Source organism: Pipistrellus kuhlii, unplaced genomic scaffold (assembly GCF_014108245.1).
Source record: "Pipistrellus kuhlii isolate mPipKuh1 unplaced genomic scaffold, mPipKuh1.p scaffold_m20_p_4, whole genome shotgun sequence".
In the NCBI taxonomy this organism is placed as follows: Eukaryota; Metazoa; Chordata; class Mammalia; order Chiroptera; family Vespertilionidae; genus Pipistrellus; species Pipistrellus kuhlii.
This window is the reverse complement of record NW_023425540.1, coordinates 69,996,016-70,135,398: the sequence shown is the minus strand read 5'-3', so window position 1 is coordinate 70,135,398 and position 139,383 is coordinate 69,996,016. Positions and strand designations below refer to the sequence as shown.

General features: G+C 46.1%; 7 protein-coding genes and 4 long non-coding RNA genes across 33 annotated transcripts in view; 5 read left to right on the top strand and 6 right to left on the bottom strand.

Annotated features, from left to right (window-relative positions):
* CPSF4 (cleavage and polyadenylation specific factor 4) overlaps positions 1-7,682 on the bottom strand; it is a 16,002-nt gene extending 8,320 nt beyond the window's left edge. For 11 of the 12 annotated variants that reach the window (XR_006739749.1, XR_006739750.1, XR_006739751.1 and 8 more), the window contains exons 1-5: positions 7,437-7,682; positions 5,788-5,838; positions 3,269-3,421; positions 643-738; positions 193-286 (exon numbers count right to left, since the gene is read on the bottom strand). Coding sequence is in view for 9 of the 12 variants with exons in the window: in XM_036410033.2 (XP_036265926.1) it covers positions 193-286; positions 643-738; positions 3,269-3,421; positions 5,788-5,838; positions 7,437-7,539 (497 nt within the window). In the remaining 3 variants the exon portion in view is untranslated. The remainder of the gene's footprint in view (positions 1-192; positions 287-642; positions 739-3,268; positions 3,422-5,787; positions 5,839-7,436) is intronic. The other variant, XM_036410049.2, reaches the window with a different exon arrangement.
* LOC118703252 lies at positions 4,554-21,773 on the top strand. Its single transcript, XR_004982965.2, has 3 exons — positions 4,554-4,564; positions 8,142-8,145; positions 21,623-21,773. It is a non-coding gene; the product is annotated as an uncharacterized LOC118703252 (long non-coding RNA).
* On the top strand, positions 7,849-21,773 carry LOC118703226 (pentatricopeptide repeat-containing protein 1, mitochondrial). Of its 4 annotated transcripts, none has more exons than XM_036409982.2 (9): positions 7,849-7,866; positions 9,720-10,218; positions 11,901-12,041; positions 13,051-13,269; positions 13,957-14,058; positions 16,033-16,740; positions 17,702-17,818; positions 18,550-18,732; positions 20,747-21,773. In XM_036409982.2, exons 2-9 carry the CDS (start codon positions 9,742-9,744, stop codon positions 20,927-20,929), a joined length of 2,130 nt encoding a protein of 709 aa, XP_036265875.1. In that variant the 5' UTR covers positions 7,849-7,866; positions 9,720-9,741; the 3' UTR covers positions 20,930-21,773. The 4 variants fall into 4 exon arrangements, with proteins under 4 accessions (XP_036265875.1, XP_045427582.1, XP_045427581.1 ...); XM_045571626.1 differs by lacking the exon at positions 7,849-7,866 and adding an exon at positions 7,881-7,904; XM_045571625.1 differs by lacking the exon at positions 7,849-7,866 and adding an exon at positions 7,916-8,050.
* Positions 21,303-27,189, bottom strand: BUD31 (BUD31 homolog). 2 transcript variants are annotated; one of them, XM_036410060.2, is made up of 5 exons: positions 27,041-27,189; positions 24,936-25,057; positions 23,354-23,476; positions 22,958-23,124; positions 21,303-21,548 (listed from the first exon to the last, which is right to left on the bottom strand). In XM_036410060.2, the coding sequence occupies exons 2-5, from the start codon at positions 25,027-25,029 to the stop codon at positions 21,498-21,500; spliced, it is 435 nt and encodes a 144-aa protein (XP_036265953.1). In that variant the 5' UTR covers positions 25,030-25,057; positions 27,041-27,189; the 3' UTR covers positions 21,303-21,497. The 2 variants fall into 2 exon arrangements, with proteins under 2 accessions (XP_036265953.1, XP_036265954.1); XM_036410061.2 differs by lacking the exon at positions 27,041-27,189 and adding an exon at positions 25,685-25,795.
* Positions 27,190-27,413: 224 nt separating this feature from the next.
* PDAP1 (PDGFA associated protein 1) lies at positions 27,414-42,517 on the top strand. Its single transcript, XM_036410059.1, has 6 exons — positions 27,414-27,594; positions 34,554-34,645; positions 35,748-35,858; positions 38,284-38,405; positions 40,569-40,720; positions 41,815-42,517. The coding sequence occupies exons 1-6, from the start codon at positions 27,582-27,584 to the stop codon at positions 41,871-41,873; spliced, it is 549 nt and encodes a 182-aa protein (XP_036265952.1). The 5' UTR covers positions 27,414-27,581; the 3' UTR covers positions 41,874-42,517.
* LOC118703253 lies at positions 36,363-36,943 on the top strand. The gene is made up of 2 exons (XR_004982966.2): positions 36,363-36,607; positions 36,844-36,943. It is a non-coding gene; the product is annotated as an uncharacterized LOC118703253 (long non-coding RNA).
* A 1,180-nt stretch (positions 42,518-43,697) lies between the features above and the next one.
* ARPC1B (actin related protein 2/3 complex subunit 1B) lies at positions 43,698-56,518 on the bottom strand. 3 transcript variants are annotated; one of them, XM_036410028.2, is made up of 10 exons: positions 56,364-56,518; positions 51,014-51,090; positions 50,000-50,104; positions 49,384-49,606; positions 48,302-48,409; positions 47,103-47,309; positions 46,945-47,020; positions 45,673-45,878; positions 44,561-44,651; positions 43,698-44,238 (listed from the first exon to the last, which is right to left on the bottom strand). In XM_036410028.2, the coding sequence occupies exons 2-10, from the start codon at positions 51,075-51,077 to the stop codon at positions 44,200-44,202; spliced, it is 1,119 nt and encodes a 372-aa protein (XP_036265921.1). In that variant the 5' UTR covers positions 51,078-51,090; positions 56,364-56,518; the 3' UTR covers positions 43,698-44,199. The 3 variants fall into 3 exon arrangements, with proteins under 3 accessions (XP_036265921.1, XP_045427599.1, XP_045427600.1); XM_045571643.1 differs by having other exon boundaries at positions 56,431-56,451; XM_045571644.1 differs by lacking the exon at positions 56,364-56,518 and adding an exon at positions 54,127-54,147.
* A 4,374-nt stretch (positions 56,519-60,892) lies between these two features.
* ARPC1A (actin related protein 2/3 complex subunit 1A) lies at positions 60,893-82,490 on the bottom strand. 6 transcript variants are annotated; one of them, XM_036410023.2, is made up of 11 exons: positions 81,671-81,793; positions 81,606-81,625; positions 76,442-76,534; positions 75,418-75,522; positions 72,233-72,455; positions 70,193-70,300; positions 67,045-67,257; positions 65,539-65,614; positions 64,885-65,078; positions 63,151-63,241; positions 60,893-61,312 (listed from the first exon to the last, which is right to left on the bottom strand). In XM_036410023.2, the coding sequence occupies exons 1-11, from the start codon at positions 81,760-81,762 to the stop codon at positions 61,274-61,276; spliced, it is 1,254 nt and encodes a 417-aa protein (XP_036265916.1). In that variant the 5' UTR covers positions 81,763-81,793; the 3' UTR covers positions 60,893-61,273. The 6 variants fall into 6 exon arrangements, 5 of the variants coding, with proteins under 5 accessions (XP_036265916.1, XP_036265920.1, XP_045427598.1 ...); XM_036410027.2 differs by lacking the exons at positions 81,606-81,625; positions 81,671-81,793 and adding an exon at positions 82,334-82,490; XM_045571642.1 differs by lacking the exon at positions 63,151-63,241 and having other exon boundaries at positions 81,671-81,797.
* A 540-nt stretch (positions 82,491-83,030) lies between these two features.
* On the top strand, positions 83,031-83,747 carry LOC118703251. The gene is made up of 2 exons (XR_004982964.1): positions 83,031-83,168; positions 83,390-83,747. It is a non-coding gene; the product is annotated as an uncharacterized LOC118703251 (long non-coding RNA).
* Positions 83,748-94,298: 10,551 nt separating this feature from the next.
* Positions 94,299-99,352, bottom strand: LOC118703673 (putative uncharacterized protein MYH16). Its single transcript, XM_045571720.1, has 7 exons — positions 99,311-99,352; positions 98,880-98,995; positions 97,350-97,482; positions 96,055-96,271; positions 95,132-95,268; positions 94,935-95,038; positions 94,299-94,335 (listed from the first exon to the last, which is right to left on the bottom strand). Exons 1-7 carry the CDS (start codon positions 99,350-99,352, stop codon positions 94,299-94,301), a joined length of 786 nt encoding a protein of 261 aa, XP_045427676.1.
* A 2,041-nt stretch (positions 99,353-101,393) lies between these two features.
* LOC123651205 lies at positions 101,394-121,850 on the bottom strand. Its single transcript, XR_006739753.1, has 3 exons — positions 121,673-121,850; positions 115,391-115,394; positions 101,394-101,404 (listed from the first exon to the last, which is right to left on the bottom strand). It is a non-coding gene; the product is annotated as an uncharacterized LOC123651205 (long non-coding RNA).
* Positions 121,851-139,383: the final 17,533 nt, after the last annotated feature.

The following is a 139,383-nucleotide window of genomic DNA, read 5'->3' as shown; positions in this document are numbered from 1 at the left end:
TGCTGGTGTAGTCAGCCACCTCTGAGCTCAGGAAGCAGCTGGGGTCCCTCCCCAACCTCCTATCCCTGCCCAGGCACTGTGCTACCACCACCCAGTGACCAACGCCCAACTGACCCCAGGAAAGATGTAGAGGGCAGCAGGGCCTGAGGCAAGAGTAGTGTGGGAATTGGGGGATAGGAGCTGGCTACTCACTGCATGAATTTACACGAGGGCCCCTCCGGGCAGAATCCCACGAGGTAATTCACACAGATGACTCTCCGCGTGTGCCGGTGCCTGCACAGGGGACCTGTGGAGCAGCATCAAGTATTCAGATCACCCCTTCTTTAGGGGATGCTCTCGTGCCCACTGCCAGTCAGAGCCCTGCCCGACCACTGTCAGATACTGGCTTTGCCGCTTATTCATAGGGACAGTGGGCAGGACACACAACCCCTCAAATACTAGTTTCCTTATTGAAAATGCAGAAGAGCATGCAGCCCACACAGGAGCCTTGAGAGGCTCAAGTGAATGGAAAGTGTGAAAAAGCCTCACTAGCCCCCAAATGTCTAACACCATGCTTTGCTGGAGTAGGCAGGACAGGTAGAAGGTCATGTGGGCAGAGAAGACTGGCCTCTTAGCAGGGGGCCCAGCCACCCTGACACCTACCGTGCTTGCAGAAGCCACGATCGTACCAAGGGCAGTCCTTGATCTTGGACTCGGGGTCGATGTGCAGGAAGGGGCACTCCTTGTTGCTGCACTCCCCTGCAGGGAAACACACATGAGTCCATCCGGGCCAGCCCTGGGAGAGCTGGACCCAGACCCACCCTGGTTTCTCCCGAGGCCAGGGCCCAGTGTGTGGCAGAGTGCCAGGTGGTTCTGGTGTCTAGTCCTGGCCCGGCGAACCCTGAGACTCGATAGAGTGCCTCAGGGCCTCGGTTTTCTGACCTGTAAGGTGCTCCCCGCACACGTGTCCATGCTGTCACCAGGGTCAATGACACAGACAGAGCTGGGTACAAGGTATACACACTCTCATTAGATAACTCGTGGCTTCATCCCTTACCAAAGACAGTGTCCTGGGACTGTGGTGTGCCCAGGTATGCAAACATACCAGTTGAGGCCAGGAAATTACTGTTCTACTTGGATCAGCTTTTCAGATGTACTAGCTGGGACAAGGGAAAGGTCTAAGGAGTCTACTATTTAGGACAAAGCAAGGAAGATTTTGGAATTCAGGTTGGGTCCCTGTGGTAGAAGGCAATGAAGCCTTTATGAGAGGAGCTATCTCAGGAGCAACCAGCCCAGCTGCCACTGGCATCTTTCACGCAGCTACAGTCCAGACACCTCCGTGCTTGCCATTCCTTTCCAGCCTGTTACACATAAAATGCCCATCTGAAAAACAAACTCCTTCCCAGACCCACCAATTCCCTACATGGTCTAGCTCATCCCCGTTTCCTCCTCCCCTCCAGCCACAATGGCCCCCAGCTGTTCCGAGACACTTTTCTGCCAGGATTGGCCCCTGCTTAGTGTTCAGATCCCAGCTCAGGTCTCACCTCCTATGGTCAGGCCTTCCTGACCTTTCTACCTAAAGGAGATTCCTCATGTGATTCCATCACTGTTTATTTCCTTCAGAGCGCTTGTTGTGCACAATTCTCGGTGTCACTGACATATCAGCTGCCTCTTTCCTATGGGGCAGGGAAGGGGCCTGTCTTCTTCATCACTGTCTCTCCAGGGCCTAGCAGGGGACCCTCACCTGTGCTACAGGTGACAGGAGCTGCAGACAGTATGCTTATACCAGGTCAGGATCTGCAGGGGAATAGCAGGCAGGGATTCTTCCCAGAGGCGGAGGGGGAGGGGGAGAGGGGGGCGCTCCGCCCATGGCCATCAGCAGAGAAGTAGGGGACGCAGGTGAGCCTGCAGAGGCACCCTTGGAAGTCTGCCCTGAGGGCTGGCTCCTGCCTTTGGGGTCAGATGAAAGAAGGTTCCCATTGAGAAGCCACTGCTTTCTTTCAGTGATGGCTCCAGGGGAGGGTGGGAAGCTTGGAAGACAGAGTCCCATTTCTGTTTGTCTGTGCTATGACTTTTTAGTTTGTGTTGCCTCTCAAAAAAAAAAAAAAAAAAAAAAAAAGAAAGAAAAAAGAAAAAAAGAGAAGCCATAACTCTAATTAATAAGCCAGCAGGCCAAGCCTGTTGGGCTGCTGTAATAATTAGCGTCTCCTCTGACAACAGTGCTTTGAAAGCGTGCAGCAGGTATAGCAGGCTTCCCGTCTCCCACCAGGCCTCCGCACAGGGCTGGGGTCGGCAGTCCTGAGGCCAGAGCTAGCCCTTGTCCTGCCCAACAAGTATTTTTCCTAGTCAACCTCACCAGAGAGCACAACAGCTTGGCCAAGCCCTGTGCCAGCCCCACTGCCCTCAGGCTGTCCCCACTTCTCCATGCAGTTCACTCAGGACAACTTAGGCCACATGTTCTCCAAGCAGGGATCAAGTCAATCTCTGTTTCAAACTGAAGAGTAGGGCTCTTTGCTACCAGAATATAGCTCCGCAAACTTGCTATTCTTCTAGGACCGACAAGTTTCTCCTGGGATCACATGCTCAGAGAGAAGGAAACCAACTCGGGGGGCAATCAGTTGCCACACAATAAGAAGCTGATTTAAGGGAGAAGGCAGACTTGAACAGAAACAAGGCCTCTGGCCAGCTGCACTTTCACCCACCCAATGGGAGGCTCTCATTAGTCTCAAATTCCCAAATTACCTGGAAGTGCTCAAAAAACAGAAGCCCTGCCTGGGCTGGTGTGCTCACTGGTTAGAGCACCAGCCCACGCACCAAAGGGTCTCAGGTTTGATTCCTGGTCAAGGGCATGTACCTGGGTTGCAGGTTTGATCCCCAGCCATGGAGGCAACCAACTGATAGGTCTCTCTCACATCAATATTTCTCTCTCCTTCCCTCTCTTCCTCCTTTCCACTCTAGACAAAAGAAGAAGAAGGAGGGGAAAAAAACAATGGAAAAAAATATCCTCTGGTGAGAATTAACAAAAAATAAGCAAACAAAAAAACACAGAGAAACACTACACAGATGTAAGGATTATCAGAGAATAACTATAACTTCTAACAGGCCAGCTGAGGGTTGGAGAGCAATGCCCAAGGTTCTCAACTGAAGCTGGACAGATCGGGGATGGCAGAGATTCCCCGAGTGCCTGAGCAGCTGTTTAACTCCTCTGGGGCCTGGTTGGTGGAGCCCCGCTTCGGTTACTGATGCTGGGGGGTTTCTGGATGGAGGAAGTGGCCTGGCCACATCTTACCGAACTTTGAGTAGAAGTAGCACTCAGGCATCTTGGTCATGTCATACTCATGGAGGAACTCGCACTGGTCCCCCTTCTTGCACAGCCCCCGTAGCCAGTGCTTGCACACCACCGTCTTCTCACCACTAATGTGGCGAAATGGGCACATGCCCCCTGTGGAGGAAGATAGAAAGAAGCAGCCCTGAGCCCGGGCACCGGACCTGGGGAGCCAAGACGCCTTCTCCCCACTTCCCTGAAGCACCCAAAACTAGAATGTCCCAGAAGGTGGTGGCTGCCCCTAGCAGAAGGCAATGTGACTTTAGGCAGTACATGGGCACACATTTTAAGTTTAAGTAGTTATGTCTTTCATTTTAATGTGTTTTAATAAAATCTTACTAAAACATCATGATTTCACAGATTGTATTGTAAGATGGAGGCTTGACAAGATCAACAGTGGTGTGGGGGAGGGGTGGGTTTATTTCTTTATTTAATTAAAGAATAGTTCCAGTGATACATGGACATGACAAAAATTGTACGGTTAGTTTAAGAAAGCCCGGGTTTTGGGGAAACACAATTTTAAACTATCTTCTAGCCTAAAAGATAGAAGGTAAAGAGGATCCCCAGTAGAAGCCTGGACTCCAGGTGGGCTCCATCTTTAGTTAAAAGTACCTACTTAGCCTCCAATAACTCAGAAAATCAGCTACAACACTGAAGGAATACATTGCATACACACTGGGGGAGGTCTGCCGTCTGCAGTGATCATTCTTTTTTTTTTTTTTTTTTTTTTTTAATATAAATATATTTTATTGATTTTTTACAGAGAGGAAGAGAAAGGGATAGAGAGTCAGAAACATCGATGAGAGAGAAACATTGACCAGCTGCCTCCTGCACACCCCCCACCGGGGATGTGCCCACAACCAATGTACATGCCCTTGACCGGGATCGAACCTGGGACCCTTCAGTCCGCAGACCGACGCTCTACCACTGAGCCAAACCGGCTTCGGCTGCAGTGATCATTCTTATAGATGGACAAAGCCATACCCTGAGAAGGTCCTATTTCTAAGTAGCGGCCTGGCAAGACTACTGGGAAGGTCCGACCAGAATGAGGTTGTGACTGGGAAATTTCTGGACCAGCCCTATCCAACAGAACTTTCTGCAATGATGGAAGTTCTATATTTATGCTGTCCAGTATGGCAGTCAGTAGCCACATGTGGCTATTAAACACTTGAAATATGACTAGTACGATTAAGGAACTGCATTCTTAATTTAATTTTAATTGATTTAAATTTGAATAGCCACATGTGGCAGGTGACAATGGTATTAGTTAACAATGAAACAGTCATAATGCCCATGTTGAAGACAACTTGCTAACAGATGGTGGCAGGTCAGAAAGGCAGAATTACTGAGCAAGGACATGGGAATGAACCCAGGAGCCCAGGGATGATGATTCCAACCAGAAAGCTGGAGGTCAAACTGGTTGACCTACCAATAGGTCTATTGTTTCAATGATAAATGACTGAGTTATAGAACCAAAATTTGCCAAAATCAGTCATTAAAACCGATCTTGCTCTAATTCTGTGTTCCCTTTCAAGCTGTGATCAAATTTAGTTTCCAAATAAATTTGCCTAAAAAAACCAAAAATGGCCGGGACCGGTTTGGCTCAATGGATAGAGCGTCGGCTTGGGGACTGAAGGGCCCCGGGTTCGATTCTGGTCAAGGGCATGTACAGTACCTTGGTTGTGGGCATATCCCCAGTAGGGGGTGTGCAAGAGGCAGCTGATCGATGACTCTCTCTCATTGATGTTTCTAACTCTCTCTCCCTTCCTCTCTGTACAATAATCAATAAAATATATATTTAAAAAAAAAATGGCCAGACCTATGTATAGTATATCCAGCTAATACTTCTCCTTATGAATAATCTGGCTCATGGAACCTGGTTAGTCTGAATAGGACTCCATGAGACAGACTATTGTCAGGTGTGGGGTTTTTTTGTTTGTTTTGTTTTTGTTTTGATGAGAGGGTATGGAGAACAGTGAGCTTGTACAGACTGTAGAATCACAAAGGCCTGGGCTCAGATACTGGGCTCAGCCACTCAGTAACTGTGTTTGGGAAACACAGCCCTAAAAGATAGACGGTAAAGAGGACTACCAGCAGAAGCCTAGACTCCACACAGGCTGCATCTTTAGCCCCAATACCTAAGAAAGATCAACTACAGAACTGAAGAAATGCATTTCATACAAACTTGAGAAAGTTTCTAAACGTCTCAGTGCTAGGAGCCTATTCATGTCATAGGTCAGCTTGTGGCCACAGGGAAAGAGAGGTGAGAAAGCTGATTCAGAGTCAGGTTCAGTGCCATATTTTAGGTTTAAGGCAGAATACCCCATCATGTTCCTAGCCTACCCAAACCACAATTTCATCTGGGGCACTGTTATTCTTGAGAAAGCAATGAAAGCTAGAGACCTGATGGCCGGCAAGTCTGCTCGGGGACAGAAAGGTAGAGGGCACCTGAGGAGGAACATCAAGGAACCAGGGTCTCTTACCTTTGCCACAGGCAGCTTTCAAAAAGAATTCACAGACAGCAGCCCCGGACTCTGCAAAAAGGAGAGGGAAGGAGAAGGGTCAACAAAGCAAGGTGCAATTGCTACTGATGACATCTGAAGACAGGGAGAGGAAAACCTTCTGGCCTTTGACCTATGAAATGTTCATGATCCAGGAAATAGGCTGGCAAAAAAGAAAAAAAAGAAAAAGCAAAGCCCAAACAAGCAAGAAAAATGCTGCTTATTTCAGTCATGCAAAATGAGACACCTATGTTAACACCAGTCATTATACAGGCTGAGAGTCTCCTATAATAAAAATGCTTTCGAGGGTTTGGGAGTGAGTGGGTGAAGGATGGAGCACAAGATCACAGAAATTACCCGGTGCTTAGACCTTCCAGAGGACTAATTTCCGAGTGCTTTAATGTGAACTCACAGGAAACATACATGAATGGGGACTCCAAGGCGGAACAGCAGTGAGAGAGAGAGAGAGAGGCTATTAGGGAGGGGAAAGCATACAAATGAAGACAAAAAAAAAAAAAAAAAAAAAGCAGGACTACTCTTAATTTGCAATGCCAACCAATTATGAAAGGAGCAGGTGAGAGAGCAAGTGAACACAGGTGGAGTGCACGTGGTGCAAGTCAGTGGGATCAGGGTTAGCTGTTCCAAGGGGCCCAGTAATTCACCCGCCATGGCTACCAGAATAAACCTGGTTTCACAAAGTTTTGTGTATCAGCAGGCATTTCAGAATTGCTGAAAACCCACCGAGAACATCTCCGAGGGCCACTTTTGCGCCTCTACTTATTAGTAAGTTGCAAGGGACTCCTTGGCTTCTGGGCTGCAGGCAGATTTTGCTAGGACGGACTTAAGGCGGTGGCACTGGGGATCTTGGAGGTGTTACTTGTTTGCTTTTCAAAAAGTCTGAAAAGGGAGCTCAGGCACCTGCCAGGTGTGATGAAAGACCCAGAGTTGGAGTCCAGAAAAGAACTGAGGTTTAGGCTCCCAGGAGTGAGTCCTAGGAGAAGAATGGAGCTTGAGAGTCTAACTGTGGTCTCCCAGACTCCCCCAACAGCCCAGTTTTGATGAAAGCAAAAGGGAGAGCACAGTGTGTGTGGGGGGGCCCTGGGGGCTGGAGGTGGGGGAAGGAGATTGTTTGTACTTTCCAGTAGTTGGGGAATTTGTGGGGTAAGGATTTTCAAACAAGGATACCCGCCTTGCCCTAGCTGGTTTGGCTCAGTGGATAGAGCCTCAGCCTGTAGACTGAAGGGTCCCAGGTTCGACTCCAGTCAAGGGCACACGTCCCGGTAGTGGGCTCAATACCTCTCAATCCCCAGCAGGAGGCTTGCAGAAGGCAGTCAATCAATGATCCTCTCATCGTTGAAGTTTCTCTCTCTCTCTCTCTCTCCCTTTCCCTTCCTCTCTAAATCAATAAGAATATATTAAGAAGAAAGAAAAAGGATACCCGTCTTCATTGAACAATTATTTGACCAGCCGGATACGATCTAGCCCTCCTGAAGATTATCTTAAACTACCCCCAGGGGATCAAAGATCTGAGGAGGGTGGGCTCCGGCGTCCGAGTCCCAGGACCGAGGGGAAGGGGTCCCAGTTCCGAGTCGGTTGCGCCCCTCGCCCGCCGGCCCCGGCCCCACGCTCACTGTCCATGCCGGGGAAGGGCAGCGGCTGCGCCCCGAGCTGCTGCTCCACCGCGATCTCCAAGTCGAACTTGATGTGGTCCACGCTGGCGATGATTTCCTGCATGGCGGCGGCGGCGGCCCCACCGGCCCGGCTGCCTCCAGTACCGCGCCGCACTCACACTTCTACCCGCCGCCGGCCGGCGCACACTGGCCGCCTCCGCTCCGCCTCGCCTAACCTGGCCGCCGCCGCCGCCACCGCCACCGCCGCCGCCGGCGCCCGAGGCATGCCGGGAGCGCTCGAAGCCCGCGCCGGCCCTGCGCCTGCTCAGACCCGAGCAATCGAACGCGGAGCACGGGCCGCCCCGCTAGGCCCGACTAGCTGCCAGCCGAACTCCCGTCTAACTTGTATGCACGCGTCAGGAGCTCGCGACACCGACTGTGCCGGCCGGAGGTGGGCCGGGGCGCGCTCCGGGGCGCGGGAGGCACCGGGTGGTGTAGGTAGTGGGTGCGCGACGCAGAGAGAGACCAGGCGGGAAGCGGATCCTTGGGCCGGACTCGGAGCGAATTCCTATTTGACCCTCACCTGGAGCCCGGGATCCGGACGGGAACAGGCCGGGTTGAGCCGAGGGCGTCCGGTGAGGAACCGGAGGGCGGGGGGAGGTCTGAGGGCCTGTGTGGAGGGGTCCGGGTGGCCTGAGGCCCCGGGGGAGGGTCGGGTCCAAGGAGGGAGGTCAGCGGCAGGCAGTGTACTGTATCTCTAACTCAGGAGTGAGTAGCCTGGCAGGCTAATGAACTGGGGCAGGAGGAAAATTACACTTTTATGGTCTCTGCGAGAAGCAGCCTTTTTCCCCCTAGCTGACGGGTAGTGTTAGCGGTGCCCAAAACTAAGTTGTGATTCCAAGTGGGGACGAGTGTCAGTGATACTGAGAGAATCTGCAACTGCTACCTACATGCTGTTATTTCCATCGTCGCTCTTTGACATGACAGGATCTTGTTATTTAGTATTGTTGGAAAGAAGCATATATACTACTATAGATAAGCTTGTTTTTAAAAACGTTTGATACCTATTTCGAGATATATATTGTATATATATATATATATATATATATACACATATATATATATATATATATAGTAAAATATATCTCATTTTGTAAAATATATCTCATTTCGTGCAGGTAAACACTTTATTTAATGTGGCTACTTGAAAAATGTAAAATCACATATGGGTTTACATTTGTTTTTATTGGGTTTCAGGCCTCACCAGACACAGAATGATAAAGGTCCTAGTGTCACTAGGGTGCTGGTCAAGAGAGGTTATCCTATTTGACCCTCCAGGAGCCGGGGTCCCAGCCGGGACAGGCCAGAGGGGCAGTGAGTGTGGCAGCCAGGGTTGAGCTGGGGGCTCAAAACCAGCCCCATTGGGAAGCTGACCAGTCTGGCCCACAGCCCTGCTGCAGGCCCCCAGCAAGCCACTCCCCTTTCGGGGCCTCAGTATAGGGGTGTCGAACTCAATCAGAGAAGGGGCCAAAATCTAAAATCCAGCCTAAATCGCGGGCCGAATGGTTTACTGAACAGTCATAAACTGTCATTGTGATGGAAACGCAGCGGAGTGCAGTGATGACAGCGCGGTGCGGGCCACATTGCAAGGCCTGGCGGGACGGATTTGGCCCGCGGGCCTTGTGTTTGACACGTGTGTATTAATCTGTTCAGTCTGCCGCCACCTCCGAAGTCTTTCCATTGCTCATCTGATATAATGAGACCTTAACATTTTTTCATGCTGGTTATTATTATTTTTTTTAAATATCTTTATTTATTTAAAAAAATATATTTTATTGATTTTTTTACAGAGAGGAAGGGAGAGGGATAGAGAGTTAGAAACATCGATGAGAGAGAAACATCGATCAGCCGCCTCCTGCACACTCCCCACTGGGGATGTGCCTGCAACCAAGGCACATGCCTTTGTCTGGAATGGAACCTGGGACCCTTGAGTCCGCAGGCCGTTGCTCTATCCACTGAGCTAAACCAGCTAGGGCTTTGATATTTTTTATGAAAGAGTTTCAGGTATGCAAAGCAGGACCTCTAGCCTAGCGCTGTCCAATAACAATATAGTGTGAGCGCATATGTAATTTTAAATGTTCAAGTGACCACATTAAAGAAAATGAAAAGAAACTGTGAAATTAATGTTAGAATTTCTTTAGCCCAGTGTATCTAAAATGTTAATATTTTATCAACCACTTCTCTGTCTTCTTTCTGCCTTTTTGGGACCTGAGTTGATTTCATTATTTTTCTGATCTATGCCAGGCCCTGGAGGTAAAAGCCAGAGATGGACCTGATGAGACTTGCCCGGCTCTTCTCCAGCCCCCGCCCCCCGGGACTGTCCCTCCTGCAACACCTTGGCCCTCTCAGAGGCCGGTGGGCAGGAGGCAGAGAAGGGCCTGCGTGGCTGAAGTCCGTGAGGCTGACGGGGCCGGTCCCAGCAGCCTTCAGCAGCTCCCTCTCTCCGCTGCCCCTCAGCCCGGGCGGCCAGAAGAACATACGCAGCCTCAGCTCTGACCCCAGCCAGCCCAGCCCCAGGCCCGCCCAGCAGGAAGAGGAGGAAGAGAGTTTTGGGACTCTCTCGGATAAGTACTCCTCCCGGAGAATGTTCCGCAAATCGACGCCCCAGTTGTATAACCTGCGGCTCAGGGAGCAAGACGAAGAAGATGATGAAAGGGAGCCGGAGCCAAAATCGTGGCAGGGCCGAAGAAACACCCCTTACTGGTACTTCTTTCAGTGCAAACACCTGATCAAGGAAGGGAAGGTGAGGGCCCCTTTGGATTCTGCTGCTCCTGGCTCTTACCTCCCTGGTAGCTGTTTTCTCGTGCGAGGGCCTGCCCTCCCTTTTCAGTCCCAAAGGTTTGGGCGCTCAGGGCTCTCTTCTCCTCGGTCTTCACTCACCCTGGGCGCTGTACCAGGTGACCCACCAGCCTCCTTGCTTTCAGTGCCCCCTCCTCACCGCAGCCCGCCTTCTCGTGGGCTCCCGATCCGTGTATCCAGCTACCTCCTCAGCATCTCCCTTACGCTTACCCACACTGACCTGAAATTTTCATTCCCAACCTTGTTTTTCCTACGCTTTCTTCATCTCACTAAATGGCAGCCCCATTATTCCATCTGCCCAGGCAAAGTGACTTTAGGTCATTTCTAACGCTTCCCTTTCTCTCCCAGCTCGAACTTCTAAAGGTTGCTAATCCTAACACTTCTCACAACATTGCTGCTGAACGCCGAAGCCTAGCCTTCTCTGTGCCCCCTGACACCTGTCCCAGGTCTCCCCGCCACTCTTTCCATCTCCTGCCTGGATGCCAGCTCTGTCCTGTTGAAGCAGAAAGCAGTTTCTGTTACTCCTCCCTCCAAAACTCCTAATATATTCACCGACACTGAAGATGTTTCCTTTCTTAGGTATCGATAATGACATTCTGTTTATGTATAAAGTTCTCTTACAGGTATGTATTGAAGATTTTATGAATGCAATGATAGGATGTCTAGACTTTGCTTTTAAAAATTCTGTTTATAGTGGGAGTGCAGAGTATAGATGAAATAAGATTGGCCAAACGTTAATCATTGTAGTTAACACTGTTCTCCATTTTGTGTTCTTTTGAAAGTTTTTGTCATGAAAAGTTGAGAAATAAAGAGAAGCAGAGTCCTCACAACGGCTTATGAAGCCTGCAAGATCTGCCGCCACCCCCCCTCTATCTCTCCACTTACCTGCTGAGCCCCCCAACTCCCAGGCTCTGGCTGTTCCCTCAGATAGACATGGGCTTCTTCCCTCGCCTCCTTCAGATCTTTGCTTACCCGTCACCTGCTGAGGCCCTGCTTGGCTATCGTATCTAAACTGAACCTCCCACACCCTCTGGCACTTACTGTTTCATTTTTGCCCATAGCACCTGTCACCACTCGACCTACTGTATATTTTTCTCATTTGGTTATCTCATTTGGTGTCTGTCTTTTCAAACTAGAAGATGAACAGGAGGGAGCTCCCTCTGGTTCTCAGCTGTATCCCCAGCAAATAGATCTTGCCTGGCATAGAGGACTCAGTAACTACTGGTTGAAATAATGGATGGAAAAATAAGGAGTAAAGGAGTGAGCCAAGGATTTAAAGGGGAATGGCTTAGGGGTGGGGTTGGGCCAAGGGAGTGTGCGATTGGAGGAAGCTGGTCACTCGCGGCTGTCGCCCTACACCATCTAAGGAGGCTGTCGGAGCGGGGTGCAGAGTTTCCATAGGTGGTGGGAGTCCAGGGGGCTTTCCTTCCTGGCTGCACAGAGCTCCTGTGCTGCAGAGCACAGGGACCAAGAGGCTGGTGCAGAGGCCCATGGCGGGTGTTTAGCTCCTGGACGGGTCTGGTCTTGGGCTCAGGGAGGTTCGCACAATTTCAAGCTCCCTCTCTCTGCTGAGGGTCTCTGAGGCCACCCTGAACCCCCTTCATTGTTTCCTTCTTCCTCCCCCAGCTGGTTGAGGCCCTGGACCTGTTTGAGAGGCAGATGCTGAAGGAGGAGCGACTCCAGCCCCTTGAGTGCAACTACACGGTGCTGATTGGGGGCTGTGGGCGGGCTGGCTACCTGAAGAAGGCTTTCCGGCTCTACAATGATGTGAGTGCGGGTATGCGGGGGGCAGGGGCAGGACTCTAAAGAGCATGGGTTTAGGGACCAAAAAGCTGGGTGCTGATTCTGAATGTGTCGCCTGCTAGCGCACGACTCTGGGCAGATGATTTAACCTTGGCCTCAGGTTCATCGTCTGTAAATGGAGGTGATCTCGGGTAATTCCATGAGATCACGTGGGAAGCCCTCCAGCATCGGCCTCTTCTTTTTCCCTTGCCTCGTTTGTTTGTGTTCCTTTTCTCTCACCACCACCACCACCAGCGAACACTCCCGCTCACACGTGCACCTTTCTTTCAAAATCGGTCCCTTTTTTATGTTTTCAAAGTTGGTCCTTTGAAAAGGGCTTTTATTCTCTTGGAACATGGTTTTACTTTACATTCACCACTGATGACCTTCTTTCTGTTCCTGATCCAGCCCAGGTTCTCATACTGGCTCCTTCAATCTGTGACGTTTTCTGAGGGTCCTTGTTTTTCACGGTCTTGACAGTTCTGAGTAGTGGGGGTGGGGCCCCTGAAACGTGCTGTAGTCTGGCCGGTGCTGGTCTGGGGGTCTCTTCTACCCAACCTTTTCAGGGTGACAGCAGCTTTCCTAACCTGCCCACACGGTTCAGTTAGGAAGCATTGCAGTGGGGCTTTGATTGCTACCTCCCACCCTTTCCCAGAGTAGAGCCATCCCAGGCCCCTTAACAGCCAGGGTGACCTGGTTGGCGGGAGGGTGAGAGCGTCAGGAAGACCCTGCTTAAAGCACCTCAGGCTGCGGGTGAGCTGATGAGCACCCCGGGGAGGGTCGTTGGTGTAACGGATGCAGGATCAGTTCTCAGAGTCCCTCTGGCTGAGTTGGGTTTGGAAAGCCGATGTGTCACTCAGCTCTGCCTTCGCGCAGGCCCGCTCCCAGGCCTGTTCAATGCAGTAACGGAGTCCCCTCTAGTGTCCTTTGGGTTCCTGTCGCCGGTGTGTCCAGCTGATCCTAGAGCTACCTGAGTTTCTCCCCTTCTCCACAGATGAAAAAGCGGGGCCTGGAGCCCTGCGATGCCACCTATACAGCCCTGTTCAATGTCTGCGCCGAGTCCCCCTGGAAGGACTCCGCTCTGCAGAGTGCCCTAAAGCTACGGCAGCAGCTCCAGGCCCGAAACTTCCAGCTCAACTTGAAAACATATCACGCCTTGCTGAAGGTGACCGCCAAGTGTGCAGACATCAGGATGTGCCTTGATGTGTTCAAGGTGGGGATGTCCTTCCTCCCTGCGGGTGATAGGTGTGCTTGCTCAGCTTGCAAGGAAGTGGGATAGGTGTGAGTTCACGCTGAAACAGCCTTATGGGAAGCAGGGAAGGCTCTAGGTCACCACAACCAAACCTCAGGAGAACCAGGGCGGTGTCAGGGCTCAGCCTGCCCTTGGCAGCCTAGTCCTCACACTCTTCCCTCAGGCATTTCTCTCTCTGTTCTTACCTTCTACCCAGAGTGACTTGACTGCTTTTCTCCCCACACAGAACAAGGTCCCACCTGCCCGTTCCAGGTTAGGGGACCAGAAGAACTGTCCAGGCACCGAGCAGCCTTTGGTCAGTCCTGGTCGGTTACCTTGAGAAAGCCTGCCCTGCTGGAGAGGCAGAATTATGGGGTGTGCAATTCAATTTCCAGTACAGGGGCTAAAAGTGACCACTGGGGTGTTCTTTGCAGAGGGGTGCACAGAAGTGAGAGGAGCAGCTGGGAGAGGGAGGAGGAGGAAGTGCAGGCAGCAGTTGGACAGCTCAGCTCAGGAGCTGGTTCTGAGTCAGCAGCTGGATTCAGGCTCCACCTCTTCACAGTGTGCAGACTTGGGCCTGCCCCAGGAATGTCTGTCCTGAGCCAGACCCAGAGGGCGGGTCTGGGCTCTGCCACAGGTTCCCAACAGGACCTCCTATCCCCTCCCTAGGAAATTGTTCAAAAAGGACATGCGGTCACAGAGGAGACCTTCAGTTACTTGCTCGTGAGCTGCATCCAGGACAAGAAGACAGGCTTCCGATATGCCCTGCAGGTCTGTCCTTCCTGCCTCTCTTGTGTCGTGCCCCCCACCCCCACCCCACCCCGGCTCCATGCCTCTGTGTCCGGTGCAAACATTGATCCTTCATGCATTTCTTGAGCTCCTGCTACTGCCCTGGGCTGGTGTTTTTATATTTGCCATATTTTGGTCTTCCCAGAGCACAGTGCTCCCTGCCCCACCTCATTGTACAGATGGCAGGGAGAGGAGGCCCTAGGAGGCAGGGGTGGCATGGCTGCTGAGAGTGAGGGCACAGCCAGCTCATGGTCTCCTACTCTGCTCGGCTGCCTTCTGTGCAGCCGGCCTGCATCTACCAAGCGTATGGTCCTTGCAGCTCATCAGCTTGGGGTACTTGCTCAATCAAATCCCACAGCCACCCCTCAGCCTCTCTGCAGGGGAACTCCAGGAGTTGCATGTAGTTCTGGGAGATCTCACAGACAACATTGAGACATGCTGCTCTAATCTCACCTTGGATTCCCAGGAGGAACTCCACTCCTCACCTGGGTAGGCAGTATTAGCAGTGGTACCATAGCTGTTCTAGCTCCTCCAGGAGGAGAAGGACTGGCAGCTCACCTAGAGCCCTCCTACTTCAAGGGTAGCCCTCAGACCAGCAGCATCAACCTTATCTGGGACTTGCCAGGGTCACAGACCCCCGCTTTCACTCCCCCCCCCCCCCCCCCCATAACACACACACACTGCATCCAGATCAGCATTTCACAGGCTCTCCAGGCAATTGGTGCACACGGAGTTCAGGCCCGAGTGATCTGAGACTGCCTTGGACCAAATGCTTGCCGCACGTGCCCCCCCCCCCCCCCCCCATGCAGACTCGCTGGAAGGAGTGTCCACCGGCCATCCTCTGGCCATCAGCAAGCTTTATAGTGAAAACCAACCAAGGCCTGGTTCTTCCCTCTCCTTGGCCTAGATCTGTTCTGGTTAGAAACAGTCTGGAACACTAACAGCTATGCTCAGTGTCTTGCACTTATTAAACTGCTTGAGGTAGGCACCAGGAGCCTCGTTTTACAGATAAGGAAACTGAGGCTCCTTATGTAACTTGTCTTAGGTCCCTCAACCACTAAGCAGTGGAACTGGGACTGGAACTGAGGTTTGTCTGACTCTAGAGTCAGAATCCTGCCACCATGGGATAGGGTCTGTGTCCCTGCTGCAGCTCAGTCTGTCATCGTTCCCTGAGGAGGTGCCTGCCAAGACCCTTGCCCTCCTAAGACCCTTGCCCTCCTGCCTGGTGGATAGCAACTTTCTTGATAGATGTGCCCATCTGGGCCTGCCCAGCTCCTGCTGTTGGGGGCTGCACAGTGGTCCCTGGTGAGGGCAGAAGTCAGAGCTTCTGCCTGAGTGTGTGTGGCTTTCTCCTGAGCACAAGTGATGCCTGGAGCCCATGTGGTGCCCTCTTGGTATCAGTCACCCAGACATCCCAGCTTTTTGGAGAACACACAGCATACTAGACCCTGTGCTGGGGGGATGAAAATGAGCTCATTTCAAGAGGAAATGTGGCTGCCTAGGCCCACAACCTCGCTAAGTCCTCCACCACCCACACCTGCCTTATGCTCTCAAGTGTGAGAAAGCTGCCTGGGGCAAGGCACACAGTAGGCACTCAGGGAGTGCAGCTGAATCCAATCCTTAAGTCAGCCTAGACTCTTCCATAACTTAGCCTCTCTAGCCGTCCACCCCCAAGGGAGTACAGAGGTGGGCAGAGGCCGAGGGAGAAGTCTGTTCCCTGGTACGGGGACCCTGAGAGAGGGCAAAAGGATGAAACAGAACAGTTTTGGGGTGAGCTAGAGGGAAGGAGTGATACTCCCCTGAAGTTTCCCATAGAGTTCGCAGGTTCTTGCCCAGAGCCTGGAGTGGAGTCATACTCGGTCCTTCCTGCACCCTTTGTGTTTGCCAGCTGGTTGCTGGCTCAGTGCCTTCTCCCTGAGCGGGAGCCTGGAGCTGAGGCCTGTCTCTCCCTGGCAGGTGTGGAGGCAGATGCTGAGCCTGGGGCTCCGGCCAAGCCGGCATGGCTACAACCTGCTGTTGGGGGCAGCTCGGGACTGCGGCCTGGGGGACCCAGCAGTAGCCTCCGCGCTGCTCCTGAGACCCAGGGAAGAGATGGTGCTGCTCCAGCCCCGGGCAGGAGGGCGGCAGGCAAGGAGGAAAGCCCAGGCTGGGATGGCTGACAGCATGCCAGCCACGCTGCACGTGGACACCCTGGAGAGACAGCTGTTCCTGGAACCTTCTCAGGCACTTGAGAGGCCTCCAGAGCCTCAGGAGGCCAGAGTCCCCAGCAAAGCCCAGCCTGAGATGGAAACCAAAGTGGATCCTGACCACACCGTGGCCCTTGCCTCTGTGGTCTCAGAGCCGCCTCCCCGGGAGCTGGAGACTAACCTCCTGACCCTGGGGCCGGTCCCCCCGGCTGTGGTCTCCTTTGGGACCGTGACCACGTCGGCAGACAGGCTGGCTTTGATGGGGGGCCTGGAGGGCTTCCTGGGCAAGATGGCAGAGCACGGACTCCGGCCTGACATCAAGACCCTCACGCTTCTGGCCGAGGTGGTAGATCCTGGGAGCCCCGCAGAATCCTCACTGCTGACTGTCCTGGACACATACCAGGTGGAGGCCGATGTGACATTCTTCAACACTCTGATGAGGAAGAAGAGCAAGCTGGGTGATCTGGAGGGGGCAAAGGTGAGTGTGGAGGCAGGCACGGGACTCTGCTCTGGAGCCCTCCTTCCCCTTCCCTCCTCGGACCTTCCAGCTGTGGGACTGTGTTCCCTGCCAGCTGTGTCATCCATTTCCAGTCAGTGGGCAGACTGTCCAGAGCCCTTGTTCTGGGCATGGGCTCAGGTGAAAAGCTGGGAATCGAGCGAGCTACCTTCTCAGCCCTCTTCAAGGAGCTCACAGATTGGTGGCTGGTGGCTCCTGAGTATCCCTACCCTTCAGCCGCCCCACCTCACTGACTCACTCTTGCTCTGTGCCAGATGCTGTTCTAAGACTTCACATCCATTTGTTTCTTTACTGACCACACCCACTCCACTGATGAGGACACTGGGCCCTCCGTTCATATGGCATGTTTCTATGTGATGCCTTTTTTTGCAGAGTACTATCTGTGCACCTGTGAACATCAAAGATGACGAAGACACAGCCTCTGTATTGGGCTCACAGTGCAGAATGCACCTTTCTCCAGAGAAGCGACATATGATAGAGCCCCTCTGCAGGACCTTCTCTGGGTCAGCCAGCACTTGCCACGCTGTTGTTGGCATCTCCCTCCCTGGACCATGCGCCCCTAAGGCCTCTGGCACTCCATGGACATTGGAAGCCCAAGTGCAGGGATGGATGGCCAAGAGTAGAGAGAGACAGGAATATGAAGGGCATTCAGGGAGAAGGACGGCATATTGGAGACAGGCAAGCTAGAATGCGAGGTGGACTTGAAAAACAGCTGAATTCTTGGGAGGTGGCTACACAGGACCCTGGGCCCTTGAATAATGAGCTGAGGCCAGTGCCCAACGTGGCCAGCAGAGGGAGCCTGAGGCCTTGGAGCAAAGCTCTACCTCTCCTGTCTCCAGCATCCAGCCAAGGGCTTCGACAGACAGCTTTTGCTCGGGTTGGTGGGGTACAGCTTACGGTGATGCCATGTCTATTCCCGTAGGCACTGCTGCCAGTCCTGGCAAAGAGGAGAATTGTCCCTAACGTCCAGACATTCTGCAATTTGGCCATTGGGTGCCGTAAACCACAGGATGGTCTGCAGTTGCTGGCAGACATGAAGGTGAGTGAGCCCAGGCCTGGGCAGGACCCATGGTGCTGAGGAGCACTGGAGGTACTCAGGAGGAAATCTGGGTCGGGGGGAAGATGGGGTCCTCCCAAACCTCTGCAAGGTGTCCTTATAGAAAGCTGAATTATGGGGAGCTGGTTGGATAGAATAAATTGTGGGGATGGGGGCAGGGAGAGTGGGGTCATTCTAGCTTCAAGTGTAGAATGATCATTGGCCCAATATGGGAGAGAGTAGACTTCGGTGAGCTGCTGCAGGAATGGGCATTGAGAGCAGGGATGTTACAATCTTGAAAGCGGTGGCAGCGGGGTGAGATTGAGGAGTGGGGATAGGGCTTGGCCCGAACACTTTGGAGGATAGAGAGAGGGATGTAGAATTCTTGGGTGGGGGCTCAGGATCTAGTAAACCCACAGCCAAGAACTGAGGAGGTGGCCTCCTGCCCATGGTTTACTGCCTGAGTCCATTGATCTCTGAGAGCAATATTCTCTCTCCACGTTCTTCAGGACTGAGAGGGTAAGGTACTTAGCCATAAGGGATGGAGCCACAGAGTGGGGCATCTGTGCTTTCCTTTTGGAACCTGTGCTACAAGGTTCTGCCCTTCTTGTCCCTGATCACTAGTCTGCAGAGCAGGCTTAACTGGCAGGGTAACTCACCAAGTTGAATATGCAGCAGGCTTTTCCCCCGACAATCACCATCTTCTCGCTGATTGTATGTCTGTGATGTCCCAGAAGTCCCAGATGACCCCCAACACCCACATCTACAGCACCCTCATCAATGCGGCCCTCAAGAAGCTGGACTACACTTATCTCATCAACATCCTGAAGGACATGAGGCAGAACAGAGTCCCAGTGAATGAAGTCATCATCCGCCAACTGGAGTTTGCAGCCCAGTACCCACCCACCTTTGACCGGGTATGTGCCCCAAGCTCTAATGTGCCCGTGGTCACCTTAGCCAGGGCTACTCCCCACCCCTGGTTCTGGCCTTCTGGGATTGGTATTTCCTTGCTTTAAGTTGTCAGTGGCTACCCTTAGGAAAAATCCCTAACTCCTTAGGCCAGTGGTCGGCAAATTGTGGCTCGCGAGCCACATGTAGCTCTTTAAAGGCCAAGCTTAGGAGTACCCTAATTAAGTTAATAACAATGCACCTATCTACTGTGTTTCCCCGAAAATAAGACATCCTCCGAAAATAAGACCTAGTGCATGGAAAGATAAGACATCCCCTGAAAATAACAGTGCAACTTTGGGAGAAAAAATTAATATAAGACATGTCTTATTTTCAGGGAAACGGTATAAGTTTAAGTTTTAAAAATTTGGCTCTCAAAAGAAATTTCAATCGCTGTACTGTTGATATTTGGCTCTGTTGACTAATGAGTTTGCTGACCACTGCCTTAGGCCACAGCTTGCAAGTCCCTCTTCCACGTGGTTTTCATCTCAGGCCACTCTCCCCTTTGTTCACTGCCAGTCCAATTGTACTTGTCTTTTCTAGGTAGCACTAGCCTTTTTCCTACCTCAGGCTTTTCATTCTCTCTGCCTTAAATATACTCCCTCTGCTTTTTCACATACCTAGCTCCATCTCATTATGTGTAAGAGGCTCTTTCTCAGAGGATACTCAGCTGCCTCCCTTCTCATTACATAAAGCACTATTTCTTTTCACCATGTTTCACAGCTTATACTAGATGTGTGACTCTCACCTTCATGAAATTATAAGCCCTTAGAGGTGGAGACTGTCTCTGCCTTGCTCACCTGGATCCCTAGTGCCTGCCCTCTGCCTGTACCCAGTTGGACTATTGTCAAGTGAAAGGGGACGGCAGTAGGACAGTGATAGACTCTGTTCTGTAACGGCCATTTCTGTCTGCCGTTCTGAGGATATCAGAATATGAGGGTTCAGATTTTAGGCCTACTGAGGCAGACTGTGTGCCAGATTTAGCCTGGAGAAGCACCATCCCAATGGGTAGGGAGAAAAGTTGGCAAGGACACACCAAGCTCCACCATGGAGGCATGGGGTCAAGGACAGCTGTGCAGGTGCAATGCTTGAGTGCCATTGAAGGTTCAGGAAGAATTAGTGATAGCAGTGAAGAGTATGCCAGGAAGAGGACAAAGCTGTGTGCTTTTGAACAGTTGGTTTAGTCTTTTGTTGTTGTTTAGTTTCATCGATTTCTGAGTTCTTTATATATTCTGGATACTAGCTTTGTTGGTTGCATGTTGCCCATATCTAGTAAGTAGGTTGTCTCTTCACCCTGTGGTGTAGGGCCCACTAAGGTTGTCAGCAGTCCCCAGACCTAAGTACTTAAAGCTTAATTGTATTGAAATCATACATTCATACTGCCTTATGAGAGTGGACTTATTTCTGTTTGTGATTGAAAAGGTTTTACTTTATGTACTTTCAGGCTACATTAGATACATACAAGTTTAGAATAGTTAAATCTTTTCAATCAACTCTTTTATCATCATGTGCTAAGTATATCTCTGGTACTTTTGTTTGTCTATTCCTCCACCAGCCCTCTTTTGGTATCTGCCTGGTACACCTCATTTCTCCCCCTCTGTGGAGGCCACTGCAGCAGTGCTGATGACAGTCACCAGGGGGCAGTGGCTGTGCAGAGGTAGCAGCGCTGCGCAGACTGTGGAGGTAGAGTTGGTGGGACCTAGCGATTCTAGCTAGGGGCTGGAGTAACATCCTTGAGTATAGAACAACACATATTTAGGAAGGGCTGTTAGCAGATGGGGATTTGAGTCAGCCTTATGGTATAGCAACTTTGCTTTTCTACATTATACTCGGGTATTATCAACAGCTTTTGTGCCCTCTCCTTTCCACAGCTTCCCTGAGGCCTGAGCCAGCTGCTGTGGTTTGAGATTAGCTGTAGGTAGTGATGCAGTGATTCTAATTGTGGCTCCTCTGAATCCTCGAATCCATGCTTTTCAATTACAGTACAAAGGGAAAAACACCTACTTGGAGAAGATTGATGGCTTTCGAGCTTATTATAAGCAGTGGCTGAAAATGATGCCCGCAGAGGAAGCCCCCCACCCATGGCAGAAGTTCCGGACCAAGCCCAGCGGGGACCAAGCCCCTGTCTGTGAGGCTGATGTGGACAGAGGCCATGGGGGCAGGTGATGAGGAGGCCCAGGGGATCTCTATCCAGCAGAACTGGCACAAAGTGCACAGCCTCACAGTGCTTTGTGGGAACTTCAGGAGTCCCTTTTGTAGTAAAGACACATGAACATGCTGGTGTAGCCTCAAGCATGAGGACAAGGACTGGCCAGAGTAAGAATTGCAGCATTTTGTATAAAGATAAATGCTGGGCCCAGGGTGCCTGACAGGATCCCAGCATGGGTTGGGCCACTTTGGCCCATCATCTCAGGCCATCCTCACCTGAGGCTGTCTTCCCCAGTGAACTTGATCATGGTCACATGAGGTGGTCAGGATTGAGTCCCAGTGGCCCTGGTGCTCTCCCACTGGGCTCTGTAAAGAACTATTGCAGGGCCTCAAGGTTTAAAAGTTTTATTTCTACAAATCACAGCTGATGAACATCAAAGCCTTCACACACAGAGACCATGCTCCAACTCGGTCCTGTGGCACTGCTCTGCCAGAAGAGCTGCTATCAGAAAGGGGGGGTGTCACGACAGGCAGAAACCTGAGAAGTCCAAAGTCCTGGGTGCAAAGGGGTCAGGGCCCAAGGGCCTCAGCCCGAGCAGCCCCGGCAGCCGCAGTGTGTGCACTCAATGATCCGGCCCTGCAACAGAAGACAGAGAGACACTGCACCCAACCATATGCCGCACCCCAACCCCCCACCACCCACACATGTAGTCACTCGCTATAGGGCACTCCTCAGAAACTCCTCTATGACAGTTCTGGATGACAAAAATTCAGTTCCCGCGTGAAAATGGAAACAGCTGCTGTTGACACTGAAGTTACAACTCATTGTACTTTTAATTTAAGCTAATTAAACACATTTGGGGGAAAATCTGTGTGACTCTTGTTAATCTGCAAAGTGAGCATGACGTACCCTATAAGCTGGGGAGGGGGGGGGGAGAGAGAGTAGGATTCCTACTGTTCAGGGGTCTCGGGTCCTCTGGGCTGGGGAACCTTCCAGTAGGCCATGGGGAGAGAATGGTATTCTGTACAGCAGCACAAGTCTTTTCTCCCAGGCCAGGGGCCTGACCAGTAGACAGAAGACCTCAAAGCAGTGGTTATATTTTCCCCCCTCTTTTTGGAGTAAGATCCTTACCTAAGCAAATACAATCTGATGGTGAAGCCAAACTAAATCCAAAGCAGGCTCTGTTCTGGCCATAAGGCTGGGGCAGACACTGACATGCAATCTGGTGGATAGGGACTCCTGCCGCTCTACCCCCAGAAAACTAACACCCAGAACCTTCCCTTGGGGAGGCAGCCCTCGTTCACTTTCCACTGCTCAGAATGCTGTTCCTTTGACTTTCCAGACGACTCAGGGAGACAGCTGCCTACTAATCTAAAGCCCTGGCCCAGAGCTGAAACTACAAACTGTAACTGGTCTGCAGAGTAAAGGTCCCTGTAGTGACTGTGGAAGACCAACCCAGAAGGCGAAAAATCTGGATTCAGTTCCCAACTGGACCCACAACTGTCAGCTAAGGGGCTGCATTCAAAGGCCATAATGGCCAACATCCCAGTAACTCCTCTGTCTCCTGTAGCCCCATTTCAGAGGGGCTTGTGCTCTCAGCTCAGTTACTGCATACCAGCACTATTTCTGAGGTTTGGAATTCAAAAGTTCTGACAGAAGAAATAGTGTAATTGAAGTGCCGAGGCCTGGAAAATAACAGCTGAAGAGTGAGTACTACTGACTGGCTCACCCTTCCCTGACTCTGTCCTCCCAACCACCATAAAGCAGGTGTTATTACTCCCATTTTGTAAGCGAGGAATTCAATAACTTGCTCCAAGATGGAGTTAAGACTGCCCCCAGACAAAGCAAATACAATTACTGCCAAACTGCCTAGATGGCTTCCTGAATCGAGGATGGGGGTGGGAGGGAATGGCCAGCAGGACATCCAGCAACCAAATTATTTCCAGCCCCCCAAAAGTATAAGCTCTTGGTGTCAACTAGGACAGAATTCTGAAATGAAAGTGACATCAAATACAATAGTCACTCATTATAGGGATAGACATTACCACTTCCAGCTTGCTTTTGGGAACCCGGCAAATGCAATTCGTCCCAAAATTGGTGTCTCGTGTCTGGATGCACCGCAGGCAGCATAAGTTTTCATAACCCTGCTTTTTCCACTTTGCAATCAGGTTTTTGTCTGCATAGCCTTCTCTAATACAATATTCATATAGTTCTGTCAAAAAGATCAGAAAAGGGCATCAAATCATGGTATACAAAGCTTGCCCTACCCCTGGCCCATCACTACTCTTCGTTAAATAGAATATCCAACATTGCCCCCACCCCATTTTTTAGTGGTAAGAAAAATCATGAAACTTGCTGAGGTTGCTATAATAGAGCCATTACTTAAATAAGTCTCAAAGCTACTCAAGTTAGAAAGGCTAAGAGAGAATCTAGTCAATTACCTCTGCTTATGGCTTTCCGCTTATAGAAGAGGTCAAAAATATAGCGGGTTTTCTGGTGGTGGATCCTGAAGATAGGCCACAGAGACTCCACTTTCCTCTTTCCCTCATGAGGTTCTGTTTCAGCTGGGGAGAAAAAGGTGTTTGATTTATTTTGACAAGCAGGGTTACTCTGCACAGGATATAGTGGTGTGTTTTGTTTTTAAATAAGCAGGTATAACGAAGAAATCCTACTTTATACCCACTAGGGTAGCTACAATAAAAAATGAGGAACAATTAAAAAAAGACAAAAAGTAGTGAGGATGTGGAGAAATCGGGATCCTCACATGCTGCTGCTGGGAATGTAAACTAGTGCAGCCTGGTTGGAAAACAATCTGGCAGTTCCTTAGGAAGATAAACAGAGTTACCATATGACTTAGCAATTCTACTCCTGAGTACGTATATACCGAAGAGAATCAAACACACATGCACACAAAAACTTTTATGTGAATGTTCACAGAAGCATTATTCACAATAGCCACAAAGTAGGAACAATTCCAGTGTCCATCAACTAATAAACAGATAAAATGTAAACCATCAATGGAATACAACCTATATATATATATATAAAAGACTGAGTGACCAACCATCCGACCAGTACATATGACGCACACTGGCAACTTAAAAGTACCGTAAACGCTGACTCGCGCACGTGCGATACATATAAAGATCTCACTGGCCCCGATCTAGACAGACAGGAATAGTCCTACCTGAACCCGCTTTGGGACGTGGTCAGTTATATGCTGCTTTTTCTCGAGTTCAAAGAACATGTGACGATAAAGTTAAAGTTGTAAATATTTCATCACAAGGGAAATTAGTTAAGCACTCGTAAAGTGTTTTTACTCTTAATGTGGTATAATCTACCCAGCAAAGCTATCACTCAGAATCGAAGGTCAGATAAAGAGCTTCACTAATAAACAAAAGCTAAAGGAGTTCATCAACACCAAACCAGAATTATATGAATTGCTGAAGGGGGTTCTTTCAGAAGAGAAAGTAAACAAAGAAAAATCTGATGAACAATAGTAACTGTTGAATATAATAGAAGCAGAGGTATGGAAGGGGAGTGAACTGACGATTCTTGGGGAAAAGGGGGGAGGGGGGGCATGGGAAGAGACTGAACATAAACTGTGCACCTATGGATGAGGACAATGGGGAGAGGGGAAAGGGCAGAGGGCGGGGTGGGAACCTGGTGGAGGAGAGCAATGGTGGGGGGAAAAAAAGGAACATTTGTAATAATATGAACAATAAAAACTTATTAAAAATATATATATCCAATCAAAATAGTAATTATAGGTAAACTATTTGATCTATATTCCCTAAAACTTTTATATTAAAATTGGCCCAAAAATTTCTTGAGGCCCCTTTCATTAGTGTTATCTTACTTTCTGACACTTATTTCACTCTTATGACTTAGTAAGCAAACAAATCAAATCACTGTCTGGAGGCCACAGTAGTACCCTCTCCCTTTGATTTAAGCCTGGCCCACAGAGACATCTAAGCCTGTCTCTTGGATGCAGCTGATCCAGACAGGAACTCCCCAACTCACCTTCTCTCATCTTTTGATCTAATTCATCCAGTGTTGGTTCAATCAACTCCCAGCCGTCTGGGGGAGCCTTCCGGCTTCTCTTGACTTTAGGCATTTTCCCCCACAAGATAATTTGCAAAGATCTAGGAGGGAAAATTAAATGAATTAGTTTCTGAGCCTCAGATCACCAAAAGGTCCTTCACCAGCCTCCACTGTGTGTGTTGGCTTCACTAACTCTGTTATCTAATCTGTAAAATGGGGATAATAGAACTTATGGGGTCATTGTGAAGACTGAACTATAACTGCACGTAACATGCCTGGCTTTTAATGTGTTTTTTTTCTTTTCTTTCTGTTACCATTAACTGACACCAACTATTAGCCTGTCCCTGTACAATATATTGGGAACATAGAACAAAGAATAAGACACAATCTCGGTCCCTGAGAAGGTGACATTCTAGCAAGGAGATAGAAAGTAAAAAGGCAATTACAAAAAGTGTGACAACTGGTTGAGGGAGCTGAGAGGATGAGTGTTTAAAAAGGAAAAGGAGCCCTGGCCTCTGTGGCTAAGTTGGTTGGAGCCACATCCTGCATACCAGGTCTCGGGCTTGATTCCCGGCCAGGGCACCTATCTATGTTGTGAGTTCAATCCCTGGTCTAGGCACATACAATGTAAGTCTCTCATATCAATGTCTCTCTCTCTCTCTAAAAAAACAATAATTAATTTTATAATTTTAAAAAAAAGGGATAAAGGCCATGTAAAATAAAAGTACCTCAAGGCTACTTCCAAAGACTGTAACTGAAAGATCTCTCTTTTCTAGCTCTATCAATTACTCTGCGACTTTGGGGAGGTCACATTCCCACTCTGGTATTCAGTCTCATCTGTAAAATGAGGGCAGTGGGTGAGCTGGTTTGTCAACATCTCTTTTTAAACTAAACAAACATACTACATAGAGGCAAATCATGTAAAGGTCATATAATAGTCCAGCCCAAATGTAAATAAATAGTAAAGAAATATTTTCGAACCTCATAGCATATACTAGATAGCAAAGAGAATTCAAGTTACCTCTTACCTTTTTTAAAAAATATATTTTATATTGATTTTTTTTTTTTTTTTACAGAGAGGAAGGGAGAAGGTTAGAGAGTTAGAAACATCAATGAGAGAGAAATATCGATCAGCTGCCTCCTGCACACCCCCTACTGGGGATGTGCCTGCAACCAAGGTACATGCCCTTGAGCGGAATCGAACCTGGGACCCTTCAATCCGCAGGCCAACGCTCTATCCACTGAGCCAAACCGGTTAGGGCTACTTCTTACCTTTAAGCAAAGCAGATTCTCCTCTCCCAAATTCATTCAGTCCCTCCCTTCTGTCCAGTCCTTGACAGCTTACAAAGCCCCCTCCACACCCCACAGCTTCCTTTCTGGAATTTCCCCTAACAACCACACAGGAATTAAACTCCACAAGGTTTACTAAAGTCAAGGTCGCACAGCCTGGAACTGACAGCGTATGACTGATTGGAAGCTCGGGACTCCCAAACCCGCGATCTTTGCACTTGTTTCTCCTACACTTGAAATTAAAGAAGGGTGGCATCTGGTTCCTGCCCCGGCGCCCAACGGCCGGGAGAACCGCTCTGCAATCACCCGGGGAAATTCAAGGGCCCTGGCCCAGCCTGGGAGTCAAGAGGAGGCCTCTCAAGGCAGGTAACGGGTAGGAGATAAACTAAACCAAGAAGAGGTGCCGGGAGGTATAAGAGAAGTAGCAGCGCTCGGCAGAGGCGGGAGGTGGAAGGACTTTCGGAAGAAAGGAGGGAAGACGATACAACAAGAGTTGGAGGAAAGGTTCACAAAGACAGCATCTGAACCGGGCTTACAAGAACAAGTAGGTTTTTACAAAAACAAAACAAAACACGTTCTTGGCAGAGAAAAAAAAGCTTGTGTAGGGGGGGAGAGGGGGGAGGATGGAAACAAGAGAACTCCCAAATCTCCCAGCCTCTCCGTAACTCACCCCCATCTCCAGAGGCCCGAACCCGTCCCAGTCCAGCCGCCCAGAACGCCCTCTAGGCCAGCGCAGACCTCCAATCCCCGGCCCGCCTTTACCAAGACACTCGAGAACAGAGAAAAACACCCACCTCTAGTGCTGTCAGGTAGCCGAGCCACTCTCCCAGAGATGCAGAAGACAGGGAAACAACAGCAGCCCGCGGCGTAGTAGCCGTCGCTTCTGTTCCCGTCCACTTCCGCTTCCAGGTTATCCTTTCAGGATGAGGTCCTCGCGGAGCCCCGCCCCACCTCGCGCAAATATTGCGTCATCTTAGGTGTCCAAAGCCCTGCCTGTAAAGAAAACCAGACGTGCCGCTGCTTTTTTGCTCTCACTTCCCGAGGGTTGGACAGCCGACTCACGCGTCTCTCCGAGCGGAGAGCGTGGGGGCGCTGTTGCCCGGCAGCACGCGGACGAGCCTGAACGCAGGCGGCGCGCGGGACAGCCCAGCTCCCCGCAGCTGCTTCCCTGAGATGCCCAGTTCTCTTGGAGACGGCGGCGGCGGCGGCGGCGGCGCGCTGAGGGTACAGTGCTGGGCGGAAGAAGTCGAGCCCGAGACATTTCCGGTTCCGGTGTCAGTGTAAGGCGCCGCCGCCGCCGCCGCCGCCGCCGCCGCCGCAGCTGCCAGAGCCGCGATGCCTAAAGGAGGTGAGGAGCGGGCGCGTGAGCCCCGTGGGCCTCGAGGGGGCGATCCAGTCTGGCTCCCGCTGCCCCAGCCCTCGGGCGTCTCGGAGAGCGGCGCGGAGGGAGGATGTCCGTGCCGGCTGAGGGCCAGGCCTAGGCCTCGACGCCGAATTGTCCCGATGGGAGACTGAGGACCATAGTGGCTTCACACACTCCCTCTCTCTCTCTTGGGTCTGCGGAGAGTCGGAGGCTCCGGGTCCTCGCCGACGCAGAAGGCCAGACCTAGAGCACGCTTCTCCCCGGCGGGGCGGGGAGGTGGGGGGGTCTGGAGCTTTCTCTATTCTAGGCTCGCCGGAGACTGAGTCACCGTGTCCAGCGCCTGTGCGGGGCCCGCCTGCCTCGTGTGTAAAACGTGGGCCCTCTTGGGCTCCGGGCGAAAGAGGCCTGCCTAATGAGACATAAGGTGATGCTCTGGAGCCGGGCAGGCTCAGCTTTGATCGCCCTATTCAGCAGCGGCTAGATGTGTATCTTTGAGTCAGCCCCTTAACCTCCCTGTGTCTTGGTTTCCTCACTTGCAAATAAGGGTGGTAATTGTACCTACCTCATAGTATTGATGCGAGGCTTAAACTAGGTAATCCCACGGTGTGGGCATATGTGCCTAATAAGCTTTAACTCTTGTTATTTGTAAACTTTGTCGGTTCCTTGGCCAAGAAGGTAAAGAATCCGTGGCTTCCCAGCACATTGTTCATCCTCCTCCATCCTTTTTTCCCTAAGAGCCAGTAGTTCTTGATTAGAAGCCCATCCAGTGGCTTTGGACAGGATATCTGCCATTTCCCAGACTGTTCTCATCTGGAACACCTGGCTGATAACCCCTAAGTTGGAGAGTTGGGATTAGGGGTAGTAAAATGATAGAGCACTTGAAGTGTCTAGCAGCTGCTGGCACAGAACAGATAGTCAGTTAATGCTGGCAGCTCATGTGTCATGTTGATAGAGATGTATCAGCCCACAGGAAAATCTACTTTTTCAAACCTAAATGACTTCCTGACTCTACTTCCAGAGATAATTGGACTTTACAAAGTTTAACCCATTTAAGCCTAGGTATCTGCTGGTTTAGTCTGTGGTAGGAAGAGCCACCTCTCCTCTGTATTTCTTTTTCTTTTTCTTTCTTTTTCTTCCCTTCTGTATTCCTTAGTTTCTTGTTATGCACAAGGAGGATGCCAAGTGAGCCCTTCTGACTCCAGAATGCTGGCTCTAGGAGTTCTACTTAATAAATACTTTGAGGCAAGGTTGGAGGGTACAATTAGAAAGTCCTAAACGTGAATTCTTGGTTAAATGACATAAATGACATGGCCTTTTGACTTGTGAAAAAACTTTACGTATAAACAAGATTTACATTCATTGCTTTACATTAATTTGCTTCAAAAGCAAAAACATGAAAATGTCAAAGTATCAAATTCCTCATGAACAAAGAACCAATATTGTTTCTGTTTAAAAACGGAAGCATTTTTAAAGGCATGAAGAGCTGATAAAAGTTACTGTAGAGCTAACTAAGGTCAGCATCCATAGCCAAGTGTGCAGGATGGAAGCCTCTAGAAGCCAATTTTGAGTTGTTACTATTGCCTGGAATTTTCAGAGGACAAGAAAGGGTGTTGGTTTCTTATAATGGCAAGCTTGATCTTTCACAATAGGACTTTCATGAGCATAGACTGAGACGCTCCTGGGAACCCAGGTAGTCATTAAAAATGGGTGGTTTACTTTGTAGCAGCCCAATTATGGCTATGCAGCTGCTGTCTAGGAAATTAGGGAGGCCAGTGTCTCTGTTGCTGTCTCTGGAGTCCAGAGCAGCTCCAACTGTCTAATACAGATTCTCTGCTGTCACGGAGAGACTCACTGGGAATTAGGCGGACTACAGCTTTCAGAAAAGTTGGGAATGGGTCAAAGCCACAGCTAATCCAGTATCCTCTGGGACCAGTAGAAGGGCTATAAAACTGGCTGATGGCCTTAGCAGGGGTCAGTCTATAAAACTGATACTCTTAGATGAACTTTAATTGCTAATCATGTATATATTTTAAATTTCAAATTTGTATTGTTGAGAGTATTATAGATGTTCCTCTTTCCCCCCTTGGCTCCCCTCCACCCAGTTTCTGTTCCATCCCAGGCCTTCACCACCCTATTTTCTGTGCCCCGTAGGTAATACATATATGCGTGTAAGATTTTTGATTACTGTATTTTTCGGACCATAAGATGCACTTTTTTCCCCCCAGAAGTGTGTGGGGGGGAAAGTCCCTGCGTCTTATGGTCCAAATATAGCCTACACATATACTTTAAAAAAAAAGTTTTTTTACTTGCCCGGCTCTGTGTGGTCTCTGTGTGCTTGCCCGGCTCTAAAATGGTTCTAAATGCTGCTGTTTACTTTACAGGGTTGATTACATGTGTTTATGACTGTGATGTTAGGTTTTAATGCACATAAAATATTTTAGGACACTATTTGTTTCAGAATCTTTTTTTCTTCATTTCCCTTCTCTAAAAACTGGTGGGTCTTATGGTCTGGAGCGTCTTATGGTCCGAAAAATACGGTAATCTTTTCCCACTCCTCCTTCCCTCTGAGATTTGTCAATCTCTTCCATGTTTCTATGTCTCTGATTCTATTTTATTCATCAGTTTATTTTGTTCATTAGATTTCTTATTTTATTTTTATATGCAATTGCTGATATATGTGTATTGCCATTTTATTGTTCATATTTTTTAATAGTTTTTTCTTCTTCCTCTCCTTTTTATGTATTTTTATTGATTTCAGAGAGGAAGAGAGAGAAAAACATCAGTGATGGGAGAATCATTGATTGGATGCCTCCTGCACACCCCCTAGTGAGGATCCAGCTTACAACCCAGGCATGTGCCCTTGATCAGAATCGAACCCGGGACCCTTTAGTTTGCAGGCTGATGCTCTATCCACTGAGCCAAACAAGCTATGGTGTCTTCTTCCTCTTTAAAGAATACCCTTCAGCCTGGCTGGTGTGGCTCAATGGTTGAGCATCAGCCTATGAATCAGGACGTCACAGTTTGATTCCCCATCAGGGCACATGCCCAGGTTGTGGGCTTGATCCTTTGTGTGGGGCATGGAGGAGGCAGCCAATCAGTGATTCTCATCATTGATCTTTCTATCTTTTTCTCCCTCTTTCTTCTTCTCTCTGAAATCAATCCTATATAATAAAACCCTAATATGCAAATCAATTGAATGGCAGAACAACCAGTCACTATAATGCACAGTGAGCACCAGAAGGCAGCTACTGCTTTGAGCATCTACCCCCTGGTGGTCAGTGTGCTCCCTCGGGGAGAGAGCAATTCAGCCAGAAGCAAGACTCATGACTGGTGAGCACAGTGGCGATGGCAGGACCCTCTCCTGCCTCTGGTGTAGGCAGCCAGTAAGAAGTGAGGGGTCCTGGACTGTGAGAAGGTGCAGGCTGAGCTGAGGGACACTGCCTCCCCCCCCAACCCCCCCGCATGATTTTCGTGCACTGGGTCTCTAGTAAATATATATTAGAAAACAAAAAATGAATATCCTTCAATATTTCATGTAGTACTGGTTTGGTGATGAACTCCTTTTGCTTTTTCTTGTCTGTGAAGCTGTTTATCTGACCTTCAATTCTAAATGATAGCTTTGTTGGGTAGAGTAATCTTGGTTATAGTTCCTTGCTATTTATCACTTGAATATTTCTTGCCACTCCTTTTTGGCCTGCGAAGTTTCTGTTGAGAAGTCAGCTGACAGTCATATGGCTACTCCCTTGTAGGTAACTAACTGCTTTTCTCTTTCTGCTTTTAAGATTATTTATCTTTACCTCTTGGCATTTTAATTATTATTTTTTGAAGGAATGAGTATTTTACTTTTTATTTTTTTGTTAATCCTCACCCAAGGATATTTTTCCATTGATTTTTAGAGAAAGCGGAAGAGAGAGGGAAAGACAGAAATCTTAATTTGAGAGAAACACGTTGATTGGTTACCTCCTGCACAAGCCCTGACTAGGGCCCAGGCCAGGAATGAGCCTGCAACCAAGATATGTGTTCTTGACCTGAATCGAACTTGGGACCCTTCGGTCTACAGGCTGATGCTCTTCACTGAGCCAAACTGGCTAGGGCTTTGCATTTTTTCCCTTCCTTTTGTGGGGGCAGGGAAGGGGAGCATGGAGCAAGGCTGCTCTGGAGGCAGCGAACCTGTTGTGAGGCAGTGGTGGTGGTGGCAGGACAGTGTGGGTCCGCACAGTCCTCCCCGCAGCTGGGGCACCCCAGAGCCCAGGCCAACCCTGCCAGGCTCTGGACACGGCTTCGTCTCCTCTTCCATGCTCTCGGCTGCAGGCTGCCTCCTCCTCTCTGAAACCAACTAACCCAGACTAGGGCTTGGCATTTTAACTATGATGTGTCTTGGTGTGGCCCTTTTTGGGCTCCTCTTGTTTGGGACTCTGTGCTTCCTGAACTTGTAAGTGTATACATGATTTTCAAAAAGTAATCTGAATTAATTCTACTGTGTGTGTGTGTGTGTGTGTGTGTGTGTGTGTGTGTGTGTGTATTAAAGCCTAAGCACTATTATGACCGGCTGATTGGTCGCTATGATGCGCACTGGTCAACATAGGAGCTTCCCGCAGAAACCAGTTTGGCTCAGTGGATAGAGCTTCGGCCTGCGGACTGAGAGGTCCCGGGTTCGATTCCGGTCAAGGGCATGTGCCTTGGTTGCTGGCACATCTCCAGTAGGGGGTGTGCAGGAGGCAGCTGGTCGATATTTCTCTCTCATCGACATTTCTAGCTCTCTATCCCTCTCAATTTCTCTCTATTTAAAATCAATAAAAATATATTTAAAACAAAAACAAAAACATAGGAGCTTCCCTCTGGTGGTCAGTGCACTCCCACAGCCATCCGGCCTGGGTGAGGGACCCCGCCGGTGTACGAATTCATGCACCAGGCCTCTAGTAGGCTAATAATTAGCCTAACATGTCTACCCCTAATAAACCAGGCTAATTATAATAGCCTAAACCTATCAATAGTATTCTTCTCTGATTCTCTACCCCACTACTTAAACTATCCCTCTGACTATTACCACTTAAGATTGTTGCTAGTCCATTTCACCTGGCCAAAGAACCTTAAACAGGGAAAATTATTAATATACTAGAGGCCCAGCGCGCACGAAGTCATGTGTGGTTAGGGTCTGCAGTCCTAGCCTGGCCTCCGTCGCTGGCCTCCGCCACCCTGCTCGCTACATGAAGCTCCCTTCCCCGAGAGGCTCTGCGGTGCTCCCCCCGCCCACCACTGCTCCGAGAGGCTCCTCCGACCCGCCATGCTCCCTGAAATTCCCCCCACCCTGCGCTGCTCTGCAAAACTTGCTGCCCGTGACTGCTCCGCTAAGCTTGCTGCTGCTGCTCAACAGTCCCTGATCCCACCCACCACCATCACCCCCTTCATGCTGAGCAGCTTGTGGGGGTGGGGCACGAGAGGTGCTCCATGCACTTCATGGTGACTGGTTGTCTGTCTGGTTGTGACAGCACCTGGCTCTGTATATATTAGGATTATTATATTCTCCAAATGTTCTTGATCATAACATTTTCAGCTATAGAATTTTATATCTTATTTGAAGCCACTCTAGTCCCCATTCTTATTACACACTAAGGGTGGCAGACTGAGTGACTTAATGCATGAATCTATTTCTTATTTAATACTCCATTAGAGTCACTACCTTTACTAATCACATTAACTTACATTCAAAATACTGTAGGCTCACTAAATTTTATATTGACCCAATATTGAATTAAACCATTAGTATGTTCTTGAGGTAATACAATATTGTGACTAGCGTACATGATAGCTTTTATAGTAAAGATACCTTTATATGGTCTCGATCTCCAAAAGCACATGTTGAAGCTTCTGTTTCGTGTTCTATAGTATTAGCAACTATAATGCTAAAGTTAGGATGATACGGTATACTGTGAATTACTATATTATTAAATCCTGTTACTAATTTCATAGCATGCCCTTAATATTTTTACCAGAGGTCTGGTGCATGAAATTCATGCATTGGGGGGTAATAGCCCCTCTCCCCCAGCCTGGCCTATGTCCTTTCACAGTGGGGGAGCCCTGTGATCAGTTACCCCAAAGAGGTAGACCCCACCCACCCATCCAGGGCTCCTTGATGGATTGCTCCAAAGAGGTGGGCTGGAGCTGTGGGACCTGTCCCCGTGCCAGGCGGAGCTGCAGGAACCCGGGCCTCATGGTGTACATAGCATCAAGCCCCCACCCATCTGCAGGTGCATGCAGTTGGAGGGGGGGACCCAGGCCTACAAGGGAGGGCAGTTAGGGGTGACCAGGCGGGAAGGGAGGGCAGTTAGAGGCAAACAGGCTGGCAGGGGAGCAGTTAGGTATCAATCAGGCTGGCAGGGGAGTGGTTAGGGGGTGATCAGGTTGGCAGGCAGAAGTGGTTAGGGGCAATCAGGAAGGCTGGCAGGTGAGCAGTTGGGAGCCAGCAGTCCTGGATTGTGAGAGAGATGTCCGACTCCCCGTGCAGTCACACATCCCTTGAGGGGTCCCAGATTGGAGAGGGTGCAGGCTGTGCTGAGGAACACCCCCCCCCTCCCCCCGCACACAAATTTCGTGCACTGGGCCTTTAGTGTTCTCATAATTGCATCTGTGTTTGGATTCTAAGGGACCAGGTGACTTAGCCAGTTACTACATGCAATATGCTCTCCCCCATATCCTCCCCTCAGGTCTTGTTTGTGGGAGCCTGCATCCAGCACATAGTTTAGTGCTGCATCAGGTGGCCATATGTTGCCCATTTTTTTTCTTTGAGTATATGAGGATGGGGAAGTAAAGGTTTGGGTTGTGTTTAGTGAGGGACAGGTGAGGTCTGCAATCTCTGATGAGAGTGCCTCAAGCAGGACACAGCTCTCCGGCAATCAAGGAAGCTGCTTCCCTCCCGTCTTCCTAAATTGCCAATCCTCTTGCAGGGAGAAAGGGAGGCCACAAAGGCCGGGCACGGCAATACACGAGCCCTGAGGAGATTGACGCACAGCTCCAAGCAGAAAAGCAGAAGGCCAGGGTGAGTACATTGTGTCCCAGGGTGGTGCCTGCCTCTGGCACCCAGAGAGTCCTGGCAAGGACCACCTATTCTCAGGAAGAAGCCTACGCCTGGAATCTGGGGAGCAGCAAGGAGCAGGCATGAGTCTCAGAACAACCAATGCTGGCCATCCTCTGATTGGATCAATTAGAACTTTGTTCAGTCAGCAACGGTTGCCTTAGTGAGTCTCTGTTCTTATTCCTGTGTTCCCACCTTCCAGGGAATCTCCCTTTGCCAGGCTCTAGGTTGAGCTCCCAGCACCACCCCTTGTCTGTTCCAGCCATACAGGACTGCTTGCCAAACCCAGCACAATATGATGCCCTGCCTTCCCATACGCCTACCAGGCAAAGTAACATTTGTTCCCCAGACCTTGCTCAATGTCACCTCTTCTGTGACTCTCACTGGTGCTACCCACTCTTCCCTCTCCAGTGCAGGCTTAGTAGTTAGCTCTACTTGGCTTTTTTCCAGACAACTTACAGGAAACAGAATACTGTGTTTCTGTCGTCGTTGTTCGTGTCCCCTGCCACACCATAGTATTCTCACCTGCATAAGGGCTGATGGAAGCACAGTCAGGTTAGGGTAGAGGGGCTGGGGTACAAGGAAGGAGGGCCTGCCTTGTGAGGGAGTTGGCAGCTGAGCAGGACCGTGGAGAATACGTACAGGTTTCCTCCACTTCTCTTGCCTTTGGTGGGGAGGCAAGAGAAGTGGAGGGAAGTGGTGTGCCGGGCATTGCCTTGGGAAGCTGGTGTAGCAGGGCATCACTGCACCGATTGTGGGAGTGGAAAGCAGGGGAGGACTTGCCCAGTAAAAGTGAGTATGATTTGACAGCTGCACATGGCAGCTGGGGAAGCAGAAGAGAAGGTGAACAGCAGAGTCTAGTGGATAGGCTGCTTCTGACCCAGCTCCCCCCTCCCCCCCAGGAGGGGCAGGGGGACCAGGATCTTGGAATAGGAACCTTGTCATCCTTGATCTCGGCCTTCTCAAAGTTCACAGTCTAGATGTAGTTGGGGCGGGAGACGGGGGTGATAGTCTTGTGGTTTTGTTTTGCATTTTTAATTCTGTAGGTTGTCCATTTCTGGAATAGGAAGAAGAGGAACAAGGAGAAGAAGATGGAGATGGGGCTGCAGGTGACCCCAAAAAGGAGAAGAAATCACTAGACTCAGATGAGAGTGAGGATGAAGATGATGATTACCAGGTACTGAGCTTGGTGGGGTCCTGAGACCTGAACTCATTCATTCAACAAACATTTATTAAGTACCCGTTGATCACCAGTCCCGGTGGCAATTGCAGACAGAGTCCTTGCTCCTAAGAGTTTACATAACGATGTTTTTGTCAAAGGTGGACCACATATGTGATGGTGGTCCCATAAGATTATAATGGAGCTGAAAATTTCCTGTCATCTAGTGACATCATAGCCATTGTAACATTGTGGTATAACGCATTACTCACGAAATGTATGGTGATGCTGTGTAAACAAACCTACCAGGCATGTAAATGCATAGCATGGACACTTACTTAGGCTGTACCAGTGCTTGGCAAACTCATTAGTCAACAGAGCCAAATATCAATAGTACAACGATTGAAATTTCTTTTGAGAGCCAAATTTTTAAAACTTAAACTTTTCTAATGCCACTTCTTCAAAATAGACTCGGCCAGGCTGTGGTATTTTGTGGAAGAGCCACACTCAAGGGGCCAAAGAGCCTCATTTGGCTTGTGAGCTGCATTTTGCTGACCACTGGGCTATACCATCTAGGTTTGTGTAAGTGTACTCTAATGTTCAAACAATGGCAAAATCGCTTACTGATGTATTTTTTTGTATGTATCACTGTTAAGGGGCACATGATTGTATGGACAATAGAGAAGTAAATGAACGATGTAATTTCAAGTAGTATAGATAAAATGGACTGTGATCAAGGATACTTGGGAGTAGTGTGTGTTAAGGAGGTTACTTTTTTTTTTAAATATATATATTTTATTGATTTTGTACGGAGAGGAAGGGAGAGAGATAGAGAGCTAGAAACATCGATGAGAGAGAGTCATAGATCAGCTGCCTCTTGCACACCCCCTACTGGGGATATGCCCACAACCAAGGTACATGCCCTTAACCAGAATCGAACCCGGGACCTTCAGTCCCCAAGCCGATGCTCTATCCATTGAGCCAAACCGGTTTCGGCAAGGAGGTTACTTTTAAACTGAGATTTCAAACAAGATGGAACCGGCCATGCAGAGCAGTTGAGGCAGCCAGATTAGTAACTGGGGTGGAACCACCTGATCATGTTTCAAACATTGGAGGAGGTTGGTGGGCTGTGACTTGGTGGATAAGGAGGAGCGTGGTTAGGGGTAAAGGAGGAACGGTTGACAAGGGCAGCTCTGGTGTGGCTGTTGAAGGGGTTTGGGTTTCACTGTAGGACAATAACCACCAGTCAATCTGACCACTATACAGAGCTGCAGATACTATATCCAATATAGTATTGGACAGTGGGCAGCTGGTGGAGGTCTCGAAGCTGGAGAGAGGAGACCAGATTTAAAAGATTGTTTTGGCTGCTCTGCAAAGAGTGAATTGTGGGTTGTTGAGTTTGGGAAGCAGTGAAATGCTGGTAGGTATCCAGCCAAGAATTTGTGGTTTACATTAGGGTGGTGGCAATGGCAGTGCAGAAAAGTGGGCATATTTTAGAGATAGACTTAGTGAGGTTTGTTGAGGGTTGGGTGAGGGGGCTGAGGTAAGAAGGAATAAGGCCATGCTTGGGGTTCTGGAGAGGAGCAGGGTGGGTTGGGGGTGAATCTTAAGTTCTGTTTTAGACACATTAAGTTTGTGATATCAGTTATCCAAATTGAGGTGCATAGATGTAGCCAGATTGGATATAGTATCTGCAGCTCTGTATAGTGGTCAGATTGGTGTTTAGAAGCTGTCTTTCCAGTCCCTTTATTAAAGAGAAAGATGGGATTGGCAGGGTCTGATTTGTTGACCAAATCTATTACATTGAGAACTTGTGTTCTCATTTCTTTCTGAATTTCTCTGGGATGTGGGAGGTTCAGGCTCCAGGTTCTTGGGCCAGCATTCAAAACTCATAGGCTGTGATCTGATGGCTAAAGTCTTATTTCCCTCCTGTCAGCTTAGATGGCTAGGAATTAGAATTGGTCCTGAGACCATCATTGGCCCACTGTACTCTGGGGATCCAGCATTGCATGTTGTGGTCAGGGGTGAGAATCCATGGAAAACAGCTTTTGGAGTCTGAACTTGAAGTTCAGTGAGTGCTCTGTGCTGGGCAATTTTGACTTGGGTTCACATCTCATCTATTGTCTACTTATTGGTTGGCTTTAGGCAAGTTGTTTAATCCTGTGCCTCCGTTTTGTCACCTTTGAAAGTGGGATAATAATCCCTGGCTGCTGGGACTTAGCATAGGTTGGGCTCTAAGTCATATACACCAGTTCTGTGTATCTCCCATGCTGGTACTGGTAAAGACAATCCTGGGAGGTTTGGGGCCAAGCATCGGGGCTGGGCTGGGGTGGAACAGGAGTTTATCGCCATCCAGATGGGCTGTTGGGAGATGTTGGAAGTGGCCTTAAGGGGCTCTGCAGGACCTAAACTTCTCCAACTCCAGCTTCTTGTCCTATCTTAGCAAAAGCGCAAAGGTGTGGAAGGCCTTATCGACATCGAGAACCCCAACCGAGTGGCACAGACAACCAAAAAAGTCACACAACTCGACTTGGATGGACCCAAGGAGCTTTCAAGGAGAGAACGGTAACCTCTGCTGCTGGGCCTGGTGACCTGAGCACATAGGCCAGGGGCTGACCTGTGGGGGCTGAGGCACCCACCTCCACTGAGGCCCCCACTTCCTGGGCTCCGAGATCTCCAGTGGCTTCCACTGCTTTAGAAGCTTCTCCACAAAACAAAAAAAGCAGAATTTTAAAATTCATCAATAGAAACAGGAGAGCCGTTTCAGACCTGAGTTTTGCACTTGAATTAATCCCCCGGGTTACAGAGGGTTCTGCTATAGTTCCTGCTTCCGTTGCACCCCATTTCAGGGACACTTCCCTATCCAGCCTGATCTCATCATTCCTGGCCTGTACCCATCTGTAATGTCATGGCTATGAGATGAGGAGGGGATCTGGGGCCTGTGGAGTCCAGAAGACAGCACAGTGCAGGGAGATCCACCGGCTGCCCAGCCCTCTACAAGTCTTAGGTGAAAATGGAGCAGCAGATAGTTTCCTTGTAGATTGTGTGAGGATCATAGTCAAGTACCAAGGTGCCCTGTACACGGCCAGTTTTCCATAAGCAGTAACCTGACTGATGGCTGCCAGGTGACATCAAGAGCCTTACAGAGGTTGGAGGTCGTTAGGGAAAGCTGCTCTGTTTTTTCTTCTGAGGAGGCTGCTGGGCTTTAAATCCCCCTCCCTGTGCTGGCTCCGCGAGGGTCTGAAAGTTCCACGAGGAAGGAAGGGGTCTATGAAAACCCCTGAGGAAGGTCCACAAGCTTGGGTGTGATCAGAGGCTTTGGTGGACTCTCCTCCAGTAGATTCCTTCTCACCAGTGAAAGGGGGTCCTGTTGCTGCTCCTGCCTTTTGGGTTGCAGAGTGAAAGCCATAAAGACCTGCACCGTGCCTGGCACTGAGCCTTCACTGAGGGGCCCTGAGAGCCTTCAGGCAACCTTGCTTCTCATCTAGATGCCTCCTGACCCCCTCCTCCCTACTAGTGTAGCTGACAGGTATTCCTGTCTCTTCTTTTTAGTGAGTGTTTTGTCCAGAGTCTTCTGGGTGAGATATCTGCACACCCAACTTTGATTGCTGGGAGGTTTTCCCTCCCCTCTGGCCATGCCCCATGCTTTGTTTTTTCATTACTCCCCAGCCCTGTGTGCTGTGAGGCCGTTTCTCCCTCCCCCCAACCTCCTGCCAGGCGAACTTCTCTGCCACCTCCAAAATTGGCTCTTCCAAGAACCTGGTGTAAATGAAACATTCTAATCGCACACCCTCACAGGTGCCCATTCCAGTTCAGAATCTCAGGCTTCGGAAAAAGATCCTCAAGGGAAATTAATGACCCTCCCCTCTCTCTTCTTATGGTGTTGGTGGCTGTCACCTTTGTCCCATGGGAGTCAAGCTCTTATTCACACCCTTTTGGAGGCAGCCTCATGCACATCTGAGCTGCACTGATTGAGAATGTGTAGTGTCATGTCTACTTGGATTGGGTGTGCCTAGCTCCTATCCATGGCCATTTGGTTCACTCTTTTCTCTACCCCTTATAGAATGTGGTTTCTATTGCCTTCCTCCTCTGGTCATCTTCTCTGGACACAGTTCACTTGGTTTTGGTTCTCTTTCTCACTGTGGACACCAGATCCTAGTTAGCCATACCCTGCCCACTCCTCACCAACCCAGCCAGACATGGACAATATTGTGTTAAGGTAGGGGTGTCGAACTCAATCAGAGAAGGGGCCAAAATCTAAAATCCAGCCTAAATCGCGGGCCGAATGGTTTACTGAACAGTCATAAACTGTCATTGTGATGGAAACGCAGCGGAGTGCAGTGATGACAGCGCGGTGCGGGCCACATTGCAAGGCCTGGTGGGACGGATTTGGCCCGCGGGCCTTGTGTTTGACACATGTGTGTTAAGGCTTTCCCAGGTCACAGACCCTGAGCCTACCCACTTACCCTGTATTTTCCATCTGAGGAGGCTGAGTACATAACTTTGCTTCCCCCAGCCCCTTGAGTCTGCCATGCAGAGGTCCAGACTGGTCCCTCTGCGTGTTTTGTTTGGTGAGTGTCCCTCAGGGAGGGGCACATGGAGCCAGGGCCCCTCCCTTAGCCAGGGGGCCCTCCACCACTTGGGCCTAGGCCTGAATACTTGACCACATCCACCTCAGCTGATAATGGTGGGGAAGATGTCTCCTGTGACACTATTTTATCCAAACAGAGAAGAAATTGAGAAGCAGAAAGCAAAAGAGCGTTACATGAAAATGCATTTAGCTGGGAAAACAGAGCAAGCCAAAGCTGACCTTGCCCGGCTGGCAATTATCCGAAAACAGCGGGAAGAAGCTGCCAAGAAGAAAGAAGAAGAAAGGAAAGGTAAGTCCTGAGTCACTGTAGCACTGCCTGGCTGGTTCTGGGCATAAACCTGCACTTCATTGTCCCTGTTGTGAAATGGGCGTCAGATTGTTTGGTAGAGGCCCACCCTGTGTGTATGCACCCTCCTCACTGTTAGGTGGAAGTGGGAGTTCCTAACCCCTCCCCAAAGGGTGCTCGGAGGGACCCACAGCAGCATAGGGTTCAATATGGGTTTGAACTTCAGCAGAGCACTGTTGTAGCATCTGAGAGAGGCCTCAGGGATAGATCAGTGCAGATCTTCGAGTTGGAAGGTCCCACCGAGGTCTGGTGCCTTGTGTGGCTGGGGGAGCTGTCTGGGATAACCACTGTCTGTGTGAGGGGCTTGGGAGGTGGGGCAGGGTGGGCTGGATTTCATGGCAGACTTAGATGAAATCTGACCCAAGTGTCCTTTCTCTATGTCCTCCCTCCAGTGGGCAAAGGTGGTAGAGGGTTCCTGTAGGCCAGGTTGGCTGTGGGAGTTGGTTTATAGGAACTTTTGACTCGTGTTCATATGTCTTTATCTCATGCATTCTACATGTGGGACCATGAGGGCCCTTAGGGATCCTGCTCTCCTGCCTCCTCACCACATAGCAAGGAAACAGGCCTAGAAATGGGAAACCAGTTATCCAGGGGCATGCTACCACACTGGAGATAACCTGGTTATCCTGGCTCCCGCTCGCGGCTCTTGCTTCACAAATCCCAAGCAGGAAAGGACTTCCTGTGTAACTCTGAACATTGTTGCTGATTTTAGAGAATTCAGCATCTACTGGGAGAGATTGGAATTACTGGGTTCTGCCAGGGGCAGTGTAAAAAGACTTTCTCTTTTAGTCCTGGATTGGGCGTTGGTGGGTCTTTATGGAGTGGGCCCCAAACTCAGTGAGAATGCCTGCACACCCGGGTTCAGTGGCTTCAGCAGAAATCCTTTTCCCACTGGAGGGTATCAGGCAGGCCTCTCGGTCTCAGCCTGGTGAGCCAGTTGCACAAATGTTTTCTGAGGCCTATCAGACTTACAGTTCTGATTCTGGGAGTGGGTTGGATATGTTTTAACGACCCTTTTCTTCTCTTTCTACTCTTAGCAAAAGATGACGCAACTTTGTCAGGAAAACGAATGCAGTCGCTCTCCCTGAATAAGTAACAAGGCCTGAGGAGGAGATACCAGGGAACTGGGTCATGCGGCCAGGACTGCTGCTGTGTCTCGCCCACCCTGTGCCCTGTCACCAAGGCAGCAGCCCCTCAAGACAAGGAGTTCCCCCCAGCCTGGGGTCTCCTCTTCATCTTGGCACGGAAATTGTTTGGGGGAAGGTGGGTGGGGGGCTGGGGGGAGGGGGCAGCTGCTATCTTTGAGACAGAAAGATGCAGGACAGCATTTCATATGTAACCATTCGAATGTTTTTGCTGTTTTTAGAATTCAGAACTTTTGTTGGGGGTGCCTGGGAGGTGGGGTAAGAAGAGCGTCCATTTGTCCAGTAGATCGCACAGTAGGGGGTGGTTGTGCTGGGAGCTGCTGCTGACGAGTTTGCAACAACCAGCCCATCTGTGTTGCCTGGGTGCTCACTCGGGGGCTGTCATCTGGGAGCCTGGGTCTCTGAGGGTCATGGCTCTTCTCATGGCCTCCCCTGTGCCCTTCTCTGCCCCATTCCCACCTCTGACCAGGGCCCCTTCTTAACCCTACCCATGGATCATTTCAAGAAACCGCTGTTTACTGTGCAGCACCCAGGCAAAACATGCTCTACAAATCCAACTTGTATATTTGGCAGATTAAACTTGACATTATCGTAACCGTCGTTCCATGATCCATCTTTGGGCCCTTATGCCTGGGCCATTTTCACCCAGCAGGCATGTTGTCACTCTCAAGGCAGGCCTGCCCCACAGGTTCAGTGGGCACTGAGCAGGGTTTGGGGACTGGACCCTGGGCATCCAAACTGGAGACCTTACGATACAGGAGTTGGCCTTCTCCCTTTAACCAAGTAGAAGTCTTAGGCCAGAGTGGCCAGGGCCCTGTCCATGTCCACAGCAGGCTGGCCGCAGCAGGTGCCCCCTGGTGGTAACAGCCTCAGGATTTCAGTGCGGAGAGGAAGCATCCTAATAGCTGAATCCAGCAGGACTGCCAAGCGTTCTCTCATCAATCCTTACCATCCTTTATGGTGGGATGGCAGCAGGGACGCTGGGGCTTAGCACAATCACGGCTGCCTGCAGGCTCCGCCATAGTCCCTGTCCTGTCCCCCTGGGCCCCCTTGTGAGGCACTCTGTTTGCCTCATGAATAGCATCATCCTTTCTTTGCACATGGTCCTCGGAAGTCAGTGACTGGGTGCCAAGCAGGGAGTTGGACCTGAAGCCAGATGGGTTTAGTGGTTGAGCCCAACTCCCAGTGACCTCTACCACAGCCCAGGGCTTGGCCATGCTGGAGGTCACCGCCTTAGGCCCCTGAGGAGGGAAACTACCACTGCCAGCATATGCAGCTCATCCTGGCCTACAGACTCCCTCATTACCTAGACCCGTGGTCAGCAAACTCAGATATCAACAATACAATTGAAATTTCTTTTGAGAGCCAAAACTTAGACTATATAGGTAAGTGCATTGTTATTAATTAGGGTACTCTGACCTTGGCTAAAAACTCAAGCGGCCGCCGAAACCGGTGTGGCTCAGTGGATAGAGCGTCGGTCTGCAGACTGAAAGATCCCAGGTTCGATTCCAGTCAAGGGCATGTACATTGGTCTCTCTCTCATCTGATGTTTCTAGCTCTCTCCCTTCCTCTGTAAAAAATCAATAAAATATATTTTAAAAAAAAGAAACAAAAAAAAAACCCTCAAGGAGCCAAAGAGCCGAATGTGGCTTGCAAGCCGCCGTTTGCCTACTACTGACCTAGATTTTTAAAACCCCATAACTATAAAGTATAGTTTCATTAAAAAAACAAACATAACCCTCTGAATAAAATAAAAATGGGGCGAGGAGAGAATCTTAAAAAATAATGAGCATTTACCAGAAACCAACTGCAAAACATCAAACAGTAATTAAATTTACATTAAACCCCAGAATCAGCCTGGAATAAGCAATCCCTTGTCTAGGAATCTGACTGCTGAATTTTGGGAAGATACCTTCCCCCTAGGCTGGACTCAGTGGGGAAGGAACCGTGTGGGGGAAGGCTCTTGGGTTTAAGGTACCTATGTCTGCAAAAACGAACCTCTTCCAAACACAGGCGAGCATTTCTACAATTGTATTTTTATTACCTCCACGTTTTAAAGCAGTTCATGACCAGCAGAGTGCTTTGGGGACATTTTTTACAATAAATGAAAGTTTGTTTAAGAAAAAGGCACATGTTCCTTCAAATAGGTAGAAAAGCTTCCAAGCCCCTCCCCTCCCTTTCCCCTATGGGTACTGTAGGAATACTCAGCAAAGCGAGCCTTAGCTTCCCTGCCCCCTCCCGCAGCAGCTGGGATGAGGCCAACGTTCTCCTCACAGGTCACTTGATCTTGAGGTCCTTCAAGGCTGATTCCAAGCTCTGGAAGGAGATGAGCAGAACAGGCCAGTTCTTAGCTGTCCTGTAGACATTCTACCCACCCCAGCCCCAGGCAGAGGACAGAAAACTCGGGTCTTTGGGGCCCAACAGACCTGGTTTCAGTCCCAGTCCTGAAAGGGAGGTGCCTCGGCATGCGGAGGCCCAAGTGTCAAGGGGCTGCCGCTCACGCCCCCCTCCCCGCTTATAGCACTCCAAGTGCCTTTCTCCCACTTGGAAGACAGGGCATCCAGGGAGGCTGCCCAGGCAAAATGGGATGAAGGGCCCCTGGGAGTGCGGTGGGAAGCCGGGATTGGGTAAGACTCACCTTCACATCCCAGATGCTCATGCCACCATCCATGCCAGTAGTGCAGAACTGGGAGCACTTGGCCTTACCCCCGCTGAGCACCGAGATCTGGCTGCAAAGATGATAAGGGTCTTATGGATCCCAGCCTGTGCTGAATTAAGTCCAACCTGACCTCCAGGAGCTCTTGGGGGCACTGACTTCAGTGAGAATCCTGGGGTTTGCTCGCAGGGACAGCCTGGGGGGCAGGCTGTGCAGGATCACAGAACGGGGCTCACAGGTGTAGGAACAGCAGTAGTGTGCAGGGCACAAAGCGCAGCCCAGGCGACTGGCACGCGATAAAGGCCTGGGCAGGGCAGGGAGGACGTGGCTGGGGGATGTGTAGGGACAACAGGGTGGCAGAATGAAAAGATGGGGCTGGGAGGGCGAGGAACTAGTTCTGAAGAGCACTGAAAGTGGGGCAAAGGTGTTCAGTCAGAAGACACCACTGGGCTGAAACCGGTTTGGCTCGGTGGATAGAGCGTCGGCATGTGGACCGAAGGGTCCCAGGTTCGATTCCGGTCAAGGGCATGTGCCTTAGTTGCGGGCACATCCCCAGTAGGGGCTGGGCAAGAGGCAGCTGATTGATGATTCTCTCTCATTGATGTTTCTAACTCTCTATCCCTCTTTCTCTCTGTAAAAAATCAATTAAAAAAAAAAAAAAAAGACATCACTGTACCCAGCAGCCAGCTCGGTCAGAAAGTTGCCAAAGTTCTTTATTTGCCACAGGGCGCACACCCGTGGCTGCCGGATTTGGAAGTTTTGGGGGGCCTTCCCATCACACCCTCGTTCCTCAGAGGCTGCTGCGGGACCTTTGGTTCTGCCACCAGTTCACCAGTTCCTAGCACTGGACCAGCTTCAGCCGTGGCCCCGCCCAGAGCTGGTTGCTGCCTGGCCAGCCGAGAAGCAGGCCCCACCCCTCCGATGATGGTCCTCACAACCGCGTCCTGCAAACGCCCAGAGGCTGCCTGCCCGCCCCACCAGAGAGATCTACCTGGCTCCCCAAACCCGGGGTCACGCCTCCAAGCTGCTGGAGTCCAGATCCATGCTCCCAGGACCACCCGCTCCGGGCCGCCTCCCCGCCGGGCCGCCCTCACCTGACGCTGTTCTTGTGCAGCGAGTCCAGGCCCGTCCCGCCGGCCGCGCCGCCCTCGGAGCTCGCCTTCTTGTCCAGGTTCTGGAAGCGCTCGCGGGCGGTCAGGCCGCGCTGCGAGTTCTGTTTGGGCACGTCCAGCCGCCCCCCGAAGCTCAGCGTCCCCGCGGCGCCGTCGTAGGTGAAAAGCACGGGGAAGCAGTCGTGGCCCTGCGGTGGGGGCGGTGCTATTTGAGCCCAGGCCCAGGGCAGGCGCAGCGCCCCCATTTTCCACCTGGGGAAGCAGGCTGGAGGCAGGGCGTGCCAGCAAGGGGAAAAGTGGTCCATGAGTCTGGCGGCCGCACAGGCTGGATGGACTTGGATGGAGCAGCTCCCGGGAAGCTGATGCAAGCTTGCGGACACTGCCAGACAAGCCCGAGCAAATAGGGGTGGCCCCTACCCCAGTAAAACCAGTGTCTAGATGAGAAAGCTTGTCTGGGACTCCTCTGAGAGCCCAGGGACCTTCTGTCCTAACAGGCCAAGGGGGCTTGACCCCCCTCGAGGACCCTCACTATGTTTGCTGAGGGTGAAAAGGGACTTGACCAAGGCGGGCAGAAGGAGGGGAGAACAGTAGTGCCCTCTGGACACATGGTAGAACCGCACCCCACACACCCCACTGAGTGAGGTGTGACCCTGTCATTTCTTTTTAAAAATATATATATATTTTATTGATTTTTTTTTTACAGAGAGGAAGGGAGAGGGATAGAGAGCCAGAAACATCGATGAGAGAGAGAGAGAGAGAGAGAGAGAGAGAGAGAGAGAGAGAGAGAGAGAGACATCGATTAGCTGCCTCCTGCACACCCTCCACTGGGGATGTGCCCACAACCCATGTACATGCCCTTGACGGGAATAGAACCTGGGACCCTTCAGTCTGCATGCTGACGCCCTATCCACTGAGCCAAACCGGTTTCGGCTGACCCTGACATTTCTACTTGCCAATAAAATAGGCGGAGACGTAAAGACCCATCCAGGATCTCCGCTCCTCCCTCCTCCCTCCATGGCCGTTGGAGGAGCATTTTGGTGACAAAGCCTCCAAATGCACTGAGCAGAGCCCCCTCACAGCACCCTAGTCAATACAGACATACGGACGAAAGGATGGATGGATGAAAGGAAGGGAGGGAGGAAGCAGGGAGGGAGGGAGGAAGGGAAGGAGGGAACGGGCGGATATAACTGGGCACCTCTGGGCTCGCTACGGGGAGACGTATCCTAATTGGCTACCGCGTCCCTCCCTCCTTACCGCAGCCACCAGGCTGTTTTCTGTGATGAAGGTCACGGCCAGCAGTGGCAGCGTTTCAGAGGCCAGGGTTGTGACCCTGAGTGAGAGAGAGAGGTCAGCCTCCAGCCCCGTCCTGCTCCGTGCCTCTGCTGTCCCCCCCTTGGGTGACCGGCACTCACGCCATCTTCTTGTCAGCGTCAGCCAGGCACACGGTGCTGTCGTGGCTGACCCAGGCCACGCGGCTGCCACTGGCTGAGAAGCAGACGCCGTGCACCCAGCCGCAGCTGCTGCCGGACTCAAACATCAGCTCCCCGAAGGGCATCTTGGAGCCCCACGGGGTGGGTGCTGGTCGCTCCTCCACTTCCTTTATATAGGCCGAGAATATCCTGCCCACAGAGGGAAAATGAGAAAAAAGGTGACTGGGTGTCTAAAGAGACTCCCTTTCTCACACCAGCCTGGTACGGTCAGAGCAATTGGCTAGGAGCTCACGACACCAGAGCCAGCTTTTCATGGCCCGCATCTGCACAGGTGGTCGAGTCTGGGCCTCAGGGCCATCTCTGTGCAATGGAGAAGGGCCGGCAGGTCTCCCAGCTCAGCGTCCTGTGAACTCCCAGGACCATCCACTGGTGACACACCACCAGGAGGCGCCTGGTCCTCCTCATGCTGGCCACAACTCCACAGCCAGCCCACGATGCCCCTTCTCCCTCCCACTCTGCGCCAGGAATTGTTCCTGCCCCTTGTCTTGCACATGTTAATCCCCCTCTAAACCCCTGAACCAGCAAGGGGTCACCCGACAGGTTAGGGTGCTAACAAAACAGCTCCCAACCCACCAACAGAGCCTCTCAGCACACCCCCCTCCCCATGCCCAGGCCCTCCAAGGGGACCTCGGAGCCTGCTGGAGCCTTGTTTCCCACTGGAGAGTCAGAGACCCAGGCCCTGCCTGGAGCTGGGAGCTGGAGGCTTGGGAGACTTCGGGCTGCTAAACCCAGAAGGAAAGAACCGTCTGCGGCTACTGGGGACTCTACATTCCAGGTCTGAAGATGATGAGGCAGCTTATCGGTCATTTACGCCTTCGTGTGAAAAAGCACACCTCTCGGCTTCCTTCAGACAGAAGCCAGGAAACTGAAGGGGCGGCAGGTTCTAAGGAAGCAGGAGAGGAAGGGCTAGGGAAGAAACCTTGTTGACATTAAGAGGTAGGAAGAGGCCAGACTCTCCCCAGGCTGGAGACGGGAGCCAATGATGATCCTTGAAAGAGCAAAACCTCACAGAGCCCAGGTCACCCTCCCGGCAGCAGAGCTGGTCCACAGCTGGTCTGGAAGGCAGGGTATGGGGCTCCCCTCAAACTCCTGTCCCATGGACGTCAGGGTCCCCCCCTCACCGGCACTTGAAGTCGCAGGAGCCCGCGGCCAGGAGCACGTTGTTGGGGTGCCAGTCCAGGCTGAGGACGGTGGAGCGAATGGGCTTCTTGATGTGCTTGCACACCCACCTGGACACGGCAGTCAGACAAGGAGGGAGGAGAGAGAAGCAGAGCCACTTACCTCCGTGTCAGGGGCCTCCGTGCCCAGGAGCTCCAGGCTCCCCCGGCACTGTGCCCTGCAGACAGTGCAGCCCCGGAGAGAGCCATCTGGGCACTGTGAGCCGAGGGGCCTTTCAGGGCCAGGTTCAGGCCAGCAATGTGTGGGGACCTTATATCCTGTCACCTTTTACACTCAAGACAACCGTGGGCAGGCTCAGCGAAGCTACTCATGGGCTACGGTGGGATTCGGCTAGAGTAGGATTTTTTTTTTTTTAATATTTTTTTTATTGATTTTGTACAGAGAGGAAGGGAGAGAGATAGAGAGTTAGAAACATCGATGAGAGAGAGTCATCGATCAGCTGCCTCTTGCACACCCCCTACTGGGGATGTGCCCGCAACCAAGGTACATGCCCTTGGCCGGAATCGAACCCGAGGCCTTTCAGTCCCCAAGCCGGCGCTCTATCCATTGAGCTAAACCGGTTTCGGCTAGAGTAGGATTTGAACTGGGTCTCCTAGGCTCCAGCCTGAGCTCATGCCTGGCCCTGGCCTCAGGGATCCAGGGGAGATTATTATGTGGCCGGAACCTTGGCCAAGTGACTTTGCCTCAGAACCTGACTTTGCTTCACCTGTAAAGCACAAGCAGAGGCCCAGTCCAGGAGGCTGTGGGGGAAATCAGTGCCAATACACGTTGCAGGGCTTAACGCGAGGACCACAGAGGTGGCCTGGTGTGGTCTGTCCCCTTGTGGCCGAGACAGGGCTGTGGGAGCACCCAGTGGTGTGCAGAGTCCCCCCTCACCTCACCTAGGAGGTCCAGAGAGGTCACCCTTCCCCAGGGTGGTGTAGACAGAGACACAGCAACACCCCACGCGGTGTTTTCTGGGACACTAATCCCACCGCCTGTTCGCCTGCAGCCCCGGGTGCCTCCCCTCCGCCCAGACACCCACCAGTCGTTTTCCTGTTCGAAGTAGCAGATGGAGATGACCCGGGAGCCGCTGCCCACAGCGAACTTGTTCTCGCGGGGGGCCCAGCGCACGCAGCGGGCCGCCCTGTTGATGCGCAGGATGACCAGGGTGGGCTTCCACGTGCGGCCCTTCAGCGTCCACACGTACGCGTTGCGGTCGGTGCCGCAGGTCACTATGCGGTTGCTCTCCGGGGCCCAGTCAATGCCTGTGGGAGGGGAGGGGAGGGAGGGGAGGGACTGAGCGGAAGTGGGTGACTCCGAGGGTCCATGTAGGCGGGGCGCAGAGGACACAATCCGAAGGAAAGCGGCTCCAGGGGGTGCTCCTGAAGCTTCCTGGGGGTGCTACAGTTCCAACAACTACCGCCGCACGCGCTGGAAGGCCAGGCCAGCAGGCGGGAGAGAAAGGGGTTGTTGGTCATGCGGGGGCTGCTGGACCAGACCTTCCCTGGAGTTTTACAGTCACACGAACCAGCATAAGCCCTTTATCACCTCAACCACTTTGAACCAGGGCTGTGTTACAGCCCAAACCGTCCTGCCGACACAGGGGGCGCGCGGCCGGCCCTGGTCAGCCATGCCCACCCCTGCGGGAGGGGACCCACCTGTCACCTGCCCGTTGTGCTCCTTGAGCTCATGCACCTTCGCCCACTTGCCGCCACTCTTCTCGTAGATGTGCACTTCGTGGTTGTTGGGGCAGATGGCAATCTCTGCAGGAGAGAGCAGGGGGAGGGGAGTCAGAAGACGCATGCATGCCCGGGTTCCCCAGTGCCCTTCCCGGGTCCCCCACCACCTGGGCAGCACTCTGCCTGTGGGGCTCTGCCTCAGAGGGGCCCCCTGAAGTCCCTCAGGCCCTGCTGGGCTCTCCTTATGACACCGCCCCAGGGACCGGCCCCGCTCACGTGGACCACCCAGGCATGCCCCAACAGTCCCATGCCTCAGGGAGCTTTGCCCAGTCCTCTGCGACTGCCCTCTGCTCTCAACTCCAGCCGTGGTCCCTGCTGTCCCACCTCGGGGCCTCTGCACCTGTCCCTTCCTCCCTTCCTTTAGGTCCTGCACAGATGTCACCTCCTTTGGAAGGCCTTCCCTGGCCGGCCACCTTTTCTAACTCAGCACCTCTGCCTCCACTGCTTTCCCTCACCCCGTGTTTGTCTGTTTTTTGGTTTTTTTTTAAATTGATTTTTTACAGAGAGAGATAGAGAGCTAGAAACATCGATGAGAGAGAAACATCGATCAGCTTCCATCTGCACGCCCCCCACCGGGCATGTGCCCGCAACCAAGGTACATGCCCTTGAACCGGAATCGAACCCGGGACCCCTCAGTCCGCAGGCCGACGCTCTATCCACCGAGCCAAACCGGTGTGTTCTTCATCGCTCATCTCACTACCTGCCCCGGCAGGCTACGTCTTCAGTCCTTATCCCAGCCCCTGCCCCAGCACCTACAGCCCGCCTGCCCTCGCCCCCGCCCCTCTGCACACTCACCTGGCTGCCCCTGCTTGTCCCAGAGCGGCTCATCCCTTCCCCCCAAACACCAGGACCAGACGTGAAGGAGGGGGACGGGCCCTCACAGGGCCGGCCGCGCCGATGCCCGCGTGTGCTCCGGGGACGGAGGGCACTCACGTGAGCGGTCCTTGTTCCAGGCGTGGCAGCTGATGGGCTCCATCAGGAAGCTGTGGTAGGCCATGGCTTCTCAGCTCCTGTGCCCAGGAAGGTGAGAACCCAGTCAGCCCTGCCCCCGCCCCAGACCAGGCCCCACCCGACCTCACAGGCGGCCGGTGGGACCACCCTGCCTCCTGCCTCTGGCCTGAGGCCTTGCCTCACCCCTGGGACCTCAGTTTCCTTGTAAAATGACGGCTCTCGTGGGATGTCTTTGAGGCTCCAGGGACCCTGGGCCAGGCAGGTCATCACCCACCATCTGTGCCTCTGTGTTCTCACAGATAGAGCTCCCCCAGAAGAATGGAGTGAGGATGAAATGAAACCATCTCAAAAACGGAGAGCAGTGCCCCCATACCCAGAGCCCTGCCTGGTCTCCCCCCTCTCTTCGGGGTGGTAAAGAGGGGGAGCTTCTGTAGGCACCTGTGGGGAAGGGCCCAGGCGGACAGACAGACAGATCCTATTTCCATGAAGAAAACCCATTTGCTGCTCCTGTGGCTGGGAGAACGGGTGCCCTGGGCCTGGCGTGGGCGGTGGGGTCTTCGGGGTCCCAGGATGGCATGCATGTGAGATGAAGGAGGGTCCAGGGGGCAGCTAGGTGCCAGGAGAAGGGGGGACTGGGCCCTGCTCTGCAGGCTCGGGCCTGGCAGCAGCAGCAGCTACTGGACCTCCCGCCTGCACAGGGGCCCCAGCTCGCCCCCAGCTCAGCCCCTGCACCTCTCAAGCCTCCTCCCACCTGCTGGCCGAGCCCATCGGGCCTGAGGAGAGGTGGGGCCCACACCGAGAAGGGTCACCCACCGCCTTCCTTCACCCTCCCCCCCTCCCCACATAGCTCTGCTCATTTCTGCTCTGGGCTGGCTGGCTCCTCCCAACGACTGCCCTCTCAGGCCACTCCCTCCCTCCCTCCTGGCCATGAGGAGGGGCAAACCCCCCTCCCCCCCATGCTGAGCTTGCTGCCCTCAGCCATCTCTGTGCCCGGAGCAGGCAGAACTCCTGGCCGTCACACATGCTACTCCCTCTGCAGGGAAGGCTGCTTTCTGGGGACACGCCTGATGTGCTTCAAGGCCAGTCCTGTCCACATTGCACACCCGCGTGCCATTCTCTGCAGCCACTCAGTGCCCACCTCTGTTCCGTGAGGCAGAATCCTAAGTGAGCATCACTTCTTCAGCAGCCCAGGCTCAGGCCACACATGCTCATGCATGTTCAGCCTTGCACACACACAAGCACACTGCTCCCACACGTGTTTTCGGCCTTGCGCACACACACACTAGCACACTGCTCCCACACGTGTGTTTTCGGCCTTGCACACACACACTAGCACACTGCTCCCACACGTGTGTTTTCAGCCTTGCACACACACACTAGCACACTGCTCCCACACGTGTGTTTTCAGCCTTGCACACACACTAGCACATTGCTCCCACAATAGCTGCCTCCCGGGCCTATCTCCTTATAAGGCCTCGTTGTGTATGGCGAGGCCACGGAAGTGGCTGTGGTGGCGGAGCTGTCAGCCCAGGTCAGCATGCCTGCGGGGGACTTTCCCCAAGCTTCCGGTGCATCTGGACTGGGCCAGCGCTGGCATCCAGTTTTGCCGGGAAAGGGTGTCCTCACTGTCTACACTATAGATGACTCAGGAATGGGAGCATCAGGCTTGTCTGACTGCTAAACTGTGCTAATCTGCCCGCCCCCCTGTTCCAAGGTCACTCACAGGGCGAGGGCAGGGCTAAGGCCAGAGCCCACTTCCAGACCCCTGGTCCAGCTGAGGCCAACCATCCTGTCCCAGGAGGCCCGGAAGGGGGAAGCCCCACAGCTGCATGCTGGGTGAGGGTGGGCGTCCCCACATCTCAGACTCGGGCTCAGAGTTGGTCAGCAGAACCCAACTTCCCAGCTCCAACTGCGTGGCCCGGCACTTCTGCCCCTTGCCAGGCCTTGGTAAGAGCGTCCAAGGACCTGTGAAAAGCCTGTCTGGCCTGATGTTCTGGAGTTCCAGGCTGTGAAGACGGAGAGGCTGGGTCAGCTGAGGACCGTGGCCCCCATACTAGCAAGCCCCATACCCGAGAGGACGTGGGGAGTTCTGACCATTTTTTCCTGGGACCCCAAGGTTCATCAAGCGGGCAAAGAGGCCAGGTGCGCGGGGGACAGGCAGGGGAGGGAGGGTCAGACTACAGCCATCAGCGGTCACACTGTGGCCTGAATTCAGACAGAAGCACTTCCTAGTCCACCGAGCCAACACCTTAAAGGGGCAGGGCAGGGCGTTCGGATGAAGCCGGTGGGAAAGGGGAAGAGGCACTTCCTTTAACTTGTTCCTAACTTCTGCAAAGCACCTGAAACCAGCCAGAGCCCCAGCCATGACTCCCACCCCCCAGGCACAAAAGAGGAAATGAGAGCCCAGAGTGGGGAAGGACTTCTCAGCCACAGTGGCCTCAGGCCACACACGCTCATGCAGGATGCTTAGGCATCCGTAGACCCCAGGAAGCAGCCTTGAAACGCTGACTTCAGCCCAGGAAAACCTGTACCCTACAAAAGCAGGGAGCTGGACCCCCTGCCAGCATATCTCCTGCTGAGGGAAATGCTGTCAAGCAGGTGGTCTCAGGGATGATTTCTGTGGAGACAGAGGCAGGCGGAGGCTGTGGCCTCCGGGACACCCGCCCACTTGTCCTCGGGGCTCGGTGACCAGCACTCCTGTGGGCCATTCGACTGCTACAGACACGGCGAGGGGAGGGGACTCTGGGCATGGCATTGGGACTTGCCCCCCTCTGCTCTCAATCACCCCTGAAACTGAGTGAGGCTGGGGGAACACGGACCAAATCCTGAGGCTCCCTGCTCTACCCCAGCCCGGAGCCAGGATCTCTCTGTGGTCCCATCTGCACGCGGAGACTGTCAGTGTGAACGGCCCAGGAGCAGCCGTGGCTGGTGCGGTGAGGGCCAAGGAGAGTGACATGGGGGCTAGGAGGGGATATGGATGCCCCCTGGGGGGGGGGGTTTCCACCCAGGGGGTGCCAAAGACCAGGCACTGGGGCATAAGCCGCACGGGGACCGATATTTGTTCACGGATGTAGCCCCAGAACCAATCAGAATACCTGCCCAACAGTAGATGCTGAATAAATATTTCCTGAGTGTGGGTGAATGAATGAATCCTATCCTTTTCTGTCGGAGGGAATGGTCGTAAGGGACAGGCCATAGTACTCAGTGGAATATGACTGCAATTTGTACACATTTACTGGTTTCCTGGAGAGTGTGTACTCAAAAAGTTTTCCCCCTGATTGGGTCAATGGTCAGAAAAGCTTGGAAACTGCCATCTAGAGGGTCCTCTGAGGATACAGGGTGACTATAGCTCCTTCTAAAGCAAAGCAAGTCAGGTGAAGGGGCCCGGGCCTTGGGTTCCAGTTCTGGCTCTGTCCACACTGGCGGGGTGCCCCGGGCCAGTCCTCACATCTCCAGCCAGAAAAGGCTGGGGCTGGACAGGCAGCCACTGTAGGTTTTTTCTTATTTGAAGAGAAGCTCTGCCAGCCTTTCCTGAGCCCAGACATTTGGCTGTATTTTCGGCTAATCCAGGCGGGAGGTGCCTGCAGCAAGCATCTCTGCTTTACAGGCGCTCAGGGAAGTCCCCACCCAGCGCAGAGGCTGCAGAGGCTGCCAGCGAGCCGTTTCGCAGCCTCCTGGGCCATTACTCCATTTCCTGTTGTGTGTGGAGCAGCCCTGCCACCCCAGACACACCAGCCAGGCCCTCTCCCCGACTCCCTCCTGAAGTCCGACAAACCGCAGCAAGAAACACACAAGAAAACCATCACAAAGCCCCGTAAAGCCCCCGTTAAAGGAACTCAAACAAAACAAAAACACATAAAATGGAATGCTGGCAGGGCTGCAGAGAAATTCTAATTTGTTGCTAATTTACTCAGTCTTTCTGATGAGCGATGTGATAACGCTCAACTCAGCAGCTGGGTAGGAACAAACAGAACAGAATAACATGAACAGGAAATTAAGATCATTAACACTCTTGGGTAACATATAATAAATTCTTCTTCTTCTTCTTTTTTTTTTTTTGCTAAGAAAATATCCACTGAGTTATCCCCCCCCACCCCCCCTCAAAGCAAACATGTTCATACTAACCCTCTTTGTAATGGGGACAGGGTAGAAAAATGGAGAGACTACATGTGATATTAACACGATATTCTGTGTAACTATTACAAGCACATACGTAATGAACTAACTTTACTTGGCATCTCTAATGCCCAGGGTTCCTCAGGATTTGGACATACATCCTATTCTCTCTTCTAAGCCAAGCCCAATACGTTTTTTTTGTTTTGTGTTGTTTTTAACCTTCACTCTGAGACTCAAAAGCCAAGATTTGCTCAACAGTCACACCGCTCTGAAAAGGCACAGCAAGCTCTGACCCAACCCTCAGAGACTGGGTTCTCCTGGCAGACACGGGCACCTGGGGGCCGGCCATGCACTCTGCGTGCCCCGCACATCAGCCAGCGCCGCACACGGTTACCAGGCAGGGCGCCCGTTTTCCAGATGAGCAAGTTGAGGCCCAGCGAGGTGGTGGCCCGCTCGGCCATCAGCCGGGGAAGGAAGACCTGGCCCACTTCCTGGGTCCTGGTGACCTCAGAGGCAATGGGGAGCCCCGAGGGGATGGGGGGGGGGGAACACACCAGTCCTGCCTTCTCTCCCGTCTCCTCCCGGGGCCGCCCTGCCTCCGGGGCGCCTGGCTGTCCCCCCGCAGCCGCCGGCAGAGGCGCCGGGCAGATCCGCTGGCGCCTGGACCCCGGCTCCCGGGGCTCCGCCGGGAGGGACCCCCAGACCTGGCCGGGGACCCGGGGTGGTGGGGGTGGTGGTGAAGGGGCCCCGGGCGGGGGGGAGGAGGGGACGGGCGGGGACGCCAGCTCATTTCCCGCTGGAGCAACCCGGAAGGCCGAGGGTGGAGGGAAGTGGCGGGGCGTGGGCCCCTCGCCGGCCGAATAACGGGGCGCCCGGAGCTGGGGGCCCAGCCGGGAGGGGAGCGCGGGGCCGGGGGACGGAGCGGAGCGCGGGCCGGGGCTCCGCCGCCTGGGGGACGCCGGGCGGGAGTCCTCGCTGCCCGCCCCGGGCCCGGCCGCCGCCTCACCCCGCCCCAGCCCCTCCCCACCCGGCGCCCCTGCACCTCTGGGCCCCCATCTCCTGGCAGGCTCCCCCCTGCCCGCCAGGCGCCCCCTCCCCGCGCCCCCCTCTTCCTCGGCCCCCCTTCTCCCCTCATCTCCAGGCGCCCCCCTTGGCCCCCGACCCCGCCTCGGGGCCCCCACCCCCCCGACCCCGACCCCGACCCCACGCCCCTCACCTCGGGGCTCCGGGCCGCGGACTCTGGGCAGTCGACGCGCCGCACCGGCTCCGGGACCCGCAGCCACTTCCTCGTGGGCGGCGGCGGGCGGGGCCTGGGCTCCGCGGGGCCGGGGCGGGGGCGGCGGCCGCAGGGCAAACCCCGCCCCCCTCGGGGTTCGGGGCGGCGCGGATCCCGGGCGCCCCGAGGTGCTCCCCGACCGTCCCCCCGACCCACCCCCGCGGTCTCAGCGGAGCAACAGAGCCCAGAGCGGGGCGCAGACTGAGCGGCCGGCCCGCAGCGCGCACCTCCGCCTGCACCCCCCGCCCCAGCGCGGCGGCTCGGGGTTCACCCGCGGCTCCGGGGACCGCCCCTTCCTGCACCAGCTGGTGCCCCTGGGCAGCCACAGCGCACCGGGCGGCGCCCAGGCGGGGAGCGGGCCGGGCGGGAGCGCCCCCTGCGCCCCGCGCTCCCCCTCCGGCGGCCCAGCGCCCCCGCGCCCCCCGCGCCGCCCCTGACCCCGGCCACCCAGGCGGCTTCACTTGGCCCCGGAGGTGAGGGTCCAGGACAGGGACACGGGCTGCCTGGCTCAGAGCCCGCAGGACCACGCCAGAGGCGATGGCAGCCTCATTTCTGGGCATGCCCAGCGCTCTGGGAGCGGAGGAACGGAAGCCAGAGATGCAACAGGTATGCACCCCATAGGGTCCCCTCACAACTGCGCTTGTCCCCCCACGGGAAGGGGGCTGCCTTGCAGAACCGTCGGAAAAGCCCCGGACAAAGCAGCTGCATGAATCCGAACACGGAAGTAAGTGGAACGGCCACAAAGGAAGCCCGCCGACCTAGTTTGGGGTCAGATGGGAGAGCACCCCAGACAGCTGGCCGGAGCCCAGGGCAGTCACCTCCGACTGCTCAGCCTGAGGCTTCAGACACGCGAGGCCAGGAGCCGCTTTGTTTCTAAGCTGGCTTGAGCTGTGTTTTTCTGTTCTTCATCCCTGAAAGCATCCTGACAGAGACGCATTCCTGGAGCCCTGCTGTTCCTTGAAGAGTGAACTGAGGCAGCCCGGTTGGATGAAAAGACCACTCATCAGTTTAGGGCGATCAGAAACCTTGTCTGGGTTGCTCACTCTGCTCTCCCTGCCTCCTGGGACAGCGCCTGGCGTGGAGGAGGCCCTCCATGCACTAATGTTGAATGAGCGAACTGCGTGGTGCTAGGAAGTGGAACCCAATCCGGGCTCTGCCATGCCAGCTGTAGTGCGACTTCTCCTTCAGCGCCTTGGCTTCTGCATCTGCAAAGGGAGGCTGAGGCGGAACAAGCTGGGCTGCCTCCCAGGCCTGCGGTCTCCCTGACAGGGAAGACCCAGTGGGGGGAAGGCACAGCTCGCACAGGGAAGGGTCAGGGGTGTTGTTTGAAATGGCTCCCTGTGGCGGACAGTTTCCTAAGCCTAAGGAGTGAGGCCACTTGTTGGGTGAGGGGAGCCTGGGGGTGGAAGAGTTCCTTTGGAGTTCTGAGAACAACGCAAGGCTTTCTGTTCCTTCCCAGAACCTGCCTCCCGCTGTGCTGCCCTGGGAAGAAGATGCTGTTCTCCCGGTCTTTCCCGCTTCTCAGGTGTCCGAGGAATGCAGCCGCACACCCAGGCTTGGGGCAGGCTGACTCTGGGGAGGGCAGTCTGTCGGGGCTTGGAGCAATGTGTTAGGGTCATCAGGGTTCTTCGACTTCCTGCTCGGTCCTCCTCACCAAACTGGCCTTACGCTGCAGGCATCTGGCTCAGTGTCGGTGGGCTGGCCGAGGCTCTCACCCATAAGAGCCCAGCATGCTTTCCTTTCCTCTCACCCCTGAATGCAGACCATGGGTCTCTCTCCCTGAGCCCAAGGGATTGCCCCTGATCCCTGTGAACAGGAGGGAAGAGGGGAGACACTGTACCTGCCTCCCCAGGCCACACACACACACACACACACACACACACACACACACGTGAGGTGGCTGAAGCCCGGGAGGGCAGATGTCCTCCACGCTGAGGCTCAGACCTCAGTCAGCTTCCCACATCCGGTTCTGCTCTAGGGGGCAGGCCTTCTGATAGGGCTGGCACCCTCCTGTGCACCCCCTTCCAAGCCGCACAGTTGTATGGGGCAGTTCAGTTGAGAAACTCGGGTCTACAACGAAACCCCACAGGGTATCATCAGAGGGGTTTCAGTGACACTGCCCCGCACCTGAGCGAGGGAGCTTGCTCATCAGTATGGCTGGGGCTCTGGAGATTGTCATGGTTCCAACAGAGGGGTCACTCCCCCTCTGGGCTTGCATCTTGTCATCTTTAAAATGTGGCAACAGCCCTATCTGGTTTGGTTCTGGTCAAGGGCACAGGCCTGGGTTGCAGTAGGGGACGTGAGGATTTGCTAAGGGTCACAATCTGGTTTTTGCCTCCACCTTGCAAGTCCTGAACAGATGTTTTATTTTTATAAAATGCCAGTCATGACCTAGTAAATGGATCTTTACAATCACTGCTGGGCTCTGGCCCTTCTCTGAACTGAACTAGTGTATTAGTTTCCCATTGCTGCTGTGGTAATTGCTAAACACGTAGCTGTAAACAACACAGATTCTCTTACAGTTGTGGCCGGGGGTCCACAACCAGTCTCCAGGTTGGGAACTCGTTTCCTGGTCTTTCCCGGCTTACAGAGGCTTCCTGCATTCCTTGGATCTGTGGTCTCCTGACACTCCAACCTACCGTTACATCATTACTCACTCTCCCTCCTCCCTCCTATTAAGATCCTTGTGATGATGTTGGTTCCTCCTGGATCACCCAATATGTTCTCCCCATCACATCTTTAAGCTAATCCCATCAGAAAAGTTCACAGGTTTTGGGAATTAGGACATGGACATCTTTGGGGGCATTAGTCTATCTACCACACTTTGATAAATTACACACAATAACTGAAATAACATAGCTTATAATTCCTATTTTGATCTGTGCTGATTATTCCACATTGGGGTAGCTTTATTGCCTTAGCTACACTGCACGCACCTGGGGGACCCTGGGCCTTCGCATCATTGCCTCCAGAGTTGGACACACAGGGAAAGTAAACTACTATTGATGACTTGGGCCAGACTGAAGCTTTATGCTTCAGTAATTCATCTGCATTCTGAGGCTGACTCCGATTTTCTAATTCTATTCTGGAAAGATATACTGAAAAAAATTTTTTTTTTTTTTGGTTAGCAAAAGCCTTCATACATTGTTTCCTACCCTGTGCTACTAAAGGGCCAGAGCTAAGCCTGAAAGCAAACCCCACCTTTACTGTCTAATAGAAATACTAATATTGCATTACCATCTTACTGGTAGGGAGTCTGAGGTTCAGGTATGTTAACTATTGCTCACGGTTACACAGCGTGGCAGAACTTTGACACCAAAGGCCAAAGCTTCAGAGGGCTTTGGTGATACCTACCTCCCCTCCAGGTGGGCAGGCCTGTGGCCCCAAGCCTGGCTTCTTCTCGGAGGCAGGGTGAGAGGAGGAGCTTCAGCACAGAGGGTTTCTGTTGCCATGCTGGGGACGGGTGGTCTTCCAGGGTGAGAAATGGCCAAAGTTACACAAAAGAAAAAACTACTCTGTGGCTAATAAGTTCTTGGTGGCAAAGTTCACAAATTTTGTTTTTTGTTGCTGTTGTGTCTTTCCTGCAACCCATTGTTTCTCTAAAAACCTCTGGGCTCACTAGCCAAGTCATGTGCTTTAATGAGCTAATTCGTAATTTTTGGCTGCTTTTGTCTTTCCTCTGTCTGTGACAACAACCTTGCTGAAACACTGGTGCAAACACACATATGCAAAGGGACCCTGCCAGCAGGTCCGGAGAGAACACGGCAGCCAACAGGGAGGGGGCAGGCTCCCCAGCCCCGACCGGCACCGGGTGCGTGTGGGCCCTCTCCTGGGGGGAAGCATGTTCCCATGAGTCACCAAACGGGCAACGTGACTCTTCTGAGACTATCATGACGTCCTCTGAGAAGCGCTGTTACCCAGGTCCTAAAACTAAAGTTGTGTTTGAATCCCTGCTCTACTTCTGGGCCAGTGGCTACACTGAAGGCCACTCTATATTTATTAACTTTGTTATTCATTTATATTTACACCTTGGAATGTCAAACTTCATGTCTAATTATGATGAAAATAACTTAGCTTGGGCACAATAACCACTATACCAAAATGATAACGTGTCCTTTTCTCTTCCACACTCCCTCCCGTTATGCCCTGGGCGGCACACTGTTACAGCAGTTGCTCCTGCTGTTGGCACAGGGCCCAGGGCCCAGACCTCGGGTCTCAGAGCAGCTCCCATTTGGGTGCGGCTGCTTAATGGTGGTGGGCATCTCTGTGCAATATGGGAACAGTTCACCTACTTTGCAAATGCACTGCAATGCTAAAAGTGGTTCTTTTGGTTGAAGAAAAACCATTTGTATTCACTTTAAGAAACAAATCATCTAAGATTTTACCTTAAAAACTAGTCTAGTCTAAAGAAGAAGTGATTAAGCCTTTCAACGAAACATGGAAATATTATAAGGAAACAGAACCAAAAACATATTCAGTATTTTTATTTAAATTTTTAGCAACTTACATACCTCTCCACCCTTTCTTTTAAGTTAGTGTGACAATTTCCATAATAAACTACTAAAAGAGAAGCTTTGGTCAAAAATGGAATGAAATAGCAAAAACAAAAACCAAAAAAAACAAACAAACAAAAACCAAAATACAAACAAAACCCAATCACTGCTGCTTTTAAAAATCCAACACTTTCACCAATTATATTCAAACAAAACCACACAGACAACATTTGCGCGATACGTGTCTTCAGTGTTTCCTTGCGGCTGGCTCTCCTCACCATCATGCAAATGGTGGAGCTGCCGGGCAGTTTGTCAGTTTGTCAGTTTGTCATGCTGGACTGGGAGGCTCACTCAGCTTCACATTATCCGGAGGCCCTGGATGGAGGACTCTAAGGTCTTGAAAGTGGAAGGAAGAACTGATGGTTACTGAGGACTGTATATGCTGGCATTTCCCCCACAGCCATACTGCTCCCCTTCCTCTCCCGGCTGAGGTGCAGGCCCTGTCTCCCTGTACCGAGACACGCTCTCCCAGGACTCTGCCCAGTCTCCAGGACTGCTGCCCTTCCAGGCCAGGCATTCCCATCTCCTCTACCCCAACCCACAGGTCTGGGCACACTCCTCTGTGCTCCTGGACACATGCCTCCTTTCTGATGAGGGCCACCTGTGCACACTCCCCTTGCCTCTTCCAAACTAGATGCCCTCATGGCAGTACTTCCATGTTTCTGCAGGCCACACAGCGTCAGCCTGCTGCACCATAGCAGGTGCTCACAGGTGGACGGACTGAAGAGAAAACTGCAGTGGGACTTGGTAGCTCACACAAGTGCAAAAAGAGAGAAAAAGATATGGCCTGAGAGATCAAAGGATAAAGGGCATGACTGTGACCAGCCGGGTGGTACTAACTACAGATGCCCAGGACTTAAAGCATATGAAGGTTAAAAAAAGGGGTAGGGAGGATACTTTTATTATTATTATTATTATTATTATATTTTAAAAATATATTTCTTTATTGATTTCAGAGAGGGAAAGGGAGAGAGAGATAGAAGCATCAATGATGAGAATCACTGATCAGCTGCCTCCTGCACACCCCCTACTGGGGATCAAGCCCGCTACCCAGGCATGTGCCCTTGACCGGAATAGAACCTGGGATCCTGCAGTCCGCAGGCCAACGCTCTATCCACTGAGCCAAACCAGCGAGGGCGGGGGAGGATACTTTTAGAGAAAGATGGTTTGTTTCTTCAGAATATTCTGGAGGCTTTACCATACTATGTATTTGACCCAAGAAGGGGAAAAAACATCATGGAAATGTACAACGGCAAAAATTCGATAAAGCTGGAGAATACAGAGTCCTTAGACTTGTCACTACCCCTTCCAGCAGGCCTCCTAAATTGCTCTCTGTCCAGAGCCTCCTGGCCACAACCCCTGCCACAGCTGGAGTCCATGTCCTCATCACCTGTTCCCTGGACTCGGCAGCCTCTGCCCCAAGCTCTCATTGCCTAGGCCACCCACCGCCTTACAGCCGGGTGCGTTTCTACATCGGTTCTGGAAGAGCTTTTCCAGGAAAAGCCCAGCTTCCTCTCCCTGACCATGCAAAGCTCTTTTCTCTAGTTCCATCTTCTGCGTCCTTAGGCCTCACACCGCAGTCCACACCACTGGCAGTGCCTTGAATATAGTGTGCACCCCTTTACCCCCAACCATTCCTGAAATCCCACTGCATCTAGGGAAGCAGCTCTTCCCTGCAGTGCTGGCAGTCCACGCGACCCTAAATTCCTCAACGTAAAAACAGGCACTGGCTTCTCTTCCGGAGTCCGATAATCCTCTGGCCTCCGCTCTCTCCCACCAGACAAGCACCTCAGGGGCTCCTTCATCTCAATACCCTCAGTACCCAGCACCATACCTGGCACCCAGAGGACACTTAGTAAATGTTTATTCGACTAATTAGGGTAAACCATACAAATATATCTATGTAGCTAAATTTAGATGGGTACTCAACACAGGGCCTGCTACAGAAACAGCACCAACTTTTACTCAATGGACATCTAGAAAGAAGTATATATTCCAAATCACTGGGAAAGTGTGGTTTCCTGCTAATGACCTTTAGGCTTTAAAGACAACTTCAGTGTAATATCTTAATGTCTGATCTGCACTGGCTTTGATATTTTGTTTCAAAAAATGAGAAACATTTTTCTCAGGAAGTTTTAACACAAACAGGATTTGTTCTGAAAGGAATAAAATACCTTGAAATCCCAAATTGTCATGGCTCCATCGATGCCAGTAGTGCAAAATTTGCGACAATCTTGCTTGTCCACCTCATAAATAGATACTTGACTGAAAAAAAAGCAAAAACAAGAGATTGTAAGGTATGTGGTAGAAGTGAGCCCCAACCTTCCTAATAGTATAAGGGCATTTCAAGGAAACTATCAACTCCTGAATATCAAGTTGTCTATTAATATTAGGCTGCAGCAATCTGACTTAGAAAATATGAAAATGCACCATATTCCCAGATGGCCAGAAGAGGAAAGACTGATATGAGGGAAAGAGGAAGGACCCACATTAATTAATGATGTGGAGAAACAAGACAATCCAGGCCACACAACATTCAAACTGCCCAGTAGCAGAGTGTGGCCAGGACCACAGCAATGATTGAAATAGAAACCAATTCAAACAAACAAACAAAAAAACAAACAAACAAAGGCAGGATGAAGACTGAAATCCAATCAAAACAAAAAATCCCTGCTGAAACCGGTTTGGCTCAGTGGATAGAGTGTCAGCCTGCAGACTGAAGAGTCCCAGATTCGATTCCAGTCAAGGGCATGTACCTTGGTTGTGGGCACATTCCCAGTAAGGGTATACAAGAGGCAGCTGATCGATGTTTCTAACTATCTCCTCCCTTCCTCTCTGTAAAAAAATCAATAAAATATGTTAACAAACAAACAAACAAAAACAAAAAAATCCCTAATGACTCTCTGACGACCAGGGCATGTAAGCCAAGAGCTCTCCTTCGTTTAAAATTAATCATTATAAATGTCAGCAACAGTCAGACACACCACAAAATCCCAACCATGCAGAACAGAGGAACACAAATGAAAACTTCCAATAAAATCAATTCAGTAGCTCAGACAATATTTTCCTTTCTCCTCTGAAATGACTAAAATATTACCTCTAGGGAGGGGGATGGCAAATGGTGCATACTACCAGTGAGCTAAGAATGAATTTTACGATTTTAAATGGTTGGAAAAAAACCCAAAACTATTATTTCATGACATGTGAAAATTATGTGAAATTAAAATTCCAGTGTCCATAACATTTTACTGAAATACAGCTCTGCTCATTTATTTACGTACTGCCCATGGCAGCTTTTGTTCCACAACAGAAGAGTTGAGTAGTTGTGACAGACACCATAGAGCCCCTAAGAGTCTAAAATATATACTATCTAATCCTTTAAAGAAAAAGTTTGCTTAATATCTGCAAATAAAACATGTCAATCTGCAAGGGTCTGTCATTTTTTTTTTAAACTAAAAGTCTCAAAGAGCAAAGAGTTTCTTCTCTCCTGATATACAGTCTGCAGAGAAGCTTAAGAAAAAATTCACAAGAAATAACTTTGAAAGTCATTCAAGACAGAGAAACTTGAAAAGTGTAAAGAAAGTTTTGCTATGCCTTCAAGTTACACTTTTCAATAGAGCACAAAATTTTTCAGCCTATTTTAAGCCCAGTGGTCCCTTTCACTCAACATGATGCAAAGCAAAACTTAGCCCTGGCCGTGTGGCTCAATGGGTTGGGCTGCACTGTTTGTCCACACCAGCTCACAATCCACAGCAGGATCTGTATCCTCATGTGAGATGCCTTGTACCATCTACACCTTGAAGGACAGGATGACGAGGCGGGTGTAGCTCACTTTTAGGCCCTGGCTACAGGCAGCATCCAGGAACTCAGATCCAGTGCAGGGGTCCCAGGTGCTGGGTGGCACTTACGTGATACTATTCTGGTGCAGAGTCTCCAAGGCTGTATTGCGGTCCTCAGTTGTGGCCCTCTTGTCCATGTTGCGGAAGCGTTCCATGGCAGACATGTTGCGCTGGATGCTCTGTTTTGGAATGTCTAGCTTGGAGACGAAAGTCAAGCAGCCGCGGTCATCATAGTTAAAGAGCATTGGGCAGCAGTCATGGCCCTAAAACAAAATATCAGTCAGGCCTGGAGGGTACACTGCCTAGCTACCAACCACTCAGAGAATGCTCACCACCACAGGTGCCTCTTATTCCTAAAGGCTAGCTCTGTTTCTTTTCTTTTTTAAAATATATTTTATTGATTTTTTTATAGGGAGGAAGGGTGAGGGATAGAGAGTTAGAAACATCTGTGAGAAAGAAACATCAATCAGCTGCCTTCTGCACACTCCCCACTGGGTATGTGTCCACAAACAAGGTACATGTCTTTGACCTGAATTGAACATGGGACCCTGGAGTCCACAGGCTGACGCTCTAGCCACTGAGCCAAACTGGTTAGGGCTGGCTCTGTTTCTTTTAAAAGGCTGTTCTACTTTGTGCTAATGCACAGCCACAGAGCACACATTGCTCCTGTTCTGGAGAATTACAAACAGTGTATTACAAGGAAAGATGACGAGAAATACTTACAGCTGCTACAACGCTGTTCTCCGAGACAAATGACACACTCAGGAGGGGCAGGAACTCTGTTTTCAGAGTCGAGACCCTGGACACAAGAACACTTGTTAAAGGGAGATACAAGGAACCATTCAGGTTCTTTATGGATACGCAAGATGACAAAGGACCCATTCTCACAGGGGCCTTGGCAGTATAAACAACCACTCATTTAAAAGGCGCCCCATGACCTAGCCTTTCAGGAATCCCAAGCGTGAAATGGCCCTGAGATAACCCGAGACACTGAGGCCTTCTGCTCTCTTTAGCCTATGCTCTGCTCCCCTCTGAGTCTACCTACCCCACTCCCTCTCCAGCTCATGACAAACTGGTCTACAGCTTGGTCCCCAAAAAGCCCTTGTTCTTTCCCATCTCTGCCTTTGCTCCCACACCCCTTTACCACATGCTCTCTCTGCTCCTCCTGCTTATCCAAAGTCCACCATGTTTGAAGCTCAGCTATGATTTGATCACCTCCATGAAGCTTTCCTGGAGCACATCAGCCCAAAGTGGCTTCCCCTTTCTCTGATCTCTTAAAGTTCTTAGTGTCCCTCACGATTGCCATTTTCTCCTTGCTTGTTCTCACTCGGGGTTCCAGAGGGCTGGGACCACTAACAGTTAGTAAAGCCTATTCTCTTTCCTCCACCTGGTTTAGGAGCTAGGGCTACTGTAAGTATCTATATATATGTATATAAATCTTCCAGAAGACTATATCATTTATAATAGGGAAGGACATTAAAACCCCCCATAAAGTTTAAGAATACAATTCAACCCAGTAGGAAAAATATCCTTTCTGAAATACCAATTTGTTGTCACTGATGTGACCGACTGCCAGCCTACAGGTTAGGTCAGGAAACCTTTAAAAGTGGGTTACCTCTGGCTGCCAATGGGAAGGGATGCACTAGGAAAGGATATTCTTCCTCTAACATAAGAACAAATATGAATTCTGATGTCTAACAAGATGCCTAATGTTCTCTTTAAGGCGGAGCAGGCAAAAATGAGTCATTGTGATTTGAGCTCTTCCAGCATACACCACAAGAACTGGCTTCAAGGTTTTAATATTACTGAATGAAGTCCCAAATTAATGGAGTCATTGTTCACTGACTACACAGAGCAAGAATTCATCCTCATTTAATTTAAGGCTGGTGTGTGGCATTTACATGTAAGGAATTCGTAGTAACAGACTAAACTGGCTATTTGAAGGAACTCTTATCAGTAGCAAACCAGGAAGGTACTTTAAAGGAATCACTATCAGCACTTGTATTAAGAAGTGTTACTGGAAGTGAAACTCTTTAAATTTTAACTCTTTAAAATTTCCCCAAGTGGACAATCTAAATGTGAGCCTCTGACTTTAAAGGCTGTCTTGCAGTTCTCAGGTAGATTTTTATGCTTACATCCTACATAAGCACCCAGAGAAGGGCAGCCTTAGCCAGCTGTTGAGAAATCCCACCCCATGTCTTAACTCAAAACAAAAGGCAAATTACTCACTGCACGCTTTTTGAGGCATCGGCAACGGACACAGTGCTGTCATGGCTGACCCAGGCCAGTCGACTCCCGCTGGCGGAGAAGCTGACGCCATGCACCCAGCCACCAGTACCACTGCCACCAAACTCGGACATCAGCTGACCAAAAGGCATCTTGCTGCCCCAGGGTGTACTGGCTGGCTTTTCATCCACTTCTTTAATGTATGCAGAAAACACTCTGCAGTTTAAGGGGTAAGAGGAGAAGGAAAAAGTAAATGATTTTTTATACACACACACACACACACACACACACACACACACACACACACACACACACTCTAGAGGCCCGGTGGACGAATTCATCTACTGGTGGGGTCCCTCAGCCTGGCCTGCTCCCTCTTGCAATCCAGGACCCCTTGGAGATGTAGTAGCTGGGCCAGGTGCTGTGCCACTCCCACTCATCCAGCCCCACTGTGCCCGTCTGGTCGCTGGGTATCATGTTGTCGTGGAGGTGGGAGAAGCTTGCGCAGCTGCAGCTGCACTTGCCAGCTGTGAGCTCAGCATCTGGTGCCTTTCAGTCAGCTGAGTGGCGCTCCCGCTGTGGGAGCACACTGACCATCAAGGGGCAGCTCCTGTGTTTAGCGTCTTCCCCCTGCTGGTCAGTGTGCTTCATAGCAACCGATCAACCAGTCAGTCACGTAGGCTTTTATATATATATATAGAGAGAGACAGAAATAGGCTACAGGCTGCTGCTACAAGGTGTCTCAGAATTCAGAGTGAAATATGATGGGACAAATTAACATGCAGAAACCTCGAGACACAGAATGGTTCTAGGCTGCATACAGATCAATCATACTCAATCAACTAATAATCACAGATTGCTGCTCTAGGAGTGCCATTCTAGAAATAATGAACCCAAAAGCTCTTCCCTCCTGAAGTGTACATTCTGGGGGAGGATTGTGCAGTCCCACCCTCCTTTGCCCATGGGAGATGTGGCTAAATGAGCACAGCATTGTTTCTTGTCTACTTTACCCTCGTTCTCAGCACAGTGTTCCAAGAAGCCCACATAGTCAAATGGTAGGAGAAAGGAAACTATGTCCCTAGCATGAACTCACTTAAGAAAGGGACATCTAGAGTAAAAGCTGAGGGAGCCGGGGGAAGAGCAGGCCGGCTTTCCCTAGCACTGTCAGGCAGAGGGCTGTGCTCGCTGTACCCTCAGGCCCACTGTCCAGCCTTTGTGGCAGGTATCGTCCGGGATGAAGGTGGATCCTTTATAGCCTGCTATCATCAGTCTCTTTCTCTAATTCCTTAAGGTGGGAAGCAAAAGGGATAAAGAACAGCTGGGAATCTATCCTTTTATTTTCTTTTGCCCTCCAATGCTGTACCTACTTTGTAAAGCTTCTCTTCAAAAACTCCTGAACCTAAAGACTCCCTAAATGACCTAGAATATTTCCCTCCAAATGGCAGTGGTGGTAGCAGCTCTGGAAGAGTCAGGGCACCCGAGAGGGGAAGGGCACTGTGAGCTGTCTTGTTAGATGATGTGACCTTAGCATCACTGTGCTTTAAATCAGCGGCACAGTGGCTACTGCTTTAGTCATCTGAGTCCAGGAAAGAATGGGTGGTTCTCAACTGCGCCAACTGCAGTGTGGGAACGGAACAGATCCATACCCAAAGGAGCGCAAGCCAAAGAAAAGTTTACTTCTAGAAATGGTTAGTAACAAAAACATTGTAACCTAATTTCACATCAGATTTTTAGGATAGCCTGATGATCCAGGTGGTATGATCACTTAGCTCCACCTTCTAAGAGAGCTAAAATGACTCTGAGTAACATCACAAAAATAAAACTAAGCATGAAAAATTCTAGAGAATATCTATTTATTTGTACTCTTACATTGGTTCTTAAGTACAAGAACCAATATTTTTCCAAAAAGTACCTTGACACTACTGAATCCCCCTCTAATAGGCAAACTATTTATATATATTTACTAGTAAGAAAAAAATATATATATTTACTAGTAAAAAAGAAATAAAAAGACCCCCAACAACAAACAAAAACACCCTTGGGTATTCTTTAAAAAAAACAACCACTCACCATATTTTTATTGATTTCAGAAAGGAAGGGAGAGGGAGAGAGAGATAGTGATATCAGTGATGAGCGAGAATCATTGATCAGCCGCCTCCTGCATGTCCCACACTAGGGATCGAGCTCACAAGCCGGGCATGTGCCCTGACCAGGAATTGAACCGTGACCTCCTGGTGCATATGTCGACACTCAAACACTGAGCCACACCAGCCGGGCCCCCTTGGGTATTCTTGGATATAAATCACTAGTTAGGTTTTCTGAAAATTCTCCACATACCCTCTTAAAAAAAGATGCATCCCATTTCTCAATCCACCACATAGTCAACATAAAGCAACATTTATTTGCTTTCCTTCCGGCTAAAGGAAAAAAAAGCCTGTTGATAAAGAACAACTTTAAAAAAAGCAATTATTGCTGAAACCGGTTTGGCTCAGTGGATAGAGCGTCAGCCTGCGGACTGAAAGGTCCCGGGTTCGATTCCGGTCAAGGGCATGTACCTTGGTTGTGGGCACACCCCCAGTAGGGGGTGTGCAAGAAGCAGCTGATCGATGATTCTCTCTCATCGATGTTTCTAACTCTCTATCCCTCTCTCTAAAAAATCAATAAAAATATATTAAAAAAAAAAAGCAATTACTTATACATTCCTTAAAGGAGTTAGCTAAGTAGCTGTATTTCTTCTAGCCTCATACTAATAATATCATAAAAAGCTTTCACTGAAAAGAAATAGCACAATAATAGCTCAGCAGTACACTGTTCAGCTGTTTTGTTGATCTTAGTTCACTCTGGAATTTGCAGTCTGCTGCTTGGGTAGTTGAGGGAGGGGGAGAGGAGAACGCTTCCCCCATTCCGAATCATGGGTGTTCTGCCTAAGGAAAACTTCCCTATCCCCACCCTTTCATCTTCCTTCTCCCATACTTCCAAGTTCACTTCTTTCTCCTTTGTTGATTTATGCACTTGCTTTTTAGTCCCTTTTCTAGACCACAAGCTCCTTTCATCGGAATCCCATACTAGTACCTTACAAAAAGGGACCTTAAAAATATTTGTCGAAAGATGACTGATGAACAACAACTTAAGTCTGTCTACCAATTCCCACCTGCATTTGAAATCACATGATCCTGCTGCCAGCAAAACATTGTTGGGATGCCAATCCAAGCTGAGGACCGTGGAGCGAATTGGCTTTTTAATGTGCTTGCTTACCCACCTACAAAAGGAGAAAAACTATTTTAGTTTATCCATAAACCAAATGACTTACAAATATGTCAGGCAAAAACACCAATGCATGGTTCTTACGTGGTGGCTACCAGGTTTCCTGCCAGAGAGAGGGTACATTTCTAAAGGAAGAGAGAAAGAACCACAGATTGTCCTTCCTGTTTTCCTGTCTTAGGTTTTGACATTCTTATCAGGGCAACTGGTTCTGAACTTTTCAGGCTACCAGGGGATCCTCTGTAGTAAGTTATTTATGGATGAACTCTGGTAGTGCCCCATGGAGTTTCAGATTATGTCTGACTTTAACCTTTGAAATAAAAACGGAGGTTTGAAATTACTTGAATTTTTATTATAAATATTCAGTGATTTGTTATTTCATTCAAAGTATCCTGAAGCTTCAAATTTTTTAAAACTTTTTTTCAGTGAAAATGTAATCATGAAATCAGCAGAACCTCTTATTGGAGATTAGACTCTAATTCTCTAGCTTCACTTAGAGAGTTTATTTATTTAAATCAGTCATGATTCTGGCATAATTTCTGCCCTTAAACTGCTGCTTAAAAACCGATCATGCTCTGTTTAACATGAGAGGCTTGATATTGTGCCAAATGTTGAAAACTAATTGTTTTTCTATACAACCTTTTTCTTAGGGACCTATCTGAAAAATTTCATTCAGAAAAATCAGAAAATATTCTACTTGTTTAATATAGTTATTTTAAATTAGAGGCTTAAAGGTTGTTTTAAAGTACTCATATCATACCAATAAAATATTGTTTTATAGCTGAGAAACCCCTGAACATACAGCTTGTTCAAATGACACTTTGTACTACAGTAAAGCCCAATTTACCTATACCTGAGACTATTTTTTAATGACTAAAAATGTGAACAATCACTGACATCGAGGGATACCTAGAAAGAAAAATTGTTTCTTACACATGTATTATAGTGAGCTTTCTAAATGTTTTATAGCAGGCAACATTTTGTTAGCCTTAATTTTACACGTTTGAAGGGAAAATGCATGTCTAAATGCATAATTCAATCTTGCTGCAAATTCATACTTTCTTTTTAAAGAATCAAAATTTCCAAGGTTTTACTAGATTACAAAGTGTAATATGAGAATCACTTTCCGCAGAAAGCAAACAGTAGGAACACTAACATGAAGAGTAATGTGCACTCTGCTATTTGTAGTGCAAATACACTGCCAGTTTCCTACTAAACGACAATTCCAAGTCAAAGAGTAGTTATTCCCCCCTGAATACATGTCAGGCAGAGCAGAGTTGTTTTCTTATCAAAATAAGAAGGAAGGAATAGTTAAAGTAAATTACTTAGCCATAAAATAAACCTCTGCATTTTGACTGGCTTAGCAACAAGTGATTTATAAAAAAAGTTCAACAGGCTGATTATATATCCAAGATCCGACCAATTTTTACTTCAATGGCTTAAACAAGTAAAGCATTATACCAAGGCATAATTTGGTTAGCAAATAAACTTTAAAGAAAGGAGAACATTGTTATCTGTAGGAATCCTAGAAATTTAAGTGGATAGAGATAAGAGGGAAAATAATTATTTCCCAGGACACTGGGAATCTTTCAAGTTTATAATTTATATATCAGAGTAAGAAAACAGCTATTTGGATAGTACAGAGTCAGAGTAGTAATAGCTTATAGAACAAACAGGTTAGGAGATCAGGACATGGAAACCACAGCTCTAGATTAATGTGAGAAAGATGTGAGATTTGACTCAATGTGCACATAAGAATGAAAAACATGGAAACAGAGAATGGGAAATTCAGAGGAAAAAAAACCTTCAGATGAAGAAAAACTGAAGCAATAGTTAAGCCTTAACCTAGTTCTCAAGAAGTCACCAAGAATATAGTGCTCCAAACGTATGATTCTATAGAAAGAAGTAAAAAAACTCAGATGTTGCTCACCAGTCATTTTCAGACTCAAAGTAACAAACAGAAATGAGTCTTGCTCCACTTCCCACAGCAAACTTGTTCTCTAGTGGGGACCACTTGACAAAAGTGGCGGCACGGTTGATTCTCAGGATCACCAGGGTTGGCTTCCAGACACCATCCTTCTGACTCCAGACATAGGCGTTGCGGTCTGCCCCGCAAGTGACGATGCGGTCGCTCTTGGGAGCCCAGTCGATACCTGCAAGTGAGACGTGGCATCATCTCCTTTGCCTACGCCAATGACAACTGACATGGCACAGGCAGGTGGCCATTGGTATGGAGGGGACAGATGTGGTCCGGATCACCACATCACAAAGGAAAGGATGTTTCTCCACAAAGTTCTGTAACTCGGGATCCTCCATAAGGCCAGCTAGAACAGAGCTGTTTTAATAATTGCAGAGGATACAAAACTAAGCAGGAACATTCTTTCCACCCATTCACAGGTTTCTAAAGATATCCCTCTTAAGATTTTTTTTGCCTGAAAATCTTTATTTTTTATTTGTTTTTATTGTTGTTAATCCTCACCTGAGGATATTTGCCCCCAACCCCGTATTAATTTTTAGAGAGTGGAAGGGAAGGGGAGAGACAGTGTCCTTATCTTTTGGAGACACAAATTGAAATGTGACATGATACAATTCTGGGATGAGCTTCAAAATAGTACAGGAAGAGAGCTGAGAACAAGACAGGCTGTGTGTTGATAACTGTTGAATCTGGGTGAAGAGTATACAAGGGGCTCATTACACTATTATCTTTTTTTGTTATCTGTTTAAAACTGTCCACTGTAAAATGTCTTTTGTGTGTTTTAAAAGATAGCAATTAAACATTTAACACAAAGAATAAACTCACAGAAAAAAACCCCACTTGACAAAAGTGGCGGCATGGTTAATTCTCAGGATCACCAGGGTTGGCTTCCAGACACCATCCTTCTGACTCCAGTCATAGGCGTTGCGGTCTGCCCCGCAAGTGACGATGCGGTCGCTCTTGGGAGCCCACAGGACTCTGATATCCCTTTGATGTTTGCTATACTCCTTTTCTGCAGCACTGACTAGTCTTCTCTAGAAAGCTTCAGAAGATGAATTTTATTTTTCTGTAGTTACTATCTTCTGAGAAAATATGCTTGATTCTTGGCCACAGAGTTATACTTAGATTTTTCAACAACAGTTTTTAAGACTTAAAAAAAAAATAATTTGAGCATTTGGACAGAAAACAGGCCCAAGTTCAAAGGATTCCAAAAAAGAATCAGGGGAGAAAAAGGACACAACTAAATATTTCACTTTTTTGGCTATCTCTCTGGTCTTTCATCTTAGCCCTTTCCCATGTAAAAGTATTTCCTAAGGCAAAATTTCCAATTTAAAATTTTTGAATATTATTTTTAGGCCATAAGGCCACTGGCAAAGGGACTTAGAGTAAATAGGCCAAACCTAATAGAAATAACATTGTGGGAAAGCAATAGCAACAAAAATAGAAATTATGTCTTTGGTGCTTGTTCGATAATATGTAGTCAGTCAGGTCAGGGTACTCACTAGCATTATATACAAATCCTGGTAAAAGCAAAAGGGATGCTCACAAGTTTTTGCTGGAGAATACAATGTAAAGGTGCAGAAGATCAAAACACGTTATGTTTTTCTCTGATTTGGGGGAAGGAGATCTTTAAGCTAATCAGTATGTGAGGGGATGAGAAGCAAAATTTCAGAGTCCGAATTTAATAGAAAGTCACCCTCAGTCCCTTGGCTGCCCACTTAAGTGCAAATATAACTGAGAGGAGAGAAAACCCAAGACTGCAGTGAGAAATTTTTAAATGAAAAGTTATGAAGAATAAATTGAAAAAAATATTTTTATTAATTTCAGAGAGGAAGGAGAGGGAGATATGGAAACATCAATGATGAGAATCATTGATCAGTTGCCTCCTGTATGGCCCACAGTGGGTATGGGAAAATAAGCACTCTCATACAAGGCTGATGGGATGAAGGCTTTCTGATGATACCTAGCAAAGTTGAAGATGTATCTATTCCTGTGATACAACAAATCTACCATATGTGAATATCACACATGTACAAAGAGATCTGCACAGGCATGCTTGATTTAGCACAATGTAATAAGGAAAAACAGGCAACATAATTGTCCTTTGATGGAGGAAAGAGTAAATAAATGGGTATGAAATGCCAAACAGCCATTAAAAGGAACAAACTTGACTTAGATACACTAACATAGAATGTGGAATGCAAAAGCAAGCTGCAAGAGATGTATGATATGATGCCATTTTGGCAGCCTCTGAAAAATACTAACCAACAGTACTAGAGATTGCTTATGAATATATAAATATACGTATATAAAAGTGTTAAATAAGGACTAGGGCAATGTCATACTAAATTACAGACTGCCTTCTGAGGGACAGGAACAGAACTGGTGGTGAGAGGAGACTTTACCATTATCTAGAATAATATTCCTTGTTATTAAATATTTGATTCCTAAGCTTTCTGGCACAGGAAAAAAAGACATTTATCTTTCTTGCTGTTAACTCTGGGTGGTAGATATATGGGTTTATTACTCTTTGTCTTTTTCAGTATTTGGAATGTCTTCCTTGCCCCCAGAACAACATGCAGGAAATGTCTGGAAGACACTGCGCTCCCGCAGCAGTTGGAAATTGTTTGGCTTACATTTTCACATAGCTGACATGCTGTCTGGTTTTCACTTTCATGGCTCATCTCCTGATCTAAGCTCCTTAGTCCTCATAGTAGGTTCAGTTTTCCATAACACTAGTTTCCAGTACACTAGTGTGTGTACCAACTGAGCTAAAACAAGCACTTAATAATTGAGATCAATGTGGCTCAGTTGGTTGGAGCATCGTCCTGTATACTGAAAGGTGGTGGGTTCAATTCCTGGGCAGGGCACGTATCCAGGTTGCAGGTTGGATTCCTAGTCAGGGCACATATGGATGCTTCTCTCTCGCATTGATTTTTCTCTCTTTCTCTCCCTTCCTCTCTCTAAAATAAAAAAAAAAATGAGATCACTATTATGCTATATTCCGAAAATTTCTAAAGAAAACTCAGTAAATACAACTTTAAATATTATGGCTGACTTACTTTATTAGGCTCCTTATTTGAATGAAAGAGTGCTAAATTTTAAAATATTATATTAAATTCATGGTTATCTTCTTTTACCTGTGATGTGTCCATTGTGCTCCTTGAGTTCATGAGCTTTCACCCACTGGCTCCCGTTCTTTTTATAGATGTGGACTTCATGATTATTGGGGCTAAGGGCAATCTCTGGAGAAAAAAGTCAATAGTTAACATTTGAACTTGAAACTGTCAGACAAAAAAGAGATATGTTACAGTTGGGATTTAAAAAGTAGAGTGAAGCCTGACCAGGATGCACTGACCTATGAACCAGGAGGTCTCAGTCCAATCAGGGTTGGGGGGGCCAATTGGGGGTGGTGCTGGCCAGGGGGAGGGGCTGCAGGGGTTTAAAGGGGGCTGATTGGGGCCCCACTTGGGCCGGTTGGCCAACTCAGTGCACATCAGTCTTAGCGATCAGTTGTCTGGTCACTTGGCTTTTATATATATATAGACTGTAAATACAAGTTAATACTGCCCTTTGTACCTCAGGAATAAACCATATGTCTCTGAAACAGCTTATTTCTAGGTCCTAGAATTCTGACTAAATGCTTGATGCGTGTGGTTCTGGCACCACCATTCCAAACAATGGACTTAAATATGTCTCTGATATAAACTGTCCTCTAGAGCAGCGGTTGCCAACCGTTTGGACCTCACAGACCACAGTGGTCCGCAGACCACCGGTTGGCGACCGCTGCTCTAGTGGTATAGTAAAAGAAATGGACAAGGAGCCAGAAGCTTGGGTGCTAGCAAGGGCAGGCACCTGGGTTGCAGGTTCAATCACTGGCCTGGCCCTGTCAGAGTGTGAGGAAGAGGCAACCAATCAATGTGTCACATTTCTCTCTTTCTTCCTCTCCCTGCCCTAACCTTATTTTGGTGTGAAACCACTGGAAAGTCCAAAACTCTAGGCCTCAGTTTCTATATCTGCAAACCGAAGGACTGACCCAGTTCCCTTCTGATCCTATATCTGTCCTTTTCACATGTGACTATAACATATATGATCACAAAAATGCCTACATCCAAAAGTATCAAAAGTACCAAAATAAAGGCACAAAGTTAATAGCATACTTACGGGTACGATCCCTGTTCCAGGCATGACAGGTGATTGGCTCTAGTAAAAACTGATGCAGGGACATTATTTTTAGTGGTTTCAAAGGATACAAAGCTGCAAGGACAACAACAAAAAAAGCATTTAAAATGACAGGCAGCCAATATTTAAATTGTCTGGGGATCTTGAAATGTTTGGGAATAAATAAAACATTATTCTCCCATTAAAAAAGAATCTCAATGTCAAAACTTAGTCATTTAAACACAACTAGTATTGTAATCACTAATATATCATTTATTCTGTCAAGAGTCATCAAGGGACTTTAAAACCATGGGTTAAAGATTGTTGAAATACAGGATATTCAGACAGTCTCAAGTGATCATCCTATAGATTACTTACTAATCACAAAGAGAAAAACATGCTTTTACAATAAAAAAAAAAAAGTAAACCTGGCAGTCACTACCTTAACTGAATGATCACACTTAGTATCATAAACAGTGAACCAATATAATCTGAGGACCTCCTGGTGGGAGGCAACATGAAGTGCATACCATCTACATCATAAGAAGCCTGTGGCTGTCACGCCATCACGCCATAACAACCGATCAGCAGGAGGCTGCGTGTGTGGGTGGGCAGGGTGCACGCACTGAGAGGCGTACACGGGTGGGCGGGAATTGACTCTGGAGAACTTGACCGAAGGTGCAGGTGGGTTTCTGGGTCCTGCCTCCCACACTGTCGTCACAGTCATCTGCGGGACTCTTCTGGGTCCCGCTGAGCTGTGAGACTCTGGGTCCTGGGTCTCTTGTGATTTCATGCGCTGGGCCTCTAGTCATTTATAAGTAGTGACCACTTAATGTATCATCCAGACCAGAATACTTTTAAGAGAGCAAAAAGGGCCCAGCCGGCATGGCTCAGTGGTTGAGCATCTACCTATGAACTAGGAGGTCATGGTTCAATTCCAGGTCAGGGCATATGCCTGGGTTGTGGGTTTCATCCCCAGAATGGAGTGTGCAGGTGGCAGCCGGTCAATGATTCTTTCTCATCATTGATGTTTCCATCTCTTTCTCTCTTTCTCTCTCTCTTCCTCTCTGAAATAAATAAATAAAAATATATTTTTTAAGAGAGAGAGCAAAAAGGGGCACTATTAATAATTATACTGTGATAATAGGTCACAGGACTATCCTGGAGTAACCTGGTAATATGGTCAACCTAGCTATGAAGTATTTATGCAAAATATATTTACTCTAAATCTAATAAAGATCCAGACTCAATTTCCAGTTTATAGAAAATAAAAAGAATTAGTTAAATACCATAAAAGGAAAATAAACAGTTAAAACCAAAGTGTGTGCCATATTATAAAACAACTGGTCTGAACTATTAAAAAAAGACAAGTTGGGGTGAGGACTATTTTAGATTAAAAGAGGTATGAAAATCAAAGTTGATATGTGAAACTTGATTGTAATCTGTATTTTTAAAATAGCCATAAAAGACATTTTGTATTTAGAGTAAATTTGAATTTGGGCTACATATTATGTAACAATACAAAATTATTTTCAATTTCTTAACTATAATGGTTTGCCCTCAGGTAGGATAATGTCCTAACTCTTAGATGATAAAGATGATGAAGAGTGATGATGTTTTCTGTAATTTGTTTTCAATCCTTCAGTACATGTAGATATATAAAGAACAAATGTGGCAAAATGTTAACAACAGGTGAATCCAGGATAAGAGTATGCAAGTATTTGTTATATTACTCTTTAACTTTTTATTGTAACTAAATGAAAAGCAGGAATATGTGAAATATCACTAAATTAAAAATCAAATAAAATTCTCTATTTTATAGGCACTCAAATCTAGATCCATGAAGAAGCAACCATTACCTGAAATAGGAGAAATTTTTTCAAAAAGCACCCCATTTTATAATTCCTAAGAGGCACTCTCATAACACTCTGAAGTTTTAATACATGTTAAAGTACAAGTCAAACCTAGGGTGGAGACTGAAATGTGAAATAGGAATTCTGATGTAAGCAGGAAATAAATGCAAGGACAGAGAAGGTTGTGAACACAGCAGACAAAGAAGCTAATTTCAGTGGAAAGCAGAAAAAAATGTCTCTACTAATTGTTGTGAAGGAACCCAAAGATCAAAAAGAGATAAGTGCACCCTTAAATAAAACATTTGATTTCTTTTTTTTTTTTAAATATATTTTATTGATTTTGTAGGAAGGGAGAGATAGAGAGTTAGAAACATCGATGAGAGAGAGTCATCGATCAGCTGCCTCTTACACACCCCCTACTGGGGATATGCCCGCAACCTAGGTACATGCCCTTGACCGGAATCGAACCCGGGACCCTTCAGTCCCCAAGCTGACGCTCTATCCATTGAGCCAAACCGGTCTCGGCAAACATTTGATTTCTTGAACTGACAGAGAAATGTCAGTGTTTCACCTTTTATTCCAAGGGTGAAGATGGTAAGGCCATTAATTTTTTACTTTTGCATGTTCTAGAAATCAAACTGCAATTCAAAAATACAGAAAAAGCCTCTAATAGGAAAATAAAACAATTAAAAAATTCAAATGAGACTGCTAATTTAAAAAATATATATATATTTTATTGATTTTTTACAGAGAGGAAGGGAGATGGATAGAGAGTTAGAAACATCGATGAGAAAGAAACATCTATCAGCTTCCTCCTGCACACCCCCTACTGGGGATGTGCCCGCAACCAAGGCACATGCCCTTGACCAGAATCGAACCTAGGATGCTTCAGTCCTCAGGCTGACGCTCTATCCACTGAGCCAAACCGGTTTCAGCTAAATTTTTTTTTTTTTAAACAAATGTTCATCTCTCTCTCCCCCATTTTTTTTTTTTTTTTTTTTTTTTTTTGGAGGCAACCAAATTTTTGGTGGCCTGTTTCCCACAAAACTTAAAAAAAAAAAAAAAAAAAAAAAAAAAAAAAAAAAAGTTTACCTCTGGCCAGATGACTGGAGCGCTGTCCAGTGTTCCAAAAGGTTTTGGGTTCGGTTCTCGGTCAGGGCACAAATTTAGGTTGCAGGTTGGGTCCCTAGTTGGGCCTCATAGGGGAGACAACCAATTGATGTTTCTTTCTCACACCAATGCTTCTCTCTCTCATTTCCTCTTTCTAAAATCAATGAACATATCCTTGGGTGAGGATAAAACAAACAAAACACCTTTCTGACTCACTGCATGATTCTCTTTATCTCTGACATCAGATGCTGACCCATCACAACAGGTTTTACTCACAGTTACTAAAAATAACATGTAGTGTTACAAATATCTCCTTAATGAAAAGCACTTTAGTTTACAGCTACACTTTATATGGTAATTTGTTAAGTAAAACAAAATTTGTCTTTAAGTTAATAATTTAATGTGAAGTCTATATGCAATAAAAGCACATATTTCATCTATAGTTTAAAAAGAACAGTTGCAGACAAAGGCTTTCTCATTCTTTAATTAATTTTGTAAGTAATGTAGCAAAGCCTTCTAAAGAGGTAAGCATTTACACAATGGCATAATTCCTTCTAATATTGTATTTCTAATTTTGTTATTATTATTCAAGAGCCATATTTGGACACAGGCTCAGACCTGTAATTCTTTTATAATCATGTGGCTATTTTAAGTCATTAGGCCGAGACAACAGTCATGTTTGTCAAATTTATAAGGCACTCAGTACACACAACCTGTATTCATGAAACTCAATGAATGGAGCATAATAATAGCTTGAATCTTGTACCAAGATAAAGATAACTTCTATCATAGGGTAATAATTATCATTTCTAAACTGTGATTAGTATTTTAAGTTAAATTTCAAAACCTTTGTCTTCATGAGGGTAGAGAGGAGAAAAAGGGGCAGACAAGAAGGTAGTGACATTAAATTTAATAAGCTCCTATTGATGACCTTTTATTGTCTCGCTCTAAGATGATAGTATAATATGATTCCAGGAATTCTCCCTCCCTTCAAACTCCTTTATTTATCACTTTGAGTAGAGTCATTCTGATGTTTGCTTAGCCATGGGCTCTGGAGCCAAGGGAACATGAGTTTGAATCCTGCTGTTGACACATACAAGCTATGAGACCTTAGTATCTTTAAATCTTATTTTTTTTTTTTAATCTGTAAAATGCACATATCACTGGCATCCCAAGGCTGTTGGTAGGAGGATTAAATGAAATAACATGTGAAAGCATGTAGTACAGTACAAAGCCTAACTCAGAACAGATGCTCAGTAAGTTAATTCCCTTTCTCCCGTTGACCCAAGGCTTTTGAACCATCCCAAGAAGTACACACCAGTTAGTATCCTCTGACCTTGGCCTTGGAGCTTGAAAGTATTTGTACAGTGGAAATTTCAGTTCCCTGAGTCAGTTTTCAAGATTATGATTCATCTAGTTTCTAATTGCTCTCATTACCCAGCCCAGCAATACCAGGTACTCCAACAAGGTCACCACACCCTCCACACATTCAGAGACAGGTTCCAACTTCCGGCACCAGCCTCACCAGCCAAGCATTCTGAACTTCTTTATGCAAAATTTGTTTTAGCATAGGATTAGTCAACTCGATTGGAATACTGCCCCTCTCTCTCCAAGCAGGAGTTTTAATTATTCCAAGATGAACCCCCTCCTTAAATTGTGATAAGTAGATGGATTGACTCCAGAAATTCTCTGACTACTTTGTGATAGGAAGGAGCTAGTTAATACCAATTCCCTAACACGGCAAAAATACCCGTCTGCTTTCCTCTCTTTTGTTTTTATATACCCGAAAAAACCCAGAGCCTACACGAAACCCAAAAGGTTAGATAAAACTGATGAAAGACGACAGAAGTAGGATAATTTAGGCGATGAGTTGAGGCCCATAAAAACAGTGTCTAACGTTGCAGTATGAGAACAGATGGCGTTATAACCAGAGTCAAAGTCACAATATAAGTGCCTACTAGGTTCCCGGCAGTGTAAGTACCAGGTCGGGGCCAGAAATATAAGTCAATTTGACACTTTTCTGGACCTCAAGTGAGGAGTGAGGGAGGTTAGGAGGAAGGGAAGATAAATATGCCAAGAATGCACAGAAGCAATAATAATAGCTACTATGTACTGAGCACCTACTTCTGGGCCAGAAACTATTCTAAGCAATTTATATAAATAAACTCACTTGATTCGCCAGAAAGCCCTAAGAATGTTGTCACTGCAGATGAGGAAACAGGGACTCGGAGAAGCAGTCTTCCCAGGGTCATCCAAGGAAGTGGGCGGTGCCGGGATTAGAATTTTGACAGTCGGACTGGAGGGTGGGAATGTGACAGGTGCTGCTACATCAGAGGTTTGCAAGGAGCCAGGATGTGCCATTCTGAGTTAGCGGACAGCGGTACTCAAGAGGGGGAATCTTAAGGAACTCGGGGAAAGGTTTCCCTAGAATTCAGGGAAGGTTTCCCTACAATTGGGTCTCCCAATAACTGAAGGACTGAGGGCTGCCCTAGATAGAAGCCAAATGTCCCACGAGCGCCCGCCGTGTGCTAAAGAAAGAAACAAACGGTCCCCCGTGACCCACCGATTAGAGGGAGACGATTCCACTTAACATTACAGTTTTACAGACGGTGATAAATGGCCACAATAAAGGTGCAAACAGGGCGATGGAAGCGCAGGCAGGGGAAGGAGCCGTTAATTCTGGGCATCGGAGGACGCTCGGAGCTCGAACATTTCGGGAGAAGCGATCTTTACGGAGCCCCACGAGCTCCGCAGGTCCCGCGGGAAGCGGGGGTCCCCCCGCCCCTCCGGAGGCCGGGCTGGGAGCCCCGGCCCGCCCTCCGGGCCCCGCGGCCTAAACCCTCGCCTCGTCGCCCCCGCGGGGTCCGGGGCGCGGCGAGGCCAGGTCGATGGAGGCTCACGGGGTCAGAAGCGCGCTCCCACGGCCCCTTACCTGGGCTCGGGGCAGTCCGGACCGGCTCGGAGCGGAGGATTCGCGGACTCTGGTCAGTCGACGCGAACAGGCTCCGGCGGGCGCTGGCGGAGGACCGGGGCCCAGTGGGAGCGGCTGACAGATACCGGAAGCCGTCACCGCGCCTGCGCAGAGCGGCCGCGCGGCGGGCAGCCCGCGCATGCGCAAAGCCTGGGCCGCCATGCTCGTTCCCCGGCGGGGGCGGCGTCGGGGGAAGAGTCCGCGTTTGAGGCTCTGTGTGGGCCCTTCTGCAGCGGGAGGCGCACACACCCCGGCTAGAGGTGGTGACGAAGGAGCGTAGGTGTCTTACTCCTTTTCTAGGAAATTCCTCATGCTTGTGAACCGGAAGTGTGGCTCCGTGGCTGTGTCCCAGGAGCGTTTGTCAGTACATGAGTTGCTGAGAATTGGGGCCTTGCCAGTCACTGGGACTCTAAGGACGACTACGTTTTTTTTGTTTTTTTTTTCCCTTCAGAGAGCCCCCCTCAGAGCCACTTTCCTCTGTGGAACGCACCTGAGTTCCGTCCTGGGTTAGAATCACTTGTTCCCTGCCCCCCTGTTTCTCTCCACCCCCCATGGCAGGCACCACAGGACGCGGGAGTTGGGGGAATTCAGACCTTCCCAATCCCCCACTGAAGACAGTGCTTGCTTTGCAGGTGCTTCTTCCTTAACTTGTGAAGGAAAAGGGGACTGCTTGTCAGGCTTGGCAAACTCAGTGACAGAAAGTGACCACACAGGATGGTCTCATAATACATTCCTAACTGGGGTGGGCACGGTGGATAGTCATGTATGTCCCAGTCTTATAGCTTCCTTAGCAAAGGTCAATCTTTTTTTATTTTATTTAATTTTTTATTTTTTACAGAGAGGAAGAGAGAGGGATAGAGAGTTAGAAACATCAATGAGAGAGAAACATCAATCAGCTGCCTCTTGCACACCCTCCACTGGGGATGTGCCCGCAACCAAGGTGCATGCCCTGACCGGAATCGAACCTGGGACTCCTCAGTCCGCAGGCCGATGCTCTAAACTGGTTTCAGTGCAAAGGTCAATCTTTAAGTGAGCCTTGCACCCATTGTTCTTATGCAGCTAAGATAACAACTGTGAAATGCCTGAGTAATTTTCTTCTTCAGACCTAAAAAGCCCAACCTGCAGCACCAGAACACAAGACCACAAAACTCGCTGTTATTTTGTTGCCTGCACCTGTATCTATGCACTATAATTATCTTCTATCCATCCACGTAAAAGATGTATGTGCTTTTCCATTTTGTTTTTTTATCCAATCTTAGATGTTTCCCTCCTTTGCTTTTCCTGCTTTGATTTCTCCTGCTTTCTTAATGTACCACCAGTGGATTTCATGTAACCTTCCTTTGATTCTAAATGTATAAAATTAGCTGCAAAACGGGTCATTCTCCAGAGCATCTTTTCAATTCGTTGAGATGCTGTTTCTAGGCATTTTTTCAAAATTTTGTCTCAAATTTCATATAAAAGTTTTCTATAGTGTAGACATGCTTTTGTTGACATACAGATACCCTGAATTTCTAGCTAGACTTGCTGCCCTTGAACTCAGAAATGTAGGAGCAGCACTTCTTCCTCCGGGTCACTGCAAGTTGCTAACCTGCTGCCTATTTTGTTCCTTCTAGTAGCTTATGAGTTTGACCCTAATGCTTGGTTGTAAGGTGATGTTCACAAAAGTGACTTTTCAGTTTCCCAGTCTCAGAGTCTCAATATGTTCTCTGGGGTCAGTTAATTCAGTTGATCATGGAGCACTGATGCACTGGAAGTAACTGATTTATTTTACTTTGTTCCATGGCTACAAAGTCTTTGGTGATAGAAAGATTGAGGACAGATTGAGAGTGGAGCAAACATTTTAACTAATTATCCACTCCCAGGAACATCTTTGCAAAGGAAGGACAGCACATGGAAGCAAGGGTTCCTATGTCTGCAAGTTAAATGAACCAATTGGAAGTATGTAGAGTTGGTATTAAGATTCAGAATACCAATGGTGTTTTATTTAGAACCCACCTCTTTACAAAGGATAGTTCTTTCTTTGAAGAAGTTTATAATTGGGTAGATGAAATTAATACAAATCAATGATATCAGATTCTTTATAATAATGAAAAGCAAAGAAATAGCCTCAGAACAGTTACCAAGACATTTAATTTTAATCTCTGGTTGTCTCTCTCTCTCTCTCTCTCTCTCTCTCTCTCTCTCTCTCTCTCTCCCATAGCAATTGTTTACTTTTAAATTTATTTTATTGATTTTTTACAGAGAGGAAGAGAGATGAATAGTTAGAAACATCGATGGGAGAGAAACATCAATCAGCTGCCTCCTGCACACCCCCTACTGAGGATGTGCCCACAACCAAGGTACATGTCCTTGACTGGAATCGAACCCCGGACCTTTCAGTCCTCAGGCCGACGCTCTATCCATTGAGCCAAACCGGTTTCGGCAGCAATTGTTTATTTTAAATTCCATTTACATTCCATATTATTTTGTATTAGTTGCAGAGGTACAACATCATGATTAGACACTCATATTCTTGACCAAGTGTTCCCCCTGATATTTCCAGTGCCCCACCTGGCATCAGACATAGTTTTATTTTATTTTATTTTTAAAAAAATATATTTTATTGATTTTTTATAGAGAGGAAGGGAGAGGGATAGAAACATCGATGAGAGAGAATATCGATCCGCTGCCTCCTGCACACATCCTAATGGGTACATGCCCTTGACCGGAATTGAACCCTGGACCCTTCAGTCCGCAGGCCGGTGTTCTGTCCACTGAGCCACACCGGTTAGGGCCATTTTTAACTTTTTAAGGAAACTTCATACTGTCTTCCACAGTGGCTGCACCAGTGGCATTCCCACCAGCAGTGCATAAAAGTTCCCTTTTCTCCACATTCTCACCAGCACTTGTTTGTTGATAGCCATTCTGACAGGTGTGAGATGGTGCTTCATTGTTGTTTTGATTTGTATCTCTCAAATGATTAGTGACTTTGAGCATGTTTTCAAATGTCTCTCGGCCTTTTGTATGCCCTCTTTTGAAAAGTATCTCTTAGGTCCTTGGCCCATTTTTTTGATTGGATTGTTTATGTTCCTTTTGTTAAGTTGCATGAGTTCTCTGTAAATTTTGGAGATTAAACCCTTATCTGAAATAGCATTGGCAAATATGTTCTCCCATGCAGTGGGCTTTCTTGTTGTTTTGTTGAAGATTTCTTTTGCTGTGCAGAAGCTATTTATTTTGATATAGTCCCATTTGTTTATTTTCTCCTTAGGCTCCATTGCCCTAGGAGCTGTGTCTGTAAAGATATTGCTACGACATATGTCTGTTATTTTGCTGCCTATGGAGTCTTGGAAGATTTTTATCGTTTCCTGTCTTACATTTAGGTCCTTTAGCCATTTTGAGTTTGTTTTTGTATATGGTGTAAGTTGTTGATCTAGTTTCATTTTTTTTTTTTGCATGTATCTGACCAAATTTCCCAGAACCACTTATTGAAGAGACTGTCTTGACTCCATTGTATGCTCTTGCCTCCTTTGTCATATATTAATTGAGCATAATGGCTTGGGTTGATTTCTGGGTTATCTGTTCTGTTCCGTTGGTCTGTAGGTCTGTTCTTATCCCAGTACCAGGCTGTTTTGAGAACTGTGGCGTGGTAATATAACTTGATATCTGGTATTGTGATCCCTCCAACTTTGTTCTTCTTTCTCAGGATTGCTATGGCTATTCCAGGTCTTTTTTTATTCAGATGAATTTTTGGAGAGTTTGTTCTAGGTCTTTGAAATATACTATTGGTATTTTAATGAGGATTGCATTGAATCTGTAGATTGTTTTGGGTAGTATGGACATTTTAATGATGTTGATTTAACTAATCCATGAATATGGTATGTTCTTCCATCTGTTTATGTCGTCCTCTATCTCTTTTTTCAGGTCCTATAGTTTTCTGAGTAAAGGTCTTTTACTTTCTTAGTTAAGTTTATTCCTAAGTATCTTACTTTTTTTGTGTGCAATGGTAAATGGGATATTTTAAAAAATCTTTCTTTCTGTAAGTTCACTATTGGTGTATAAAAATCTATAGATTTGTTGGTGTTAATTTTGTATCCTGCTACATTGCCGGATTCATTTATTAAGTCCAATAATTTTTTGATGGAGTTGTTAGGGTTTTCTATGTACAGTATCATATCATAACAGTTTTACTTCTTTTCCAAATTGGATACTTTTTATTTCTTCTTCTTGTCTAATTGCTATGACTAGCACTTCCAGTACTGTATCGAACAGGAGTGGTGAAAGTGGGCATCCCTGTCTCATTCCTGTTCTTAGGTGAAATGGTTTTAGTTTTTTGATTGGGAATCAAACCTGCGACCCTCCAGTGCACTGGCTCTAACCACTGGGCCATGCAGGCCAGGACTATGCCTAACTCTTACTCATCCTTAGGCTTCAGCAAGATTTGATTTCCTCTGGAACACCTTTTATCTCTCAAGATTGGGCTGAGTGCCTCGCCTATAGCATTCTGTACTTACTCACACAGAGGCTTTCCTAAGCCCTACATCTAATTCTCATAACTAATTCTAATAATACATGTTGTTTCTCGTCTACATGCTATGGTTACTATTTTGTACCTATATTTAAAAGTTGTTTTTTAAATATATTTTTTAAATTGATTTTTTTACAGAGAGGAAGGGAGAGAGATAGAGAGCTAGAAACGTCGACGAGAGAGAAACATCAACCAGCTGCCTCTTGCACAACCCCACTGGGGATGTGCCCGCAACCCAGGTATCATACATGCCCTTAACCGGAATTGAACCTGGGACCTTTCAGTCCGCAGACCGACACTCTACCACTGAGCCAAACCGGTTTCGGCTAAAAGTTGTTTTTTATTTTATTTTATTTTATTTTAATTTTTTTTAATTTTTTTTTTATACACCTCAAAAATTTATTTATTTATTTTTTCATTTCATTTTATTTTATTTTTTTAATTAATTAATTTATTTTTTTACATATTTTAATGATTTTTTTTGCCCCCCTCCCTCTCTCCCCTATATCCCCTCCCTCCCCATAGTTTTATGTCCATTGGTTGTACTTATATGCATGTATACAAGTCCTTCGGTTGATCTATTATCTCCCCCAGATCCTCCTCCCCTCCCCGCTGTAATTTGACAATCTGCTTGTTGCTTTACTGTCTCTATATCTATCTTTTGGTTCATCAGTTTATAATGCTCTTTATTATCCACAAATGAGTGAGGTCATGTGGTGTTTCTCTTTCATTGATTGGTAAAAGTTGTTTTTTAAATGTCTGTAGAGAAAAGTTTTATAGAATCACTTCTCCAAAGCTACAGGATACATTTTTTAGCCTAAGTCAGAGTTTAGGAAGGGGAGGGAAGAATAGTTCCTTCAAATTGCCAGCAGGTTCTTCTCCAATCTTGTGATTCCACCATAACTCAAGGTTGACCTTTTCACAACAGATCCCCAGCCCCAACTCCTGGTAGCTTGTAGGTGGAAGGGTCAGGGTTTTTGTGATGATTTTGTGATTTCTGGAAGCACTTAAAAGATATGCTTCATGGGCCGAAACCGGTTTGGCTTAGTGGGTAGAGGGTCGGCCTGCAGACTGAAAGGTCCCAGGTTCGATTCTGGTCAAGGGCATGTACCTTGGTTGCGGGCACATCCCCAGTAGGGGGTGTGCAAGAGGCAGCTGATCGATGATTCTCTCTCATCGATGTTTCTGACTCTCTTCCTCTTTGTAAAAAATCAATAAAAATAAAAAAAAAAAAAAGATATGCTCCATGGGAGAGACCCAGAACCTGTTGGGTTCCCTACAAAGACCCAGGATTCATTCACACGTGAAAAAAGGAGGAATATAATTGATGTCTTTATTATTTATTAATTAATATTTTTATTGCTTTCAGAGAGGAAGGGAGAAGGAGAGAAAGATAGAAACATCAATGATGAGAGAGAATCATTGATTGGCTGCCTCCTGCATGCCCCCTACTGGGGTTCAGGCCCACAATCTGGGCATGTGCCCTTGACCAAAATTGAACCCAGGACCCTTCAGTGCACAGGCCGATGCGCTATCCATTTAGCAAAACTGGCTAGGGCTGGTGTTTTTAAATGTACCTGTAATTTGTTTTAATTGGGTATGGTAAGACAAATAGATATGGAAATGATTGTCATGAAGAAAGAAGTTTTTATATTCACAACATACCTAGAAACAGGAGGCACAGCATGTGTATGGTAAATGGGAACATGGAGGCATGTGTATGGTAAATGGGAACATGGGCCCCTTCCCATGATCCAACTCCTCCTCCCACCCTATGGGAAATATAGTGAAGGCCATCTGTAAATGGACTGTGAGATCTTGGGAACCTGGCCAGCAACTTGGTCTAAGAAAGGCTAGAGAGAAACTGCTTCTAGATGTGAGCCTGGATTGTAAACAGCTAAGTTTTGAACTCACACAGGTATATGCCCCTTCCCCTGCAAGCCCTGTTTTTTTCTGTTTTCTGTTCTCTATAAAACCATGTTGGGAAAAGTCTGGGTGGTGGCACAACAATACCCCCTCCTCCCCCCGCCAGCCCACCTCTTATGTAAGCCCATCAGCAGGTTGGATGGGACTTAGTGGGACAACTTCACCAGTGGGAGCCAGTGTGACAGTAAACTTCACCAGTTGGCTGTCATCAGTGTGTGCACATAAGTCCTAACAAACTCTTGTCTTTCACAGCCAGACCTCTGGGTTATTTCTTTGGAATTCACAAACAATTCACTGAGGTTTTCTGGGACCTCAGCACATTGCATATAATAGCATGCCTCTTAGGGCCACGTGGCAAAGCACAAGGTTCATCAAGAGGCAGAAAGAATGAGGGGGAAACATGGGCATGAACCTTCGTTGTGGTTTTTATGGGAGGGAATGGGCGAGGCAGGTTATGTAGGTTTAAGATTTGGCTAGTTTGAATAATTTCAGTGGGCTCTGTGACCTAAGGCTATCTCTAGTTGTCTAGTACCTGACTTTGTGAGAGTAGGGCAGGGGAATATTGACTCCTAGAGTATAAGAGCTAGATAGAAGAGGTGGCTCAGAGTATGAACTCTGGATTGGATTGGTCTGTGTATAAAAGCTGTTTGCTTCTCTAATAACTGGCTAGCTTTGGGAGAGGCAGCGTGCCCTTAAGCAGGTAGGTCCCAGATACTGGAGCATCAAGAATATAGAAAATAGCCCTAACTGGTTTGACTCAGTGGAAAGAGCGTCGACCTACTGACTGAAGGGTCCCAGGTTCGATTCCGGTCAAGGGCATGTAACTTGATTGCGGGCACATCCCCAGTAGGGGGTGTGCAGGAGGCAGCTGATCCATGTTTCTCTCTCATCAATGTTTCTAACTCTCTATCCCCGTCCCTTCCTCTCTATAAAAAATCAATAAAAAATATTTTAAAAAGAATATAGAAAATAAGAAAATATAATTAATACAATATTTAGCAATTTTGAAAGCTAGCTAAAAACATTTAGCAAAATAATTTAAATGGTCTTTGCTCCATTTCCTGAAACATGGTGCCCATGCCCTGATTTCAGTGATTGTGGATACTAATAATATTCTTAAGACTATTGATTATATCATTTTAGGCCTTTAGGCTATTCTGAAATTATATGTCCTTAGGCAAAAACAGCATATGTGATTAAGTGAAGTCCATTTTTAAAATAAATACTGGGTTAGAAACCTCACCTCATCTCATGCTACAAAGAATTTGTAGCTGTTTTTAACTGGTTTTGGGCAAGTCACTGAGTTGTTTACATCTCCTTCCTGCCACTCTCCTCAAGTGAAAAGCTGCTCTAGAATTTGTGTGTGTGTGTGTGTATACTACAGAGTCGACCATCCTCCAGGAAACAATGAAGAAGTCTTAAAACCTCATTTTTCCAGCTAAAGGCCTGCTGCTGTCAGCCCAGCCAAGCCTCCCTTGGAAGGTCAAGTGTTGAAATCCTTTGGAATGCTAGAAGAAAATTAGGCAAAAGTCCAAGTGTCAAGCACAATAGGCTCTATGGCAAGTTATCTTGTTTAAACTTCATATTCCAATGAGACAGATGCAGTTATTATTTCCCATTTAATAGTTGAGAAAACAGGAGGTGAGCTGGGTTAAATTGCCCAAAGTCATACTGCTGGTGAATACTAAATCAAAATAATGTCAAAATAGAAGGAAACATATTTTGGTTTAAGAGTATATGGGACTTTTGAACCATGCTTATCAGCCAAAACTTCAATGGGCTGCCTTTTTTTTGACTGGAAGGATTCAGGTAAAAATTGGATAACCATTTAAAAAAAAAAAAAAAAATATATATATATATATATATATATATATATATATATATATATATATTATTGATTTTGTACAGAGAGGAAGGGAGAGAGATAGAGAGCTAGAAACATCGATGAGAAAGACTCATCGATCAGCTGCCTCTTGCACATCCCCTACTGGGGATATGCCCGCAACCAAGGTACAAGCCCTTGACCGGAATCGAACCTGGGACCCTTCAGTCCCCAAGCCGACGCTCTATCCATTGAGCCAAACCGGTCTCGGCTAACCATTTTTTTTCAGAGATGTTATGGAGGGTAATCTCCAACTGCTTGAGCGTTGGATTGGACAGCCTTTTAATATCCCTTTGAATTCTTTAATTCTAAGATTCTGTTAGTCTGTGTTCACACAGAGAAAATTCACACACAGCATCTGGAGACTCTACCACCAGAGGGCAGTGTCTTCACACTTGGTCCATTGTCACAGAAGGAATCAAAGCTGGTTCCCTCTGGAGCTGCTTGAGAGCACCACGTTTAGAACCGTTAAAAGGGTGATATGGGCCTATGTGAAGATGGAGTGGGAACTACCAGTGGAATATTACTATCCCTTCTTCTATCAGCTTAAATAATGATTTCTGTCCGCCAATGAACTGGAGAGTTGTCAGACTGCTAATAATCAAAGGGAAGACACCATTTTCCAGAGAGCCTTAGGAAGCGTTCTAGGGGCTGTGAACTGGCAAGGAGCCCTCATAGTGTTGTCCCTGCTACCCCTTCACTCTGAAGACCAGAGAAGTGAAGAGAGGGAAGGCTTGAGTAGTGTTAATAAGGTGACAGCAGAAACCCTGTCATACTTGGAATGGTTGAAAGGCCCAGGAATATTCAGCCTGGAGAAGAGAAAACCTGGAGAACTGTCTTCCATTAAGGTTGTTATTCTGGGTATCAAAACCAGGGTTTTCAAGGGGATACTGCCACAGGGCAGATCTCAGCTTGATTTAAAGAAGAACTTTCTGGTAATGTCTGGAAGGACTACCTTGGGAGGCCACTAGTTCTCTATCACTCAGTCACAGTGTGTCTATTTTAGGGCAGATCTTTTTAGTTGCTAAGGAATATAGCACTGAGTAAAACAAAACAATCTGCCCTTATGGAGTTGACCTACCTGTGTCTGAACATATTCTGGAAGATGCTGAGGTGGATCATTTGGAAGCCTCAGATATCAGCCAGGATGGATCTTACCATTCCTTCAGTGGATTCCATAACTTCCTGAACTTTATGAAACCTAGATTGGCTTCATAACTCTGAGACTACCCTCAAAATTTGCAAAGAACATCATTATGACTGCATAGTTTTCATGGTTTCAGTAGAAACAAGCCTGTGAGTTATGATATAGGGACACAACAGAACTCTGATATATTGTAAAAATTGCCTCTGGATTTGGAAGTCTAAAAATAAAAATTCTTCACTTAAAAACCTCCAGTCAGTCTATTTTTCATATTTTATTTAAGCTGCATTGGGACAAGACATTAATTGTCCATGTGAAGAATTATTTTCAGAGAACAGCCAGGTCACACAGACTTTACATATTCCATCCTTGACATGAATATGTAGGATCTCAACTGAATCAGACCCACTGTTACTTTTTTCCAAGTGTTTACACATCTTGATACAGTCTTAGGGAAGCCATGCTAATTTTAATTCCTCTAAGTATTGGCGTTTATATTCTAAACCCACTTCCATCCATAGCTATCTTTATTTCTTAGCACCTGTCTTTTTCTGGCTTGCACTTTCCTGTGCATAACAAACCTTCTCAGAAAGACTCAGTTTTCCATTTTCACATATTTTTTCCTCTCAGTGGTCTGCTGTTGAGATCTGTGTCACCCTAGAGGACAAAAGAGAGAGAGGTTGAGAAAATCCTTGTGGGCCAGAGCTGGACGTCCTGACATCTTTGCCCTTTCTTGCTAGAAAAATGCCTGGACTGGTTCTACACAGGCTTCCTTCCTCATAATGGACACCATTGGGTTATATCTGGCTCATTCTGTGTAAGGCTGTGGTGGTTTAGATAAACCTTCCTTAGGCTTAGCGTGCTCAAGCAGGTCTGAATTCCACACAGGCCACCGAGAGGACCAGAGTGTGGTTCCCTGGAATACAATGCTCCCCATGTGCTTGCCTGTGTTGTCTCATGAGAGGCCAAGGGGCTTGTTTTTCTGTTGTGATGTGTCTTCCCAAGAAAGAAGAGCTACTGCTCATTTCATCCCACAAATGGATTTTTAAAACTAACAAGATTTTCTTATAGAGATTGTGGGATACTTGCATTCAACAGGGCCTTTCACAGCCTCACCCAGGCCTATCCTGCTAGCTTCATTTCCCTCCCTGTCCATCACTTTTGCCTCATCATGAGTCCCTCTTCTCCAGTCATGATGTACCCTTGTGTGAATCCCACCTCTGCGCTTTCACATGTGTTGAACCTTCTATCTGGAGTTCCCTTTCCTTCTCTACCTGGTGTGGCATCAGTTTATTTATTTTTATTAATTTTTTTCATTTTCATTTATTTTAACATCAGAAACTAATACTCTTATAAAATATGCTGATAATGTCCATGGATGTCATACAGTCTCAATTGCTATAGAAGTTTCTAAAAATGTCCTCTTAGGTTCTGTACTTCTGTTATCTTGGAAGGTAAACAGGCACCACCCTTGAGTGGCACTGCTCTAGATTCTTGTACAGGTTACATCCAGTGTGGAGCTGTTCCACCCAGCCACTCCAGGTTAAATCAGCCACTCATTCCCTGTGGTCCCTTCCCAGGAGGCAAACACCACATCACAGATCATTTGCGCACAGCCTTGTGTTAATTGATGTGTGTGTCTATCTCTCCACTGGATTCTGAGCTCCACAAGGGAGGATGGTCTTTCCTACTCATCTTTATATTCCATAGTACAGGCCTAGGCCATATACAGAGCTTGATAAATATTTGCGGGACTTAATATAATGCCATTTGGAAAACTAAACTCTGTGAGGTCTTGACTCGTGTTGACTCATGAGCTAGTTTGCTTAAGACATGTCATGGCTACAGATGACATATCTGCTCCCATGACCAATAGGGAAAATGGGATAAGAGAGTGAAGATGGATCAAGACATGGATAACAGACCCCAGGGCTCTCAGCCTTCTAACCTTGACTTGCTATTGGCACAGTGATGTGGAGAGAGATCAATCGGCTAGGGCTAGCAGACCCCAGGAATAAACAGTCACCAAGCCAAGGCAGGGGATATGCGTTATGAGGTGTCTAATTCTGGAGGCTAACACTTAGCAAGTGGAAGGAGCTGAAATGCCTCCTGAGTCTGGATGGTGCAGGAAACCCATCTGGTATCTTCTTTAGGATCTACCTGCATGGTTGATGAGTGCTGGTCATTCTTCCATTTGGAATAGGGGCTGCCCCCCAGTTCTGCAGGTACCTTTAATTTTGGGGTATAAGTATAAGGATGCCCATCATGGACACCCATTAAGTTCTCAATCTAGAACCATAGCATAATAAAACTTTTATAAATTTGCCTCCTGTATTCTTTTTAATTGGTTTTGAATTAAAAAAAATAAGAAAGGGCTATTTTAAATTGTCTCTCTAAAATTCCATCTGCACTGAGGCTCAAGAAATGGTACTGCAATGATTATTATTTCTTTAAAGCTAGTTATCGAAATTCAACCAGTATTGATGAGATCATCAAGAAGAATGGTACTGTGGGGGATGTGAAAGATGAATACACATTGCCTATAAGCTTGCAATTGTCCCTACGGCTGTCCAGTGAAAACAAGCTTGTACTCAGCGCCTATTTTCCAGGCTTGGTATTAAGTAACATCGGACATGGAACCTGCTTTCAATGAGCTTTTACTCAGATGGGGACACATCATGACTACCAGTACCTGCGATACAGGTAAATAGCACCACAGCTGAGGGAGGGGAAACGTTGGGGTTCTCATTGTGTGATAAATAGTGATATGGAGCATCTTTTCATGTGTTTATTGGCCATTTGTATATATCTTCTTTGGAGAAATGTCTATTCAAGTCTTTTGTCCAGTTTTTTATTAGATTATTATTTCATGGGGTTTTGTGATGAATCATTGAAGTAAGACATTTCAAAGTGTTTGTTAACCACAGAGTACCCGATCTGTATAAAGTACTACCATTATTGCCTTTCAACAGATGTGGAAACTGAGGTTCAGAGAGGTTCGTCTAATTTGCCCAACATCACATGACTAGTAAGTGGCAGAGACCCAGATTTCTGAACTCTGCTCCATCATGCACTCAGTCAGCCTCCCATCCCATCAGCCCCATACCTCGTAGCTTCAAATTCTTCCTCTTTCTCATGAGTTCTCTGGTCAATGTCAGCTTTCACCTGAGCTAGTTCCAGCTGAATTCGAATCACCTTGCTCTCTTCAACCTGCCAGGAATGTAAATGTCAGTCTTTCTGTCTAAGCAGGTTTGCAGACCCTTGCCAAGTGTTCAGCCTCCAAAGACACAGACACGAGGTTACCTCCAGGGAAGACTCAGCTTCCTTTAGGGCCACTTGAAGTTCGTCCTTCTCAATCTCTAGGTTTTTTTTCAACTTCTGCAGCTCATGCACACTCCATCCTCCCTCGCCCAGCTGATCAATCAGTTCCTTTATCTCCTCTGAGAAAGATAATATTTTTGTTAATAAGGTGCATGAGGACTTCCAGCTTCGCAGGATCATGGCATGTGGCACAGATATTCCTCTGCTGGGGCCAGAAGCAGGCACTCCTAGCCTCATTGTATCAAAAGAGAAGCAACACACTCCAAGTCATGGGCTTGTGGAGCATCAGGCCTTGAGTGGATCCAAGCTCCTCTTTTTCTAGATGAGGGTCTGAAGCCCAGAGAAGAGTAAGCAAGCACAGAGTAGCTTTAGGGCCAGTGCCCAGAACTCTGGGGCTGTCAGTTCTATATGCAAGGCCTTCCTTTCTGGAGACACCCCCCCCCCCCCCCCCCCCCCCCCCGCGCCAGTACCCCCAAGGCCTCAAATTCCAGCCCGAAATTCTTATATGTAAGGAATAAGTATACATATGTATATTACTTACATAACAGATGTAAGGGCTAAAATAAAATCTACCGAGCTTTTATTTGTGCCAGCTCTTCTACTAAGTGAAGACTTGACACATTTTATTGTATTTTATTAGCACAACAACCTTACAAGGAAGATAGTATTATTTCCCTATCTTATAGATGAGGAAATGGAGACACAGATAGTTAAAGTAACTCACATGCCTGAAGTTATATTACTGAGTGCTTGAGTGCTTCTACAAAACTCTTGCCAGACAGTCAACAAACATTTATTGTGCACCTACCATGTGCCAGTTGCTTAAACCCATGATGTGCCTGGGAGAAAGTGGGCTCTGGCTGTGTCTTTGTCCCTGCAGGCCCACCTCCCTGCCCTTGACTCACCCTGCAGGGTCTTGTTCTCCTTCTTCACTGACTCAAGGTGCTCGATGGACTCCTCGTAGGCGGTCTTGATCTTGAAGCTCTCTGTCATGTACATGCGGCACTCCTTCTGTGAGCTGTCCACCTCCACCTGCAGCTCCTCGCACTTCTGCTGCCACTCAGCCAGCATCTTGTCAAAGACCCGTTGCTTCTTGTCCAGAACGGCAGCTGCAGCATTGGCCTAGGCCTAGGGAGAGATGGGGATGGTCTCTGACTTTCCTGCCCCTTTCCCCTCCTGCTGCCCCCTCCCTTCCTTTCCTCTCCTTCCCCAGGGACTCTGGTGATCACAGACTTCTCGGGGATCGGGATATAATTCAACATTTATGGCACAAGCCAGGCTTAGGGAATCAGGAAAGAGCTACATTCTAGTTCTAAAACTTCTGCTACTTAGATGTGTGACTTTGGGCAGTCTACCTTACCTTCCTCGGCTAGAATTTTCTCACGTGTAAAATGAGGAATCTGGGCCACAACATCCTTCCCAGATTTATGACATTTGCCCAATTCCCCATAATGTATTTCTCTATAATGAATTACTATACATTATACATCCATTGTCCAACTCAGAGATGGGTTTGGTGTTATTTTTCTGTGAATCAAAGCTGATTATTCTTAGACATTATTTTTTCATAGATTTTTCATTTTTTTCATAACTTTCTGGTAACTATATACTTGCTGCTGTGCAATACCAGATTTTGTAAATTTCTGCGTTATTTCCTAATTTGGGAGGTGCAAAACTTTTTGGGTTTTAGGACTATTTTTTGAAGCCATTCCAATGAATGTGACCTTTTGTCCCTCGCAGCTGGCATGAAGCAATGGTCCTGTGTAGACCAAGACCAGGTTGATATGGAAAGGCAGGGGATCTTATTTAACTTGGCTGAAGACTGGCAAATCAGCCTGAACCCCAAAGGTGCAAAGAGGAATATTTAGCCACACAAACTCTGTGGGAAATGGTTTTTATGAGAGAATAGGGAACAGGGATAATATATTACATGGCTTCCTGGGACTAAATTTTATCCTTGTCATAGGTCTATTTAAATAGTGGCTCGTTGAGTGTTAAGATATAGAATTATGAGTATATATATATAAACACATACTCAAGCAGGAGCCTGTTTTCAGTGGGCCTGTATATAGACCTGTGTTTCATCCTCATAGGCCACTATTTCTTCCTGTTCACCCCAGACATATGACAGTCTCATCCAGCTCTTTGTGGGCCCTTTGACCTGGCAAATAGGCAGCCTTTGAGCCTTTGACCTTCTGACCTTTTCCAAGTCAATGGTGAGGTCCTCGACTTCTGCCTGGAGTCTCTGTTTATTTTTTTCAAGGGAGGCAGCCTGGGCCTGGGCGGCTTCAGCTGTTTCTTCCGCTTTCTGGAGCCTGGCAGCCAGTTTCCTCCTGTGGATGAGGGCAAGAGGGGCAATCAAGGAAACGTGGGAGCCCACAGGCAGGGGGCCCGGGAGTGTGGCGCTGAGCTCTAGGGTGACATGGACAAGATGAAGCAATCACTTCCATTCTTTAATTCAACAAGTATTTGTTTCTATTCTGTGCCAAGTATTGTTCTAGGCATTAGGGAAGCAGCAGTAAACAAAACAGACTAAGATCTCTGCCCTCATGGAAGTTCTGTTCTAGGCGGGACAGACAATACACAACATATAGACATAGCACTATGGAGAGAACAAAGCAGGGAAGGGGACACATGAGCAGAGGCCTCAGAGCGGGCAGGGGAGGCACTTGCTCCACTGTGCTCCCTTGTAGCTACACAGGACCATTGCTTCACGCCAGCTGCGAGGGACAAAAGGTCACATTCATTGGAATGGCTTCAGAAAATAGTCCTAAAACCCAAAAAGTTTTGCACCTCCCAAATTAGGAAATAACGAAGAAACTTACAAAATCTGGTATTGCACAGATGTGGGTGTCTGGGGTGGAAATTCCAGGCAGAGAGGTGAGGGATGAGATTTAATTGTAGCCAGGAGTGAGAGCAGGCAGTTGCAGGTAGCTCCTGAATAGCTCACAGTAGAAAATAAAAAAGGGCTGGGGGCAGGAGGTGGGAGTTACAGGAAGGCAATTTAGGCTCAACCGTTGAAGATCTTTAGATAAAAGATTTGTGTCAGCTGGAAGGCACAGTGGTTACTTCTATCCTGTCGCCACAAATTCATTGAGTGGAAGAAGGGCACAGCAAGGAGGCACAGGGCTCACATTCAGGGCTTCTCTAGGGGTTGGGGGCGGGGGGGGGGGGGAGGGAGAAACGGTGGGCCCATGGCACCCAAGCAGCCTCTTATGCAAGAGGCCAGCTCAGAGCCACATCTACGTGTCCAGGCCCTTCAAGCAGAGTGTCCACTTCTCTAGTTTGTGAATGAGGACTCAAGGACATTTACCACAGATGTCCTCTATGGTAAATGTCCTGGGGAAAGGCAGAGTGGGAACCTTAGCCACGGGGTGTGGTCTGTGTACTGCCAGCATCACAGAGAGGCTCCGCCCCAGACACCCCAGGCCTGTGGAGGCTTCCTAAGCACTTCAGAGGCAGAGGAGCCGCCTGGAGGGGGAGCCCCTGCTCCTGACTGCCCTGTCTGACCTAGCACTTAAGGCGGAGGACGAGGTAAGAGAGCCCTATATGGAACCTGAAGGCTGGCGGTGAGCCCTAAATGATGGAACCTGTCTAGATACTCATCCCTCCTTTAGAGGAACCTGTAAGCTGCCTCCTTCTGGTCTCAGCTGTGGCTGATGGTGGTGAGATCCCCAGGGCCCACCCACCCGCTTGGCCTTCCCGGTTCTCCCGGCATAGTTGAGCTCACTTGGTCTCCTCCAGCTCCTCAGTCCTTTGGATGGCATCAGTCTCATACTTGGTCCTCCAGGTGGTCACCTCGGTGTTGAGTTTGGACACTCGCCGCTGCAGCTCTTTCCAGAGGCCCTGGAGAGAGAACCCCCGCCCCTCGCCCCTCGCCCCTCTCCCCTCGCCCCTCGCCTTTGATAATTCATCTGAAAGTATCAAAAGGCTGCAGCTGCGGAGCCTGAAGGCACGTGGTGCCTCTGAGGCTCCAGCTTTGGGACATGAGAATCACCTGCGGACCTGGGCCTCCCCCGGACCAACTCAGCCTCTGGCCCGGCTCAGGTGCAGGTGTTTGGAGCTCCCCACGTGGCTCCAGTGGCCACCCAGGCCAAGGGCTATTGGCTGGTCAGACACCAGCCCTATAGGGAAGGGCCCAATGCCCTAAAACTCTCGCACCTTCCAGGGGCGTTCAAGGCTGACTCTAGCGCTGGAGGCCATGGCTCCCTGACCGGTGAGTGAGGAACAGGCGGCCTGTTCCTGTGCATGAGGGTGTGTGTGTCACGGGGGGCGGGGGGGAGAGAAGGGGGCTCCTGGTGTGGCTGTGTCCTCCCCTAACTCTCTATCCGGTTTTGACCAGACACCTTGCCTTGTGTGGGCAGTGACCACAGAGCTCTCAGGGGGCCGGGTGAGGCTCCCGAAAGCCAGGCCTGTTAGGAGGGGGGTCTCCCAGATGGCCTGGGCCTGGTCTCTCCTGTTGACTGCTGCCTCAGTTTACAGCAGCCATGCTCAGTGGCCCCCGGCCTGTCTCCAGGGTGTGGGTAAGGAGGGTGTAGTACGTTTGCCCTGCAGAACCCAGCTGGGGGCTTGCAGGGCGCGGAGCTGTGTGACCACACAGCAGCCTGTGGATCTGGGCGCCCCGTGCCTTGGCCGTGTTCCCGCTCCCTGACCTGTGCCTCCGGACATTTCCACCCGGGCGAAGTGTCCACTCAATTCTGCGCTCTCCGCAAAGCCTGGCCCCTGCCTCCTCCCTGGCTGTGACACTGGCCTCCCCTCTGGGCCAGCATGAACCTGGGGAGAGGCCTGACCGTGCATCCCCCTGCATCAAATGTGCTGTGTGGCTCTATCTTATTGATAAAACCCTTTGGGGAGCCAAAGAATGCCGAGGAGGGGCCGTTCCTGGGGCCTGCTACTCCTCTCCTTCCTGGGGACCTCCCCCACCCCAGCCAGCTTGCTGGCCTGTGCTCCATTTTTCCTGGGGAATAAGCCTCACTCACTCCAACTCCATGTGTAGTTAACTTAGCTTAAAACAAACCCTACTTCGTTTGAAGAAGTGACCATTAATGATTTAAGTCTGAACATAAAGGATGTCCACAGTACAGCTGGAGTGAGAAGCGTGTCCCCAACCCACGCATCAAGCTCCTCTTCTGTAATGAGGCCCCCCCCCCCCCCCCCCCCCCGCACAGGAGGAGGGCGGCTGAGTGTGTGGCGGGCGGCGCTGTGAGGTTACGTGGGGGAGGAGAGGGGTTGTTGGGAGTTAATGCTCAACACGTTTATGAAGAGCTTGATTTTCTTAAGCTGCGTGTGTTAATGTTAAATCAGGAAAATACTGCTTTGGGAAAGCCAACTCTGGGAGGCTGAGCTATGTCTTAATTTAACAGTTCTTAGTTCATGAAAGATGCTGACAGTCAAAGATTGGCTGGATCTGGAAAAACAGAAGGAAAACGGCATGGCCTGTGATGCCCCAGCCGGAGTGAGTGACTCAGGGCCATTGGCAAGGTCTGGCCTGGGGCCCTTGCCTGGGCCTCTGCGCCCGACACCAGGGTAGGGCTCTCAGTGAGTGGGAACCAGCAGAGCTGGCGTGAGTCTGTGTGCGTGTGCATGTGTGTTTGTATGTGTGTGTGTGCGTGGGCACGCACGTGCAATTAAGCCCCTCAGTTGGTGATGTTTGTGTATAGGACCAGTTGGGCTTTTTCTGGATCAAACTCAGAGAAGCCACTGGTAAAGGATGACGGTGGCCTGCTCTCCTGGGTGCTACACATAGCCACGCGGGAGGAAGGAAGCACTCTGAGCTGTGACCGGAGAAGCCTGTGGCAGCCAGGAGGCTTGCTTTGCAGCTGGCTTTGCAGACTGTCCCCCAGTGCAGTGGTTTGGCCAAGCCTGTGGCTTCCAAACTGCAAGACGTGGCAGGGAGCGGGGAGGACCCTGTCCCACCTGCAGTGAGCCTTCTCTGCTTCTGCCTGCAGAGGCCTTCCACTTGGTATTTGATTTGAAGGAAGGTGGTTTGCTCTCTAAACCCCGGGTTCTACTCCCAAGGTTCCTCCTGGCTGTATTTTGGGGGTGTGGCAGAAGGCTGAATGGTTCCCATGGCAACATTTCTAGAACCAGACAACTGCCTTGTGTCTCTTCAGAAGCAAAAGTGTTTTCTCTCCAGGGACCAAACCAGCCTCTCAGGCACCAGCGGGCAGTCTCGGGTACTGAGCTGGGTGGGCCGCTCCCGTGGGTGGCACAGTAATGAGGCGGCACCATGCAGCAGAATTTCCCTGGTGGCCTCTGCTGCTCCCATTGCCTCAAACGCGTGCTTCCCTCACCCCGTGTGTCAAGTGTCACTCATGGTGGTGGCTCAGTGTTCTCCTGATCAGATCTTGTTACAGCTTGTTGGTGGCAATGCAAACATGGACACATGAGTCAGCTCTAGACCCAAGTCCTGGTTCTGATATGTATAACAGCTGTGGGAACTCTGGGTCTCCGTGGGAAATGGTGTCGGAAAGAGTTTCTCCACCTGCAAGATGGAGGTTACTCTACCTTACTATTAAGGTTGCTTCATTTAACCCTAAATGCCTAATGTTCTTGTCACATAATCAACGTGTCTTGGTCATTGTTTCCTGAAATAGGCCCATAATAATAGCTTATCCCAGACTTACAAAATACCTCAAGTCTTACCTCTTAAGATAGGATATATTCTAGTAGCTTCTCATCCTATCTGACAAAGAGGGAATATGCTAATTGACCATCGCTGTCACAAAGCTGGCTGCACCCACAGCTGAGGCCAAGTTCCCATAAGGAGCCTTAAGGAACAATCAGCAGGGACCTGAGGCCACGCCCTCCCCCGCCCCCATGGAGCTTGACAGGGGACCTCAGGCTGTGTCCCCCACCCGGCAGGGCTTGAATGGGGACCTTAAGGTGCACTTCCCATCCTGGTGCTGGGCTAGGGGACCTCAGGCTGTGCCCCCACCAGGTGGGGCTTGACGAGAGACCTCAAGGTGCACCCCCAGTGCTGGGTTGGGGGAACTCAGGCCACACCCCTGCCCAGAAGAGCTTAACAGGGGACCTGAGGCTGCACCCCTCCCACCTGGTGGGGCTTGACAGGGGACCTCAAGCTATGCCCCCCACCGAGCGGGGCTTGATAGGGGATCTCAGGCCGTGTCCTCTACCTGGTGGAGTTTGATGGAGGACCTCAAGGCACACCCCCTCTCCTCCCGCCCTGGTCTGATTTGGGGGACCTCAGGCCTTGCCCTCCATCCTGGCATCAGGCCAGGGGACCTGAGGCTATGTCCTCTGCCTGGCAGGGCTTGACAAGGGTGGGACTGGTGGGGTCTGGATCTAGCTCAATGGGGCTTGGGGGGCTGGGGTTGGGTCTCACTAGATTTTGAGATGCATGTGGGTGGGCAGGGACTTGACTCTGGGCCCCGTGGTGTGCCCCAGACTCTGACAGGAGGAAGGTTTTCATACACATATTACTAATTTTCTTTCATCACTGACACTTCTATTATAGAGAAAGGGCAAATAGAAATATTAAATAATTTCCTCTAATTAATCCCCTTTTAATGTGCACAAATTTTGTGCACCGGGTCACTAGTTTAAATATAAATCTCAGAATACAACTGATAGTCATCTTTTTAAAAAAAATTCTTTATTGTTGAAAGTATTACGTACCAGAGGCCTGGCACATGAAATTAGTGCACTCAAGGGAGGGGTGTCCCTCAGCCCAGCCTGCGCCCTCTCATAGTCCAGGAGCCCTTGGGGGATGTCCAATTAATGGCTTGGGCCTGCTCCCAGGGGGACTATCAGTTGGACAACCTTAGTGCCACCGCAGAGGTGGGAGAAGCTCTTACCACTGCCGTGTGTTTGCCAGCCATGAGCTGGCTTCTGGCTGGGCAGCGCTCCCCTGTGGGCGTGCACTGACTACCAGGGGCAGCTCCATTGAGCGTCTGACCCCTGGTGGTCAGTGTGTGTCATAGTGACCGTTCAGTTGATTTGCATTTTAGTTTTTGTTTTTTTTTGCCTGTGGGATCGGGCCAAAACTGGCTCTCTGACATCCCCTGAGGGGTCCTGGATTGTGAGAGGGTGCAGGCCAGGCCAAAGGACGGGGGAGGGACGAGGGAGGTTGGCCAGCCAGGGAGAGACCGTGGGAGGGATCTAGGGCATGTCCAGCCCGTCTCGCTCAGTACCTATTGGCCAGACCCCAGCAGTAAGCTAACCTACCAGTCAGAGGGTCTGCCCTCTGGTGGTCAGGGCACATGATAGTGAGCAGTTGAGTGACCTTAGCCTATCATTAGCATACTACACTTTGATTGGTTGAATGGACAATTGGACAACCAGACACTTAGCATTTTAGGCTTTTATTATATAGAATGTCTCCTTTTTTCCCCCCCATTGATCTCTTTTAGCCTGCCCCTGCCCCCCACCTCAGGCCTCCACTACCTTATTGTCTGTCTGTGGGTTATGCATATAGGTATACAAGGTTCTTTGGTTGATCTCTTCCCATCCACCCACCCCTGCCTTCCCTCTGAGATTTAACAGTCTGTTCATGCTTCTATATCTCTGGATCTGTTTTGTTCATCAGTTTATTTTGTTCATTAGATTCCACACATGAGTGAGATCATGTGATACTTGTCTTTCTCTGATTGGCTTAGTTCGCTTAGCATATTACTTTGCAAGTCCCTCCATGTTGTCTCAAAGGGCAAAATATTCTTTTTTTTACTTCAGTATAGTATTCCATGGTATAAATGTACCACAGCTTTTTTATCCACTCATCTGCTGATGGGCACTTGGGCTGTTTCCAGATGTTAGCTATTGTAAATGGTGCTGCTATGAATATAGGGGTGCATACATTTTTTTTTTTTTTGATTGGTGTTTCAGTTTTCTTAAGATATCTTCATGGAAGTGGGATCACTGGGTCAAATGGCAGTTACATATTTAATTTTTTTGAGGAAACTCCATACTGTTTTTTATTATGGCTGCACCAATCTGCATTCTCACCAGCAGTGTACTAGGGTTCCCTTTTGTCCACGTATTTAGCCAACAATTGTTGTTTGTTGATTTATTGATGATAGCCATTCTGATAGGTGTAAGGTGCTATTTCATTCTGATTTTAATTTGCATTTCTCTGATGATTAATGAGGTTGAGCATATTTCCATAATGTCTATTGGCCATCTGCATGTCATCTTTGGAGAAGTTTCTGTTGTTTTTTGGTATTGAGTTGTATGAGCTCTTTATAAATTTATGCCTTATCAGATATCATTGGTGAATATGTTTTACCATTCAGTAAGTTGTCTTTTCATTTTTTGTTGTTTTCTTTTTTTTAAATATTTTTATTGATTTTTTACAGAGAGGAAGAGAGAGGGATAGAGAGTTAGAAACATCGATGAGAGAGAATCATTGATCAGCTGCCTCTTGCACACCCCCTACTGAGGATATGCCTGCAACCAAGGTACATGCCCTTGACCAGAATCGAACCCGGGACCTTTCAGTCTGCAGGCCGACACTCTATCCACTGAGCCAAACCAGTTTCGGCTGTTGTTTTCTTTTGCTGTGCAAAAACTTTTAGTTTGATATAGTTATATTTCTTCATTTTTAAAAATTTTCATTGCCTGAGAAGTTATATCAGAAAAAAAATTACTAAGAGAAATATCTGAGATTATACTGCCTATTTTTTTCTTATAGAAATTTTATAGTTTCAAGTCTTATATTTCAAGTCTTTAATTCATTTTGAGTTTATTCTTATACATAGTGTAAGAAGGTGGTCTAGTTTCATTTTTTGCATTTATGTGTCCAGTTTTCCCAACACCATTTATTAATTTGACTGTATATGTTCTTGCCTCTTTTTGAAAATATTCACCATAAGCTGTGGGTTTATTTCTGTTCTGTCCCATTGATCTATATGTCTGCTCTTCTGCCGTTACCATGCTGTTTTGATTACTGTGGCCTTGTAGCATAGTGTGATGTCAGGGCGTGTGATTCCTCCAACTTTGTTTTTCCTGAAGATTTCTGTGGCTCTTCAGGGTCTTTTGTGGAGAGACCAGAAGTATCTTAATACATTTTAGCTTCCTTATAACTAATACTTAAAAGTATTCAACCTAAAACTCACTTATCTATAAAAGTTAGATCATTTCCCCAAGACGCTCAATACTGTCACGTCTGTGAGTTTTGCTTGATATAAAGAGAAAAGGGTTATTTTCAGTTTCATTCTCCCTTAATCTGGTGTCCAAGTACAATAAAACTCTTGGGACTGGATCAAGACTTGAAGGGACACATGGACTGATTCCCTAACCGTTAAAATAGTCAGGGATGTCTGGGGCATGGGCTCTCCCTTCACATCCCCGGTCTGGCTTGGATGCCCACATTGGAAGGCTCAGGCCTGCTCCTTGGGAACTGATCAGCACCAGTGAAGTTGTGCTCAGACTCGGGGCAATGGGATGCTGAGAATCCTGGCCTGCCCAGGGTGTACATGATCTTCATTCACTTTGGGAGGAAGATGACTATTTTTCTGGGTGTGGTATAGTAGAAGAGGAGGAGGCAAAACCAGCTGATACTACCGGTATTTACCAGCTGGGTGATCTTAACTTCTCTGGCTTGTTGCATCTGTAAAAGTGAAATCAGATGCTTTACACATGTTCTAAAAGCTGAATGTGGTGACAGCCTGACTGCCTAGCTCTTAAGTGCCCCAGCTCTTTCTTTTAAACACTAGATGAGGTGGCAACAGTGGACAGATGTCAGCCTGGAGCTGAAGAAGCCCAAGAAATAGGAGCAGGCCTGAAAGAGAGGAGATAACTACCAACCTCTCCTTGGACCCAGTTTCTGATAAACTGTCCGAAGGGGCACGTATGGAACATAGCAATTAGAACAGCTGTGTGTGAAATACAGCCTCAGTTTCTCTGGCTGGAAAATGTTTAATGGGTTCAGAGCTTGCAAGCTCTAATTGATGGTCTTTAGGGAAAAGAGATCTTGGCTTGAACTAAACCGATGTTGTCAGAAAGTTACGAGCTGTTATTCTTGTTTCTGTGAGACTGAGATCTATGTTCTAATGGAGGGAAATGCTGCTTCTAATTGAAAATTCACTTGCTACTGCTCAGCTGCTCTAAATAGGCAATGAGGGGTCATAAAGGTTATATCTCAGGAGAGGCATCTAGTCACTCAGCCTGTAAAGTCTTCTCTAGGATTTGAATGCTACCCTTCATCTTCCCTTCTTTTCCACTTTCATTCTCCCTTAATCTGATGTCCAAGTAAACTCTTGTGACTAGATCAAGACTTGAAGGACACATGGACTAATTTCCTAATGTTAAAATAGGGATTTTTTTTTTATCCTACACTAGATGAGGAACCACCTCACTAAATGCAGATCTTGGTTTGACTTCCAGACCAATACTGCTTTTGTGAATCCTTTCCAGAGTGCCCTGGCTAGGAGGTTTCCTTTCTTAGAACTCCAGGAGCTTTTCTATATGACTTTAATGATCCACCCCTTGTCCCGCCTTAACTATCCATGTGCACCAATGTGCATCCCTGTGAGGATTAGGGCTCTTAGAGACTAGAGGCTGATTGAATCTGGGCAAGTAAATTTGATGATGTGTTACTGGCTATTGAATAGAGGTGCTGTACTCATTCTTTGAATTGCCATAGGATTCTGAAGCATGTTTCTCCTTAGCTTCATTTGTCTAGAATAGTCCATAAGATTCATCCCACCAAAGAAAGATGAAACTATGAAACTAAAGAGTTGTTTTTTTATACTACACATGTCTTCATGCACCAGGAGGGTCCCTCAGCATGGCCTGCACCCTCTTGCAATCTGGAACCCCTCAGGGGGTGTCGGGACTGCCAGTTTCAGCCTGATCCTTGCAGGCCCTCCCATCCCCCTCCCTTCTGAGATTCATCAGTCTGTTCCATGTTTCCATGCCTGTGCATTGAGCATCTGCCCCCTGGTGGTCAGTAGGTGTCATAGCTACCAATTGAACAGTTGAACGGTTAAATGGTTGTTTAGGCTTTTATGTTTATGGATTAGCATGACTTTAAAAGAAGTATAATTCACATGTCACAGAATTCACTTTTTAAAAGTATATAATTAGTGGTTTTTAGTATGTTCATAAAGTTGTGCCACCATTACCACTACCTAATTTCATACCATATTCATCACCTCAAATAGAAACTCTAAACCTGTTAAGCAGTCACTCTTTAGTCCTCCTTCCCCCTCTCTTCTGGTGGTCACAAATCTACTGTGTGTCTATAGATTTACCTATTCTGAATATTTCATATAAATGGAATCATTCAATATGTGGCCTTTTGTTTCTGGCTTCTTTCACTCACAGCATAATGTTTGTAAGGTTCATTCATATTGTAGCATGTATCATTTCTTCATTCCTTTTGTGTTGAATGACATTTCATTGTATGGGTGTTCCACTTTTTGTTTATTCATTCATTAGTTGGTGGACATTTGGGTTGTTTCCACTTTTTGGCTATCTATACATACATATAAAAGGCTAATATGCTAAGTGTCCCTCTGACTGTCCAACCAGTCATTATGATACACACTGATCACCAGGGGGAAGATGCTCAATGCAGAAGTTGCCATGACCTGCACTGGCCATTTATAGAGAAATGGCATTGAGGACCTGGCACTGACAAAGCAACACTTGGCTTCCCCCAAGTGGGATGCAGGCCCTGCCACCACCCCAGAGCGACAGCCCACCAAACCACAGCTGACACAGCTGAGACCCCATAGTGCAAAATGTGGCTCATAGCCTAGCCCAATCCTGAAATAGTTGCTGTGGGTGCCGGGTAATGATGTCACGTAGCAACACCCCTCTTCCTCTCCCTAGTGACTAGCCTCTTTGGAGTTTCTTCACCCTAGGAACAGGACTTGCTTTATAGCCAGGTGCAAACATTTTACACTTTAACCAAATGTCTGTGAAGCATTTTCCCATGCCTCATCACATTTAATCCTCACAGAAGTCCTGGGGTAGGTATATAGGAGACTCAGTAGAATCCTATTTTCTTTTCATTAGCTGGAAAATGGAGATTTATCGAATAGAAAGCTTAGAAACTTGACCCAACTGAAAAGAAATGGTGGGCCTTGAAAATGACTTTAGGTTTTCTCACTGCACAGAATACTAGGTGTACTGGTTAAGAATGCAGATTTTATAATCAAAGAAAACACAATAATTTCAAGAGAAACATCAAAAGTGTTTTATTCAAAGTAATGTGCATCGCTAGCTACACATTTCCCCATCTTTCAGGTAATTTGTGGATGGATATCATCCCAATAGAACTTTTCTTGTTTTGAGTCAAACCATTCAGAGACCCAATTTTCCACTTCTTTGTATGTTTTGAAGTGCTGCTCAGAAAGTGCATGTGCATTAGATCAGAATAAGTGGTAATCTGAAGGAGCAAGGTCTGATGAATACAGTGGATGGGTTAATACTTCCCAGGCAAGATCTTTTAAAGTGTCTTTAACTGGTTTTGAAGTGTGTGATGGTGTGTCATCAGGAAGCAAAATTACTTGCCATGTCTTCTGGCACATTCTGGTCATTTTAAGATCAAAGCATGGTTCAAATTGATTATTTGTTATTGGTAGCGATCAGTATTAATTGTTTCACTGGTTTTAAAAGCTCATAATATACCACACCTTCCTGATCCCACCAAACGCAGAGCATTGTCTTCTTTCCAAAGTGATTTGGCCTTGCAGTTGATATTGATGGTTGACCTGGATCAACCCATGATTTTGTGCTTTTATGATTCTCAAAATAAATCCACTTTTCATTGCCAGTCACAATTCGATGCCATAAGGACTTTTTTTTTTTTTTTTTTTTTTTTTTTTGTGCCATTGAAGCAACATTTTACTGATGACTTTTCTGTTTTTCTTCCTTTAAAATTTTTCCCATTGCCTGTAAATGATCAGAAATTGTTTGCTGAGCAACGTTTAATCTTTCTGCAAGTTGTGTTTGAGTTTGACATGCATCTTCATCCAATAATACTTGTAATTGTTGGTCTTCAAACTTTTTCAGTTAACCTGGATGTTCTTTGTCCTTCACATCAAAATCATCACTTTTAAAGCATTTAAACTGGTGTTCACAATACCTTAAGATGGAGAATGTTCACCTTAAGCTTCCCGAAGTATACAACAACTTTTTCTTCAAAATAAAGTAATGAATGAAAACTTCCTGCAAATGTTCTTTTTTTGTGCACAAAATTTGACATTTTTAAGTGTAAAAATGTCTATGATGTTAACACCTTCAGCAATTTTGACATATGAAGTTTTGAAGCTTGCTGTCAATACAACAAAATAGCATACACATCAAGTCACATATATATCAACATAAGTGTAACTCGATCTATAATATTAAAAAAAAATCTGCATTAGTAAATGGTACACCTAGAATAGTCAAACACTGCTGCAGTTAAGTATTTTACCCTTCGTTTTCCCTGTGTGATCTACAATAATAATCTGCTTTGTGTTGATATTTATTACTGTGTTGCTGACAGGTACTTGGAAGAGAAGTTGGGGTGCTTCACTCGGCTGGAAAAAGTTTAGCTAAATCAGAAAGCAGGTCTAATTAAGCAAGTTTTATATATATATATATATATATATATATATATATATATATATATATATCTGGCTAAATTGATTTGCACATGTGTGATACATATAAAGCTCTCACTGGCACCAATTGCACTTGTGTGTTTCCATCTGTCATTGTCGATCGTGAATTTGGTTGACACTTCTATTATAGAGAAAGGGCAAATAGCGATATTAAAATATTTCTTCTAATTTCCTTTCAATGTACATGAATCCATGCACTGGGCCATTAGTTCTGAATAATGCTACTGTAAACATTCATATATAGGTTTTTATATGGACATGTTTTAAATTCTCTTGGGTATATATATTGGAGTGGAATTGCTGCGTCATATGGTAACTCTATGTTGAACTCTTTGAGGAACTGCCTGTGGTAAGCTGAAAAATGGCCCCCCAAATGTCTCCTAGGACCTGTGCATTTTACCTTATATGACAACAGGGTCTTTGTAGATGGTAACTAAGTAAAGGATCTTGAAATGGGGAGGTTATCCAGGGTCATTTAGATGGGCCCAATGCAATCACATCAATCCTTATAATAGGAAGGATAAAGGACAAGTCAGAGCAGGAGATATGACGGAAGCAGAAGGTAGTGTGCTGCACTTTGAATATTGAGGGAAAGGTCGCAAGCCAAGGAACACAGGTGGCTCCACTAGAAGCTGAAAAAGGCAAGGATTTTCAACTCGGAGCCCCCAGGAGGAACCAGCCCTAACAACACCTTGACTTTAGTGAAACTGATTATGAACTTCTGACCTCCAGATCTCTAAGGGAATATAGGTATGTGTTGTTCTGAGCCACTAAATGTGTGGTAATTTTTTACAGTAGCAATTGGAAGCAAATATGCTGCTATACTGTTTTATCAAACAGCTGACATTCTTACAAGACTTGCTATTCTAGTGGGCATAAAGGCCAATGTTGTTGTATTTTGATATACTTTCCTAATGACTAATTCTGATGAATATTTTTGTATGAGCTTATTGGCTATATGTATATCTTTATTGGAGAAATGTCTATTGAAACCCATTGTCCATTTTAAAAATTCAAATGATTTATCATTTTATGGTCAAGTTGTAAGAGTTCTTTGTATATTGTGGGTACTAGATTGTTATCGGATATGTTTTGGCAAATGTTTTCTCCCGTTCTGTGAGTTGTCTTTTCACTTCTTGATAGCAACCTAAAAGAACAAAGTTTTAAATTTTGAAACAGTCCAATTTATTTATTTTTTTTCCTTTGGTTGCTTCTGCATTATGTATTATATCTAATAATCCATTGCCTAATCTAAGATCATAAAGACTTGTCCTGTGTTTTCTTCTAAGAGTTTTATAGTCTTGCCCTGGCTGGTTGCTCAGTGATTAGAGCGTTGATCTCTGGACAGAAGGGTCTCGAGTTCAGTTCTGGTCGAGGGCCATACTTCAGTTGCAGGCTCTGTTCGTTGGCCCCAGTGTGAGGGAGCAACCAATCAATGTGTGTCTCTCTCTCATGCTGTTTCTCTCTCTTCGTCTTTCTCCTTCCTCTTCCTTCCACTCTGAAAAATCAATGGAAAAAAATATTCTTGGGTAAGGATTAGCAACAAAAACAAACAAAAGAATTTTATAGTTTTAGCTCTTATTTCAGGTTATTGATCTATTTTGAGTTAAAATTTGTAAATGGTGAGTAGAGGTCCAATTTTATAGTTTTGTATGTGGATGTCCAGTTATTCCAGCATCATTTGTTGAAAAGACTCTTTTCTTTCCCTTGTAAAACATCAGTTGACCGAATTCTCTTCCTTTAATCTGTGTTTATTCTTATCCCAGCACAACATAGACTCGATTACTGTAGCTTTGTAGTAGGTTTTGAAATTGGAAAGTGCAAGTCTTCCAAATTTATCCTTATTTTTCAAGATTATTTTGGCTAGTTGAGATCTCTTGGATTTCCATATGAATTTTAGAATAGGTTTGTCAATTCAATAAAGGAAGCTTTTTTTTTTTTTTTAAAGGTTTTTGGTTTTAAAAAAATATATATTTTTATTGATTTTGTACAGAGAGGAAGGGAGAGAGATAGAGTTAGAAACATCGATGAGAGAGAGTCATCGATCAGCCGCCTCTTGCACACCCCCTACTGGGGATATGCCCGCAACCAAGGTACATGCCCTTGACTGGAATCGAACCAGGGACCCTTCAGTCCCAAAGCCGACGCTCTATCCATTGAGCCAAACTGGTCTCGGCAAGGAAGCTTATATTTTAATGGAGATTGCATTGAATCTGTAGATTGATTTATGGATTATTGCTATTTTAAACAATGTTAAGTCTCTCGATTCATGAATGTGGGATGTTTTTCATTTTATTAGGTCCTCTCTAAATTAAAAAATATGTATATTTTTTACTTCAGAGAGGATGGGAAAAAGAAAGAGATAGAAACATCAATGATGGAGAATCATTGATCGGCTGCGTCCTGGACACCCCCTACTCGGGATAGAGCCTGCAATCTGGGCATGTGCCCTTTACCAGAATCAAACCCTAGACCCTTCAGTTCACAGGCTCTATCCATTGAGCCAAACCAGCTAGGACAGGTCTTTTCTAAATTTATTTATCGTTTTCAGTATATGTATTACACTTTTGCTAGATGGATTCCTAAATATATATAGTTTTGGATGGTATTATAAATGAAAATGTTTTCTCAAATTCAATTTTGAATGGTTTATTGCTAATTGTATTTCTATACAATTGATTTTTGTATATTAATCCTGCAATTAGCTAAACCTTATTAGCTCTCATTTTTTTGTGAGTGTAGATTTCCTTAGGATTTTCTACATCTAAGATCATGCCATCTGCAAATAGAGGTGGTTTACTGCTTTCTTTCCAATCTGAATGCTTTTTATTTTTTTCTTGCCTAATTAACCTATCTGGAACTTTCAGTTCTATACTGGACAATAATGAACATTCTTTATCTTGTTTCTGTTCTTAGGGGAAAGCTTTCAGTTTTTTACCATCAAATATGTTGCTAGCTATGTGTGGTTGTTTTTTTAGTAGAGGCCTTTATCAGGTTAAGAAAGTTCCCCTTTCATTATAAGTTTATTGAATGTTTCTTTTTATCATGGGAATGTGCTGGATTTTGTCAAATGCTTTTCCAATATTTGTTGAGATGATGTGTGCTTTCCATCTATATTCTATTAATATTGTATACTAATTTTGACTTTCATATGTCGAACTACCCTGGTATTCCTGGGTTAAATGCCAATTGGTCATGATGTATAATCCTGTTCATAGGTTGATGCATTTTGTTTCCTAGAATTTGTTAAGGACTTTTGCATATTCATGAGGGATATTGTCTGGTCCCCTTCCCCCCACCCCCCCTTTTTATTTTATTTTGGTATTGTCTTTGTTTGGTTTGGAATCATGGTATCTATGAGTGTGTTTGTTTTATTTTTTATATTCTACATATTTGTGTAATCATGTGGTGCTTGTCTTTCTCTGTTTGACTTATTTCACTTAGCATAATACCCTTTAGGTCCATCCAAGTGGTGAATGGCAAGATTTCATTTTTGTTTATGGCTCAGTAATATTCCATTGTGTATATATACCATATATATATATATATATATATATATATATATATAAATAATTAAATAAATTATGGTAATACTGGACTTATAGAACGAGCTAGAAAGTTTCCTCCTACCCCTGAAACTAATATAATATCGAATGTCAATTGTAATCAGAAAAAATTTTTTCCCCTTTTTTATTTTTGGAAGAATTTGTAAAGAATTACTGCCGGCCCTAGCCGGTTTGGCTTAGTGTATAAAGTGTCAGCCTGCGGACTGCAGGTTTGATTCTGATCAATGGGACGTATCTCAGTTGCAGGTTCAATTCCCAGCTCTGGTTGAGACGCATGAGGAAGGCAAGCAAATCAATGTGTTCCTCTCACATGGATGTTTCTCTTGCCTGAAGAGACATATCCATAAAAATTATTGCTAAGGGTAAAGTCAGAGTTTAGTGCCTATGTTTTTTTCTAGGAGTTTTATATTTTCAGGTCTTATATTTAAGTCTTTAATCCAGTTTGAGTTTATTTTTGTATATGGTATAAAAAAAGTGGTTGCTTCATTTTTTTGCAATTTTTCCCAAAGCCACTTATTGAAGAGACTGTTTTTACCTCTCTTGTATATTCTTTGTCATAAGTTAATTGACTATAATAGTGTGGGTTTATATCCGGGCTTTCTATTCTGTTCCATTAATTTGTTTTTTTTATGCTGGTACCATTTTGCTTTGATTGCTATATCTTTGTAGTATAGTTTGATATCAGGTAGTGGATACCTCCAGCTTTGCCCTTTTTTTTCTCAAGAATGCTTTGGCTATTTGGAGTTATTTGTGGTTCCATATAAATTGTAGGGCTTTTTGTTCTAGTTTTGTGAAAAATGCTGTTAGTATTTTGATAGGGATTGCATTGAGCCTATAGATTATTTTAGGTAGAATGGACATTTTAATGATGTTAAGTGTTCCAATCCAGGGGCATGGCATATTTTTCATTTATTTATATCAACTTCAGTTTCTTTCTTATATGTTTCATAGTTTTCTAAATACAGGACATTTACCTCTTTGATTAAATTTATTCCTTGGTAACTTATTATTTTTTGATGCAATTTTATCTTTTTTTGGTTGTTAATTTTTTTTTTAATCCTCACCTGAGGATATTTTTCCCCCCATTGATTTTCAGAGGGTGTGGAAGAGGGAAAGATGGAGAGAAACATCGATATGAGAGAAACACATTGATTGGTGGCCTCCTGCATGAGCCCCAACTAGGGGCCCAGACCGGGGAGGACCTTGCAACCAAAGTATGTGCTCTTGACCAGAATCAAACCTGGGACCCTTCAGTCTGCAGGCAGACACTCTATCCACTGAACCAAACCAGCTAGGGCTTTGATGCAATTTTAAATGGGATTTAAAAAAAATTCTCTTATTTATATGTAAAAATGCAACCAATTTCTTAATATTAATTTTGGATCTTGCTTTGTTGAATTCATTTATTAGTTTTAATAATTTTTGGTGAAATCTTGCTTACATATATTCCTGTGTGTGTTGTGTGTGTGTGTGTGTGTGTGTGTGTATATATATATATATATACATATTTTTATATATATATTTTGTGGTTTTATATATATATATATATTTTTTTTTAATATTGATTTTTTTACAGAGAGTAAGGGAGAGGGAAAGAGAGTTAGTTAGAAACATTGATCAGCTGCCTCCTGCACACCACCTACTGGGCATGTACCTTGTCTGGAATTGAACCTAGGACCTTGAGTCTGCAGGCTGATGCTCTATCCACTGAGTCAAACCGGTTAGAGCTCCTACGTATATTTTTTTGATGTAACTGTAAGTGGATTTGTTTTCTTAATTTCTTTCTTTCTTTTTCTTTCTTTCTTTTTTTTTTTTACACACACATCAGTTTATTGAAGACTTAAATCACATACAGGTTTATTGTGTTGATGTACATCATTTAACTTAATCCCCACAATAGCTCTGAGAGAAGAGTGTTATACCCATCTCATAAATAGGAAACTGAGGGTTAAAGAGCTTTCTAAGATTTGTACTCATATATCTGAGAGTGGATTTAATGCTTGTTTTAAAATTTTTATTTATTATATTATAGTTTATATTCAGTATTTTGTAGTAGTTTCAGGTGTATAGCATAGTAGTTAGATACTTTACAAAGTGACCCCCCTCCCAATATTTCAAGTACCAACATGGTACCCTACATAATATTTATTACAATATTATTGACTACTGTGTTTCCCTGAAAATAAGACATCTTCCGAAAATAAGACCTAGCGCATGGAAAGATAAGACATCACCTGAAAATAAGACCTAGCGCAACTTTGGGAGAAAAAATATAAGACACTGTCTTATCGATATTTTCGGGGAAACAGGGTATAGTCCCTTTGCTGCACTTTATATCCTGTAACTATTTTGTAACTACCAATTTTTACTTTTTAATCTATCTTTTCCACCCAGTTCCCCGAACCTCTAACTCCCAACCCTCAGGTAAACATCAATCTATTCTCTGTGTCTTATTTTTTATTTTTATCCTCACTGGAGGATATTTTTTCATTGATTGTTAGAGAGAGTGGAAGAGAGAGGGAAAGAGAGAAATACCAATGTGAGAGAAACATTGATTGGTTGCCTCCTGCATGAACCCAACCAGGGCCTAGGGCAGGGAGGACCCTGTAACTGAGATTATGTGCCTTTGTCTGGAATCAAACCCAGGACCCTTCAGTCCACAGACAGATGAACTGACTGGGGCAACTTTTTTATTTTTTTTTATTTTTTTTATTTTGTTGATTTGAGAAGGATAGGTATTCTCTTTGACTGCTTTGTAAAACCCACCTGTGAAGCAATCTAGCCAGGAGTTTTGTTTGTTGGGAGTTCTTACTAATTTGATTTTTGTTACTAGTTATTGGTTTGTTTAGACTTTTTGTTTATATCTGATTCAGTCTTGGGAGATTATATATTTCTAGGAATCTATACATTTCTTCCAGGTTGTCCAATTTGTTGGCATGTAATTTTTCATAGTATTTCTTGGTGATTCTTAGTACTTTTGTGGTGTTGGTGGACACTTATCTTTCATTTCTGATTTTATTTAGTTGGGTATTCTGTTTTTCTTGATAAATCTGGGTAAAGGCTTTGTAAGTTTTATTTATATTTTCAAAGAACCAGCTCTTTTATTGATTATTTTCTATTATTTTTTGTCTCTATTTTATTTCCATTCTTCTAATTATTTTCTTCCTTCAACTTGCTTTGGGCTTTATTCTTTTTATTCTTGCTTCTTAGGTGTAAGGTTAGATTGTTTATTTAAGATTTTGGTTGTTTTATCATGTGGGCTTGTATGGCTCTGAATTTCCTTCTTAGAATTACTTTGGCTGTGTCCCATAGATTTTGGGTGTGCTTCATAATTTTTTTCTTGTAATTACTTTGTATTTCCATACCATTGTCATTGGGAGAAGATGCTTGATATGATTTTAATCTCCTTAAATTTGTTGAGACATTTTGTGACATAACATGTGATCTATCCTAGATAATGTTCCATATGAACTAGAAAAGAATGTATATTCTAATGTTTTGGGGTGAAATATCTAATATCAATTTCATTTGGTCTAATTGTCATTTAAAGCCACTGTTAACCTTGTTGATTTTCTGTCTGGATGACTTATACATTGATGTCATGGGGTGATAGTCTTCTATTGTCTTCCTTTCAGGTCGGTCAATATTTGCTTTGCATATTTAGGTGCTTCTAAATTGGGTGTGTAGATATTTGCAAGAGTTGAATCCTCTTGGTGAATGGGTTCCTTTACCATGAAATTCCCTTCTTTTTCTCTTGTTACAACTTTTGTTTTTAAAGTCTATTTTATCTGATGTAACTATTGCTACCCCAGCTTTTTTCATTTTCATGAAATATCTTCCCCTCCCTTTACTTTCAGACTGTGTGTGTCTTTTGATCTGAACTGAATCTCTTATAGATAGCATATGTAGAGATCTTATTTTCTTATCTATTATATTCAGCCACCCTTTTGATTAGAATATTTAGTAGTATATTTACATTTAAAGTAATAATTGATAGGTATGTCGTTATTGCCATTTTATTAATTTTTTTTCTGATTGTTTTTGTAGTTCTGTTCATTTCTTCTCTTGTTCTTCTCTTGCGTGTTGATATCTTTCTATAGTTTTGTGTTTTGATTCCTTTGTTTTTGTATATCTTATAGATTTTGGTTTTTGGATATCATGTGCTTACTTCATTTATACCAATCTATGTTGATAGTAGTCAAATTAAAAAAATATATTGTTATTGATTTTAAAGTAGAAGGGAGAGGGAGAGAGAGAAAAACAGATGGAAAGAATCATTGCTTGGCTGTCTTCTGCATGTCTCACACTGGGGATCCCGGTTTCGGCACTTTTTGGGTTTATATTGTTTGGGACTCTGCGCTTTCTGAACTTGTATAGCTATTTCTTTTGACTTGTTAGTGAAGTTTTCCATCATTATTTCTTCAAATATGTTTTTAATCCCTTTCTACCATTTCTTTCTGAGACCCCTTTGATGCAAATGTTGGTACACTTGATATTGCCCCAGTGGTCCCTTAACTGCATTAAGAATTTTGCGTAGTCTATTTTGTCTGGGATAAATATTCCTATGCCAGCTTTTTTTGTTTCCATTGTTATGAAATATTGTTTTACATCCCTTTACTTTCAGTCTCTGTGTGACTTTTGATCTGAAGTGAGTCTCTTATAGACAGCATATGTAAGGGTCTTATTTTGTTATTCATTCAATCTCTGCATAACTTTTGGTTGGAGCATTTAATACACTTGCATTTAAAATAATTGTTGATATATATTTATTGCCATTTTATTTGCATTTTAAATCTTTTTTCTTCTTTGAAAAGAAGACCTTTTAACATTTCTTGTAATATTGATTTGGTGGTGATGAACTCCTTTAGCTTTTTCTTGACTGGGAAGCATTTTATCTGTCCTATAATTCTAAATGATAGCTTTGCTGGGTAATTTCGATTTTAGGTCCTTGCTTTTTATCACCTATATTTCTTGCTGATACCTTCTAGCCTGCAAAATTTCTGTTGAGAAATCAGCTAATAGTCTTATGGGAGCTTCCTTGTAGATAACTAACTGTTCTAGAGATTTAGAACTCAAAAACAGTAATTTTTTTGGTTTAGTAAATAAAACAAATTGCTGCAAGTCTTTGATTAGTTTCTAGAGTTCTGAAACAGTTGATTCTGACTATGTTTATCAGCTTTCTTGTTGCTTTTAGAGAGTACAGAATTTTTGTGGGTCTTTATTCTGCCATTTTTTAAAATTTTTCTTTTTTTGCTGATATTTACAAGCATGTCTTACTGCATAAGATAAATTGGTGCTGGGGATCTAAATGATGTTAGGAATTACCTCTCATGCAGGGCGTATGCATATGTGAGATCTATGAGACCACCAGATGTTCTTTTCTCCCATAATAGTATAAACCAGCATGAAGATTGGGACATACTGACCCAGCCGGCCTGTTCTAATCAGATAGATGGCTAGACTAGATGACTTTCTTTTCGCAGAGACTCTGACTTGAATGTTTATCTTGTTACAGATCAGCCCCATTTTGCAAGAAATAATCAGTGGTACAAATGCCTGACCCAGACCCATGTTCTAGGCCATCCAGGTATTGCCAAACAGATTTCTTTTATTTACAGGTTCATAGCTGGAAATGAGCTCCAATGGCCTATTTTTTTTAATTTTTTTTTTGGCAGTGGCAAAATGTTCACACAATATAAGAAAAGGCTAATTCATTCAAAAGTGAGACTAATTGTCTCCTCTACAATGTCCTTAATAATTTAAGATTAACTTCATGGATTTGGGACCAAGGCTTTAGTCCCTGTGTTTCCCAGAAAAGCTCACACTGAGGAGTTAGTATTGCATGGCTGGAAGCTCTCAGATTCCTGCCTCAATAAAAACATAATGCTTTCTGGTGAAAAACTCAATTGGGCCTCTCAGGATTATGACAAATTAAGTTCAGCCCAATATTAGCAATTTCAAGTTCAGAGACAGCAGAAAAAAACAGTATGATTAGACCTCCAAGACTTTAGATATTGGGATTAGCAAACACAGGATATAAAATAAGTATAGTTTACTTTTTAAAATTTATCTTTATTGTTGAAAGTATTACAAATGTCCCCTTTAAAAAAATATATATATTTTATTGATTTTTTTACAGAGAGGAAGGGAGAGGGAGAGTTAGAAATATCGATGGAAGAGAAACATCAATCAGCTGCCTCCTACATACCCTGCACTGGGGATGTGCCTGCAACCAAGGCATATGCTCCTAACTGGAATCGAACCCGGGACCCTTGAGTCTGCAGGCTGATGCTCTATCTACTGAGCCAAACCGGTCAGGGCTCCCTTTGCTTTTGATTTTCCCATTGACCCCCTCTACCCTGCACACACCCCTCCCAGGCCTTCACTACTCTATCATCTGTGTCCATGGGCTATGCCAGTAAGTTCTCTGGTTAATCACTCCTCCCCGACTTCCCAATCTCCTGCCTTCCCTCTGAAATTCATCAGTCTGTTCCATGCTTCTATATCTCTGGATCTGTTTTTGTTCATCAGTTTATGTTGTTCATTAAATTCCACATATGAGTGAGATCATGTGATACTTACCTTTCTCTGACTGGATTATTTCACTTAGCATAATGTTCTCCATAATCATCCAGGCTGTTGCAAATGGTAAGAGTTTTCTTTTTTACAGCCGCATAGTATTCCATTGTTTAAATATACCACAGCTTTTTTTAATCCACTCATCTGCTGATCGGCAATCGGGCTGTTTCCAAATCTTGGCTATTGTAAATTGTGCTGCTATGAACATAGGGGTGCATGTAGTTGGTGTTTGTTTCTTCGGATATATTCGGAGAAGTGGGATCACTGGGCCAAAACAAGAACCTGCAAAAAACACGAAACAAATGTCCATTCTTTTCCAGCACCAAGACAGCGAGGCTCTCTCAGACACCTGCGGGGCCCTATCCTGCCTCACCAATGGCTGCAACAAGCACAGAAGCCAACTGGTTGACGTGGGGATCCTGCCCAGCCAGTTGAGCACTTGGAATGTGTCCCAGGTCCTATCTCTGTATGGCCTTCAGGTTAGAGTTTGTCATTTCACTTTAGCAAAGTCTGTCCTTTCCCACCACAGAAAGCTCTAATCCTTTATCTGGAACAAAGCTTGTCATCTGCATTTCCCTGGTCCCTGCTACTCTGTAGCCACACATTTGAATTCATTTTGATCTAAAATTTTAGTGGGTATTAAAAATTTTAGTGGGAATTAAATAATGTACCTTTTCTCAATCTGATAACTAGAAATTGGAGAATAGCATCAAATTAAAACTGCTTACAGTCCCTCTAACCAGTGAACTATTCTTTTGTGGCCTTTCCTTCTAATAGTCTGTGATTGTAGACATTAACATGTTGGTTTATACTGTGTGTGTGTATTAATGTAACATTTGAGTGTCTTACTCAAATATAAAATTTCCTCTTATTCTCTCCCCAGTTTGTTCCCTAAGACTACTGCAGATATAGGTGAAAAGTAAGTAAAATCAAGTTCTTCTCCATATTATGAAACATTTCACTTATCTGATATACTTGATGAAACTGTAGTTTAAAATGTGGGTGCCTTTTTTACTTCTATGCTTAATACTGCATATTATACAACCTCAGTGGTAATTTATTCTAAAATTAGCATACTATCCCTCAGATGTCAAGGTGGGTTTGGGGGTAGCAGTCGGGGTATGGATGGAATGAAGAAAATACAAGAAGTTGCTTATTCTGGGAAGCTGGGGCCAAAATGTGGGTTCTGGCAAGGCTGTGATTTGCCTGTAGCTCTATTTCCACCTCTCACACGAATAGCAGACATGTAGCATAATAGGATAGGAACGTTCTAGAACTGTTGATGGGCTATACTAGGCTGCCACTACAGTGCAGAGAAACCAACATAAATCCATAGTCAGCCCTCCTAGGACAGCTATCTGGAGCTCAATTCTGGGGACCTTTAGTGTTACTGAGAGGAGGTTTGGTTTGTGAATATCCCAACAAATGCCATCGGGATCTCATTAGCTTCAATTAAATAGACACTAAATTCAATAGACATTATTATTAACACTATAATTTATCAGTTTTACCCACGTAAGGCTGTAAAAGGGACGGCATAATTTCTTGATAAAGGTATCTTTTTCTTTCTATTCCACGTGAGCCAGAACTATTGGGAGGCTGGCAATACATTTAAGCTATAATAATACCGTGGATGTGCTGAATTAATAAGAATCATGGATGTGCCGGGCGCGGTGGCGCGCGCCTGCAGTCCCAGCTGCTCGGGAGGCTGAGGCTGGAGGATCGCTCGGGCCCAGGAGCTCTGGCTGTAGTGCGCTCTGCCGATCGGGTGTCCGCACTCGGTTCGGCACCAATATGGTGACCTCCCGGGAGCGGGAACGGGGGGCCACCAGGTTGCCTAAGGAGGGGTGAACCGGCCCAGGTCGGAAACGGAGCAGGTCAAAGCTCCCGTGCTGGTCAGTAGTGGGATCGCGCCTGTGAAGAGCCACTGCTCTCCAGCCTGGGCAACATAGCAAGACCCTGTCTCTAAAAAAAAAATAAAAAATCATGGATGTAATAATTGTTCACAGGCTTCTAGAGAGCTATCAGCATAGCATGACCAATGTTGGGGAGGGCACAGATCTTGGTGTATTTGTCACCTTCCACTCTGATAAACTTGCACCATTTCGTTACACTTCTAGCCTTGTTCTCCCACACCCTCTCCTCCCCTGTTGTGGGGAAAATTGTCACGGGAACAGATCCCCGCACCTAGGTTGCCACTGATGCAGGCAGACTGTTCCAGCTCCTGATATACCCCAAGTCACCCATCCACAAGGCAGCTGGAAACTGAAAATCTCTCTCTGTGGACTCAAGGAAGAGGCTGGCCTCTGCAGCCTGGTAAGTGATGGGGCTTATGAAGGGAAATGTACATACAGAGTGTGTCTTGGGCAGCTGAAGATGAAATTGGTTCCTGCCAAGCATCACGGAGATCCAAGAATTTTATAAGGTAAAGAGATTGTCATGGGTACGACCAGGTACAGAAAATATCTTTACATGCTTGACCAGGTCAGGACAACAGCAGCTTATTCCAGGAACTGGCACACAGGAGGCGGCCAGGGAAAGGTGCTGGTTTATGTTTGTCTGATCATATGCTATTCATTCTGTCTTCTAAGGAGGGTTTGTGAAAAGCAACCTCTATTCTGGCCCAGGTCCAGCTTTGGGATAGAGAGCGATCATATTCTGAAACAGTCTCCTTCACACTCACCCCCTTGGGACTGGCTCTTACAGTCTTACTTGTCCCTCTCTGCTGCCAGCTGCTCTGAAGTCAGCAAGGGGCTTCAGCAGCAGGGAAGTGGCCTGCTTAGCTGCCGATTGACTTCAGCAGTACAGAGACAGAACAGAGAAAAATTAAAAGCAGCAGTCCAGGTATTAACATTTCCTTCCATCATGACCTCTAGCCCAAACCAGTGATTTAGTAGCTCACCTAGGCTTGGGGTCAGATTAAAACATTTACTTGAGTTTTTATTATGTGCTCACAGAGAAGCGCTATGAACGGACTTATATGGTATAAAAACACAACATTCAGTTTGGATGTTGCACAGGAAAAGTAGAAATAAATCTAAGACCAGAAAGCTAAATATTTAGTAGGGTCATGACAATTTTATTTGCACCATAATCTTAGCTGTTAACATGGCTGCAGCCACGGAAATCTGGCCAGGGGAAGTGATTTTTTTCTGGCGTGAGCCGGGTAGATAAGGGGAAGAATAGGCCAGGCCAGGGCCCTTACCTTCTCTCCCCTTTTAATGATGCATGAACTGGTCTACAGATAGCATGTTTCCCACCAGAGACTGAGCAGTTCTTCCCATGCAGGAGCAGGAAGCACTGGACCCAGCCCAGAGGAAAGTCCTTTTACAGATTCCAATAAGTGTCTCTGTTAGGATTTGGTGGCTTGATAGCATGTTGGCCCATGGCAAACAGGTCTATTGCTATGTCGTTTGTTTTCTACACCTTTTCCCTACTGGGTGCCTCAGGCTGAGTTCCCAGCCTGACATGTGGAGCAGTGCTCCACAGGGTGGTTATTAAATGTATTAATGTTTGGGAAAGCACGTTTGGCCCAAGTAGGTTTTCCAGTTCATAACTTTGCTGTTTGAGGACACCCTTTTCCGTTGTACCAACCCAGGTGCCTGTGGGTTATATAGGAATAGAATCTCCATTCAGTAACTATTGACCAGTCGCTGTATTTTAAAGGCAGCACTATAATGTCCACTCTTCTGGTGTACCCAATCTACAGGGTCAACTGACAGTTCAGTTGCTAATGCATGTATTTTTGCCAAGTCATCTGCCTCCTGGAGGCACAGACACCTTCTGGCCAGGGACATGGAAAACAAGGCCAGCCTCTGACTCTTGCACGTGAGTCCAAATAACGTTTCTACATCTACTGTCTCCATAAATGCTTGTTCATAATTACTCACTCCTCTGTGTCTCCTGTCTAAGCCATAACCCAGCTGGCAGTATACAGGATCAGTGGCCAAGGTTCAGGTACGATCACCAGCCAGACAGCTCTTAGAGCAGCCCAGGTCGTGTCAGTGGGTAGCTGGATTACCCCGGCTGAGCCGTTGGTGCACCAGGTCCCCGCTGGAAGTTTTCCTATGCTTTTTGCAGGTGGCAGGGGTTGACACAGGGATGGGAGCAGCAGTAATTGGAGGGTAGTAGGCCTAGGCTGTAGGAATACTCACCATCTGGTCAGCATAGGAGCCTGAGCCGTGGCAGATGCAGGTCAGTGGAACATGTCAGTCCAGTTCTTGATGGGAAGGGACGTTCTTCTGTAACTGGCTGCTCTTTGGTGAGAGGCCCCGCCTGTGTTAGCACTATCTAGACTAGGGGTGTCGAACTCAATCAGAGAAGGGGCCAAAATCTAAAATCCAGCCTAAATTGCGGGCCGAATGGTTTACTGAACAGTCATAAACTGTCATTGTGATGGAAACGCAGCGGAGTGCAGTGATGACAGCGAGGTGCGGGCCACATTGCAAGGTCTGGCGGGACGGATTTGGCCTCGGGCCTTGTGTTTGACACATGTGATCTAGACACTGCCAGGAATTGCGGTTCTAGTGAGTATAGCTGATTTTTGCCCCCTTCCATAAGAGGGAGCAAAACCCAACGGATAGCCTCTCTTTTTGCTATTTTTTTTTTTGCCATAATGCCCAGCCCATGCCTTGCTGGGTGACTGAAATATCTGACTCAGATGTTAACCCCCCCACCCTCCCTGGGGAATGCCAAGGGCTTTCATCTGTGTGACCAGCATTTTCACAGGCAGCCTGTTGTTTGGCTCCCCGGACCCATGTATGGCCCCTTTAAACCAGGGGATAGAATGGCTGACAGTATTATACTACACTGGGAATAAATATTCACCAGTACCCCCCAATTCCCACAGAAGCCGGTACCTCTTTCGCATTTTGTGGTAACAGTAGGCTTGTCTGTGACGGACTCAGGGACAATGTGTGTCTTACCAGGCCATACGACTCCCAAGAACGTCAGTGCGGTGCCTGGACCTTGAATCTTTGTGGGTTCACTGCCCATCCTCACTGCTTAGATGGCTCTGCGAGGCCGCAAGGTTTTCTGCAGCAGAGGCAAATCTCCACACGTTAACTTTTCTCAGAGGCTGGGAGGGAAAACAAGGAAAGGTCCTGTCCCAATAATTCCATAAGGGACGTATGCACAGGTGACTTAGGGTGCCTCAGCCAGTAATCTGACAGGTACTTAATAATTCCACCGAGCATAAATTACACAGGAGACAAACATGCAATGCACGAATCACTCACGGTTTATTTACCAGAGTCCTGGTGGGTGCCAGACCTCGGCAGGCCACCCGGGGATCCGCACTGAAAGACACACACACGGTTCACGGACGTTGCAGCTCGGCTTCAGTTGAGGCTCTTGTGACAGCTCACAGTCCGCGGCGCGGGTGCAGGTGGGGAAAATGGAGAGTGACCGTCTGTGGAGGAGCAGAATGAGCATCTCTGATCTTCTTGGGACTTGCTCTTTTCATGTGCTCAGGTAGGCGTCTTCAGTGTGTCTTATCAGTGGTCCCAGGAGCCTTGCTCTCTGGTCTTACATATGGGATACAGACCACTTTATCTATTTTCTACATACAGGTCATTCAAGGGTGCTTGTCAATTTGGCTACATTCGATTCCACACTTTCAGATATCACACTTCAATTCCACACTTTAATACTTCAATAGTGTATTTATCCTTACTCAATAGTGTATTATCCTTATCACTATATCAGATCCCAAGCCACCAGCCCACGGCATGTGGTGGGACTATGTAAATAGCCTTGAGGTCTACCCCAAGTGGGAAACATTTTCTCACCGTTTCCTTGTCACTGTGAAGGCAATAGCCTTAGCCTCGTGGCAGGAGAGAGCATCAACCTTTCCAGAAAATGTACACCGAACAGCAGGAGTATACTGACAACCCATACTGAGTGGCAGTTGAATGAAGTCCAGTTTACAGGCCCTTTGGTGCAGGAAAGAATGCCGAAACTGAGAAAACGAGCTTTGCCAGGGCCCCGGGAGAAGCAAGCAGCCGTCTTGGGGTTCCCGGGCCCTGTCTGTTCATTTAATGTACAACATTGTCTACCCGTCTTAGTCTCGCTGATCCAGGAGCAGACGGCTGCCACGTCACAAGGACGTCTGGACAGCAAACGTCGGGCAGTGAGGGGTGGTTTTTACGGAAGGAGAATGGGCCTCATTCTGTTGCTGCCGCCTTTCCATGGAAGTCAACTAGAGCGTTCTGAATACAAACGGCTAACTTTTTCTGTGGAAGGATTCTGTTTTCTTAAGTAATCAAAGACCCGATGAAGACCACATAAAATCCAGGAAGTTATTTTTTAAAAAGAGAATCTTTGTTTTCTAGGCAGAAAACTTGTTACAATATCTTCTCGGGAGCAGACTTGCAGTCCAAAAAAACTTCATCCTTTTAACACAAAGAGCAACAAACTCTAAATCTGCACCAGCTTACTTTTGATAATTAAACCATTTACAAAATTAAATCCATTTTTAATCTTAGCCAGCTTGACCACACATTAAAAATTTCCCCCAAAGTTTTCTGTTCACAAACCTACCATTATTGCTAACGGTTTCATTGAAAAATCTTTTTTTTATTGGTTCTGAACAATTATGGTTAGGTTATTCACAAAAACTTCATGAGATTTTTTTTTTTTTTTTTTTTTTTTTGCTGATAATTCTCTAGACAAGTCCAACTGATAGGAATACCTCAATGAAATATTAACACAGTATTAATGATTTCTAGTTACTCTGCTAATGTTTCCTTTTTCCTTTCTACTTTTCTCTCAAAGAACAGTGGAGAAACTTTAAACATTCTGTGATATTTTTGTCCTTATAGGAGGAAAAGTTATCTTAAACTGCTTCAGAGGATTCCATGAAGAGTAAGTTTTTCATTTTTGATATATCTCTGACTTTGTTATTTCTCCTTCTGAGGAAAAGTAGAAGAGCTTTTAGTTTGGTTTCCTGATTACTTACTTAAAATCTCACAGCAAAAGCTTTGTATGTAATATAGTGAAAATAAGGGAAGTGCTGAATGTCCGCACTAAGTACTATGAGTTGATGAAGAATGTTAATAATGGGCGATGACTATGATACTATCATATAGTAATTTCATTGTGTTTCCTGATACTGACACCTATGTATCCTTGAGTATATTTCATTTATACTATTATATATCTCAATTGAAAAAGGACTTAGTTTTGAATTGTCTTGACACATTAAAATACTATATAATAAAAGGCTAACATGCAAATCAACTGAACAGTGGAATCAGTTGCTATGACACACACTGACCACCAGGGGTGCTGCTCAGCCAGAAGCTGGGTTCACAGCTGTTGGGAACAGCAGTGCTGGTGCTAAGGATGTGTGACTGCTAGAATGGGCTTAAGCCATCAGTCGGACATCACTTGAGGGCTCCCGGACTGCAAGAGGGCACAGGCCAGGCTTAGGGACCCCCCCCCCCCGCCGAGTGCATGAATTTTGTGTACCAGACAGATTTCTAGTATTTTATAATGTTAGTAGTCCATTATTTTATGATTAATGTTCCTGCTTTGAAACATTAGAAAGAAGGGGAGAGAAAAGGAATGGTCTCACTAATTCCTATCCCATATTGAAGAAGTAAAATACTGTACCAGCAGAGTGAAGCTATGAAAAAAGAGACCTAACAGTAATCTGAAATTAAAATTAGAACTCTGTATACAGGGGAATTGTTAAATTTTATGTCCTTGAAATAGCAAGGTAATTATACTTTAGTTATAAAAATAAAGAATGCCTTATTTTGATAATATTTTTATCATATTTTAAAACATCCTTCATAAAAGATGAATGAATAGCTGCAATAAAATGCATTGGGCAGATGTGGCTATAGCACTTACTTCAAATGCCAACTGGATCTGTAATTGCATTTTTGGGGAGATGAAGACTTGAATGGTTGCATAGAATGTGGTATGTAATATTACCTGCCAGCAGTGCTATTTATAGACTCTCTTAATTAACAAGGCCGTGCCAATATATTTAATCTATAATGTGTTTTATTAATATACTTTTAAAGATTTATACCCTTTAAATATAAAATTAAATTTTAGTAAGCATTAGTATAGTATATCTCTTTATCTCCTTTTTAATATAGATATACAACATCTAAACTCACCCAATGATATGTTTTATTTTTTTCAGAGAGGAAGGCAGAGAGAAACATCGATCAGTTGCCTCTTGGACACACCGCGACAAGAGATGGAACCTGCCACCTTTTGGTGTATGGGGGGGGACAACGCTCCAACCAACTGAGCCACCCAGCCAGGCACTTTATTCTTCATTTTTTAATGTAAGATTTGATTTTTATCACATTGCCTTTAACCAAAAATAGAGGCCAGTTCCTGAGAAATAAATCACAGGTTAGAGATTAGAGTTTTTAAAATTGTTTGATCAGTAGTTCTGTTCTTTCTCTTATTAGCATAGATACTGAACAAATTTACCTGCCATTTAAATCTATAATTGAGAGAGAAGAAAGCATGTGGCAGGTGAGAAAGAACAGTCAATTGAAAATTAGATGCAAGAAAAATACCTTCAAAACCAACATATTAGATTTTCATATCATTCAAGATGGTGAGTCTCAGGTCTGCGTTAAAGGCCAAAAGATGATTTGCAACTGCCACGCTATGTCTAAGGAAGTCACTTTTAAAGGAGAATGACAGTGAGCAGTTTTAGGGGTCTCCCTCCTCTGGTGTATTTGAAAAGGGAAGTGAGTCTCACACTCTCCAGTTTTCCCCATAACCGCTCCGTGTCTGTGCACTGCACCCTTGATGGACAGAGCTCAAAGGAAAGCCAAGCTGGCTGTCCTGGGCACTGTGCCGTGTCTGCCAGCTGACTTCAGCAGAAGGGAAAGTTGACGATGCTGCCCTTTCTCTCTCACCTGAACTTTATTTTCCACATAGTGAAACCTCCACTTTTCCTGAGAGATCAGGAATACCTACAATGCATTCCAACAAAGATGTGTGTAGGAGGGAGGTAGGAGGGAGGAGATATCTTTAAAACTGTATGCTCAATGTGACACTTTTGGGAGTGAAAAGGAAAAGCGATTATGGAAAACTCCCCTTCCTAGCTTTTACCTTTCTGTCCGAGGGAACGTCTGTTCCTCATCTTTCCTGTGCAAGTCACCACCCCTCTTCAAGAGGTTCTGGTTCCCGAACCTTCAGAGGAACTTCTGGCCTGGGAGTCTGGCTTTCTCAAGCCCTGTAATTCATCCACCCCCCTAATTTTATTCCTGAATTTAGAAAAATACCACCGCCTCAGTGGGAGTCAGGAGACTAGCTAGGAAGTGGCCTGGTATGCAGGAGACCGAAAGTCTAGTCTGCTCAGGATCTCAGCTCTGTGAGATGTGCTTTCTTAGCCTTTCAAAAACAAAATTTACACTCACACAGTTCTCATAAGGTGAATGCAACACCTTTTTTCCATAAATGAAACATTTTCCCAATGAGTACAGCAAATCATACTGTTAAACTCAGTAAGGCCAGTTCTCTTTGTTCAAACTTTTTCCTCCAGACAATGCTTCTAGTGGTGGTTTTCAGTGCCATTTGGGACCCCTGGAGGCTCCACAGGCCAAGCTGTTGTAAGGTAAGCACTGAGATGTCTGCCTTTGCTACTGGCATTCTTTTATGAGTGCACAGTGACATTCCCCAGAGCCTCTATTGCCATCACCATCCTGATGGCGAATGGAATATGCCTGTGGACCCTGTGTCTTCTAAAACCTTCCGAAGTAAGATCTTTGGGTCCTTTTACACTCTTAGAAGTTAATAAGGTCCTGAGACCTACCTTGTGACAACCCCTCGAAACCATAGATTGGTCCACCCCCGACAGATGCCCTCCAGGTATAATATTATAGATCACAAACATGGGGAGTTTCACAGTCACAGCTGTCCTTGCCTTAAGTATATTAAATACCCGGCCTGAATGTCCTTCCCCATAAAACGGTCTAAACAGAAGCTAGCAGTGTACGTAGTTCCCCTTTAGCCCAGAATTGGGATTTTCTTTCCCCAGGAGGAATCTATATCTAAACATTGTGTGTAGTTTCAGAATAAACATACATATATTATATAGAAAGTCTTATTGTTAAAACTGGTCATTCTTATGTAATATATATATATATATATATATATATATATATATATATATATATATGAAATTGAGGAATTTCTGTAGATGTTGTGCCATTTCTGTAGTATATTCTGTAGTAATAGATAAGCATTTACATGCTACAAAATGATATGGGCTATGCTTAAGGACATAAGCATAGCCCTTTGGTTTAACTTTTCTTCTCTAGTAAATTAAAAATCTGTTTTAAAAAAAATCCAGAATGAGCTTTAACAGGTTAACTACTGAGAAACTATCAGAGCTGTTTGAGAGCAAACAACCAGTCAACACTGACCATTCAATTATAGTTTAATAGTCAGTGCAAACTTTTGCTTTTTAGTTTTGAATTTCTATAGGATTCCTTGTATTCTATCTACTTTAAAACAGCAGGAAGGGAAAAAAGCTGACCTTATCAATAAGCTAAAACTTGTAAAGTTGATTTCTGGTATTTCTATTCTATATGGTTTCTGTGTGTCCTATTACTTAGAAAGCACTTCTCTTCTTAACTACAGGACCAACCTATTATCTTATCCCAGATCCCCGGAGGCAAAGCATAGCTTAAGAACTCATAAAACTCAGCTTCTTACTCACATGCTCTTTACCACTTTAAAAGTTACTTCCCAGTGCCAGATACACTGCTAAATGTGGTTCACAACCAAAAACAATAGGTCAATGCAAGAAGACTTAGGGTATTTATCTGCTGTTTTTCTTAGGACATAACAGGTCATGAATATTAGAAATAAACATTTAAAACTACAAAAAAAATGTTATCCTAATAAATGTAAAATACTTTTCATATGTTACTCTCAAATACTCTGCTTCAGTTAAGTCATTATCCCTGCAGTGCAATCGATCCAAAGAACACAAAACTGCCTGTCCAATATTGTTCACACTTTGAATGGTATAGCTAGAAACATCTAAGTCTCTTGAATCATGTCTGCTTGCCCAATGAGAGGGAGGGAATGATGGAGAGTGAGTTAGTTTTAGGAGTAGGAAAACAGTGAAGCAATTGGCTAGCTATGCTTTTTAGATCTAGTCTTTGAAGTTCCAAGATAATAAACAAAACAGACTAGACAGAGACTATTCTCTAAATTGAGTAAGAGAACAAAATAATCCCAATGTTACAACAAAGAAAATAGCTGCTGAAGTTAGATATTATTTATTCCTCTTACGGCAGCATTAGGTGATGAAAGTTTATAGAAGAATAAACCATTCATTTTGGAAAGGAAAGCATGCATTACACCAAAATATAACACAAAAATACAGGTCTTTCATATCCTTAGGGAACATATTTTTTCCTAACTACATGTTAACTGCTAGGCTTTATGGTCTTTTCAATGAGCTGTCTTTTCTAAATGGTACCATTAGTGGGAACCCAAGAAGTCATAAAATAGTCTCTTTCCTATAGATTAAAGTCATATTAGTAAATCTTAGAAGATACAAGTTATTTTGGCCCATTCACTCAATGCTATTAATACAGGCCCCAATTAATCAAAATGTGTCTTTTCCCTACTTCCTCCTATTTTCCAGTCTCTGCCTTTGCTTATGTTCATGCCATTCTCAGTACCTATAATCTGTTTCACAATCATCTTTTCACACAGTGGTTCTGAGATTGCCTATTGCTAAAACCTAGTTTAGAGACTATCCTAAAGTTTGTCTTTCTTAAAGAAAATTTTTTTTATGGATTCTAGAAAGGGAGAGAGAAAGAAACATCAGTGATGAAAGAGAATCATTGATTGGCTGCCTCCTGTTTATCCCCTATTGGGGATTATGCCTACAACTGGGGCATGTGCCCTTGACCAGAATCAAACGTAGAATCCTTCAGTCCGCAGGCCAATACTCTCTGCCGAGCCAAACCAGCTGGGGCAATTTTGTCCTTTTAGATCAGAAGAGTTCAACAGCTGAAACCAGTTTGGCTCAATGTATAGAGAGCGTCGGTCTGTGGACTGAAAGGTCACGGGCATGTACATTGATTGTGGGCACATTCCCAGTTGGGGGTGTGCAGGAGGCAGCTGATCGATGATTCTCTCTCATCAACGTTTCTAACTATCCCTCTCCCTTCCTCTCTGTAAAAAAAAAAAAAATCAATAAAACATATATATAACATACACCCAAATTATGTCTTCTCTAAGGATAGGATAAAAATAACAACAGACCCTCATCTTCTGTAGCCTTTGTATCCTATAATAATGGGAAGCTAGCATTTATTAAACACAAAGCTCATGTCAGAAATTAAGTGAACTTTATACATGCATCATCTCATTTAATTTCATAACCACCCTATGTAGCAAGTAACATCAGTCACCCCCACTGTACCATTGAAGAAACGGGCATAGAGAGGTTAAGTAACTTGCTAAATTTTTCATAGTGGGGACTTCCTGATTCTACATCCCAAACTCTTAACAACCATGTGACACTGAATGACCATAATCTTTACCGTAAAGATGCTGTGGGCACATTATAAATAACCACTATCTTGGAGAGTCATGTCTGACAGTTTTTCCTGTGAAGAGTGACACAATGAAGTTTAAAGAATTGTGTCATGGAGTCATAGAGGGGACCTGCAGTATAGTTAACTGCTGTTGTAGAGAGCTTGGCCCATGGACCAGCCGCTTGGCCCCCCCTGGAGGCTTGCTGGAAATGCAGAATGATCTTGAGTCCCACCCCAGAGACTCTGAATCACAATCTGCATCTGAGTAAGATCTCCAGTTTAAGAATAATTGTTTTTTATAGAGGCCTCACACTGGCAATTCTCCACGTCTTAAGAATAGAAAAAGGAAAATTACACTCAGGAGAATTTTCTTTCGAAAGGTGAATGTTAAGAGATCATGAAATAAAATATGGAAGGAATGTGTAAGAGTCCCTTTCCAATAAGTTATTTTTATATGATAAATGATATAAACCTCAAGTAGGAAAAAAGGGTCTTAGTTCCCGAGTATATGGAAGGTTATAATTAGTTGTAGGACATGTTATTTTTGTATTTTTAATATAAAACTTAATTAATTTTGTTGTATTCTCAAAGCATAGAAAGAGAACCTGGTACTTAGTAGGAACACAACAGATATACCTCTGTTGAATGAATAAATGTATGCGCTTAAGATTCTCAGGGCAATTCAAGTACAGTATATTAATAGGTATCCTCTAGTAAACAGTAGAATTGAGGATAGGGATAACTTCTAGGTCTCAAACTTTAGAGAAGTGATTTGTCTTACGTGTTCTAATATGAAAGAGGTTTCGAGAACATAATGTTAATACTGAAATATGCCTTATGTAAGAGACAATTACATATTACACAATGGAAAGAAAAATGATCTTTTCTTTATGTGTTCCATTTTCTTGTTTTAGTAAACTCCTGGGCTTAATAAAATCCGAATTTTGTTCTTTGAACATCGCCTCAGAAGTTTGCTGGGGACAAGATGATTAATTCGGCACCAATTTCTGGACGCCAGGGAGCACAGCTCAACAGGCCCAACAACAAAGCCAGGTTTCTTAACACTTACTTTTAGCTCAGTTTAAAGAGAACAGATGCTTTCACTCCAGCATCTACTCATCATGATGAACCAACTCTTGCAGCGTGTCAGATCCTCTTTCGGCATTAGGCCTCAAGGCCAGAGACACACAACTGACAATCTTAGGAAGTAAAACAGTAAATCTGTGACCGGTCAAGTCACAGTCTAATTAACCCTTAAGTTTATAGTCAAAATAGAATAAATGTAGACACAAAAGGCATTGTCTCATTGATTACTGGATAACCAAGATTTCTTTACTATCCTTAAGTATCGATAATATCAGATTCATTTACCAATTTCCCTGTCAGAATCTTACAAAGGCTGCTGAAAGAAGGAGTAACCTATCCTGAGGGTTAGAACAAAAATGTTCCAGTGTAAATAGGAATTTTGAAATGCTTTTAGCTAAAGAACTGAAATTAAAGCAGGCCCACTTTTATCATAGTCCCACAAGCCACCTACAATTCATGACAACACAAATTTTCATCATTTCTTTGGGTTTCTTAGAGATACAACCTTCTTTCTAAGGAAGGTAAGATAATTCTAGGATTTTTTGGTTAGTTTTACCATTATGACAAAAGTAAAATATGAGGAAAAGAAAAGTTATTTTGTAAGAATTGAATGCTAGCAGGGACATGGTTCCCACAAACGTTCCTGGCAGTGTCCTCCTCGTGGTGCCGACCTCGGAAAGCCAGCTGCTTACCACTCAGATGACTCTCGCAGGTGACCCCAGGGCTGTACTTCCCTGACAAGGAAAATGGAAAATATCTGCAGGGGCATGAAACAGCATTTCAACCTACCAAGCAAAGCAATTCCAAAGGGTTGATGGATGACAGATAAAAAATGTCAAATGTTCCCCAAATTTAATAGTTCAGTCATAAGTCATTCAACTCAGGCAAGAGCAAAAACAACAGCGCTGGTCCTGACAGCCACCTGAAAGGAAGGACCCATTCCAACTGCAGCAGCGACAATATTGCTTCCTCCGGCAATCCCTAACAGCAACACGTCTGCGAGCACAGGGAGGACAAGACAGAAATATCTGTCTTTCATGGGTGGAACCCCTTGACATATTTCCAAAGAGAGCTCATGCGGAGAGGAAAACCAGGCCAAAGCATAAAACCAGAGCTGCATCTTTCAACAGAAAAGTCCCTGACACACCCATTAACGATCAGAGCACCGAGCACAGCGGCCGCCTTTGGCTGAAATAGGCGAAGCCATTGCGAAGGCAGGAGTGGGGTTTCTTCCCATGATGCACCCACCGAGAAAACAAAAGACCTTACACAGGCTCACGGTAACAGAGGTCGGTTTCATCATCCAGATCAGAGTCTGTGCACACGTACCAGAAGCTGCTGGAGGCTACTGACTTAAAAAATCCAAAATGTCGCATAACCTTTTGTCTGTTCTTTTTTTTTTTTTTTGGAACTAGCGTTTTGATTGAAAAGTAATACTGTTGCTGGCATATTCCTCTAAAATGTTGTTTGTGTGCATATATATTTGATTTGCTTTTCTTCACAAATGAAAGCATACTTTGTGTATGCACAGCTACTGTTCTCAACCTGGTCTTTTTTTTGCCAAAAATATACTTTGAAAATATTTCTCTGTTAACTCACAACATCAGCCTCACCTGAAAGGACTAAATGATGTTACATTGCTTGAAGTCCATAATTTATCCAACCAGCCATTAACAGTCAAAATGCTTTTGCAATGAAAAACAAGGCAGGGGCCCTCTTTCTGGGGCTATATCTGTGTGAATATATCTTTGGATAATTTTTTAATACTGCATTGCTGGTCAAAATTTGTGTTCCTAATTTTGATAGAACTTAATCAAATTGGTTAGCAAAACTTTGAGGATGTCTTGTTTATACCCTCACCCACAAAACATGTGATATTTGGTGAATCTGATAGGTGAAATGGCATTTCATTTTTCCCCCCCCACAATGTAAGTTCTTTATTAAATCCACTCACATAACAAGACTTCATTACAGACGATCCCTGCCAAGTTCTACACGCTGGCCTTGAACTCATAGTTCCCTCAGCATTCAAGAACCTTTGTCTCCAGGAAGCTCATGCAGAGTGTCAGTTATAATAAATGTTATTTAACCTGGAGGGAGGCATTTCAGTTTTGTTGTAATTTTCAAAACAATATCTATTCATTTTTAGTGCCATTTATATTTAAATGTGAATTTGGATTTTTTTTTTTAATCTTTCTTTGACTTGTGGAAGCTCATTATATTCCACATTTCATCAAATCTTACATCATTAATTGTAACAAAAAAAAATCTGTCCTTTAAGAAACAGTACTTTATTTAATCAACTATAATTTTTAATTTGAACATATTAAGTAATCCTTCTATACTTAAGTAGGCAGATATTTTGCCACGTTTCACTATCTAACATGTAGACAAGAAATAAACCAAATGTCTCCCATGGCTGACTCTCTTCAGAATCACTGCAACAGAGTACTCTGTGTTCTTGGTTTCCACAAAGCGGTGTCTTCTGTGTAATCAGGGCTGATATTGAAGTATTTCTTTTAATCAGTTCCTCAAAGGACTAAAAGCCTCCAGGGCTGGGCTGCTAAGCTGACATTTAATGTTGTTGACTTTAAATAGAGCTAGCCTGCTCTTGGCTCCAGCTGCAGGCATGTTGCTAAAGGAGCCTCAATACCCCAACCCTCCCCTTCCCTCCCCCAGTCTTCTGTTTCTACAGATGACACTAGGAAGCTTCTGGACACCCATTCCAGAGATGCTGAAATGAGGGGAAGACGTGAATACAACAAACACAATTCTCAATAAGAAAACTAGACTTTGCATTAGGGGTTGTAAATATCTTTCTCAGGTTGGTACTTTATTTTGACTAATATTTTATCATCGAGACCATTTACATTTTCATGTGGTCAAATGTATTATTTTTTAAATGTATAGAGTATGCATTTTGTGCCTGGAGCTTCCCCACAACAATATTATAGGGAAAAAAAAAAGTCCTTTGGACAAAAATCTTACCCCCTGCCACTGTCTTCATCCATAGGTGTAAGGGCATGGGATAGGGTGGGAAATTAGATGGCGGGGAGCTATGGGGGTGGGGGGAGAGAGGAACACCTGTAATAATCTGAACAATATTTATTATATATTAAAAATAAATTTAAAAAGTCTATACTTCCCAAGGAAGAGTTTACTTTTAAATTTGTGATCTGATAGGACATAGGGTATGTGTGTGTGTTGTGTGTTCAGGAGAATGTCTGAGGTAGAATTTCAACTTTTTCTCAACTACCCAGGTTTTCCACTATCATCATATACTAAATTTTCACACCTGTGTTGGTTTATTTTATAATTTAGCTTTCTTTCTTTCATACACTGATTTATCTATATTCTCAGAAAGTATAATACAATGCTCTCCTGTAGTGAAATGTTATGAAATATAAATCCTACAGTAATATAAGTGGGCTTTCAATTCTCCTTTTTAAGTTTTCTGCCTTTTCTGAGTTTTTTTTCTCTCTCATTAGTTGCGGTTACAATCACTTTATTCTCTTTGTCACAATATTAAATTTACAGGATTTATAGTTTCAGTCTTAGAATACCAATTTACTGTGTAAGAACAATGAACTCATTATACTTATTAAATTCTCATTCTATGTTTTTAAACTTTCAAATACATTAGTCCTGTTCACTTATATTGTTAAATTTATATCTCACCATCTTACTAATTTTTTGCTGTTGTGAAGAGGTTTTATCGAACATTTTCTAACTAGTTATAATTAACATATAAAGAAGCTGTTGATTTTGTAAACATGCTGATTACTCCAAATTCTTCTTAGTTTTAATATTCCCCCCCCCCCCCCCCTTCATTCTGGCTCCAAAGCCTTTACTCCATTATACTCTACTGCACCCACATCAAATGCTTGCTCTCATAGGTGTTTCCTCCTCCTGGAATCTCTCCTTTTCCAGTCTTCTCCAGGTGAGCTTTAATTTAAATAGCCACCCGGCTGTGCCTTCCTTTCATGGCCTGTCTCTGGCCTTCTGTACTACACCTGTCTCTCTTGTGTATAGGTGGTCTGCAACTCTAAACATTACATTTCTTGTATTTCCAGCACCTAGTAAAGTGTGCAGTCTATTGAATGTGATAAAAAACAACCCCCCCTCCCCCATATTTTCCGGCATATAAGACAACCCCCAAATTTTACAGTTAAAACATAGGTTTGGGCCTATATTCGCTGTATAAGACTACCCCCCACTTCCGAGGCAACACCAGTTCTTTTTTAATAGACCGCCTCTCTGACTCTGGCCAATCTGAGCAGGCTTTTTACTGGAACACAGTGTACATGTTCTGTACCCAAAGCTGCACTGTGTTCTAGTAAAAAGCCTGCTCAGATTGGCCAGAGTCAGAGAGGCGGTCTATTAAAAAAGAACTGGTGTTGCCTCGGAAGTGGGGGGTAGTCTTATACAGCGAATATAGGCCCAGACCTATGTTTTAACTGTAAAATTTGGGGGTTGTCTTATATGCCGTAAAATATGGTACCTGTCAAACAAAACAAAAAAAACTAACACAAAGGAAAAATCATTAAGGGCCCCAGGTTCTCAGTGGTTAGTACACTTCCCTGCACATAATACTCAATAAAGGTGAACTATTGGCTCACCACACTCCTTATACCTTTAAATATGCCAGTGCATGTAGATGCTACTTCTTTTAAAATGATCCTTGAAGTTGTTAGGTTTCTCTGGGACTTCTCTCTAGCCCATGGTCATGCAAAGACTAGCAACAGTTATGCACAGGAATGTATTCAGAGACAAGAGCTACTTTTCCTCAGACCCAACAAATGCAGGGTTTTGGCATCTTACACCACATGAAAATGAAGTAGAATTGAAAAGTCAAAAGACAGTTGGACATATGGACAATGGGAAATCATTGGCTGAATGAGTATCATCCTTTTGAGGTGCAACATGATGACCACCGCTGTTGCTAAGTAAGAAAAAAACATCTTAAAATAAAAGCCTGGATAGCAGGGGGGAAAAGGAGAATTGACACTTGCATTTACCCAGCATTCTACACTTCTCTTGATTTCACGATCATTCTGTTTCTACCTTTAAAACAACACAAGGACAGTTATTATCCCAACTTTACTTACAATGTTATTTAAACACGAGACAATTATTTTTGCAAAATGATGAGGCCAAGAAGTAACATAACTGGCACTAGGAGTCAGGTTTTCTGAATCACAATCCAATATTCTGATGTATTTGAATATTGTTGTACTTGCAGCCAATTTTTTAATTTATAATTACTTGTTTTATGGTCTGAGGTTATATTTGTTAAACAGTACTACCACATGCTGGTAAGTTTTCCAATAATTTATATTATAGTAAATCCTAAAATGGCAAAATAATAATAAATGTAGTTGTAATAATAAATTGATTATTTTTTTATCTACTACATTCTCTAGAACATTCTATTGTATACTTTATAGTCAAATTAATCTTGTAAGATTAAATGTCCAAACATTTTGTTTCTTAAGAATTTATAATCACATTAATTTTCTAGAATGTGCATATTTGGAATAAAATCTTACTGAACTTTTATACAATATAATATCAAATTTGGTGCCTACCAATAACATAAAGCAGTAATCCCCAATTCTGTGTGCACAGAGGACTCATCTGATGAGGTTACTTAAAACCAGACATTACCAGATATCAAGATTAATTTTTTGGGTCAGCTGAGTGAGCCATGGAATACCCGGATAAACATTGTTTCTAGGTGTGTCTATGCGGTGGTTTCCAGGTGACGTTAGCATGTGAATCAGCAGACTCAGTAGACTGGCTTCCCAGTAATGGTTAGGCGTCACTAAGCCATTGAACAGAACAAAAGGCTGGAGGAGAAATTCCCTCCCTGCTTTCCTGCTTCA

Coding starts and splice junctions, on each gene's coding strand:
- LOC118703226 (XM_036409982.2), top strand. CDS start 9,742: ATGGACCTGATGAGACTTGCCCGGCTCTTCTCCAGCCCCCGCCCCCCG. Junction 14,059..16,032: donor GCTTCCGATATGCCCTGCAG/GTCTGTCCTTCC, acceptor TCTCCCTGGCAG/GTGTGGAGGCAGATGCTGAG. Junction 18,733..20,746: donor ACCCACCCACCTTTGACCGG/GTATGTGCCCCA, acceptor TTTCAATTACAG/TACAAAGGGAAAAACACCTA.
- BUD31 (XM_036410060.2), bottom strand. CDS start 25,029: ATGCCTAAAGTCAAGAGAAGCCGGAAGGCTCCCCCAGACGGCTGGGAG. Junction 23,125..23,353: donor GCGGAAAGCCATAAGCAGAG/GTAATTGACTAG, acceptor TCTTTTTGACAG/AACTATATGAATATTGTATT. Junction 21,549..22,957: donor CCAAAAGCAAGCTGGAAGTG/GTAATGTCTATC, acceptor CTTCTGTTGCAG/GGCCGGATCATTGAGTGCAC.
- PDAP1 (XM_036410059.1), top strand. Junction 34,646..35,747: donor CAGAAAAGCAGAAGGCCAGG/GTGAGTACATTG, acceptor TTTCTGGAATAG/GAAGAAGAGGAACAAGGAGA. Junction 38,406..40,568: donor GAGCTTTCAAGGAGAGAACG/GTAACCTCTGCT, acceptor TTATCCAAACAG/AGAAGAAATTGAGAAGCAGA.
- ARPC1B (XM_036410028.2), bottom strand. CDS start 51,077: ATGGCCTACCACAGCTTCCTGATGGAGCCCATCAGCTGCCACGCCTGG. Junction 48,410..49,383: donor TTCGAACAGGAAAACGACTG/GTGGGTGTCTGG, acceptor TGCCGTGTCCAG/GTGGGTGTGCAAGCACATCA. Junction 44,239..44,560: donor TGAGCATCTGGGATGTGAAG/GTGAGTCTTACC, acceptor ATCTCCTTCCAG/AGCTTGGAATCAGCCTTGAA.
- ARPC1A (XM_036410023.2), bottom strand. CDS start 81,762: ATGGCACATCCTGGCTCCTTGCAAACCTCTGATGTAGCAGCACCTGTC. Junction 63,242..64,884: donor CTGCACCAGAATAGTATCAC/GTAAGTGCCACC, acceptor CTTTTTTTTCAG/TCAAGTATCTATTTATGAGG. Junction 61,313..63,150: donor TGACAATTTGGGATTTCAAG/GTATTTTATTCC, acceptor TCCACTTTCAAG/ACCTTAGAGTCCTCCATCCA.
- LOC118703673 (XM_045571720.1), bottom strand. CDS start 99,352: ATGGCCTCCAGCGCTAGAGTCAGCCTTGAACGCCCCTGGAAG. Junction 97,483..98,879: donor GAGGAGCTGGAGGAGACCAA/GTGAGCTCAACT, acceptor CCTCATCCACAG/GAGGAAACTGGCTGCCAGGC. Junction 95,039..95,131: donor AAGCTGAGTCTTCCCTGGAG/GTAACCTCGTGT, acceptor CATTCCTGGCAG/GTTGAAGAGAGCAAGGTGAT.